The sequence below is a fragment of the Phocoena phocoena genome, chromosome 14 (assembly GCF_963924675.1).
Source record: "Phocoena phocoena chromosome 14, mPhoPho1.1, whole genome shotgun sequence".
Lineage (NCBI taxonomy): Eukaryota > Metazoa > Chordata > Mammalia > Artiodactyla > Phocoenidae > Phocoena > Phocoena phocoena.
In genome coordinates, this window is record NC_089232.1 from 74,492,965 (window position 1) to 74,620,831 (window position 127,867).

Genomic DNA, 127,867 nt, shown 5'->3' on the forward strand with positions numbered 1-127,867 from the left:
TAGTTAGGTCATATTTCTTTTTAAATCCATTCTACCAGTCTCTGCCTTTTAACCAGTATAATTAGACCATTTGTATTTAAAATAATCATTGATATGTTAAGGCTTAATTCAGGCATTTTATTATTTATTGTTGTTGTTGGTTTCCTCTGTTATCATTTTTCTGTTTCTCTTTTCTTGCCTCCTTGTAGGTTACTTAAATGCTTTTTAGAATTTTATTTGACTTATTTACATTGATTATATCTCTTAGTATACTTCTTTTTTTCATGGTTGCCCTAGGTATGACAGTATATATACATAACATCACACAGCCTACTTTTGTATTGACATTTTACTGCCTTAAGTGAAGTGTAGAAAACTCACTTACATTTACATCTTTTTACCCTTTCCATTTTTTAAATATAATTATCAGATTTCCCCTACATACACTGAATACCACATTAAACTTTTGCTTCAACCATGAAATATTATTGAAGAAGCTAATGACGAGAAACATAATCCATTATATTTACCACTGCTTTTACCTATTCCATTGTTCTTTTTTATCTGAAGTTAAACCTTATTCACTTATTCCTTTCTGTTTGGAGAACTTCCTTTAAGAGATCTTACTTGAGAGGTAGATATGTTAGTGACAAATTCCTTTAGTTTTTCTTCATTTGAGAATATCTTTATTTCTCCTTCATTCTTGATGGATAGTAAGGATAGTTTTTTCTGGTAAGGAATTTGGGGTTGAGAGTTACCTTTCCTTCAGCACTTGAAAAACGTTTGCCACTTCTTCCTAGCCTCCTTGGTTTCTGATGAGAAATCTGCTAACATTCAAATTATTGTTTACCTGTAGGTAATATGTCATTTCTCTCTGGCTGCTTTTTAGATTTTTTTCTTTGTTTTTAGTTTTCTCAAGTTTGACTATGATATGCTTTGTATTGTATTTCTTTGGTTTTATCCTATTTGGGGTTAACTCAGCTTCTTGAATCTGTAGGTTTTATGTGTTTTGCCAAATTAAAGAGGTTTTTATCAATTGTTTTTTATAACATTTTCAGCCCCATACTCTTTCTTCTATTTCCCTGGGACTCTGGTTATACAAACGTTGGGCCATTTGTTATTTTCCTACCAGTCCCTGAGATCCTGCTCATTTTTTTAAAAGTCTGTTTTTGTCTTGTTTAGATTTAGTAAATTCTATTGATGTGTCTACAAGTTCACTGATCCTGTTCTGTAAATTTAACTCTACTAGTGAACCCATCCACTAAGTTTTGAGAAATGTATTATACTTTTCAATTCTATAATTACATTTGGTTCTCACTTTTATAAAGTATTTTATTGTTTAAGGAGAATTACTTTGAATATCCATGTAATTTCTGAGCAAAATTAATGATAGCTGTGGATTATTTGTGCATATAAACTAATCATCTTACTCAAGATTTTAATCTTCTCAGCAGAATTATTGCTTTAATTAGCAGAAGAAAAGTGAACACATGTAATTTTTCTCTCCTTGTTTCAGTCAATTTCTTATTAGAAACCTAATAAAAGGGAAATGGGGAAGGAAATGAAGAAGGAAATTTAGACCTTGGTAAATGGCAAATTGTAGTATCCCACTAGCAGGTGGAGTGGGAATTTTGGAATTCTAGAACAAAGAAACCAAGAAGCAAAAATGAAATGAAAAATTTACATTTGCTTACTAAAACTTTTAAAGGAGTTTTGTGACATAGTTCCAGATTCAGAAAGCTCCCTCCTTTCCCCCTTTTTTTGAATAACACTGACGATTTTAAGTACAACAGGTAACTTTCACTGGCCATACTTGAGATTTAGGTAATGTTGATTCTTGGTTTTATTGGTTCGATTTCTACCCTTACCAAATAATTAAAAATTAACCATGGACCCAATTGCCAGATTCGTTGACATTATAGCACTGTGATTAAGAACGTATTTCCCAGTAAGTATGAAAATTTAATATGTGAAAAAGTGGGGAAAAGATGATTTTTTTAAATTAAGTAGGATTAGCACAAGTAGCTCTCTATTGTAAGAAAAACAAAATTGAATTCTTATGTAAATGGCTTAAAAGTTGAAATGTAAAAACTAGAATAATAAAAATTACAATAAACATCTAGGAAGCTATATGTTAAATATAGGAGTCCAGAAAAGGGTTAGTATCAGCAATATACAAAGTTGTCTCACAAACCAATAAGAAAATGATAAATAACCCACTTGGAAGTCAGGCAAAGGATATGAATAGACAATTCACAGAAAAGAAAGTCCAGAAGGCCAGCAAACATGAAAAGATGTTCAAATATACTAGTAGTCAGAGAAATACAAATTAAAGAGTGAGATATTTTGTACCCAAAGACTATAAGAATTAAAAGTAATGGTACTGCTTATTGATGATAGGATTGTAGTGTTTCCATTCCCCTCATCTTTAGCATCAGAATCCAAGTCATCTTTGTCACTTTCCCTTCCCTGGATTCCCTTACAGAATTATTACCAAGACTTTAGTCTCTCATTCATTCCTTTCCCACTCTTGCCCTTATTTCTTGCTTAGGTTATTTTGATAGCTTCCAAACTCTAGTGAAATCTTGTGTTTTCTCTGTCTTTCACAATCTTCTTAATAATATAATTTGGAAGGGTCTGCAGAACTAAAATCTTTGTTTAACCTATTTTGACAGATTGTGTTTTCCAAAGTTGGCCACAACAATAACTCCCATACCACATACTATTCATATGATATGATACTTCCCTTATTTATAGAGGTCCATTTTGCTCCCCTTGCATATGGGTGAGCTTGTGGCTAACATGCAAGTAATGCTATGTGACTTCTGAGACTAGGTCTTAAAAGGTGATGCAGTTTCAGTCTGTTCCTCTTGAGACAATTGCTCTTGGAACCCAGTTCTCATGCTGTGAACAAGCCCAAAATAGTCCATGTGGAGAGACCATACAGAGTGGACATGTATAGATATTCCTGGCCAGCAACCTATCTGAAAGCAGCATCAGTCATCAGACTTGTGAATAAAGATACTTCCAGAGGACTCTCACTTCCAGAGGACTGTCACTTCCAGAAGACTCTTGCCCCCAGTGAACATATCACACCCACCAGTGACCACAGGAGAAGCAAATAATAATAAAGATAAATAAAAGAAATAATAAAATTAAAAACCATAGTACAGCCCTCGTTGAGGGCAGTGGGAGAGGAGGGGCTGCCCTGAGTGTGGTCCTTGCCTGGATTTTGACACAGCAACTTTCTGTAGTGAGCACTTTGTATGAATTGTGGACTTCCTTTTCTCAAGTTGTGGGTATTCATTCTGTAATCTGTCTAGAGCACACATTGAAATCCAACTTCTAATAAACATAATGGTGCATTCCCCCGCCCCCCGCCGCCCACAGTAAAAAGTCTCCTCAGCTAAGGCCCCAGATATTACAGATTAGAGATAGGCTATTCTTGCTATGCCCTTTCCTAATTCCTGACCCACAGAATCCATGAGTATAATAAAATGGTTGTTTTAAGCCACCAAGTTTTGGAATAATGCAGCAGGCATAACTAGAATACCCATATAATGTATATAATCTTGGTGTTTGTGACTAATGACAGCTATCTTTCTTCCAATCCAATCTCTATATATTTATTTCTCTTCTGTGTCTTATTACATTGGTAGAGACCTCAAGTACACTGTAGAATAGAAGTGTTGACAGCAGACTTCCTTGTCTTGATGTCAAACTCAGAGGTGCCTTTAGTATTTCACCCTTAGTAAAATATCTACTGTAGGTTTTGTTGTTGTTGTTTTTGCTGTAGGTTTTTTATAGATTCTTAGATTCTGTAAAAGATAATCCCTCTATTCTTTTTTAAGAGTTTTTCATGACTGTATTGTATTTTATCAGGTGTATTTTCTATTGGTTGAGATGATTATATATCTTTCTCCTTTATTCTACTAATGTGTTACATTGATTACATTTTGAATGTTTAAACAACCTTGCATTTCTGATCTATACACAATTTGGTTGTCGTGTATACCCTTTATGTATCACTGAATTTGGTCTCCTAATATTTTGAATAGAGTTTTTGCATCTATGTTTCTGAGAGAGGTTGTCCAATATGTTTCCTTTCTTATAATGCCCTTGTCAGATATTATACCAAGGTTTACTGGCCTCATAAAATGAGTTGATAAATGGGCACTCTTTTTCTGTTCTATGGCCAACTCCGTAAGATTGGTATTATTTCTTCCTTAAATGTTGACTCTCATCTGGATTAGGAGTTATGAATTCAATGTCTGCTGGATATAGGACTATAAAGATGTTTCTAGCCTTTTTGTGTTTGTTTCAGAATTTGCCCACATCAAATTTATTGGCATAAAGTTCCTCATAATATTCTTTTATTATCTTTTTAATGTCCATAAAATCTGGAGTGATATCTTCTCTTCACTTCTTATATTGGTTGTTTGTGCCCTTTTCCTTGATGTGTCTTCTCAGGGATTTGTTTATTTATTTATAGGTCTTTTCAAAGAGCAAACTTTTGGCTTTGTTAATCTTTCCAAATGTAAACTTTCTTTTCCTATCCCATTAATTTCTATTTTTTGTTATTTTACTTTTTCTATTTTATTTATTTGGATTCATTTAGTTTTTCTAACTCCTTAAGATAGAAAGTTAGATCCTTGATTTCCAGCCTTTTTTTCCTACTATTTTAGAAAATATTTTAGAAAGTATTTTAAGACTTTAAATTTTCTTGCATTCATGCCTTTGTCTGTATCCTATACATTTTGATATATCATATTTTCATTATTTGTTTCATTATTCTATTCTAAATTGCATTGTGATTTCTTCTTTCCCTCATCAGTTATTTAGAAGTATATTGCTTAATTTCCAAAAATTGGCAGATTTTCTTATTATTTTTGTTATTTATTTTTGGCTTAATTCCACTGTGGTTAGAGAACATCCTCTATGTTATTTCAGTTCTTTGAAATTTGTTGAGTCTTGCTGTATGGCCAAGTATGTGGTCAGTTTTGGTAAATGTTCCATGTACACTTGAAAAGGATATGCATTTTGCACTTATTTGGTGTAGAGTTCTATATATGTCAGTTATGTTGATTATGTTAACATAAATATTAATTATGTCAATCAAAATTTATATATTTTTGTTGGGTTTTTTTCTGTGCTCATTCTGTCATTCTAAGAGGTGTGTTAGAATCTTTCACTATGCTTGTGGATTTGTCTATTTCTCTTTTTACTTATGTCCCCATACAATGTTGTTACAATATTATTGACCATATTTCTTATGCTGCATATTACATCCCTGTGACTTATTTATTATATAACCGGAGGTTTGTACCTCTTAATCCCCTTCACCTATTTCACCCACCTTCCTACCCACTTCAGGATCAAACTTAATTTTAATGTACTTTTTTTTTTTTTTTTGCGGTACGCGGGCCTCTCACTGTTGTGGCCTCTCTCGTTGCGGAGCACAGGCTCCCAACGCGCAGGCTCAGCGGCCATGGCTCACGGGCCCAGCCGCTCCGCGGCATGTGGGATCTTCCCAGACCGGGGCACGAACCCGTGTCTCCTGCATCGGCAGGCCGACTCTCAACCACTGTGCCACCAGGAAAGCCCTAATGTACATTTTAAACTAAAAAAGCCTCTCTAATTTAAAACAACTCCTAGACTCACTTCTATTGTATACCAAACATTTAATATACTATAGAGATCACCAGCATGTCAAAGTTTGCTACCAGCCTAATTTAAAAAAAAAAGAACTTGGAATAAAGCTTCCGCTTCCAATTTTGTATGTATTTGTACTTCTTATATTGTGTTGTGATAACAATTACAAATTTTGTATCTCTTCCCTGGGCCTTTAAAAATTTAATGCTCACTTGTCTAGGCACTAAATACTTTACAAGTAGGTTTAGTACTATGCTCAGGAATACCACTAATTAATTGCCAAAGTGCAGATACATGCAGAGTGTACGCTCTGCTTTGTGTAACTGTGGGACAATAACACGGGTCACAACTTATATTTGATAATAATATACGTAAAATTTTTGTCATTTGAAGAAGTTTCAGCAGCTTCTTATCTGCCTTATATACATGATAAATAATACAAGTTATTTTTAGATTTTGTTTGTGCTTTAACTTTGAAAGAAAAGTATCTTACTATCTCTTTTTCAAATGTAATATAGTTTCATTGAAGACTACCTGGACATTGCAACGAGTTCTTTAAAAAATTATTTTATCATGTGCAGTTCTTACATGATGGATAAAGTAGAATTCTGAGTAGCCAAAATAAAATGCAGACATTACTTGGATGCTAAAGCTGAGTGAGGGACTCATTTATAGTGGTCAAATGCTGCTTTTCAGTTTTGTGTATTGTCTAGGTTTGTATAAGATTTAATTGGAAAAAAATTCTTTTACTAAATAAAGTTAGAAACCCATTAATATAAGCAGATGAACACCTATGCTTAGCTGAGTGAGGATTGCCTAAGTTGTACAGATTATATCTACACTGTACACATGGTTTTTATCCAGCCTAAGTCTTGCTACTTATCAAAACTGATCATTAAAATTGCTTGTAGGTGGCGGCTGAAGGTGGGGCCATCAGCCTTTTATAATATATATTAGAACACATTGTCCTGTCTTAACCTGCCCACTGTTGGCAGCATTGAATTACCTTGGGTTCTTAGGTAAGGAAGAAAGTAAAGCTTTTCTTTACTTTTTTTGTTTGGCTGTGTGAGATTCAGAAACATAAGAGTGAAGTAAAATAAAAAGATGCTTTACAAATACGTACATTAACTCAGTGTTTCTCAGCTGTATTTTACTTGAAGTGTTTTAGAGTTGTTGCTTTTTTGTTTTCTGATTTTCATAGACTGTTTAAGTTTCATATCTACTTGCATTCTCATTAACTTTGTGGCTAATTAAACTCCTAAGATGTCATTTACTTTGAAGTTAAGTATTTATGAGTTGAATACAGTTAATAACTTTGGATTCTCTTGTGGTGCAGATCTTAAATTTAGCCAGTGTTCTCTGTCAGTGCTCTAATTTAATACTGTGTATAACAGTTAAATCTAATATTGTTTCTAACACTTTACAAATGTCATAAGACCTTTATAACTATACTGTATTTTGTGATAGTTTCAAAGATTGGGCTACAGTGACATTTAATAAGTGAACTAAAAATCAATCCACAAGAAAAGGTGAGATGATACTTTTATTGATTTGGTCAGTCAGTATATTTTTAATATAATTTTGAAAGGAGTCCCCACTTTTTAAGTGAAAATTTTTCCAACCTTGGCACTATTGACTTTTGGGCTAGTGATTCTTTGTTGCGGACGCTGTGTCCTGTGCAGTGTAGGATGCTTAGCAGCATCCCTGGCCTCCACTCACTAGATGCTCGTAGTAACACCTCCCCTGACACCAAGTTGTGACATTGAAAGCTATTTTTATTTATTGCCATATGTCTTCTGGGAGCAAAATTGTCTCTGGTTGGAAGTCACTGCTCTAGAGAGGCCTCACAGCCTGAGCACGGGGGTGAGGGGACAAGTGCTCCAGAAATCTTCTGAGAGGGTACATTGAAACCAGGGGAGAAATCCTTCTTCCTGCAGTGTCTCTCTTTCAGCACACTCTTCAAGGTTAACATCATATCAGTTGGCAGAGGAAAAATATTTAAAAGACCCAGATCCATTTTTCCAGAGAAGGCAATGAAGGATGAATTTGGAGGCAATAAATTGATAAGTTGCACAAGGGGGAAAGCATTCCAGAAGTGGTGGCAGAGTAAAACCATTAGCAAAGGTATAGGAGCAGAAAAGCATGAAGACACTGAGAAATGCAGGGACAAGATAGACCAGAGTATGAGCTTGGCTTAAAGTGGAAAGAGGAGAAAAAGCTTTAAGGGTACTTATAATCTAGACTCTAGAGGGCTCTGAATGAAAGGAGGATAGCTGAAGAGGAGGATAGAAAGAACAATGAAAGTTTGGGGCATGGTCATATTGATGGACACAGGGAAGGCAGAGGTGGAGGGGTAATATAAATAATTTGGGACTGCATTTTTGCACATATATTGATTATTCAGAAAATTGTTCATGATGTTATCTCATATTCTGTTTCCTTCCACCTATCCATTTCATAATTTAATAATATAATGCTTTAATAATGTATAAAAATATACTTACAGAATTTGGGATGAGAGGATTAATAGAGGAGAAAACTCAGAGCTCATCAAGGAGTTCACTGTCCCTCTTTACAGTTCTATCTGAGAGAGTACAAGGGCAGCCATAGCCTCTGTATTTTTTCACCAGACTTCACCAGGTGAAGGCAGGGGGACTTCTCTCACTGGTAGAGCATATAGCTATACAAGAATTCCAGCAGAGGGAAAGTGGAAGTTAGCCATGGATATTGTCAGTTTAGACTGGAGAGGAGAGTGGTGGGATTTTTGTTTTGATTCACACTCCTCTGTAGTCTTTAATTTCACCAAAGACATGCCCCTCTTTCTCTCTTCTCTTGTGGTTTAATTTTTTTTCAATCCTGTAATCTAGAATAGCTGAATAGTCATATACCTCTCATATCTCTTTGTGACATTTCCTTCTAGGTATATTGAATTTTGTCTTTTTTATTCTCGAATATTGTCTTTGGCTCAAAAGTTTTATATTTTAGTGACTCTTCATATTGTTCTTCTCCCCTTATTTAGAAATGGACTCAGAAATCAAGGAAGAAATTCCTGTGCACGAGGAATTCATTCTATGTTGTGGAATTGAAACCCAGGTTCTAAAGTGTGGGCCCTGGACTGACCTCACTAGCGATCAGATTGCCAACAGGCCTAAGCTGCTTATTTTCATTATTCCTGGTAAGTTTAAAAATCTGGATGAGAAGACTGTATACAGATACTTGTAACTATTTCTGATTTTAAGAGAATTTGATAGATATAAAAATCCTTATAGAAGGAAATAGAATCACTCAAACCATTGATAACAACCACCCTTGATACTTTAGTGGCTGGACGTTTTCTTTGTCATCTATGCATTAATAGTATATATATTATATACATTTTTTAAATCACAATGTATACCATAAGTAGTTTTATAATCTGCTTTTTAAAATTTCTTAACAATATTTAGAATAATTAGAACTTTATCAAATAATATTTTTTGATAGTTTTTAAAATAATTTTTACTGTCTCATTTCAAGATGATTATAAGATTATGGTAAAACATTTATTTATTCTGGGATTTGTCAACTGGGTCATTTGTGATTTATGCTGGATCAGTATCAATAGAATGTTAGGGGAAGATGCTTGATTGTAGGTATTCAAAGCAGTTTTTAAAAATATGAGCTTGAAAAATATATGTGTGTGTGTATGTGTGTGTATATATATCTATATCTATATCTATATCTATATCTATATATATATATATCAGCCTAAAGGTTGAAAATGAAACTGTTAATATGTATCATATTATATCATCTCATGTACACAGCTAGGCCTATGGGGTATTATGATTTCTTGTACATTTTTGTTTGTTTTCCGTGGATTAATGGTTGTCCCTTTTATTTGCTTAGTTTTCTATGTTTCAATTGGTAATTTATCCTAAAATTATTCTCCAGAAGTGAAAAAAACTTCTCATTTTTTGAGTAATAGGGTTTCTGTTTTGTTTTGGTTTGTTTTTTGGGGGCTGTCCCTCCCAGAACTCTGTGTTCTTCGGCTCCAGTCTAGACTGGTTGCTCTCTAGGCTTCTTACACAGGCCATCCTGGGGACTCCTTTCACTTTTCTCCTGGTTGGATTCCTTGTTTCCTGGATCCCGTATTTTTTTTTTCTGGGTTTATTCCCTTGTTTTTGGTGGAGCATACCTTCTAGGAGCTTCCTGAGAAGAGGTGCATGGGAAGTAATCTTTCACAGTTCTAGCATGTCAGAAAATGTCTTAGAGTTCTAGGTTGGAGATTGGTTTCCTTAGAATTTGGAGGGCATGTTCATTGTTTTCCAGGGTTCAGACTGTTTTTGAGAAGACTTGATATTATTCTGATTTTTTTATCTTTTGTATGTGAAGCTCCCCCCCTCCCCCAGCAAAACAATATTTTAGATCTTTTCTTTGTTCTAAGATTCTGAAATTTTATAGTCAGGCACCTTGGTATGGCTGTTTTTCATACATTGGATTTTGGTGGACCTTTTTAAGCCAGAAACTTAACTTCAATTCTCAGAGCTCTGTGTTCTTTCTTTTTTATAGTCTTCTGTTTCATGTGTTTTGTGGGTGCATTATCTTTTTTTTTGGCTTCCTGCATTGTTAGAGTTTTTGCTGCATTCCCTTTTCTGTTTCTATTAGTGTTTGTTTTTCCTCAAATGTTTGATAATCCTTGACTACCCTTTCATTTTGAAGAGGAAAATGTAAAAAATTTATTGGAAGCTTGTATTCAGGGGTGGGGCTTGTCCACAGGTATGCCTAGGGTGACCAGCCATCCTAGTCTGAGGGGTGTTCCAGGACACATGACTTTCGGTACTAAAACCATGACAACAGGATAGGCAAAACGGAGTGGTTGGTTACCTTAGGTAATCCTCACCTTAAGGTGATTGGGTAGGGACCCAGCATTTCATTGGAGGATTTCCAGCTTTCAGTATCTGTAGCTGTTTCTTGGATTGTTCAGTTTTCCAGGAAGGAATCTTCCAAGTATCCTATTTGAGGAATGGAAGCCTGTCTGCTAATGTTCAGAGCTGAACAAGGGAGAGGAGGTTGGAGTTTCAGTGTTTCTTCTCAGTATAGTGCTTTCGCAGTATAGTGCTTTTGTTCTCAACTGGGCTAAGACTTCTGATCCAGAATCTCTCTTTGGTTTAACCTGTTCTGAAAATAAACTTCCAGTGTTCTGCCATGATGTAACAGTCTTTCTGGAAAGCAGTCTGTCAGCATCTATTAAAATTAAAAATACAGGGACTTCCCTGGTGGCACAGTGGTTAAGAATCCACCTGCCAGGGGCTTCCCTGGTGGCGCAGTGGTTGAGAGTCCGCCTGCCGATGCAGGGGACATACAGCAAAAAAAAAAAAAAAAAAAGAATCCACCTGCCAGTGCAGAGGACACAGGTTCGATCCTTGGTCCAGGAAGATCCCACATGCCGCAGAGCAACTAAGCCTGTGTGCCACAACTACTGAGCCCGCATGCCACAACTACTGAAGCCCACGTGCCTAGAGCCTGTGCTCTGCAACAAGAGAAGCCACCACAATGAGAAACTCGTGTACCGCAATGAAGAGTAGCCCCCACTCACCACAACTAGAGAAAGCCCATGCGCAGCAACGAAGACCCAACGCAGCCAAAAATAAATAAATAAATTTATTTTTTAAAAAAAACATATGCTCTGCCAATAGTGAGAGAGAGTTTGAAATTATAGGCGTGACAAGTGCTATTAGATGAAGCAGAGATTTGGAGGCAATGGTAGAGTGTGGGATTGAGAACATAATTAGAAACATTATCTTGGACTGGAGAAGGAATATCTTTCTGAGGCTAGAATGGAGGTGACGTTGCTTATTGAAATGGAGAAGTGTGAAGGTGTGTCAGAGGAAATAAAGTAGTTCCTGCCTCCTGACCTCTGTTTTCTCTGTTAGTTAAGAGTTGAGGTGATCTGTGGAGAGTAAGGATGGCAGAGGGTGGATTGGGGCCTTAAGGAAATTGGTCAGCATTGAAAATAGCGGATATGCAGGATGAAAGGAATTATTGACCAAAAACAAGTAGATAGATTTTGATCAGGGCTGTGATCAAATAGCAGGTATATTGGGAGTGAAGTCTAAAAGGGTCAAAGATTGAGCTGGAGAAGGGCTATCAGAGTTAGGATGCTTTGGATGTAAACGATTTCTGGGTAATGAAAAGACATAGGCCTGTCATTGTTAAAGTTGTTGTCAGGATCAGCAGCATCACCTAAGAACTTGTTACAAATGCAAGTTTTGGGACCCTATCCCAGATCTTGTGAACCAGAAACTCTGGGGGTGGGGCATCTGGGTTTTAAGAAGCCCTCTAGTGGATTTTGATATGCACACCACTGATCCAGGCTGTGGCTACTGGAATTCGTTGCTTAAATTGGATATAGGTGAAGTTCTTTGAATTTGATCGAGATAATGAATTATGGGACAAAGGTGTTGGCTCAGTCAGGCCTCCCAGATTTTGAAATCACCTAACTTATGGAATGGCAAGTGAAACTGACATTTAAGGGTCAAGGTTTTCAGGGAATGTGTGAGAATGACTAGGAAGTTGATAGATGGAAGCAGATGGCTTCAATCTTAGAGGAGAGCTTCTTAACAGTAGGATGAACTGTAAGTGGAGCAAACAGCCCACTCTATACTTCCCCAGTCAGAGGTGTTTTCACTCACTCATTGGTATTAGGTGCTAGGAGTGGTGTGTTGCAAAAGCCTTTGCTCTCATTGAGGTATATGAAGTGTTAGAGAATAGTGAGGTCTCTTCTGCGGGGCCTTGAAAGGAAGAGAGTCTGTCATAGCGGAGAGCCAAGTTTAAGATATGATGAAGAGATAGAAGGAGCATTCATTGAAGACACTGAGGAGAAAGGGAAGTTTAAAACACTTGTTTTTTGTTTTTGTTTTTGTTTGCGGTACGCAGGCCTCTCACTGTTGTGGCCTCTCCCGTTGTGGAGTACAGGCTCTGGACGCGCAGGCTCAGCGGCCATGGCTCATGGGCCCAGCCGCTCCGTGGCATGTGGGATCTTCCCGGACCGGGGCACGAACCCGTGTCCCCTGCATCGGCAGGCGGACTCTCAACCACTGTGCCACCAGGGAAGCCCAAACGCTTGTTTTTTAATAGTGTCATTGTTTTATAGTGGCTTTGACATTTTCAGATCGTTTTGTTTCCTGGTGTTCTTTTATGTTTGCCCTTCTATTCTCCTTGCTGCCCTTGGCCCGTTTCTGTGGGCTTTGTGCAAGCTGTAGGCTCTTGCTGCTCTTTAGTTTGTGGAATTCAAAACTGTATTTTATTTGGGGAGCTAGTACTTTTATATTGTGGGGAAAATTAGGATGACAGTATTTCAAAGATTGTTAAAGCACTATAGACCTGATGTTTAGTCCATCTCTTATAGACTGACGTAACATTTTATTTTAAATCACTTTTTCTTTTTAACATCTTTATTGGAGTATAATTGCTTTACAATGGTGTGTTAGTTTCTGCTTTATAACAAAGTGAATCAGCTAATCCCCATATCTCCTCCCTCTTTCGTCTCCCTCTCACCCTCCCTCTCCCACCCCTCTAGGTGGTCACAAAGCACCAAGCTGATCTCCCTGTTATGCAGCTGCTTCCAGCTAGCTATCTGTTTTACATTTGGTAGTATATATAAGTCCATGCCACTCTCTCACTTTGTCCCAGCTTACCCTTCTCTCTCCCCATGTCCTCAAGTCCATTCTCTACATCTGTGTCTTTATTCCTGTCCTGTCCCTAGGTTCTTCATAAACATTTTTTTTTACATTGCATATATATGTGTTAGCATGCAGTATTTTTCTTTTTCTGACTTCACTCTGTATGACAGATTCTAGGTCCATCCACTTCACTACAAATAACTCAATTTCGTTTCTTTTTATGGCTGAGTAATATTCTGTTGTTTATATGTGCCACATCTTCTTTATCCATTCATCTGTTGATGGACACTTAGGTTGCTTCCATGTCCTGGCTATTGTAAATAGAGCTGCAGTGAACATTGTGGTATGTGACTCTTTTTGAATTATGGTTTTCTCAGGGTATATGCTCAGTAGTGGGATTGCTGGGTCACATGATAGTTCTATTTTTAGTTTTTTTAAGGAACCTCCATACTGTTCTCCATAGTGGCTGTATCAGTTTATGTTCCCACCAATAGTGCAAGAGGGTTCCTTTTTCTCCACACCCTCTCCAGCATTTATTGTTTGTAGATTTTTTTTAACATCTTTATTGGAGTATAATTGCTTTACAATGGTGTGTTAGTTTCTGCTTTATAACATAGTGAATCAGCTATACATTTACATATACTCCCATATCTCCTCCCTCTTGCATCTCCCTCCCACCCTCCCTATCCCAACCCTCTAGGTGGTCCCAAAGCACCAAGCTGATCTCCCTGTGTTACACGGCTGCTTCCCACTAGCTATCTATTGTACATTTGGTAGTATATATATGTCCATAACACTTCGTCCCAGCTTACTCTTCTCCCTCCCCATGTCCTCAAGTCCATTCTCTACATCTGCGTCTTTATTCCTGTCCTGCCCGTAGGTTCTTCATAACCATTTCTTTTTTAAGATTCCATATATATGTTAGCATACGGTATTTGTTTTTCTCTTTCTGACTTACTTCACTCTGTATGACAGACTCTAAGTCCATCCACCTCACTACAAATAACTCAATTTTGTTTCTTTTTATGGCTGAGTAATATTCCATTGTATATATGTGCCACATCTTCTTTATCCATTCATCTGTCGATGGATGCTTAGGTTGCTTCCATGTCCTGGCTATTGTAAATAGACCTGCAGTGAACATTGTGGTACATGACTCTTTGAATTATGGTTTTCTCAGTGTATATGCCTAGGAGTGGGATTGCTGGGTCACATGATAGTTCTATTTTTAGTTTTTTAAGGAACCTCCATACTGTTCTCCATAGTGGCTGTATCAATTTACATTCCCACCAACAGTGCAGGAGGGTTCCCTTCTCTCCACACCCTCTCCAGCATTTATTGTTTCTAGATTTTTTGATGATGGCCATTCTGACCAGTGTGACGTGATTCCTCACTGTAGTTTTGATTTTTATTTCTCTAATGATTAGAGATGTTGAGCATCCTTTCATGTGTTTGTTAGCTATCTGTGTATCTTCTTTGGAGAAATGTCTATTTAGGTCTTCTGCCCATTTTTGGATCCGGTTGTTTGTTTTTTTGATATTGAGCTGCATGAGCTGCTTGTAGTATTTTAAATCACTTTGCTTATACACATAGCAAAATTAGTTCATCACTTTTAAGTTAGTAATGATAATGAGGAATTATTTATTGGAAGCCACAGATTGAGGAGCTTTTAATTTAGTTTCATCTTTTCCAACGAACTTTTGTTGTAGAATTTCTGCTAGTAGCATCCTTGGACTTCCTTTAAGTAGTGAAATAAGCCAAGGGAGGCAGTATGAGAACTCACTATAGAACATATTGAATCGTTATAATTCTCCAGTGGTCATATGGGGATAATGGAATCATGTGGCATGTCTTGTATTGTGAGTACAGTGATTGGAGATGGAGCAGACAAGGCTCCATGGAGAAGCCCAGAGTTCTGTCCACATGACAACCTTCTGTACATGCCATGTCACATTAACTTGATATATGGAAGTTTTGTCCCATACAAGATTAACTAGAAGGCATAAGTCTACAATTGCATTGTTAAGTAGTTACAGGTTTATTGGCAGTCAGGGTCTAGAGATGATCACCATAGCCTCTGTTATATGTTGCTTAGGCATTTCACTATGTGTATGTTCAACCATGTGTTTATAACACCTTTTGATATCCTTTGATAAAATGTATAACTTGCATTTCTGTATCGGAATGCTTTTGAACATCTTTACACCTGGAGGTAGATATATATATATATATACATATATATCTGATTTTAGTTGTATAAACAAGACCCTTTTAATTTTCTCTGTGATCTCCTAACCAGGAAGTTCAGTTCATGGTTCATAAAGTGTAACATAAGCCATAACATTTAAGCAGTGAAGTATGCAATGACATTTAAATGTTTTGCATTATATTTTCTACCTCTGTCTAAGTTGGATCTCCATGTTACTGGCCAATGTGGACTCTCTTCAGGAGCCAAGCTCTTTATTACTTGAGGGCCTTTGCACCTATTCTTCCATCCTAGTATTCTTCTCCCTCAAATCTTTACATGGTGGATTTCTTCTCATCTTTTGAGTTATAGCTAAATGCCACCTCCTCAGACATTTTTCCCAGGCCATCCTAATCTTGTCCCTTCTCTATCATATGATCCTGTTTATCTCCTTCATAGAAATTATCACACTCTTGAACTATCTTATTTACCTACTTAGTTATGTGTATATATTCTCCTACTAGAATATAAATTACAAAAAAATAACTAAAAGAATACAGTAAGTCCCCTACGTACGAACGAGTTCTGTTCTGAGAGCACGTTCATTAAGTCCAATTTGTTTTTAAGTCCAACAAAGTTAGCCTAGATACCCAACTAACACAGTTGGCTATATGGTACTAAACTGTAATAGGTTTATAATACTTTTCACACAAATAATACATAAAAAACAAACACACAAAAAAGAAAACAGTTTTAATCTTACAGTACAGTACCTTGAGAAATACAGTAATACAGTACAACAGCTGGCATCCAGGGACACGTTCGCATCTTTGAAAGTTCGCAACTTGAAGGTTCATAGGTAGGGGCTTACTGTATACAAAAGAAGCTATAGTACTGAATGGAATAAATGGACATGGAGTAGTTGGCATTATCATTTACTTCATGGTGATAAAATAGTAAATCAGAAAGTTTAAGGAGATTTGCTTAAGATCTTACAGTCATTAAGGGAAAGAACTCAGACTTAAACCCAGAGATAGAGAGAAAAAGTTGTTTTTTAGCAGTTCCATTATCTAGTACTCATTCATTCTGGTTTTATGTATCCTGTCTTTGCAACTATTGTGTCTAAATCATGTAGTTGTTATCTTTGGATTCTCCTTAAAGTTAAACCAGTTTAACACTCTCTACATCCTAAACTTACAGAATGCTACATGTTAAATCTATTCAACTTAAAAAATTAAAAATGTAATAATAATTGTAGTAATAATAGCAATGATAGTAGTAATGATAGTAATAATAATAATGGCTGTCCACTCATTATCCTTGGTGATAATGTCAGCTACTTTATAGCGCTGTTGTAAGATTAACTAAAACAAGGTATGCAGAAGATCCTAGACTAGGTAATTTTATGTTCTTTTTAAAATTCAGTATTATTTACTTTTTATGTTCTTTCAGTCTTCAGATATTTATTGAGCACTTATCATTTGTATGATAACACTGGTAACACCTTTGGCAAGTTATTTAACCTCTCTACCTTAGTTTCCTCACCCATAAAATGGATATAATAATAGTACTACCTCATGTGAGGACTAAATGAGTTAATATATGTAAAACACTTAAATACTGCCTGGCATGTAATAGGTTATAGTACTTAAAAGTGTTATTATTTTCTAGTCCTATGAAGAAAACTTCTAAATCTTTACTGAGAGACATAAAATATTTGAGTATGAGACATGACACATTCCTAAAAGGTTATACTCAGTAATGTGGAAAATATCAAATATTCTAAACTTATGTATAAATGAGATAAAATTTCAATCAGAATTCCAAAGAAATTTTTAAAAATTGAAACTGTCGAAAATAATTCTAAGGGCCTACCAGTTACTGAAACATTAAAAAACAAACAAACAAACAAAAAACCACAATGTAGTAATCAAGACAGTATGATGCTGGCAGAGAAGAAAAGGAAAAAATAAGTGGAATTATTTGGAATCAGAATTAGCAAACAAATGTAAGAATTCAGTATTGGATCAGAAGACATTTCAAATCCATGCAGAAAGAATGGGTAATATAATAAATGCTCTTGGGACACTTGGCTATTCACTTGAAAAGAAGCTGGATTACTGCTTTGTACTTTGCACTCAAGAATATTCCAACCATACTGAAGATTTAAATATAAAACATGAAACAGTGTCATCACATCCACCATTGATGTTACAGTCACTCTGTGCTGATACACACCCTGTTTCCCTTCTTTCTCCTCTAGCTGCACAGCAGACAATTAATCAGCTGACCAAAGAACACATTACTGTATTTGAGGAAGTCTTCACCTATTTAACAAAGATGACACTAGCACCATCACAAAAAGGAATTTGGAACTTGAGTCACTAGGTCAGAATGCAACAGAAGCAAAGTAACAATAGGGGTGATAAGGCCTTCATATATTACCATCATGGCTAGACACTGATGACACGTTTGAATAGCTAACATTTATACAGCAAGCAGTGTATTGAGCAATGTTTAAGTATTTTACATATATTAGTTCTCTTAGTTCTCACATGAGATAGTATGATTATTATCCTCATTTTATGGACAAGGAAACCAAAGCCTGAGAGGTTAAATAACTTGCCAAAGGTCACACAGTTGGTTAGTGGCAAGGTAAGAAAACCATCCCAGGCAGTCTGGCTCCAGAGTCTATGCCCTTAACCACTTTGCTCCATTGCTTATCTAGGAAACTAAAAGATATAGACAATGAAGAAGAAATCAGTAAAATTTGACAAGGATGGCAGAGGTTACATCAGTACAGCAAAACCCTGTCATGTAATTGCAAAGAGGAGAAAACCTAGCAGCATGAAGAAATAGATAAATTGATTGGAGAAATAGATATTGAATGAAATGGACTAGTATTTATGAAGGTGTTATACAGATGATGATTGTAAGATGAAAACACCATTTCACTCTTTTCCCCCAAAGATGTGTCAGATTGACTGTTTTTAAAAAAGATCACTTATTCATTCTGTCTCTTTATAGCAAACCCACCTCAAAAATACCTTCTGTACATACACAAGAAAAATCTGCATGTATTAGTTGGTGGTCTTTTCCCCCAAAGATCAAACTATACATCTCTACAATATAGGTACTTGTGATAAATGACCAGAAAACAGTTAGTAGATTCCGTAAAGTTTTCTTTGTGAATGATTCTGACACTGATTGGTTTTTGTGCAGCTTGGTAGCTGATCATAGTCAAATCTTGAAGGGGCTGACAGGCAGTATTAATGATTTTAGACAATGTGAAACGACTGGAAGGTGTTTAAGTAGGGTACTGCTGTGATTCAATTTGAGGTTTGGAGATATCTCTCTGGGTACCCTGAAGAATGGATTCCCAGGGGACAAGAGTAGATAGAAGACCTGTTAGGAGGCTGTTGTGGGAAACCCAGTGGGAAGTGATAACACTAATGGAGAGAATTGGACAAAGTTGAGATGTATTTTGGAAGCAGAGTTGACAGGACTTATTGATGAATTGGATGTGAAGAACAGGAAGGAACCAAGAATGACTCCTGCTGTTAGGACTTGAGTATTTATGATTGGTGCTTCCACTTACTAAGATGAGGAACATGGAGGAAGAATTTATTTGAAGCAGTTGGAGAACAAAGCAGGAGCAGAAATTTTCTAAATGATAATTCCCAGACTTAAGGTATAAAGGATATTAAAATTGAGTTGTATGGGTAAACGTTACTACGTTTGTATAGTAACATTTAGGGAAGTATAAGGAGAAATAGATCTTTCTTTTTCAGTCAGCACATTGTCTTATGTGAGTTTATTGCTTTGGTTAATCTAAAAGTCTGCTTCTTTTCTTAGGTAACCCAGGTTTTTCTGCCTTTTATGTGCCTTTTGCAAAGGCTTTGTATTCTTCAACAAAAAGACGCTTTCCAGTTTGGGTTATCAGTCATGCTGGGCATGCCTTGGCCCCCAAAGACAAGAAGATTCTTACAACCTCAGATGGTATGTGTTTGTTAACATCTGCTTTCCTTTACAGTGAGTGGGTGTTCATATTTCTAGAAAGCCTGCTAAGGTTAAGAGTTATACCAGTGGAAACCTCCACTTGTGGCATTGGGCCCATGATGCCACATTCTGGTAATTTTAGGATTTGGGGGGTCATTTTAATCATTCTGCAGGTAATTTTCTTTAAAAGTTTGGGCAGATCAAACAGTTTGTCTAGGACTTGCCATCTGTATTTACCTACTAGTAACCAACTATATGTTTATCGATCATGTACTGTAGTTCCAGGGTTGTATTAAGAGGAACAGTGAAGTAGTATAAGACGACGTGGTCCTTAGCCACGGTTCCTACTCTAAAGAAGCTCTCATTCTCATCTTTAGAGAGTGATTAAGTGATAAACTCTGGCCTGCTGATCATGTGGATACTTAAGGAGTAAACAAAGGAGAGAGTAAAAGAGTTTTAACAGCTGAGTAGAATTTGGAATTGAGGGGTGGAGGTGGGTGCCTTCTGTATAATAGGCAGAAGGATTAGCATAGCAGGAAGAGAGATTCAGTAGGTACTTGAGTGCTAGGCAGGGTCAGATTGGGAGGAACCTTGAAAGCTGAAGGGAGAACTAGGACTTTACATGGTAAATTTCTGGAAGCCTTTAAATGGAGGAAGTAGTACCACAGAGTTGCAAATTACCTGCTTCTAATTCATGAGTATTCTAGCATGTTCACTCTTCTAAAAAAAAAGTGAGATGAGAGGAAAAAAGAAAAACATAATTTCTGTGTGGGCATTCCCTAAGGGTTCCACTTTGTTAATGTGAGGTGGGAGAGAGGTGGCTATGGCTTCATTGCCTAGTTTGCCCCTGGTTCTGGTATGCCTCTTCTATGATATGAGCATCTTCTTGTACTTATTGAGCATCTAATGATAGGGAAAACCATGTGTGGGTAGGGAGGGAGAAAGAGGTAGGTGATATGGGAACTTTCTGGACTAATCTGTTCAAATTTTCTGCAACTCTAAAACCATTCTAAAAAATAAAATCTGTTAATAAAAAAATACTGGAGGGCTTCCCTGGTGGTGCAGTGGTTGAGAGTCTGCCTGCCGATGCAGGGGACACGAGTTCGTGCCCCGGTCCGGGAAGATCCCACATGCCATGGAGCGGCTAGGCCCGTGAGCCATGGCTGCTGAGCCTGCGCGTCCGGAGCCTGGTGTCTGCAATGGGAGAGGCCACAACAGTGAGAGGCCCATGTACCACACACACACAAAAAAATACTGGAGGTTTTTAATAATTTTAATATTTACATTATACTTTTTATCATTGTATTAGTTCAGACTCCCATAACAAAACCCATAAACTAGGTAACTTAAATAGCAGGAATTTATTTTCTCATAGTCTGAAGGCTATAAGTCCAAGATTAGAGTTTCATCGTAATTGTGTTCTGATGAGAACCCTCTCCCTGGCTTTGAGGTGGCTGCCTTCTCTTTTAGTCCTCACATGACAGAGAGAGAGAGGGAGACAGAGAGGGAGAGGGAGGGAGCATGATAGAGCGAGAAGGAGTGCAAGCCAGCAAACTCTCTGGTGTCTCTTCTTAGGGCACTAATCCCTTCGTGAGGGCCCCACCCTCATGACCTCCTCTAACCCTAATTACCTCCCAAAGTCCCCATCTCAAAATACCATCACAGTGGGGGCAGGGGGGTTGTTCAACATAAGAATTTTAGGGGACACAAATATTCAGTCCATATAATCATGAATGGGAATGTTATGTATTAACATTTTAAATCTGATCACAGGTATAGGTCAGCATATACATATGACATTGTACCTGAGCAATAGTAGAACATACAAATTATCTCTTAAAACATTTTTGCTAAATATTTGTTCAAGTTTTATTAGCTTCCCTTTGGTCCATCCTCAGAAGTATTACCTTACAGTTGTTAGAAGCAGGCCCTTTGAAGCCTCGATCCTGTTGAGTAGCAAAGGAAAAGTTTCTGTTCTAAGTGGCAGCTCCTTCCACATTCATGAACATCTGCAGGCAAGCTAAATTGTAATAATTTTTTTATTTGAAGAAGTGGGTGACAATTAAGAGGTGATTCCTATTTTTATCCATGTCCTATTTTTGGCTGTTAACTGATACATATGGTCAGGACACAATGTAGTTATTACAGAATTTAAGAAATGAAATCACCCTGTCCATACAGAGTAGATAGATACTCTTTGGTTCTGTAGTTAGCATGGGATTTGGTTCTCTTTTCTTTTCCCTCCTGAAGCCATAGCTCAAACTATTCATGTGTCATCTCACTGTGAACATCACAACTCCCTGGCTCTTGATCTCTTAATTCTCACATATCGTGGTATATATCAGCTTCCTGAAATGTTAGTTCTGGTTCCAGAATCCTGTGTTAATTTTAGATTGACTTTAACATCAGATGCCAACTCTTGAGAATGGAATTTAAGCTTTCTTTTTTCCTAATTCCATTTACTCAATTTAATCTTTTTTGAGTACCTGCTGTGAACCTGCCTCTTTGCTAGCACTTAACGGAAAAATACCTCTGTGCTTAAAGCAAATCTGTTGCACTTACATTGTTTATTATTAGGTTATCTCACCACCCAGACTTCCTGTGTCTTTCTTTTTAAGGCATTGCATGTAAGATTACCTTTGTCTTGGCTAATCTCCTCCTCTCTGTTAAAACAGTTTCCACTCTCAGTGATCAGGCCCTTGATAAGCAGGATCATCCAGACTTTGTTTCAGCTCTTTAGTTCTCAGATTTCTTCTACTACCACTTTCACCTACTTTATCTTTTTTATTTCCCTAATTATCTTCTATTTAGAATTATAAATTTACAGATTAAGTGCAATCCCTATATAAATTCCTACAAAAATTACAGCTGCAATTTTTCACAGAAATAGAAAAAAAGTCCTAAAATTTGTATGGAGCCACAAAAGGTATCAAATAGCCAAAATAATCTTGAGGAAGAAGATTAAAGTTAAGGTTCAAAGGTGAAGTTATCACACTTCCTGATTTCAAACTATATTACAAAGCTAGTAATCAAAGCTGTATGGTAGTGGCATAAAAACAGACCAGTGGATTAGAATAGAGAGCCCAGAAATAAACCCACAAATATAGGGTCAGATAATCTTTGACAAGGGCACCAAGAATACACAATGCAGAAAGGATAGTATCTTCAATAAATGGTATTGGGAAAACTGGATATCCACACACAAAAGAATGAAATTGAACCCTTATCTTACACCATACACAAAAATTAACTCAAAATGGATTAAATACTTAAATTTAAGACCTGAAACCATTAAACTCCTAGAAGAAAACATAGGAGAAAAACTCCTTGACATTGGTCTTGGCAATGATTTTTTTGGATATGACACCAAAAGCACAAGTAACAAAGGCAAAAATAAACAGTTGGGACTGTATCAAACTAAAAAGCGTCTGTACAGCAAAGGAAACAGGCAACCAAATGAAAAGGCAGCGTATAAAATGGGAGAAAATATTTGCAAACCATATATCTGGTAAGGAGAATTTCCAAAATATATAAGGAACTAATACAACTCAATAGCAAAAACACTTAATAGCCTGATTTTTTAAATGGGCAGATTTTTCCAGAGAAGACATACACATAGCCAACTGGTATATGGAAAATGCTCAACGTCATCAGTCATCAAGGAAATGCAAATCAAGACCACAGATGATATTATCACCTCACACCTGTTAGGATGGCTATTCTCAAAAAAGACAGAAGTTAACAAGTCTTGGAGAAAAGGTCACTTGAGCAGTTATTTAGGTTACCCAAAGCTTTCTGAAAGGGAAAGCCTTCATGGGTGGGGGTGGCCTAGTTCCTTATCTGGTTGTTTTGCTAGTAGCTGGGTCATTACAACTGGCAATATGTTTATTCAAAGTGGATGTCTCATCAATCAAAAGCTTAATGTCAGGCACTTACACTCAGTATGTGAGGTGATGAATGTGTTACTCAACCTGACTGTGGTAGTCATTTCACAGTGTATATGTATATTAAGTCATCACCTTGTACACCTTTAAAAACAATCGTGTTGTACAACCTAAATATATACAGATTTTCTTTGGAGTCATACTTCAGTAAAGCTGGAAAGAAAAAGGAAAATAATTTTTGAAGCTGGACCATGGATACATGGGGGTCTATTATACTATTCTCTGGACTTTTGTGTATGTTTCAAATTTTCCACTATTAAAAAAAGGTTTTAAAGAAAGAAAAAGAATTATAGGATCTTAGAGCTAAAAGTATCTACCATATGATCCAGCAATTACACGCCTGGGTATATAACCAAAGAAAGTGAAAACACTAATTAGAAAAGAGATATGCATCCCAGTGTTCATAGCAGCACTGTTTACAATAGACAAGGTAATGGAAGCAACCTAAGTGTCCTTCAGCAGATGAATGGATAAAGAAGATGTGATGTGTGTGTGTATACATACACACACAGTGTTCTACTCGTCCATAAAAAGAATGAAATGTTGCCATTTGCAGCAACATGAATGGACCTGGAGTGTATTATGCTTAGTGAAATAAGTCAGACAGAGAAGGACAAGTACTGTATGTTATCACTTATATGTGGAATCCAGAAAGTAAAATGAATGAATATAACAAAACAGAAACAGACTCATAGATATAGAAAACAAACTAGTGCTTACCAGTGGGAAGTGGAATGGGGGAGGGGCAACACAGAGGCAGAGGATTAAGAGGTACAAACCACTGTATATAAAATAAATAAGATACAGGAATATACTGTACAGCATGAGGAATGTAGCCAATATTTTATAATACTTTTAAATGGAGTATAATCTATTATATAAATGTTGAATCACTATGTTGTACACCTGAAACTAATATAATTTTGTAAATCAACTATATTTTAATTTTAAAAATCAACCTAAAAAACAAAAGTATTTACATTAAATTCCATCTTGAACCCTTATTTTTCAAGGAAGGAAAGTAAGGCCCAAAAGGGCTAAATGCCCTTGTGCTGGTGAGTGGTAGGACGCGGACAGGAAGCCAGCACTTGTGATCCTGAGGTCAGTGCTCTAGTCCTGTGGTAGGTCATCTCAGGTGGCTGGTGCAAAGTGCTAGTGATTAGCCCTTCCACGGTCACAGATTGTACCTGGTCTGTCACCCTTTTCCTGCTATGACTTGTAAAGGGGACAGGATAAATGGAGTGTAGATGAAACTATGCAGCTCATGGCAAAATCTTGCCTAAATACCTCAAAGTGCCTCTTTTTATAGTGTCTTTTTCTATCTGTTTACGTGTATGTGTGTGTGTGTTCCTCTGTGAATGCAATTTACTTTCGAGCCTTTTACACTTCTCTTAAAGACTAGGGTATGCTTTGAAAGGCAAGCAACTATTGATTACCTAGCAGTGAGAGATTTTGTGAAGTGAAACCGAATATACAGATTTTATTGCCTTGATTAAAAACATCTATTTCAACAGCTGTCACAGAAATGTGGCTGAATGTGAATCAAATGTATAGTATATACTTGCTTTACCTTGAAATAGTTTAAAAGATACATATTTATTGAGTTATTTCTTCATATATACCCAAAGAAATTTGGGGGTTTTAATACCACAGTTTTTCCTCTGTCAGGAAATTTGTACGTCTGCTTAGAATGTGCTTTGGCTATCTTATGTGGTATTGGAAAACAGAGGTGTTAAAAGAATTCTTAGAAAACAGGCTTGTTTAACATGCTAAATCTCGAAAAGCTACCAGTTTTGCTGACCTGTTATCTTAACTCTGGCAAGAGAAGAGATAACCAAGGACAGGAGAAGCTAGAAAGTAGTGGAAATACCTCATAGTACTCATGAAGGATAATACTTCTCCTTTCATGGTGTTCAAACTTAGTGATGATTAGCTAAAATGTCTTATTCCTATATTCTTACCTCAGTGAGAAAGGTCATCATAATAGAAGCTATATATTGAATTACCTAATGAAAGCAACATCCAACTCAGTTATCACAGTAAGCCCTTAAGTTGTACTTGAAGACAAAACAAACGTTGAGCAGAACATGAGTAGCAACTTTGAAAGTTGAAAATAGACTCAAAGAGTAACCCTACATCAGGGGTTCTCAAACTTTGGCCGGCATCAGAATCACCTGGAGGATTTATTGAAACACAAATTACTGGATGCTACCTCCTGAGTTGTTGATTCACTACAAGTGGGGTAGGACCTGAGAATTTGCATTTCTAACAAGTTCTTAAGTAATACTGATGCTGCTGGTCCTGGTACCACATTTTCAGAAGCCCTGCCATAGATCTTCGCCAGTAAACACTGGTGGGGAAAACCAGCAGAAAGTATCTATTGTGTCTGAATTTCTGAGAAATGTCTTTAATTCTTGTTTTAAATTGACATATTATTTATAACTTTATTTTGAGTATGCTTATTGCTTAGGCTGCTTGTGTGATGTTGAGTTAATGACTTAGTAATTAGAGCCTGGGTCCTTTGCTGCTAATGAGAACAGTGCCATCTAGAGGCATTAGCCCAGAGGGCCACCACAGGGCCATAGGAAGCTGTGGTTTCTAGAGGGGGGTGAAAGGGCAACTCATCCATCATCAAGGATTTATCGACAACCTACTAGATTATTATGTGTGGTGCTACAGAGGTATACAAAGAAATGAAAATGCTGCCTTTTAGTGACTTTGCATCTGTGTTGTGAGTAGCCCAAAAGTTCTATAAAGGGCACATGGGGCTCTGAGCTTCACTAGTCCCCCCGATTGAACCAGAACAGTTCTGCCTTCATCTGTTTTACAAATTGAAGGTTATGTTTATAAATGCATGCTACAGTAGACTGAAATGGATAGGCAGGACAGGTATATTATTCATCATCCAAGATTATTGTTCTAAAGTACAGGTTTTCTGACATGCAAAATATGGTGTGAAAAATACGTAATCATTGAGAGAAAAGACATAAGCTATAACCACACATCAAATGTTGAAAGTACGTTTTGCTTCATATTAGCACATGTTAAAATTATGAACAGTTGGAAATAATATTCTAGTTGCACCACATTATCACAATCATAAATTGGGTATAATTGGGAGAACAGATGTTCACCAGTGTCAGAAGGAGGTGACTCAGGGAAAAAAAAGTGTGAAAAGAAAATTTGAGGAATTAGAAGTATAAACTCTTTCTGGCTTTGATTTACTATGGAGTCAGCTTACTTGATGGCAGATTCATTATCAACTATTTTGTCATTTGTTCCAAACATGTAACAGAAAAGCTAGAAATCAGTGGTTTAGTTTCAACTGGTAAAACATTACCTAAAAAAGTTACGTAGTCTTTCAACTAATGATGAATTTGCGTCATGTTTATCCCGAGAATCATTAAACCACTCCCACTCTAGTACCCAAAACTGAAAGAAAGAGAAAAAACAGTAGGGCTTTCTCTTTCCAGGACTCTGGCAGAAGAACATGGAGGCTACAGGGAACGACTAGATTCTCCCGAGGCAGGGACAGTTAGTCAAGTCTCAGGGCTCTCAGTCACTAGAAATAAACAAGTAAGTCTCTCAGTAGGTGGGAAGAAGCAGAAAACCAAAGGGTAGAGCAAGAAGAAGAGTTAAGAATCGAGCAAACTGTTAGATTCTCAGGGAAGACAGAAATAAGAAGTAGACCAGAGGAGGGATAAAAGCACTGTAGCTGATGTTCTATAACACAGACCGGATCGTTGTCCCTCCCTTTGAGATCCTTGGGCATCTTCTCACTGCTCACACAGTGGAGTCCAGATCCCTTAGTGATGTTCAGGGTCCTACTTGATCTAGTCTCAGCCTTCCTTTCTAACCTTATTTGTTCCATCTCTCTTATAACCACAAACAGGCACAGTACTCATCGCAGTGTCCAAAATTACACCTCACACTTTTATGCCTTTATGTTCTAGTATCATGAATTTAGAGTAAATTTCATTTCTCTTTTTTAGTTATGTATATGTAATGCTAAACAATACATGATATTGTTTTGTGTGTTTTTTAAAGCTTGACCTAAAGAGTAAACTGTATATTCATCTTGCTCAAAGCATTCTTTAATATATGAAGTGCTGGGCTTCCCTGGTGGCGCAGTGGTTGAGAGTCCGCCTGCCAATGCAGGGGACACGGGTTCGTGCCCCCGTCCAGGAAGATCCCACGTGCCGCAGAGCGGCTGGGCCCGTGAGCCATGGCCGCTGAGCCTGTGCATCAGGAGCCTGCGCTCTGCAACGGGAGAGGCCACAACAGTGAGAGGCCCACGTACCGCCGAAAAAATAAAAATAAAAAAAAAAATAAAAAATAGGAAGTGCTATTTTTAGCCTTTTAATCTCCACGTGTAAGTTATTTAATTAAAGTTATTATTAAGGTATAGCTTTGGAGTAATGATGGGAGCAGGATGGAAGACTTCACTAGTTGAGAAAATTCTGGTGTAAGATTTAGAGAGTTTCTGTGTGCAGACTCAGTCCTAGCAGAAGGCTCATGTAGCACTAATCTTTGGTCTTGTTAGCTCTGTGGTCGTTGGCGACTTGTAAATACTGTTTGTGTGACAATATGTAGTAAAACTTATGCATTTATATTTATTGTGTATCTAGATAAACATATATGTGGATGTGTTGTTAAAATGTGTTGTTAAATTTAGACCATTGTGATAGTATTCAAATGTGTAGTTAAAATTACACAGTTATAGTAATGTGCATGTAGTAAATAGTATTTTCCAGGTATCTCTCTTGGTTTATTTGGAGAAAGGCATAGTACTTTTTATGAATTCAAAGGGGCATTACCTTTCTATTTTGACCCAATAAAACCCTCGTATTTTCTCAAGGAGATGCTTGAGCTATACTTACTTCAGTGTTTTATAATAATGTTTTTATCTACTTCTGTTTCCTCTTATTAGACTGTGAGCTCCTTGAAGACAAGGGAGTATATTGTATTTATATCTGAGTTTTCAATTTTATCATGGGCCAATTAGTCACTGTTTTCTGTCAGAGTGGTCAATTTAGTTCATGAGAAATGGAAGAAAATAATAGTTATCAGATTTACCTGTCTCCTGAAGCTATAAGGGATGCATGATATTTTGATCCAGAATTGACAGAATTTTAATAACTGGATCAATCAGTTTGAACAACTAGATGAAAAGTAAATGCGAAGTACTGATATTACTTAATTCCTCAAAGAACTACTTAGGAACAGATTATACATACCTTTTGAAATAAACTCCAGAATCAGTAAATGATCTATGAAGTGAATTTCATTGAGATGGGTCTAAGAAACAGGCTCGGGTTCTAAAAGGCAATTGTCAGTACTATATTCAGGACCATATATTGGTAAAGAATTGGTGAATTGGATTGCCATCTATCAATTCAGGCAGTTTTCAGTTTAGAAACAGTTTACTTTCCAAATATACTTGGTTGATCGTAACTTGGAGTACATTTTCCCTATAAAAAGAACGGTATAAATCATTTCCATATTATCACTCTGATTTTGATACAATTGAATGTGAATTTTTTACAATATTTTTATGGAGGGTAAGTAAATGATTCCTAGAATTTTTTTCAGAGTATATTAAAATCATAATAGGAGAGAAAGTATAGAATATACAGTCCGGTATATAGATATTCTTTTAGCTTTTAGTTTTTGCTAGTAAAATAATATCCAGAGAGCACATTGAAATTTTCTATCATTGATTATTTATTTATAGAAAGTACTTTCCCCATTAATCTCATTACTTCAGAAAACACTAAGTAGTGTGTTTATCTTGGAAATCTACTGAGCAATTCCCAGAGGTAAAGCCAGACTTACCTCTGAAATATTCACTTCGATAATGATTTGAATTATAATGGTCATTAAAGTTCATCTGAAATATGTTTTAGGGCCTTATTTCTAGAATCAATGAAGTTTCTAAATGTTTATTGTATTAAGCTCATTTTCTTTCTCTTTGCTCTAAAAATGTGTATTTGAGGGAGGCCTTAAATGACAGGAATTGAAATGATAGCAGTCATAAGTTTCATTTCTCGAATAGTTTATGCCAGACACTTCCTATGTGCTTTAAAGTGTTACGCAAACAACATTCCTTGGAGGCTAGAATTACTATCTCTGTTTTATATATGAGGAGACTGAAGCCAGAGGTTAAAGTATTTGCACGGAGTCACATAGTAAGGTGCTTAGCTGGGAGTTAGAACCAGGTTTATCTTGTCTCCAACGCCCTTGATCTTTGTACTACACCATACTGTCCCAGTGAAAGGAAGACTTCAACATTTTCAAAAGCTGTATATTTTGAAAAATAAAGAACTTGGGTTGCAAATATTATAGGTATTTGGGGTATCAGAACAATACGATCACTCCTGGGTAGAGTGATCAGAGAAGTTATATGACAGTAGTGGAATATGAACAACTCAAACTTAAATAGAATATTAAATAAATAAAAGCTTGGATTTGGAGCCATCGGAGGCCCTATGAAAATCAAATTTCCAGATTCTGTCTCTTCCCAATTCTGTTTTATGGGGAACTTGCTTGTTAAATAGAGAATGAATTCTAGGCTGACCTGGGAAGAAGGGTTAAAGCAGAACATGTCTCACCTGGGAAATCTCCTGTTTCAGTAGTACCAGTGAAATGGGGAACTAAGCCTCATTAATTCAGTAAAAAGCACTTCGGTAACTGTGTGCCAGGCATTGGAGAAAGAGATAAGCAAGACAGGAAGTACAGAAGTAAATTAGGAGTAGTGTGGTGAGATAAATATGGGATGTGGTGGAAGCTGAAAGGAAGGCCACTTTTACTCCTCATCTACTGAATCATAAAAAGGCTTCTCAGAGGAGGTAACACTTGTTGAGAGTTTGAAGGATAAAGAGGAGTTAGCCAGATTAACAAGGGGGAGCTGAGCAGGAAGGAAGAAAAACCAGCATGTACAGATAAAACTGAAGAGCAGTTCTTCCTAATGAGTTTTGGGTACCTTTGTTATAGTTTGCGTCAGTACCTTGAAGGCAGTTGACTACCTTGTGATACCTTGAAATATTACACCCTGTCATTGGGGTTGTATATATGTTCATAGGGAAAGCCTATTGAAGTTTTCTCTGCTCATAGAATATTGGAGCTGGCAGCATCCTCAGATTGTCTAGTCATTTCATATTTTCATTCAACAATAATATTTACTGGGTGCTAGTCACAGAGGACACAGAAATGAAAGATGGACCTTGCCTTCAAGGAGCTCGCAGTCTCAGGGAGGAAACAGACAGTTATACAAATATGATAAAGTGCTATAATAAGAAGTGAATACTAGTTAAACACAAAGGAAGGCTCATTCATTTTTCTTGAAGATTAGCTAGATAAAGTTTTGAGTAGATCTTGAAGAATCTTAAAGACGTTCATTTGTGAAAGGAAGAAAGGATATTTCAGGTCAGGACTGTGCTGGTTAAAAGGAACAGTTTAAAACATTTCTACTTATGCCTTTCAGTCTTGACTTCTTTAAACAAAGATTATCTAAAATAATGAAGCAGTGTCATGGGTTTTCTTGGCTATATATTAATCATGTAACCTAGCCTAACCAGTGGTTCTCAATGTGTGGTCCTGGGACCAGCAATATCAGCATCTTCTGGAAACTTAGAAATGTAAATTTTGAGGCTCCAGCCCAAACCCACTGGATCAGAGACTCTGATGGTGAGGCCTAGCAATGAGTGTTTCACCAAGCCTTACAGAGAATTCTGATGCATACTCAAGTTTGAGAACCAGTGGCCTAAACTGTAGTAGTTGATGGAATAGTTGAGAGTTCATGGGCTTTGAGGACAGACACCTGGGTTTGAATCTCACCTGTCGCACTTAACAGGTATGTAACTGCCAATCTATCACCTAACGTCCGTGAGCTTTGGGATTTTCATCTATAAAATGAAGATAGGAATACTTCCTTTCCAGGGTTGTTGTGAAGATATAATTTAAATAAAGTGCCAACACTGTGGCTTGCACATGGTAGGCATTCAATAAATGATAGCAACTGCTATTATTATTGGTTTGTGTTTTTTTTAGATATTTTCCCCAGTGATTGCTTTCACTTATTGAATGAAAACATAACTTATATTTTTTTATTTTAGATCCAAATGCTCAAGAAATTAAGGACATCTATGGACTCCGTGGTCAAGTAGAACACAAACTAGCTTTCCTGAGAACTCATGTGCCAAAGGAAATGAAACTTGTGGTCATTGGCCATTCCATAGGCTGCTACTTCTCCCTTCAGGTTCTGAAGCATGCCCCTGAGCTCCCAGTAAGTACGCCTCAGGAGGTGACTGTCAGTGCTCGCTTGTGCACTCGCACAAATCCTCTCAGATTTCCTTTGCTTTTTTGTCTCGTATTGAATTGATAAATAAAACACAGAGAGGGATACTTGTTAGCTGCCTTTATCCTTAGCTCTGTATTACTGTGGGCCTGTGTGAGTGTATGTTCATACATTTCCCATAATGTTTCAAAAAATAACGCTGAAGGAGGTAGGAATTTTCTGAATAAATGCCTCTTCTTTTTAAATTGAAGTATAGTTAATTTACAGTATTTTATTTGAACAAATGCTTTTTAATCTAGGGTTATCTGGAGTTCTTAAGTTACATACAACTTGCTGTCTTTGGTAAAGGAATATTTCTTTTTTAAATATTTATTTATTTATTTTTTGGCTGTATTGGGTCTTAGTTGTAGCACACAGGCTCTTCGTTGCGGTGTGCAGGCTTCTCTCTAGTTGTGGCACGTGGGCTTATTTGCTCCGCAGCATGTGGGCTCTTAGCCCCCTGATTAGGGATCAAACCAGCGTCCCCTGCATTGCAAGATGGATTCTCAACCACTGGGCCAGCAGGGAAGTCCCTGTAAAGGAATATTTAAAAGCAGTCACCAACTAGGGCTGAGGCAATAATCTTGTCTAGGGAGAGTATTATGCAAATATTCATGCCTCCTCTCAAAAGGAAGAAAAATTATTATTATCACCATTGTTGATAGGCAAACAGTTATTCTTAAGGAACATTAAATCTTTATTTAGTCATAAGTCTGAATCCTTGTCTGTTCTATAGCTTGGCAGCCTTTTTGAGACACTCATTTATTCATTCATTCATTCATTCACAAATACTTACTGCCACTATGTGCCAGATATTAAGTGAGACACTGGAGATATAAAGACCTATTTAAGGGGCTTCCCTGGTGGTGCAGTGGTTGAGAGTCCGCCTGCCGATGCAGGAGACACGGGTTCGTGTTCCAGTCCGGGAAGATCCCACATGCCGCGGAGCGGCTGGGCCCGTGAGCCATGGCCGCTGAGCCTGCGCATCTGGAGCCTGTGCTCTGCAACGGGAGAGGCCGCAACAGTGAGAGGCCCGCGTACCGCAAAAAAAAAAAAAAAAAAAAAGACCTATTTAAATTGCCAGAAAAGCTAGTGAACTATACAACACTTCAAAACAAAACAAAACCTCATACATTCACTGACATATACCATTGAAATGACCCATTAAATGAATGTGATTCACAGCATAAATTATTTCTTCATTCAACAAACTTATATTAAGCACTTGCCATGTATCAGGCCTTGTGCTGTGTTTTGAAGACATCCCAGTGAATAAAATAGTCTTTGAAGTAAGAGAGCCTGAAGTCTAAGGGAGGACACAGACTAACCCATAGGTGTGATACCTACTTCTTATGTAAATAGAGGGTGTGTGAGATCATGAAGGAGTGCTATTTAACCTGGTAATCTGAATACAAGATAGGAAGTGATTCCTTCCTGGAATCTCCCTATCCTGGGATATTGACTTTTCTCACTCCATGTGGTAAAATATCTTCAGTGGAGTCTTGGAGCTCACAAGGAATTTGCTTCTTTCCCCGCCAGCTTGACACACTTACTTCTTACTTATAATTAATTGCCTTTGGGAAAAGTACAACTATAGCCTCCTTGGGTGTGGTTTTTAATACCAAATGGAGGCTGTTAATTTCTTACATTGGGTATCAGAAAGTATATTTTTCATTTCTAAGTGTGAATTCAATAAATTCTAGATTGCATTCCATTCACCATATTATTGCTTCTACTCTGGTTTTTTTCCCCCTAGATAAGGCGCCTTAATAAGAAAACGGGATTTCCTTTTAGCATTTTTTTTTTGTTTTTAGCATTTTGCATGGCTTCTAATCTCTGTTGTGCCTGTAAAGCTCCTCTGGTACCACGTTATGAGATTACTGTTTTCATAGTGTCCAGTCTTAGCCCTTAGCGGTTCTCTTTGCACAGTTGCCACAAGTCCTCACTCTAGAAACAAGACACCTACGTTCAGATACTTGCTGTCATATTTTATCTTGGTGACCTTGGGCAAGTTATTGAGTCTCTGTACCTTTGTTTCCTCATCTGTAAAAGGGGGATAGTAATATGTTCTTCAAAGGATTTTTGTGAGGAATTATATAAAGAATTAAGAATGGTGCCTAGAACTTAAAAGTTCCATGTAAGTATTAGCTATTATTATTATAATGGAAATGACTGAAAGCACTGGCTCGGTAATTAGGTTAACTACTGTGTTAGTGATCTACAGCTGTGTAACAAGTTACCTCAAAACTTAACAGCATAAAACAATACACATTTATTCTCTCACAGTTTCTGTGGACCTGGGACTGGTCACAACTTAGCTAGGTTCTGTGGTTCAGGGTATCTCACAAGACCGTAATCAAAGTGTCTTTCAGGGCTGTGGTCTCATGTGAAGATCCGAATTGAGGAGGATCTGCCTCAATTCACTCCCTCAAGGGTTGTTGGATGGAGGAGGGCCTTGGTTCATCACTGGCAGTTGGGTGGAGGCCACCCTCAGTTCCTTAGAATGTGGGCCTTTCTAACTCGCCCCATGAGAGCAAGTCTGGGAGGAGAGCCAGAGAAAGAGTCTGCTGGCAAGATGGAAGTCACAGACTGTAACCCAATTACAAAAATGATATCTCATTACTTTTACAGTATTCTCTTTGTTAGAAACAAATCACTGGCTCCAGCCCAAACTAAAGGGGAGGGGATTACACTAGAGCATGAATATTAGAAGGTGAGGATCACTGAGGGCCATGTCAGAGGCTGCCTACCCCACCACTACTACAGTTAGGACTTCACTTGTGTGATGTACCATCAAGCATGTAGATATATAGGTATATATCAATATATAAGTTAAAATACTGAATTTATTTCCTGGTGTAGGAAGTAACTTGGTCCTGTCAAATAAAATGTTGCAAACTGATATGACATATAATTTTTGGCTATTAGTTGTTCCAGGTGTTTTAAAAAGAGTACTTGCATGTTTGAAATAATAATAACATTATTATTTGTGATGGTTAATTTTACATGTCAAGTTGATTGGGCTAAGGAATACTCAGATAGCTGGTAAAACATTTCTAAGTGTGTCTGTGAGTACTTTTCTGGAGGAAATTAGCGTTTGAATTGGACTGAGTAAAAAAGATCTGCCCTCACCATTGTGGGCGGGCATCATCCAATCTGTTGACGATCCAAATAGAACAAAAAGTCCCAGGAAGGGCAAATTCTTTCTCTCTTCTTGAGCTGAGTCAGCCATCTTTTCATGCCCTCTGACAGTGGAGTTCCAGGTTCTCAAGCCTTCGGCATCATCTGTTCCCCTGGTTCTCAGGTCTTCGAACTCGGACTGAATTATACAACTGGCTTTCCTGGTTCCCATCTTGCAGATGGCATGTTGTGTGGGACTTCTTGGCCTCTATAATTGTGTGAGCCAATTACTATAGTAAGTGTTCTTTTATCTATATCCGTATATATAGTCTGTTTCTCTTGAGAACCCTGACAAATACACTACTCTAAACATAGGGAAGAAAGTAACCATTTGAGTCCTTCAGTTTGTTAACTTAATCAGAGATCTTTCCTTTTGGTTTTTGTTTGTTTGCTCCACATCCATTCTGCATGTAATGTATAATTTCTCTTATGCATACTTGAAAACAGTTGTTCAACACATTTGTTTTGAACCCATCTCTCTTTTTTGGCTCGCGTTCACAGCGTCTGTTGGGAAGGAAGTACAATGCACCTTAAGGTTAATGTAGCTTCTTATAGCTTCCTCAGCTCTATAACTTTCTAATTAAGGCTCTGCTTTCAGGTGTTCTTACCCTTGCAGGAATAGTGGTGAAAAGGAAAAAGGCAGATGAAACATGAGCTTAACCTAGTCTAATTGTGAAGACGTAAGTCATACTGTGATTATAGAGTTTTCAGAGAGACATGAGAAAGTGTGTTTTCTTAAAAAGGGTGTACTCTAGAAAATAACGCATATAATAAATTGTCCACAGAGGTTACCCGGGGAGGAGGGTGAACATCTGTATGATTTTTTTATTATTCAAAAGCTTTATCTGGTTTCAGTTAACTACATTATTGAAGTCCACGCCACCCGCCCCCGCCCCCGCCCCCGCCCCCGCCCGCCTTAAACACCTGGCCCAGTTAATATTGGTGGTGTGACCCCTGCTGAAGTGTTGAAATTTCAGTGTCTCTGGGCTACTCTAAGATGGCACAGTGCCTGCATGCCTGAAGTTAGCATGACATACTCCATTTAAGATGCATTTGACAATCAAATAAGTTTGTATTAGCCAGAGTGTTGCAATCCCTAATCATTTTGCCAAAAATAAGTTAGCTGTTATGTTTTACGACATATGAAGTGTGATAATAAGAAACTTGTGTTTCTATCTCTCTGTTATTTTTACTGGAATATTTGACTCCTATAAGATTTTAAGGACATATGTGTAGTTTAGTAGCTGGTTTATTTGGTTTTATTTTGGTTTAATTCTTTATAATATTTTTGTAACTAATTATAGGAAACTTTGGTCTTAAAATTATTTTAAGAGACTTACTGCGTATTTTAGACATAAGGTCTGACCTATTTTTTCATATTCTGAAGAAAATAATTGACTCTTAAAAATCTGGTATTAAAAATTTTGTTTGTTTCTTTAAGCAAATTTGGTACATAGAATTATAGAAAGTCTTCATATATTTTGACAGTAATGTCCAGAATAAAGAACTTAAAAAAGAAACTTAAGAAAATAGATAATCGGAAGATTGTTAAATAGTACTGTCATGACTTAAAATAATAAACACAATTTCAGATTCATAGGATTTTTAGAGACAGTCTAGTCCCATCTTTAATTTTATAGGTAGAAACTGAGAGAAAAGTGCCTTGCCAGGATCCAGCCAAGGCTCTGTCTTAATCTAGGGGTGGGGTATGGTTATGTTAGCCGTGGATATAAAGACAGTCTACAAAGATATCTGATGGTTCTCTCAACCTTTGGATGATGGCAGAGACTCCAGATAGTATGGCGTGTTCCTGGAGTGTTCACAGCCAGCTCCACATGACTCATTACATTGCAGCTCAAGGAGTAGGAGACCCCATGAACACTGTTCTAGCAGTTGGGGGCAGATGGGGTGACATGGGAATAAAAAAGTAATCATCTTACCCCCACTGTCTAGAATCTTCTTTCCTTCAACATCAATCCTCTATATGTTTAAAATGTGCCATCTGATTTTGCCAATAAATTGCATAAAGTTCAAGGTTGGGAGTTGAAACCCTCAATTCTTTTTTTTTTTTTAAATAAATTTATTTACTTTAGTCTGCGTTGGGTCTTCGTTGCTGCACGCGGGCCGTCTCTAGTTGTGGCGAGTGGGGGCCACTCTTCGTTGTGGTGCACGGGCTTCTCACCGCGGTGGCTTCTTCCGATGCGGAGCACGGGCTTCAGTAGTTGTGAAAGCCCTCGGTTCCTAACTGAGCACTGCACTAAGTCATGAAGTGAAATTCAAGTAGCTTAACTATTATTTTCCTCTAAGAATTTATATGGCATTTAATGCTAATACTTCCTCCCCTTCCAGGGGTATCAGATCCTTCAAAACTTAATTTTTTATGTTATTTGGACTTCCTTCGGGAAGATGCACAATAACATAGACCTCCCTTTGTCTGTCTGGTTGGCAAAAATATCTTCTCCCTAAATGAAATTTCCAGATTACTTAAACTGACTCCTTTAAGCCCCAGACTATTTTATCCAGTTGGGTAAAAATTTGTCTAAAATATATTTTTTACTTATCTGCCTTCTTCGACAATGTAGGTTGATTATGGAAGAATTTTTCCCTAATGATTCAAGGACATCATTTTGATAGTGTTACTATACTACGGTAAAATACAATTAAAGGGATTTTGCCTATGTCCTGAAATTTCTTAGGTGATAGTGCTTCGTTGAAAAGAATTCTCGGGGCTTCCCTGGTGGCGCCGTGGTTGAGAGTCCGCCTGCCGATGCAGGGGACACGGGTTCATGCCCCGGTCGGGGAAAATCCCACATGCAGCGGAGCGGCTATGCCCGTGAGCCATGGCCTCTGAGCCTGTGTGTCTGGAGCCTGTGCTCTGCAATGGGAGAGGCCACAACAGTGAGAGGCCTGAGTACCGCAAAAAAAAAAAAAAAAAAAAAAAAAAGAATTCTCATGTCTGTTTATTTTATAGTTTTTCCATCTCTTCTCCTAGTGTTAGGTGACATTTCTCTTCCCTACTTACACTTTGTTGCTACTAATTTGCTGCAGATAGAGAAAACAGATAACCGTGTTAGAATTTTGTCTCAAGTAAGAATGAACACGTCTTAAATGAAGATATGAGAGTAAAATTGACAAAATTAAGTAAATGGATTTTGTTATTGTTCAGAGCAATAAAAAAAAACTTTCTTTTGTTTCTTTTGGGATCCCCAGTGGTGTTGTACATACTCAGAATTTTAGAGACTCAAAACACACCACAAGTACAGCTGAGAAGCTTGAAAAACTTTACCGAAAGAGTCAAAATAGTATGTTAGATCACGTATGTGTTGAGTCAGGAGTACATCTCATCTAAATTAGGAAAAAAATAGATTCAAATATTCTGGAAGTAATGAGATCATTGAGCCTGTGGTGTACTTACACTATTCTGATGAACCTGCATATCTGCAAAGTTAGACATGCTTGTGAGAAACATTTATATGACGTCACTAAGTTGTGTTCAACAATCAAGATAATCTGGAGGTGAGGGGAGAATAGGAGATAATTCATTTGTCAGAGTAACTGTTGTCAGAGTCCTGTCCCTAGATTAATTGATAAGAAGCCAAAGGCAAAATGAGGAAGTACCGTGAGGCTCTGAGTGTTTTTAAAAGAGAGATGGCTTCTAACTGGGAAGATCAAAAAAAGCATCATTAAAGAGCTGGTATTTGAACAGAGGAAAGATGAGTCATACTCCTTGAGTATTTAGAGTATTTATAAGCAGAATTTGATGGGGTTGTTTTGGGGGGTGGGGGTTGCTATGCCTTCTAAGCAGTAGGAAATGTATGAAGAGAGGAGAAATGGGCTTTACCACTGGGCACATGAAGAGAGCAGTGGGTGGTCAGATTTCGATGCAGCACAGTGTGTGTGAAGGGAGCAGTGGGATAGCAGAACCTCGGCTGATAGAGTGGAAAGGCAAGAGAGTTTGCACTCTGTTTTCTGGACAGCAAGGAGCCACTGAAGGATCTGTGATAATAATAGTCATTCATTGGGTAAATTAACGTCTCATTGAAAAGGAAAATAAGGGCTTCCCTGGTGGCGCAGTGGTTGAGAGTCTGCCTGCCGATGCCGGGGACACGGGTTCGTGCCCCGGTCCGGGAGGATCGCACATGCCGCGGAGCGGCTGGGTCCATGAGCCGTGGCCGCTGAGCCCGCGCATCCGGAGCCTGTGCTCCGCAACAGGAGAGGCCACAACAGTGAGAGGCCCGCGTACCGCAAAAAAAAAAAAAAAAGGAAAATAAAATGGAGAGAGAGTATAGAGTAAAAAGTGAACAACCAAGTGATAGGCAAGTTTGCTAGTCCAAATGAGAAATAATGAAGACAGTATATGGGATTTGCCCAGGGAAATTGTTAAGAGAGAAAAGAAACAGGTCATAGATGTATATTAGGGGAGTGACTTTATTTGGTGGAAAGGAGGATGAAGAGGAGGAAGCAGAGAAAAAGGCAAAAGGTATAATAATTTTCCATGCTGTTGGCTGCACTCTATTGGTGGGTCCTGAATTCACTTCAGTGGGTTGCAACTAGTGGATTAGTCAAGATGTGGTAGACTGTGCCATGGTAACACAGTGTCTGTGGCTTTTAACGACAAAGATTTGTTTATCGCTCATGATATAAGTCCTTTAAGGGTAGGCTGCCCTTCTGTAGTTCTCTCCATGCACTCTTATTCCAGAATCCAAATTGATGGAATAGCTTCTATCTGGAATATTCCAGTCTCGTGGCAGAGAATAAAAAGGAAGTAGTGAACTACATGCAGCATTTTAAAACCTCTGCCTGGAAGAAGTGACATTTGTCACTCCTCATACTGCATTGGACACAGCAAGTCACATAACCAGGTCTGCCAACAGGTATTGGTGATCGGAAGGCCATTAATGGCCTGGAAGAGAACATTTTTAGTGAAATAATGGGAGAAGGAGCTTGCAGGAAGTTAGGTGATCCAGGAATTGGCCAGTGAAGGGGAGAAGACAAGAAGATAACTTAAGGAAGAAGCTGGTCAAGGGAACATCTTTTCCCTGTAAGTGGGAGAGAATTTAGCATACGCTGGGGGGAATAACCCATGCAGAGAGAGAGATGCTGAAAATGAAAAAGAAATAGAAATGTTTATCGGAGCAGATTTCCTTCTCTTTGTCCTTTAAGCCTGCACACTTGAAAACCAGGGAAATTGGAGTTTTCTTAATCTTCACATCCTTGCAAAGGTGTTTTGGTGCCTTATACTTGGTTTTTCATTTGAGCCCAGAAACCTGAAACAGTTTAAAATTGAGGTTATTGTCATTACTAACAGTTAATACATGCATTTGAAATTTATAAAACATGTTCATATGTAACAAGGTTATTTAACAATCTAATTTTTTCCCATTTATGAGACCGAAGTTCCAAGGAGTTATGTGTCTTATCCATATGTCAGTTAGCTAAGTAAACGGCAGAACTAGGACTCTCTATTCTGTTCTCTAACTTTTCCATCATCAGCCTTCAGGTGAGTTAGTTACGAAGGTTACGATTATAAATAATTAGAGCAAGTTACTTTGACAAACCATCAAAACCTATTTAACCTAAACTTAAGGTTTCTACTGTTATTTCTTTAAGAACTGAGGTCTTCAGATACACAAGGAGGGTTTTAGCAGTTATGAGTGAATGCTTTCGGGGGAGGTCAGACAGAATTGGGAGAAACGAGAACATGTCTTGAGTGTCTGGAGCATAGAAGACCAAGGGAGCTGGTAGTGAGGTATGGACCAAGGGCAGAAATTAAACTCCGAAGACAGTGAATCAGAATCCTAGAATTGAGCTGGGGCAGAAGGAAGATTAGAATGTGAAGGGAACTGGAAGATTCTGCAAACACAGTGCACAATAGTCTACGGTTGTGTCTGCATAACCCATTAGTGAACCCCAGTGTGTGAAAACCACAGGGGTCAGGCAGTTGACAACTACTCTGGTTTATGAAAGACTCTTCATTTCAGAAAACAACAAATCCCCTATTCTGAGGAAAGTTTGTACTGAATATGATGAAATGCTATTTTTCTAATCACTTATGCATTTATTTATATGTATGTTATCTGTTTATGTGTACACACAAACACATTATCTTTTCTGAATTACCCACAGACTACCTTATTGAAAACTAGACACATGGAAAGTTTCAACTTTTCAACTTCAGCCATTTTTTAGTTATCTGCATATTAAAGAAAGATCCTGAAATTGCTTTGAAAGTGGAAAAATTGTGTGGGCTTTTTCATTTTTCATAACTCAAAAACTATTTAATATATTTTTCTCAAACTTTGCAAAAAAAAAAAAATCACCTTTGGGCTGAAACCAAGCATGGAAAGTTTCACCACAAAGGGCTAATTTTTTGGAAAGCTGCAAGAAAATGAAAACAGTGGTTTATAATAGAACGTTCTTCATGCATGTTAATACTTAGTACTTTATCTAATGCATTTCATCTGAGAATTTCTGAACACTTTTCAGATTTAAATATTGAGCCATTTTAATATATGTGTATCTGTGATAGACTGTTAGATATGGAAAATTCCCCCCGTGCTCTCAAAGGTTCAGTATATATTGGGAGTTAGTGAGATGTGTTTAAAGGGACAGGTAGGACAAATGATGTGAAGTGGCTACTAGCCAGAGAAAGCCTTACATTAACTGCCTAAACATATTTTATCACCACCTCTTCCTGGCCCAGGAGTAGTTGTGAGTAGAGTATACTTGATGACATAAGGTATTTGATTCATATATCTGAGCCAGTAGTTCTCAAACCAGTATCAGCATCACCTGGGATCTTGTTAGAAACACAAATTATTGGACCCCACCCAGACTTAAGAATCAAACTCTAGGGCTGAGACTCACCAGTCAGTGTACTCTAGGTGATTCTGATGCATGCTCTAGTTTGAGAACTAGAACTTTTTCCAAAAGCTTGGAACATAGAATATTCTGAGATGTTATGGACAATTAAATCTGTCCTCGGTCTTTCCATACATGTCATCTCTGTCTTCTCATATCATTCCTTGGAAGCAGGAGGAATACTTATCAAGTACTCTAAAAGAAAGATCTTCTTTTCTGTATTTCATGTATTCTAGCTCTTTGCACCTATGACCTTACCACAAGCACAGTGAGCCCCCTTGAGTAAAGATGTTGATATAGGGAAACAGCACTACCAAGACATATTTTCTCATTTCCATAATTCAGGCCTGGGATGGGACCATATATTTCATTCTCATTTCTTTGAAGTCTTAAGATCCAAGATTTAAGCAGCAAGGTAGCAGAGGTCTGTCAGTGGAAGCTGATTTAAGCCCTGCTCTTTTATAGGCAAGTTCTTAATCTTAAGTTTCGTAGGGGCCCTCTGCATTCCAGCAAACTCCAGTGTCAGTATTTTTGTGTTTAGGCACGGAAGTAGTTGTGTATGTGGCATTGTAACAAATTTTAAGAATATTCTCCTGATGACAGAAGTGGACTTCTGGCTGATCACTGGTGCCCCAGCTTGTAAGGGTGAAGCTCAGGTGTAGCCTGGGAGAGGTGTTTAAGCAGTTTAAGGTTTATGTCTTCAGTTGCAACCCATCTTGACAGAAGCATGAATATAGCTATCTAAGCTAATATCAATGGAAAGGAAAAAGAGACATCTTTTTTAATTGATCATTTAAAATTTTTATTATGAAAAGTTTCAAACAAACAAAAAAAATTGTTTAATGTATCTCCAGTCACCCATTATCTAGATTAACATAGCTACTAATATTTTATCTTTACCTCATTTTTTTTTCCTCAAATACTTTCAAGTAAATTACAGCCCTCATAATATTTCACCCTTAAAAACTTCATTGTGCATCTTTTAAAAAGGACTTTTTCTTATATAACTACCGTGTCGTTATCACACCCAGCAAAATTCATGGTAATTCTTTGATACTGTCTAATACAGTTCATATTCAGATTTTCTTAGTCCCCAGAATGTCTTTTTACAATTGGTTTGTGAGATCTTTCTTTAAATTAGAGGCTTTTCTTTCCAATTATAAAAGTTAATGTTTTTGTAAATTTCAGGAAGGTAGGAAACGCAGTAAAAAAAAGTAAATGTGCCTTTGAGGATTGCTGTAGTATCCAGAGAGACATAACATACTTACCACGAATTGCTTTTATAAAACAACAAGTAACCTATTAAAACAGAATGTGAAATTGTTTAAAGAAAGGTACCAGTGGGTCTGAGAATAATTTGTTACAAAGAAATTTGATGTAAGAGTTCATGATTTTAAAAGTAATTAATTTGCTCCTTGAGTTTTCATGCTTAGACCAGAGAGGATAATGCAATACCCCTTTCAATTTTGTTTTTATTTAATAAGAAAAAAAGGAAAATGTGGAATGTTTTTGCACTATTATTTATTAGGGTGTATTTAAGATACTTAATTCCCTTATAGATATCTAGCATAATTAAAGGTTAAATTATTATTAACTATTTTACTATAATTATTATTTATTATATTACTATAATTATAATTTAAGGACCTTATTCTTTCAACAGCTCTTGAAGGGGGTTATTCTTTTCCCATTTTATGCATGAGGAAACTGAGACTTAGAAGGACAGAAGTAACTTGTTCAAGTAGACAACTAATAAGGGGCTGTGCTGGGATTTCTTTTCTTTTTTTTTTTTGCGGTACGCGGGCCTCTCACTGTTGTGGCCTCTCCCGTTGGGGAGCACAGGCTCCGGAAGCGCAGGCTCAGTGGCCGTGGCTCACGGACCCAGCCACTCCGCGGCATGTGGGATCTTCCCGGACCGGGGCACGAACCCACGTCCCCTGCATCGGCAGGCGGACTCTCAACCACTGCACCACCAGGGAAGCCCTGTGCTGGGCTTTGAATCCACATTTGTTTGGCTCCAAAGTCCATGTTCTTAGCCACTAGGCTAAAAGTTAATTTCTTATTATAAAGAATTTGTGGACATCAGTAAAAAGAACAGCAGCTTCTCAGATAAAGATGCAAAGGACATGAACAGATAATTCACTGAAGAACTAGATAATAAAGTCTATCAAAAAATGTGTACTTAGCACAATGTATGACACAGTGCTTAATAAACTAGTGTCTGGTAGTAGTTAATGTCTGCCTATTAACTGAAAAAGTTCAGTGTTGTATGTGTATACTTCTTTATGCATTTTTAGAAAGTCTGAACAGGTAAATACCAGGTGGCTTACAGTGGTTATCTCTGGGGGTTAGAGGTAAGGGTATATATAGGAGGTGGAGACTCTACATTGTTTCTACTCTTTTACAATGACCATGTGTTACCAGAAAAAAAAAAGTTCCTATAAAAAGTGTTCATAGCCTTTGAACCTACTAATTCTCTTTTTTTTTTTTTTTTGCGGTACGTGGGCCTCTCACTGTTGTGGCCTCTCCCGTTGCGGAGCACAGGCTCCGGACATGCAGGCCCAGCAGCCATGGCTCACGGGCCCAGCCGCTCCGCGGCATGTGCGATCCTCCCGGACCAGGGCACGAACCCGTGTTCCCTGCATCGGCAGGCGGACTCTCAACCACTGCGCCACCAGGGAAGCCCTGAACCACTAATTCTTTTCTTTGGAATCTATATTAAGAAACTAATCTCAAAAATAAAGAACACATTTGTGTACACACATTATTTATTGTATCAAAAAATTGTAAGCATCCTAATGTCCAACTCTAAAGGAAAGTTTGAATATGGAATTTGCAACTATTAAAATTATATTTTCAAAAGACATTGTAATACGTGAAAGTTAATTGTAGAATATTAAGGATGTTAAAATATAAAAAGAATATAGAGTACAACTATATGTCAAAGAAAACATATATTTAAAAGCTTGAAAATAAAATGACCAAAATGAATACAGTGGTTATGTTTGAGTGGTGAGTTTTGGAGTGATTTTTTTCTATTTATTTTTTGTCCTTAAAATTTCTTTTAATGGCATATATTTTTATAATGATTTAATGGTTATGTATTTTCTTTCCTTTTTTAAAAAGCAGTTTGATTTTATGACTTCATAACAGAAAGTTGGTTCAGGAGAGAGAAAGTTTTCAGTAACTTGTTACACAGCAAGAGACAACAATCACAAGGGGAAAGTAAAAGGGTAATGTAATGTCAGCTTCACGGTTTCTCTGCAGGAAAACCCACCCCTGACACCAGCAGTGGCCCTTGGTCTGTAGCAGCATCTTTGGCAGTAGCAGCCATCCTAGCCTTTTAACTCATCCTACTCTACTCAATTAGCGAGGCTTTTCCCCTTCCTTGCAATTTTTTATAAACCCTGCCTTCCCTCCTTCACAAAATAATTTGGGTTGTCGTTAGGTATATATTTTGATGGCCTGCCTCACGATCGTTATTTGAATGTGATAACAAAACCACAGGTCGGGGCTTCCCTGGTGGCGCAGGGATTGAGAGTCCGCCTGCCGATGAAGGGGACACAGGTTCATGTCCCAGTCCGCGAAGATCCCACATGCCGCGGAGTGGCTGGGCCCGTGAGCCATGGCCGCTGAGCCTGCACGTCCGGAGCCTGTGCTCCACAACGGAAGAGGCCACAACAGTGAGAGGCCCGTGTACCGCAAAAAAAAAAACCCAATAAAACAAACAAAAAAACCCCACAGGTTGGGATTAGCATCATCATTCATCCTACTGCTAGGGTGAAGCAGACCTTATTCAGATCTCATTGGACTACCAAGTTTCATAATGGCTAGGACTTCAAGAGGGTCTGGGGTGTGAGTGAGTGAGTGGCCCATGCTAAGGCTGAGATGTTGTATTTGTGAATACCCTGGCAGTTGGATGGATACAGGTCTGAAAAATATAGCTTGTGCCTTGCTACATTTAGACCTTGTTAAGCCAACGAACTGGATGTTCACAGAAGAGCAGATTCACAGAGCCTCAGTGGACGGAGCATAGCAGTCAGAAAAGGGATAAAACATAGAAGAAAGTAGAAACAGATGAGCAGAATTCTGTGAAATTGTTTTTTTGTGGCTATTGTTGATTCCAGCCAGAAGATTCTTTTCAGGCCTATCAGTTTGTGGAGATGAGGACTATGAATATGATCTTTAAGGAAGGAAAAGACTCTCTAACATGGTTACCCTGTGTGCATGAGGCTGTTTTACCCTCCCTTCTTGCTAGTTTGGAAAATCTGTGAACAATATGCAATGTAGGCCACAAAAAATTCCCCGAAGTGGAAAAAGCCTAGCAGGCACTAAGTGAAAGATGCTTCACAAGAATGAAATGTGGTTGCTTTGAGACCTTACATTCCGAGCCAGTTCAGACCAACTGTATTTGGTTGGGAAGAAGCCAGATTATCAGGTATCAGGGAGGTATATTGACAAACAGATAAAGACTGAAGCCAGCGTCATTTCTGACAACCTGTTCCTAAGGAAACCAGACAATAAATCATTTCCCATTATCAGTCATACAGAGGCCAGAGGAAACATGCATGAATGAAGTCTGTAGACAGTCCAGAAACTCCATTTCAACAAATAATTTTATCTCCTCACCAGTATAGTTGTGGGAACTTCTGTATAAGCCAAACTGAGTGTTAGAGATTCAGGCTTTTCCTCTTTCTTAACATACTACCTTCAGAAACGTGCTGAGGAGTTTCTTGTTCCTATTGCAGAGGAGAAAGGTTCTAGGACTTAAGTAATATTACACAAATGTTGATTGATAGTGATTCAGAAGTGATTTCATAAAATCTTAGGGACGATTCTGATTATCTGGGTGCCAGGGGAGCTCTCCTCAAGGTCCTCTGAGGGAGATGGCCTCAACTTGTCCCCTTTGGTCGTAGTCCCCACACCTGCCCTGTACATACCTAGTACTCCTCCTAAATATTATTATTTCTTGTCCACTTCCTTTCTGTTTTTCCTACCACCACCTAACAGATGGCGTCTATCCACCTTTTCAAGTCATCTCAGTGCAAACTTCTGTGTGAACTCTTTCCTGATTCTTCCCAGTTTTTACTGTCCTTCCTTTATAACCCTTTTTCTCAAAATTCTACCTTGTATTACAGGCATTGCATATTTATTTGATTCTCCCTATTAGACCTCTGAGCTTTTTTTTTTTTTTTTTTTTTGTGGTACGCGGGCCTCTCACTCTTGTGGCCTCTCCCGTTGCGGAGCACAGACTCTGGATGCGCAGGCTCAGCGGCCATGGCTCACGGGCCCAGCCGCTCCGCGGCATGTGGGATCTTCCCGGACCGGGGCACAAACCCGTGTCCCCTGCATCAGCAGGTGGACTCTCAACCACTGTGCTACCAGGGAAGCCCTGAGCTTTTCTTTTTTAAAATTAAGGTGTAACTTTCACACAATAACTCTTTTTTCTCTCCCTGCTTCAATCTGGTTATTCTGTCCTATTTTCCAGTTCACTAACCCTCACTTCAGCTATGTATAAACTCCTTTTAAACCCATCTGTTGAATTCTCAGTTTCACTCATTCTATTTTTTGCTTATAGAATTTCCATTTTATTATTATTATAGTTAACCATCTCCTAAAATTCTACATCTCATTTAATTTCTTTTTTTAATTAATTAATTAATTTTTGGCTGCGTTTCATCTTCGTTGCTGTGCATGGGCTTTCTCTAGTTGCAGCGAGCGGGGGCTACTCTGCTGTGGTGCGTGGGCTTCTCACTGCAGTGGCTTCTCTTGTTGCGGAGCACGGGCTCTAGGCGCACGGGCTTCAGTAGTTCTGGCACGCAGGATCAGTAGTTCTGGCTTGCGGGCTCTAGAGCTCAGGCTCAGTAGCTGTGGCCCACAGGCTAAGCTGCTCCGCAACATGTGGGATCCTCCTGGAGCAGGGCTCGAACCTGTGTCCTCTGCATTGCAGGCAGACTCTTAACCACTGCACCACCAGGGAAGCCCTTGTCATTTAATTTCTTGATCGTATTAATCACAGTTATTTTGAAGTTCATGTCTGACTTTATTCTCCTTTGTACTGTCAACAATTTTTTGAAGTACAATTTTACTCTTAAAAAATAAAATTCAGGGCTTCCCTGGTGGCGTGGTGGTTGAGAGTTCGCCTGCCGATGCAGGGGACACGGGTTCGTGCCCTGGTCCGGGAAGATCCCACATGCTGCGGAGCGGCTAGGTCTGTGAGCCATGGCCGCTGAGCCTGCGCATCCGGAGCCTGTGCTCCGCAACGGGAGAGGCCACAACAGTGAGAGACCCACGTACCGCAAAAAAAAATAAATAAATAAATAAATAAAATTCAGAGGTGACATATTTGAAATAAAAATAAATGAAAATCATAATTGATAATTCTAGTGTCTAAGCCTCTTGTAGCTACATTTCTTTTCTGCTTTTTCCTTCTTTGTTTTTTGGTCATGTTGCCTTATCCCTCAGTATGTTTGTATATTACAAGGGTTCTCCAGAGAAATAGAACCAATAGGATGTGTGTATACATAGAAAGTGACTAACTATAAGGAATTGGTAACACAGTTATGGAGGCTGACAAAGGCAAGATCTGTAGTCAGTAAACTGGTGACCCAGGAGAGTCGATGGTGTAAGTTCTAGTCCAAAAGCAGGCCAACTTGAGACCCAGGAAGAGTCAGTATTTCCGTTGGAGTCCAAAGGCAGGGTAAAAAAAACAGTGTCCCAGCTCAAAGACAGTCCGCAGAAGGAATTCTCTCTTACTCAACCTTTCTGTTTTTTCAGACCTTCAACTGATTGGATGAGATGCACTAACACTGGGGAGGACAGTCTTCTTTACTAGGTCTACTGATTCAATGTTAATCTCATCCAAAACATCCTCTCAGACACACCCAGAATAACTTTTGACCAAATATCTGCTAATCCCATGGCCCAGTCAAGTTGACAATGAAAATAAACCATCACTGCTTGGTAAGGTTCTTTTTAAATTGAATACCTGACATTATATATGAAAAATTATTAAGACAATATGAGGCTTCTGTCTGTCTTCCTCCAGAGAGGGTTTACTTTCGCTTTTGACTAGCAGTTATAGTGAGGATCCATCACTTTAATGTGATAAGGAATTGGACTGAATCAAAACTACCTTTGTGAGGCCTGGTTCATCACTGCTTCTAAGGGGTAACCCTTTAGTAGTTCCCACGGAGAGCCCAGGTGCCTTCTCTTTAATGGGCACCAAACGCCCAAGTTTTGACCCTTGAGCCACAGAAGATTTTCAGAAACTGTTCAGCTTCTTGGCCTTATAGCCATTGCTTGCAAATTGGTAAATAACTGAGAAGAACTGTTTCAGCACACCTCTCAAAGTTTCCTTTTTCTCTAGAATTTTGGCCCTTCAAATCTCCTCTGCCTTTGATGCTTCCAAAGAGACTTTAAAAAAATGCTTTTTCCAGCTTTTCTAACTGTTCTTGGCAGGCAGATGGCTCTGCAGTAGGCTAGCCTGCCACGCCCACTCCCCATGGCCACCATTACCACTGCTGCCTAGCTTCCAGTTCTTCAGGCTTTGCCCTGAGAAGTATTCCATTTCGAGTTTTTTGTTCTTTATGTGCCCTGTTTTTTCTCTGGACAGTTTTGGAATCTTCACTTTATCTCCATTATATTTTGTGGTGATACTCCTTGGACTCTTTATCCTTTTTAATCTGGAAACTGGCATCCTTACGTACTGAAAACTTTTCTCGTATTTTTTTCTACTTGTTTTCTGATTATTCATGTGTTAAACCTCCAGAAAAGATTCTCTTGATTTATTTCATTTACCGTTGTTCATCTTTCTCTTCTCCTTTAAAGTTCTATACGATGAGAAATGGATATTTTCCCCAGCCTTATCTTGGAATTCATCTAATTAAATTTTTTATTTCAAGCCTTCAAACAAACAGTTTCTAAGATAATTTCTTTTTCCTTGTTCCCTCTTTGTACAGTCCTTTTTATTCATGGGTATTTCTCCCTCTCTCTCTCTGAGGAAAGCAAATTTTGGGCGTTTTGCTGTATTCTTGCGCTGTCTCTATTCTTTCTGAATTTTCTTTTTCACGTTTTGCTTATGTTGATCTAGAATAGAAGGTTTCTCAGATGTCTAACATTCCTTTTTATCTATTCACATTTAGGAATGAAGCATTGGAAATCCTAGGAGGTTTGTGTGGGGGAGTGGGCCTTGTCAGCTAGGCAGCTTCACCGCAGGGTCATGGGACAGGGGTCCTGACTTTCTTTTTTCGTGTTGTTTCCCAGTGTCACTATTAGTATGTTTTTTCTCTAGAGCCATTCAGTTTCTCCCCCTAAAATCTTCAGATCTTCTGCCTGAGAGCAGCATCATCTAAGTGAACCATAAGAGGCAGGTGTTTGCTTGCGAGAGTGTCAGCATTCATGTTGGGCTTTCACTTAATCCTCCTTTCCATTGATGGCCCTCTTCCCCAGCCATTCCCTATGCCTTCAACTTCTGTACACAGTAAACCTCCATTCCCGAGGTGCAGCTCCGGAGGAGGAGCTGCTTGGGAGTACTGGATGGAGCAGTCAACATGGAGACCCTGCCCCTTAGCCTGACTTTCATTTATTCAGTTTGCTGTGTCCTTGCACTGTCACTGAGCACCTGGTATGGACTTGAAGGCACCCATGATCAAAACAGGAAAAAAGCCCTGACCTTTCAGAGGTCGTAGTCTGCTAAGGGGAGATGGTAATAAACATTAATATGTTCAAAGGTGAGACTGCCTTGATAAAAAGTGGAGCAAGATGTGGGGATTAGAAGTGCCATGGCTGGGGGATAGAGGGCAGTGGTGGACTGTACTTTATTTTCTAATACTTTATGTGGAAATAATTTAAAACTTACAGAAGAGTTGCAAGAATAAGAATAGTACATAGAACACCATATACACTTGATCCCAATTGACTGTTGTTAATATTTTACCTCATTTTACCTGTTATTTGCTCTCCCTCTTCTGCCCCCTGCTGCTCTCTGTCTCTCTCATACATATATATGAAGGGGGGTAGGGAGAGTAAGTGTGTGTGTGTGTGTGTGTGTGTGTACACATACATATAAATAATATATATATGTGTGTGTGTGTATATATATGTGTATATATAAATGTATATATATATAATATTTCTTTCTGAACTACTTGAGAGTAAGTTAAATATATCATGGTCCTTTGAGCTGAATGAATGTTTTTAGTTGGTGGCTAAAATTTGAACTGGTAACAGAGTATATGATTCCCATTTTCATCATACAGTATTTTCAGATACCATGGGACATTTTTAGTTGATAAATTAGTGACTATCATATTTGTATGTCAAGTGCAGCGTAACAGTTGGCAGAGATGTTTAAAGGCTCTCGGGAATGCAGGCCAATCCTGTTAGGGAAGGTAGGGCCTCCCCAGGGGCATTTGGCCACTCTCTGAGCTCTGTAGAAGCTGAGGCCTCAGAATCCCAGTGAGGCAGAGGTAAGACTCAGGAGCGAGTGCGGTGTTTGGCTAAGCCTAGGAGTTATCATAGCAGCGCCAGGAGGGTTGCTGCCCTCAGGGAGCTGGTGCGTGTGGGTGACAGTGGGAGAGGAAGCACCCCCTTCAGAGACCTGTGAGGGAAAAGATACGTTAAGATATGTACATCTCTGATACATCTTTGTTTTTTCCTGAATTGAAAGGAGGACAGATTCTTACCTGTTTCATTATCATAGCTGGTATTAGGGTTTATGGACTTTCTTCAGTTATTTGGGCCTAACTTTTTGTTGTGAGTTAACTGCTTTTTTCCGCAAGTTTTAATCTGTATCTCACGGGTCTTAGCTCCCCTAAGTGTTGGATTTGCCTGCTGTCAGATAAAGTGGGACATACTTTGCCGTACTTTGTGCCTTCCTTTTGACTTCTGAGAAGCTAGGAGTGTTTACTGGGACAGCTTCTGTGGCAGAAATCCCTCGTTGTCTGGTGCTTTGGCCTGCACCCAGTGTGTGTCTCTGCCATGGGCCCTTTCATTGTCTCACTCTCCCTAGTCTGAAGCCCTGTGATGGATAACTTTGCCTGGTCTTCGTACAGGTATGAAAGTGGTATTTTAGTGTGTGGAACTGAAGCATATACATTTCACAGTGTCTTTCAGCAAAGTTAAACAGGGAAGAATCTTTTTTACTGATTTCCCTGGATAACCCTGAGGTCTGTCATCAGCACTTTGCTTATGTAGATATTCAGTGAATGTTTGTCAAACAGTTTCTCTTTCCATGGCCCTTTTCAAAGGTTCCTAGGTGCCAACTTAAAAAAATTGCAGAACATGAGAGTTGTGAGTTAAGTTTTATTGGGGGCAAAATGAGGACTATAGTCCGGGAAACAGCATCTCAGATAGCTCTGAGGAACTGCTCCAAAGAGGTAGCGGGGGAAGGTCAGTATACATGTGATTTTGGTGACGGGGGAGTACATGCAATCAGGCACATATTTTTTGCAGAAGGTTTCTGCTAGTCTCGTGAAGGTTACTGCTAGTCACAAGGAGCAGACGTCACCATGAAGGATTTTAGTGCTTTTCTAGATTTGAGGAGATACAAGAATTGGGCTCATAAAATCAGCTCCTGAAAATACCTAACTATCTGCAGACCTGTTCTGCCAGTTTTTCCCAGAGCACAGAGTGCCTCATTTCTGCTCTCCACCCTGAGCTCCTTTCAGGGGGTGTTGGAAGTCAGCAGCTACAGCAGCACATGATTTAATCCATGTAGAGGTAGATGGCAAGTGCCAATTTGTAGCTGACATACGCCACGATGAATAAGAGGTTTCTCGTGCCCATTTTATATGTTTCTATGGTACTCTTTATTTCCCTTAGCATGGTACCTATCGTGCATTACTGTAGATACCTCTCCCATTCGACTTTAAGTTCTCTAAAAGCAGAGGCTCTTTCACCATTTTGTCTCCAGCAGTCACCACAGCATCTGGTGTATCGTAGGTGCCAATATATCTTTAATGAATGAACAAATGAACAAACTAACAAACAATCAGTAAACCCAATGAACGACTCTTCCCTCTCAAGTGGCTTAAGCTTTTAAAGACTGGAGTTTCTAACTTAGAAAAGTCCCAACCCCATTGTCAAATAATTCATGTTTCTTGCTTCCTGACTCACACAGAGTATTCCAGCTCCAAGTCTAAGGAATTACCAAATAACAGTTTTTTGATCAGCAAAGCTATTCTTTCAGATTCTGTGTAGCTTTGCCATTATTAACCAAGAGAAAGCTGATGTTGCCGAAGGCCGTAGTAGCTACATGAGAATATCAGAGCTGTAGACCTGAGGATGGGTTTGTTATTGTCACCATTCGCTGAATTCTGAGGCTGCCTGGAAAACACTGTTCGATGTGGAATAACAGTTGCTCTGCAGTAGACTGCTGTACTCCAGAGCAGCTTGAGCTTCCTTAATTTTCTGTTGGAGTTCTTAGTGATTCTGAATCTGAAAGACTCAAAAGGAAGTAGATTACAAGAGATTTTAAGCTGAGGAGAGCATTTTGCTTTCAAAATAAAATAAATCTGAAGTGTATAAAATGACAGAAGCTTGAGAAGAATGGGTTATAGGAAGATTTTGAAGCTATGTTTCAAATATTTAACTGTAATCATATGCAAATATCTCTGCAAATATGCAGCGTTCCTTGTAATTAACAACCCTGACATGTAGATTAAATGCATGAAATGGCTTTTTTTTTTTACATTCAGGTAATTAAAGTGTAGAAAAATCTCTGCCCCAGAAGATCTGAGTATAATTCACATGAATGGGAAATGGTAAAAGTGGTCAGTTTCATGAATGCCATCTATCTTAAGCAAAACATATTGAAGTGGCATAATTTTTTTTCAGTATCAATTTTGAAGGATCTTCCTTCTTAGGATTTAACGTTATTTCTGAAGCTGAATGATTTGAAACACTTGTAAATATTGAAATATTGGCCTATCTCTAACAATAATGGTAGCAGTTGTTTAAACCACAGGGAATTATGTCACCAAACAATAATTATTACGAAATTCTTTTGTTTGCAAGTATGTCACCAAACAATAATAATTATTAAGAAATTCTTTTGTCTGCAAGTATACAGTGTAATTAATGGTTAATGGCATGGGCTCTGAAGTTACCCTCCTTGGGTCCATACTTGGTCTTTATCACTTAGTAGCTAAACCTCACTTTTCTCATCTATAGAATGAAGACATTTACTTGTTGAGGTTGTCATGCATATTAAGTGAGATTATGTATATAAAGTACATCAGCCTAGTTCCTAGAAGATAGTAAGCTATCATTACTACTGTTATTCTAAGCAGTTCCCTACTGTGGGGCATATTCCTGTCTTACTAATGTATGAAATTGTTAAGACAGAATAGAAGATCTCAAAAAGCAAGCTCTTGATCATTAAAATAGAATGGAATTTGCAGTTTATAAACTGAATACATATGATTAAATAAGCTGAATAGTCTCATCCTAAAGAGAGGAAAACATGGCCTTTTGGGGAGAAGAGATAAACTAAACTAGGATTATTCCTAGGTCTGCGTTTTGACTACCAACAGCTTTATCTTTGAAGGCTGCCTGGTTTATATTGCATGTTCTCTGACATGTCTTAACAATGTTGGCAGTCATACGAAAGGAAAAACTATGTGCTGTGTTTTCTTGTTTTCAGCTTGTTATAGTAGGGAAGTATCCTGCCATTACTGCAGCAGGTGGGCTCAGCTGATAAGCAAATAGGGAAAGTAGCAGTGATGCCATTCTTTCAAAGATGTTGAAGTACTGTTTATCATGGCTTCATTTAGTCATAACATATAGGCATAATTGCTGCACCCCAGAAAAGTAAGCTATCTGAACAGTATAAGTGTATTGAAGATATTTTTTAGATTTTACTCTGTTTAAAAATAAAATGCCTATTTAATGACACAGGTTGTACAAAAACCACACCTGAACATCATACTCTTTCTTTATGGCTATACTTCAAGTTGTTTCCTAACTTCCTTTCTGGAAAATGATTAATAATAATAATAAATTCAGGAAAAATAAACATCGAAATACTGTCTCCAATTCCCCAAACGTACCCTGTATAAAAAGTCCCACTGTGTATATTTGCTTTCCCATACTAGCCAAGAAAACATGGTTGTGCTTCATTATCAAAAGTGACTCCGATTTCAAATGAGAATGTGAAATGTATAAAAATGTTTCCGTAGAGTAGAATGGATTGGCCAGCCTAGAAGTTCTTTCTTTAATGAGACAGTAACGTAAGAAAACGTTTTGTCATGTACACAGACTTGGAAACTTTTTCTGCACAGCTGTGTTATAAAATTGGGTATACTTCCTTGACCTCAGTGATTTTTTTGCCAGTAGGTGTCTATATGAATAAAAGAAAATTTTATTACTGTTCTTTAACCTATCATATTTGGACTATAAATTCCACTGAAATTATTGTTATGGTATCTGGGAAAAGTATAAGTTTCACCCAACAGGTAATAACTGTTGCTCTCCAAAGGCAAGAGAGGAAAACCAGTTTCATCAACTATTAGTTGTGATAAACAATCTTTGGTTTTCTTATATTATTGAGAGGCAATGATGCCTTCAAGAGTACACGTTAGAACTTCCTTATTGTTTCAGTACATTCCCATGATTTCAGAGTGCACTGTAATTCTCAATTTATTATTGATATAGATCAACCAAATGTAACCCTGTAGTTCCTCGTGTATTTTTATTAGAGTTTTTCCTTGCATGCAGTTTTGTTTAACACAGGTCACAGTAATGGATCGTTTATACAAAGTAATGGATTGTTTCCTCTTTCTGCCAACTGATTTGATCAGCCTGAAGTTCCTTAGATACTGTGGGTTACATAACTAGTATGGAATCTGTATGGTACATTTTTTAGTATGACAGTAACTGTATTAACCATTTAATCCTTTAGGACATTTTAATAAACACAAGGAAGCCCATTATTTTGAAGTGAATAAACTTGAAACTAAAATGAGCAATGAGTTACCACACCGGACTCAATTACCAGACTTCTTGGAAAACAGATTATTTTCATTAGTTGATTGTTCTGGTTAACTGTGGATTGGCCAGGAAAAAAAAAGACAAAAACCAAAACTTTTTCTTTCGAACTTTCCCCTTTTAAGTGTTTGTAATGTGTTTTAGCATATTCTCCTGCTTTTATAAGCAGAGTACAATAGAACATAATTTAGTTTTACTTTCCTGAAGAATTTGTAACACCTAAGAGTCCTAGTTATGAATATTTTCTCTTATCATCTCTGGTGCCATTATAAATGCAGAAGGTTTGAGAGTTGAATAGTTAAATTCTAGTCAGTGGAGACTGCATTATTCAGTGACATCTAATTTTCCAGGTATCACTTATAGGATATAGTTGAAGAACCTGAAAATGAGCAAAATTACCTTTGCCCTTTCAGAATAAAAAGTTCAGAGAACATATGAGCCCCAAGGCTTAGAATGTCTTCTTTGAAGCTTGCTAATTCCCTTTTAATCATAATTCCAACTATTTGGTTTCCAAGAAGAAACAGAATTTGGACACCCTCATTGTCAGCACATGCAGATCTGCCTAATGTTCATTATAGCATAGTATTCCATTAAATGGATATATCATAATTTATGTAACCAGTCCTAATTATGGACATTCATCTCCAGTCTTTTGCTCTTCTAAATAATTCTGTTTTCCAGTTTTCCCAACTGCATTTATTGAACAACTCTTTTTTTTTTTTTTCCCCACTGATACCTTTATCATAAACTTAATTCCCATATATGTTCAGGTCTGTTTCTAGACTCTTTTTTGTTCTGTTGAGCTGTGTGATCCTTTTCTGATCATACAGTTTTAACTACTGTAGCTTCATAATATGTGTAATATTTAGTAGAGCTAATCTCCCCTCTTTCTCTTCTTTTTCAGAATTTCTAGGTTTAGTGCCTTTCATTTTCCAGATGAACATTAATATAATTTGTCAAATTTCAAAATAAAGATCATTTTTTCGTATTTTAATTGGTATTGAATGAACTTAATTAACTTTGTGGGAGAATTTATATCTCTTTTGCAATGGAAGAACAAATGTCCCTTTGGATTTTAAAGTTTTCTTTATATAAGTGTAGTACATTTCTTTTTACAGTGGTATTTAGCTATTATTTTTATACATGAGATTTTGTTAATGTTTAAAACATAAGCTGAAAATAATGGTAATTTTACCTTCCCAATATTTCTAACTCTTACTTTTTAAAAAATCTTGTCAAATTTCATTGATATAGTACTTCTAGGACAGTATTAACAATACAATAACCAGAGTGATCCTATTAAGATGGAAGTCAAACATATCACCCCTGTTTTCAAAACCCTTCAAAGGCTTTTCAGTTACTCAGAGTGAAAACCAGAGGCCTATTGGACAGTCCATTGTCTGCTGCCCCTGTGATCACAGCTGCTGCAGCCTGAGCTGCTGTCCTCTCACATACTCGGCTCCAACTGTACTTCTTGCTTTTTACTCAAACTCCAAATTACGTTCTGTTTTATGGCCTTTGCACTTGCTCCTCCCTCTCCCAGAAAAACTCTTTTCCCAAATATCATCAGCCCACTCTGTAACAGTCTGTGCACAAATGTCACCTTTCACTGAAGCCTTCTGTAAACACCCTATTTAGAGCTACACCACCACTTCCAGCAATTCCTGGTCTTTTTTCATTATCTTATTTCTTTCCTACCCCACCATAGGACTTGAGATTTACTAGTATTATACATCTCTTAATTACTTATTATTATTTTATTTTTATAATTATTCATTCCTTAGATTGTCATATAATTATTTTTAAATTATTAATCATTTATTGTGACTTACATACACATTTTATTGATTGTTATATCATTTACTCAATTCTTTATTTAGTATTTACTGTCACTTATGTTTTTATTACTTATATCTTTCTCGTGCAAAACATGGTAAGAAAGAAGAAAAAATGGGGTAAGGAGATACAAAAACTAGAAAGCACAAAATAAGATTTTAGATTTAACTCCAAAATATTGGTATTTTTTAAGTGAAAATGTAGTAAACGTATTAGTCATGTTAGTTAAAAGACATAGACTGTCAGATTAGATAGAGATAATAATCCAACTATCTTCTAAATATAAGGCTATAGAAAGGTAGACAGTAGAAGGGTGGGAAGGGTATATCTTGCAAATTCTAACCAAAAGAAAGCTGGTATAGCTATGTTAACATTAAACAAAATAAGCCCTAAGGGAAAAACATTACTAGGGATGAAGAGAGTTCCTTCATAATTATAAAAGGTTTACTCTATCAGGTATTAATAGTCAATAACAGAATAAAAGAGGTAATATCACTACTGGTGGTCCAGAGATTGAAGTATAATAGGAGGATATTATAAATAACTTCATGTCAATAAATTTAGAAGTTTAAATGAAATGGATAAATCCCTAGAAAAAGATAACATCAAAACAGATTCTCAAGGAGAAATAGAAAGCCTGAATGGTCCTAAGCCTTTAAAGAAATTGAATCAATCAATAGTCAAATCTTTCTAAAAATAAAACTCTAGAGATTTCCCTTGGTGGTCCAGTGGTTAGGGCTCGGCACTGTTACTGCTGTGGCCTGGGTTCAATCCCTGGTCAGGGAACTAAGACCCCATAAGCTGTGGTGTGGCAAAATCAAAACAAAACAAAACAAAACAAACAAACTTTAGGCTTCACTGGTGAGTTCTATCAAATATTCAGAGAATAAATCATTCTATTATATTACAAAATCCTCTGAATAATGGGAAAGGAAACCATAGTCTCCAACTCTGTTTTCTCAAACTAACAAAACCTTATATGCAAACCTGGAATAAATAATATAAGAAAAGCAAATTATAGGCCAGGCTTACTTATCAACATGCAAAAGTCCTACACAAAGTATTAGGAAACCAAATATAGTAATATAGTAACATGAGAAGGATGTATCATGACCCAGTTGGGTCTATCCCAAAAATGGAAAGTTAGTTTCACATTAGAAAATCAATTGATAGTTTACCACATTAATAAATGAAAGGAGAAAAATCATACGATCATTTCAATAGGGACAGAAAAGGTATTTTATAAGACTCAGTATCCATATATGGGTTTTATCCATTTAAAACTCATATCCGTATCCAATGCAGAGAGCCAAAAATACTCAAGGCATTTTTGAAGAACAAGAAAATAGGGTTTAAGTTACTGTACCAAATATCAAAATATAAAGCTTTAGTAAATAAGACGTGTGCTCGTGGCACAGAGTTAGAAGAGTAGGCCAGTAGGACAGAGTATAGAACCCTGGAAAGGACCTGTTCACATATACACAGGATTTACAACAGAAATGTCACTGCAGAAAAGCAGAAGGGCAGTCTTTGCAGTTAATAGTGCTGGAACAGTTGAGTTTCCATATGGAAAAAAATGAAATTAGACCCATATTTCACACCACACATAACAATCAGTTTCAGGTAGATTATGAACCAAAAAGTGAAAGACTAAGCCGTCGAGCTTTTAGAGATATTATTGAAGAACATTGGCTGCCAAGGAGCCTGCAGTGACTGTGAACTGCGGCCAACCTGGCTTTCTTACCGTATCGTGTTCCTATAGCTCCAGGTGGGAGTGACAAACGAGAGCCCAGCTGAGGCTGAGAAGTCAGTTTCTTCATCATTGTCTTTGCTGCCACTGCAGCTGCTAACAAGAAACCTCTTCAGCATCGAGGGAGAACTCTTCCTGTGGGGTGGGGAAGGGAGCTCCTTCTTAGCCCTTCAGCTGGGAGGCCTCAGCAGGGCAGTGAGAAACCCTGCCTCTCTCAATACCAAAGATTGCTTTATACAAATCCACCCCTGTTTGAAATCTCTCAAGACTTAAGTCCAATAGAACATCGGTAGCACTTACAGGAGTTAAAGGACTCATGATATTAGAATTACATCAAAAGATAGGGGAAGAAATCTGAATTTGAAGATATAAAAGTCAGTGGTTAATTGTAGTACCACTCCAGTTGCTAAAAGATTTTTTATTGTTTCTACCCTTCAGAGTCTTAAAGTGTGCTGTTTGGTATCCAAGTGAAATGCCAGATCCCTGGATTAAACTGCTAACGTTAGATGATATGATAAAATTTACTTTCTGTGTGAGCTCCAGACACCCACCAAAGGGATCATACTTTCGAAAACAGAAGAAGAAAGGCTAATAATTAATGCCATATTGTTTAAGAGTTCTTGCTGATCCACATCATTAGTACTTGGTATTGTTAGATTTCTTATTTTTTGCCAGTCTGAAGGGTATATTCCATATCTCTAAGAGAGACAGCAGCCCTATTTGACTTTGAGCCATTGGGAGCAGTCCTGAAGAATATCTTTGGACAGAAAAGGCAAAGGTGAAGCAGTAGCATACCCACTGTATATGGAATACGAGAATACAGAGACCTGTTCAAGAACCCTGGAGACATCAGGAAGCGATCAGTTTCTTTACTTATGCTTCCCAAGACTGAAGGTAACTACAGTTAGGATGCTCACGCTACATACTCTGCTTATCCTGTGTCCTCAACACCATAGGCATCACTGATGAATCAGGAATGCTGTGTCCCTGTGTTATGCTGGAAGGGGAAGAAGAAGGTGACCAAGTATCAAAAGTCCCAGGATCCCGAAGCTGACTTCATTCCTCCTGTGTTTGTGTTCAAATGCATTGAGTTAGGGACTTCCCTCGTGGTGCAGTGGTTAAGAATCCACCTGCCAATGCAGGGGACGTGGGTTCGATCCCTGGTCTGGGAAGATCCCATGTGCCACGGAGCAACTAAGCCCGTGCATCGAAACTACTGAGCCTGCGCTCTAGAGCCCATGAGCCACAAGTACTGAAGCCTGCGTGCTCTAGGGCCTGCCTGCCACGACTACTGAGCCCCCATGCTGCAACTAGTGAAGCCCACGTGCCTAGAGCCCGTGCTTCGCAACAAGAGAAGCCACCACGGTGAGAAGCCCACGCACTACAACAAAGAGTAACCCCCTCTCACCGCAACTAGAGAAAGCCCGTGCGCAGCAACGAAGACCCAACGCAGCCAAAAATAAAAGTAAAAAAAAACCAAGACAAATGCACTGAGTTAGAGTTCACACTGAAATTGGCATCCAGGGAGAATGATTCCTTTAACTGACTTTTCTTGTCCAGTTAGACTTCCCAGAGATCCTGTAACCTTTGTGTGAATCTTTATATATAACTTTTGTATAAACCCATTGTAATGCAGGCAGCTGGCTCTGACTGGAAGATTCTGGATCATCCCTGACATTCTGGAGCCCACAGTGATCTGCATCACAAGTGCCCATGAATGCCCCATAAAGGCCCCAAAGGCCTTTATTAAGCACAGTCCATGCGGCATCTCCTCTGCTTTGTGCTTGAGAAGATGCCAAGGTGGCAGAAACTCCCACCTTCTGGGTGAAACTCAGCGTTCACTCAAAAAGCATGTTATGAGCACTTTGCTGTGTGTTGTTACTGACCCAGCATTTTAAAATCATCTGAAAAGGCTGTGCCTCCCTGCTCCCAGAGAACACCAAGGCCACGGGGAACAGTACCCTACTTACATGACAGAGGAGGAGATCTAGTAGAGATCAAATTACTGTGACCAAAAATAAACAACTAAAATATCTCAGATATTGTTGAGAGAAAAGGAAAGGTCTGCAGGAAATGGCTAAGCACTTAGCTGATAGATACGACCAAGGAAGAACAAGAAGATACCATGATTAGAAAGAAGAGTCCTCCACAGTATTCACCCTCAAATCCCTGTTCTCTATTAGTGAGACAGACATGAAGGCACAATGACAGGTGTTACCTGATCAACTTTAACATTTGGTCAGTGCCATCAAATAGATTACTATGAAAAAGGACTGTCAACAGTGGAAGGTAAAAAAGAGACTGAGTCCACAAAACCCCACCTTTACTGTCGGGTCCTACCAGGAAAAGTGCATCAAGTTCATCCAGGAGGAAGAATGTAAATACATAAGGGAAGTGGCAAATCACTGATGCCTGAAATCAAAGGAACAGACTCACAGCTGAAGTTAAACACAGCCCAAGGCTTAAATCCACATTGTAGAACAGATAAGAGGTAGCATGAAAAAATATCTTCTAGAATTTCTTAAACCACAGACAAAGAACAATAACTGTAAGAGAAAAGACTGTTAAATTCAACTGCATCAAACTTAAGAACTTATCTCCATTAAGAAAAAAAAAAAGAATAAAGGTTGAACAGGCAAGCCAAGAACTGCAACATGACAAAGGACTGGTATCTAAAATAAAAAGCAACTTCCACAAATCAATAAAAAATAAGACAGTCTAATAGAAAAATGTGAGACTTAAATAAGACATTTGCAAAAGATATATAGAAAATGTCCAAAAAGCATATAAAAGCCTTATCAATCATCAGAGAAACACAAATTAGAGCCACAATGAAATACCTCTAAACACCAGGTTAGTCAATTACAATTATAATTACAAAGTTTGCCACTACCAAATGTGAGGAAATGTAACAATATGAACCCTCATGTATGTTTTATATGCTTTTTGTATGTAAATTGGTATAAGTACTTTGAAAAACTATTGGGAAATTGGGATTGACATATATACACTAATATGTATAAAATGGATAACTAATAAGAACCTGATGTATAAAAAAATAGATAAAATAAAATTCAAAAATTCAAAAAAATTTTGGAACTACCTATTAAAGCTGCACATGTGCAACCATATGACCCCATATTTCTACTTCGAGGTGATATAGTCAACAGAAATACATGCACACATGCACAAGAGATGTGTGTAAAAATATTATAACAGCATAGTTGTAATAACAACACAAATATCTGACAGTAAAAGAAATTGTGTTATGTTCTTACAGTGGAAAACTGTATAGCAAAGATAGTGAGCTATTGCTACATGTATCAGCATGGTTGGATGTTATAAACAATGTTGAGTGAAGCAAGTAAAATACAAAAACATACTGCATGATTACATTTATATAAAGTTCATTAACAGACAAAAATTAACTATGATATTAAGGGATAGGTATTAGTCTGCTCGAACTGCCATAACAAAATGCCATAGACTGGGTGGCTTAAACAACTGACATTTATTTTCTCACAGTTCTGGAGATTGGAAGTCCAAGATCAGCATGCCAGCATGGTCAGTTTCCAGTGAAACTTCTTCCTGGCTTGTAGATGGCCACCTTCTGTCTGTGTGTTCGCCAGACCTCTTCTCTGTGTGTTCTTGGGATGAGAGTAAGCTCTCAGGTGTCTGTCCTTATAAGGATACTAATCCTATCCATTAGGGCCCCACTCTTATGACCTTATATAACTGGAATTACCTCTCTCTACATGCAGTCACCTTGGGAGTTAGGGCTTCATCATATCAATTTGGGGGTGACACAGTTCAGTCTATAGCAGCATGATAAGCATTAATATAAAGCAAAATAAGGAAGTGATTATAGTATTAAGGAATGATAAGTGTTGATATAAAGAAAAGTAAGAAAATCAGTATAGAGATTACCTAAGATGTGAGCAGAGGAAGGGGTTGTGATGGGAAGATGCCATGCTGGCAATGTCTTCTTTCTTGACCCACACAGCTGTTCATTTTATAAATTATTTGTTAAATTGAACATTTATGTTTCATATGCTTTTCTGTATGTTATACTTAACAATTTAAAAGGTTTTTTTTAAAGTAAAAAAAGTTTTTTAAAGTTTTTTTTAAAGTAAAAAAAAAAGGGTTTTTTTTAAAGTCCATTCTCATTTCCTGTTCAACAATCTGCTAACATTGATGAGCTGTTCCATTTATGTTCCATTTATGTTATCCTATTATTAATATGGATTATACTTAACTATTTTGACTTTTCTGATCCCCATATAAATTATTTTTATATATTAATTTTTTAATATTAATATGGTAAATAATGGTAAATTTTAAATGTTTTAGCGATGCTCTTTTTGTCTGGTGTATTATTAAAATATATTTCATGATATTCTGATGAATTGAGTTGAAATGATATTTTTGTCCTTAAACGTTTTCCCACATAGGTAGAAATTCCCAGCTTCCTTTGTCCCTGGCCTACACTTTATTGAGGTTGAATCAGTTGCTAAAAGTATATTTGGTCCTATGAAAGATTATCTTTGGCTGGTAAGATTAAGGAATAGAGGAGCTTTTCAAAAGTGAACTATCTCCAAATATAATCAATAAAAGAAATTCTGACTAGAAATGGAGTCTTTTATGTAGCTTTATTCTCTTTTGGCATCATTAGTCAGTCAAGTTGGTATAACTACTGAAATGGTACATTCATTTCTACTTTCAGCAATCCTTCAAAGGGATTGTGAGTTGCTGTCACAATCAATAACTTATCTAGGAATCTGATTTCCTCCTCACCCTGAAAATTAACCCCAGCAACTAAAGGGACATCCTTATATCCTACCCAGGTTGGTTGAGGGCTGAGAAGGCAGTGGATGGTACTTCTTCTCAGTCTGAATAGATTGTTAGCCATATTATAAAACCCAGTCCTTTGTAGATACTATATAGAAGAAACAATAAAGCAATGACTTATTCCTTAAGAAAACTTCTCATCAAAGTGTGTTTGTTTTTTTTTTTTATTGTAGGTAATTCGCTCTTTTCTGCTCTTTCCAACAATTGAGCGAATGTCTGAGTCACCCAGAGGCAAGCTCGCCACTCCACTTTTGTGCTGGTTTCGATATGCTTTCTATGTTCCTGGCTACTTACTACTTAAACCGTGGCCTGAGAAAATCAAATCCTTGGTGATCAGAATGCTCCTTCGAAGGATGAACCTACAGAGTGAATTTTCATTTCTGAATATGTTGGAACCGTTCTGCCTCAGTAAGCACATTTTAAAATGTATATGTTTATTCTTGTATCAGAAGGTGTTAAGAGAATAATCTCAGACAGTGGTTGAGTATCAAGCAAGGAATTATTTGTTGTATGTTTCTCCCAAAAGTTTAAAACTAGAAATAAAAAGAAAATAGTGGGGGGTATTCTAAATGACAGAAAAGCCTCATCAAGCTTTAATTTTAAATCTTATCCTTCTGATTCTCCACTCTAGCTACAGGATGATGAGAAAGAATTCTTCTGTATCGAGTATATATGGAGTCCTTACAGGAATCCAGGGTGTGGCCTGTTAAGCTCAGTGTGTGAACTTTGCAAAAACCAGTCCAAGGAAATCAGGCCTAATATTCCCATAGAGTGAACAGGCTATGATTTTACTTTGCTCTTTAAAAGTTTTTGGAGAAGTTTGAGTTATAAAACTAATAATAAATAATAGTCATGGTAATGTAACACTGGATGCGTTACTGATTATGGTTTCTGAATGTGCCAGGGAATGTTTTTGCTACTTTACTTCTTGGCTTCAAATGCTGTTTTTAAATGTAATTTATCTGTTTAGTTAATACTAATTTATATATTTACAAATGATTTTAATAATAAAATATGCTACTTTCTTAATCCATAAAATGGGATAATAATATCCCATACCTCAAAAGATTATTATAGGATTAAATGTGATAATATATGCAAAGTGTCTATCTAGTATTTTATTTATAATAAGCCTCTAATGAATGATATAACAACAGTTGCAGCAGCAGCAGCTAATAGCTGCTGTTCTAAGCTTTAACCTGTAGTCCTCAGAAGAACTAATAACGTTTAGGTATTATTATTGTCCCCATTTTACAGATAAAGATACTGAGGTTCAGAGAAGTTACGTGATTTGCCCGAAGTCACACAACTAGTGGGTAGTGTTCAAACTCCAGCAATATGCCACTGTGTTAAACTTCCTTTTACCATAGCTGCTGCTATTATTGTCTCTTTGCTCCTTTCAGTCATAAAAGCAGGACTCCTGAGTAAAGTTTACCATGCTCACCTACATCGAGTGCCATGAGATCATGTGCGTAGTGAATCCAGGAACAAGTCACAGCCCTGCCTTTAGAATTGTACAGCTACAGATTGTATGGGAGGTGTTTTTCTAAATATGTAGCAAGAAGCAGTCATCACAAATACAAAGTTCAATATATTTTCTGTATTTGTGGATTTTTATGCTCTCCCCAACTCTCATTCTTTGTTATAGGCATAGCATAGTAGCAGCAGAAGATGAGATAGGGAGTAGGGAAGCAAGGCTCAGGACAGTCATAAAAATCACGAAACATTGAAGTTGGAGATGTCCCTTAAAGACCTTTTGGTCCAGCCCCTTATTTTTTCCTCATAGAAGAGAAAGAAATGGCCTAGTAAGTGAAAATGGCACTGACTACAAGTCAGAAACCCTCAACTCTCATTTTGGTTTTGCCTCAGACTCCCTCTGTGGCCTCAATTTAATCCCTTCCCCTCTCTGGTTCTCAGTCATTGATCAAATCAAGAGTTAGACTGGACACATTTGGAAATTGAGATCAAACGGAAATCACTTGAAATTCTGGCAAACATATATAAAACTACTCCACGTATACTTCAATAAGTCATTACAGTTTACAAGGTTTTTTTTTCCCCTTCTTTTTTTTTTTTTTTTTTTTTTTTTTTTTTTTGCGGTACGAGGGCCTCTCACTGTTATGGCCTCTCCCGTTGCGGAGCACAGGCTCCGGACGCGCAGGCTCAGCAGCCATGGCTCACGGGCCCAGCCGCTCCGCGGCATGTGGGATCTTCCCAGACCGGGGCACAAACCCGTGTCCCCTGCATCGGCAGGCAGACTCTCAACCACTGCGCCACCAGGGAAGCCCTGCCCTTCTTTAATCTTTTTCTTTTTACCCTTAGAAAGGATTTTTAAAAAGCATTCTCTAGTTAAGGAATCCATTTTCCTCCAAGGACTTCTGCTTCCAGGAAGATGAAATAGATGTATTCATCTCCCTGTTTCTCCTACTAAGTGCTAAAAATCCTGCATATTATATGTAAAACAAATATAAGACGCTGAAAGGTGGAGAAGAAAGCAGACTATGTAGGGACCTTGGGACCCACAGAGCAACACAGTGGTAAGTTCCCTGGGTTTTCTTTTTACCACATGTATCCTAGACTTGGAGCCAGTGACCCAGAAATACCAATGGGTGTGGATTTTTAAAAAGCCTGCACTCTGTAGCCAGAGGACCAGGAAAATGACAGCCTTTCTAAAAGAAACTTTTGGATAATGGCTGCCCTAATCTAGCCATGCACCATAGTAAAAACCGTGGCCTTATCCCTACCCAAATCAGCAAAGGCCAAGTGGGAGGCCTGGACTTTACCCCACACCCAACAGTAATGAGGCACACCTCTCCTTCCTCACTAGCGTGGTGTCCAGAAGAGGCTGGTTGGAGAAGCAGGACTTTCACCACTGCCCAGCAGTAATGAGGCCACTACCACCACCACTCCTATGAGATCAGTGGGGATCATATGGGAAAAGCAATAAGGCAATCCTGCCTCTCCTGGCTGGGATGGTAATAATGGAAGCCTAGTGGGGAGTCAGAATTCCTACCCATGCCCAGCAATAATGAGGAGCCCCTCCACCCCTTGGTTGTCAATAGAAACCAAATGGAGAACCTGGATTTCTGCCTCACCTGGCAGTAGTGAGGTGGCACTTCTCCTTCCCCACTTCCCTTGCTGAAGAAGTGTCAGGGAAAAAAAAACAAAAAAGCCCCACCTAAAATAGAAAGTTTAAATAAGATCAGGAGTATCATAATATCCCATTGTCCTTGTTTTAGTTAAAAATCACTTGTCCTACCAAAAACCCAGAAAATCTCAATTTGAATGGAAGAAGATAATAAATGCCAATACCAAATGACAGAGATATTAGCATTTTCTGACAAAGATTTTAAAGCAGTCATTATAAAATACTTCAATGAGCAATTAATAAACATGTTGGAAAAAATGAAAAAATAGAAAGTCTCAGGAAAGAGAAGATTTAAAGAAAAACTGAATGGAAATTTTAGAACTGAAAAATATAATAGCCAAATTTAAAACTCAGTGTTTGAGCTCAACAATAAAATGGAGGGGACAGAGGAAAGAACCAGGGAACATAAAGATATAACAATAAAAATAGGAACTTCCCAAATTTGGTAAAAGACATAAACCTACAAAATTCAAGAAGCTAGATGAACTCCAAATAAGCAAACCCAAAGAAATCCACACCAAGACACATAAACATTTGAAAACGAAAATAAGGAAAATATCGTGAAAGCAGCCAGAGAGAAATGATACATATTTATAGAGGAAAATCTATTTGAGTGACAACTACTTTCTCTTCAGAATCTATAGAGGCCAAAAGAAATGGCATATATTTCAAGTGTAAATAGAACAGAACCATCAATACAGAATTCTATATCCAGCAAAAATGTGCTTCAGGAAGGAAGAGAAAATTAAGACACTCTCCAATGAAGAAAAACTAAAGGAATTTGTAACTATCAGACTTATCCTAAAAGAATAGCTATAGGAAGTTCTCTAAACTGAAAATAAATGATCAAAGAAGGAATCTTGAAACATTTAGAAAGGAAAGAACAGAAAGAAAAAATGTGGGTAATTACATTTTTCCTTCTCCTCTTGAGATTTCTAAATTATGTTTAACAGTTGAAGCAAAAATTATAACATTGATATGATCTAAGTGTATACAGAAGTATTTAAGGCAATTATATTATAAATAGGGGAGGGTAAAATAACATAAAGGGAAGCAATATACTTCTGTACTTCACTTGAACTGGTAAAATGTCAACACCAGTAAACTGTATTAAGTTACATATCTAATGTAATACCTAGAATGACCACTTTAAAATCTATAAAAATAGACATACTCCAAAACACTATAGGTAAATCAAAATAGAATTCTAAAACATTTATTAAAAAATATAGGAAAGCCAGAGAAAGAACACAGAGAAATAGAAAACAGACAACCATCAGAAAACAGATAATAAAATGGCATACAGGCTCTAACATACCAATAATTACATTAAATGTAAATGGTCAAAATATACCAATTAAAAGATAAAGATTGACAAAGTGGATTAAAAAACAGAACCTAAGTATATACTGTCTTTAGAAAACTTGGTTAAAATATAATCGTATAGGTAGACTGAAAGTAAAAGAATGGGAAAAGATACATCATGCAAACATTAATCAAAAGGAACTAGTAGTAATGACTATATTAGTATCAGATAAAGTGAACTTCATAGCAAAGAAAATTACCAGGAACATAGAGTGACAATACATAATAATAACAATAAAAGGTTCAATTTACCAAGGAGTCATAGCAATTCTAAATGTGTATGCATGAAACAAGTGAGCGGCAAAATATATGAAGCAAAAACTGATAGAACTGAAAGGAGTAATGGACAAATGCACAATTATAGGTGGACGCTTAAACACCCCTCTCTCAACAATCAGTCAAATAATATAACAGAAAAAATTAGCAAGGATATACATAAATTAGCAACAGTATCAACCAACAGGATTTAACAGACATTTATAGAACACTCCACCCAAAACATCTGGGTTTCTGATAGGCATTAGATAGGGAAATATTTTCTAAACCCAAATCAGCACATGGGATATAAGAAAGTTTTATTTGTTTTTCTATATATATTTAGTGACTATGTAACACATCACATATGACATATGACGTGTTTAATGTTTTTTCATTAAAATGGGTACTTATATAAAGATTTTTTTTCAATTTTTCTACAACAGAATTGTAAACACCCTCTTGAAGAAGTAGGCTCCATAGGCTGCACTTGAGAGAAAGGAATCTTCCTTTCAGCTGCAATGATTGACCTCTTACTGAGTCTTCCTGGAGCTGCAAGTGCAGGCATCAAGGAGCAAGACAGTTTGGACATAGGACACATTCCCCTCCCTGACTCAAGGCAACCAGAGCCTTCCAGCTGCATTGTTGCTTGGGGAACCCTGGGATTTCTTTCTCATAGTAGAGTTATACTGTGTGCAAAATAGACTTTTAGACCAGACGAAACACTCAGCCACATTGCTTTATCTCTGTTCCAAACAACCAACTTGCAAACAAACTTTTGGAGCACAGCCCTTATGTTTCTGACATCCTTTCCTTCTCTGATTTTCTCTTCTCTTCCTTCTGGATCTGCCTTTCTGATATCCAAGTAACTAGTACTTCAGTAGTCTCTTTTGTTTCCCCATTACCCACCCTGTCTGTGTAACCTTGGGTAAAGAGAAAGGAGGCAAGAATTACCTGTCTTTTTGCTGCTTTGTGTTCTTGGTTTATTCTCTGCATGGGAACTTAGTTCAGTCTCCTAGTAGTGACCGTAGGCTAACCCTTAAGCAAGCATTGCAATCATCCTAGCCGGCCTCTTTATACCTCTCCCCTTTGGGTCCCGTGTTACCCCTGCCTCCTTTTGCAGCAGCTACCACAGAACCTGCCTTTACCCAGGCTTGCCCTGGCCATGCCTCTAGTGATTCCTGTTCCCTTGCTTATGACAAATGCAAGAAGGCCCCTGCGGAGAGGGACTGATACTCATCAGATAAGACCCTGGCCCTTGTGGATGATTAGTGCACTCCTCCCGAGCTTATATCCCATGAATGGTGAAGGGTAATCGATACTCAAACCAGTCACTTGAGTTGGTGACATGATTTTCATGTTACACAAAGAGAGGGGTCATTAGGGGAAAGGAATACCAGGTCTGAGATCATTTTCAGTGGTCAAATCTATGCCGTCTGGACCTTCCTCCTCCAGACCTGCTTCTCTGTGGCTTGACTGTCATCCAGACAATGACCTTTAGCGTACCAGTTTGACTTTTAGGAGGACTTGGGGTGTTTTCACATTATGTAATGTCTGTGCTTCAGTAGAAATCTTATGGAAACAAATGGAGGAAGTTTGCCAGTCCAAGTAGTGGATAATAAATCCTGACCTATCTGGATAGAAACTGATTTTCTGTATCCTTTAGTTTATACACATATTTTTTTATTGTAGTAAGGTCTGAAAAATTCAAGGAACCAAATTATTCAAGTATTTCAAATGCTGTTGTCCTTTTGGCAAAAATGGTGCTTCTTATAGGCTGAGTTGCTATGTATTAGCCTTCTTCAGCAGACTGAGTAAAACATCCTTTCCTATCCAGCGTTCAGGATAGAGTAGCCCTAATTCAATTAGGATACTTTATAAACTTTACCACAGTGTTCATTAGATCAGTTGATATAACTAGATTGTTTTGAATGTTATTTTTAAAGAAAATATATGGTTTTTTTCTTTAATTTTAAATCTGGAATATTTGCTACTACATATTTTCTTTAGAATAGATGTTCTTCTGTTTCATGAGAAATAAATTTTTGAGGGAGACAGCTGAATTGGATTTTCTGATCAAAGCTAAAAGCAAATATATTTTAGCTTAGCAGTATCACAGGTCAAGATAATTAATGTTAAAAAATAGTCTAGGGTCTTTTTGTTAGGCCAAATTGATGTTTTAATTCCTTTCAGTTACCTAACTAGAAAAACATAGTGCAGACAAAGGGCATTCCTGGTAGATTACGTTACTTCTGTTGCATACATTCTTGTAAAAGACACTTTCACAATCTTTCCTTTCCTTAATCAATATGGAAATAACTTTAAAAAACATATACAGTGATATGAAATGAACAGAACTATTCAATGAACTGACACATAAGCTTCACTAAAAAATCACAAATTTCTTCTCAGCATATTTTTGACTTAATCCCAGAATAATATTTTGAATAAGACAAAACCAGACTGCCATGTTACCTATTCTCTCATTTATGTGTGTAGCTTAGGAAAATCCATTTATAAAAGCCAACTTCAGCTTTAGTTATTCATGGAAGTTTAGCCTAAAATTCAGCAATGAAGGAAAAGATTTTGTGTGTGTGTGGTCAGTATCAGGATTTAGGGCAAAAGGTGATTAGATACAGTACTAGAATATCATCTCTGGTTTAGAAGTAAATGACTCAGTGAAGGTTTTATTATTTTATTCTATAGAAATTTATATATATATATATATATATATATATATATATCTTTAAATTATCTGCCACTCTAAAAGTTGTATTATTTTTAAAAAAATCATACACCTCGAGTTGTGTGTTTCACTTGGTGAACTCAGTATCACATAGATAAGACTATCTGTTTGCAGACTAAATCAATGGTTATAATAACGAAAGTCTTGGCTTATGGAGAAACATGTGAATAGTAAACATTACTCCAAATTACGCAGAAATTTTAGAATGGGAGAATTACTTTTTTAGATCTGGTTTTCACATTGTTAAAAGCCACAATTGGCACAAATAGAAACTGTAGAAAACGATCGGGGAAAAAAATAAAGACCTACCAAAGAACTGGCCCTTGTAAGACTTCATCTGGGTTTCTGAGCATGTGTAATCCTGCTTAACTTCTGACAAACTCTCCTGGTTTATGCTTCTTGATTGCCTAGCCTTAACTTTGCCTGAGCAGCTCTGGACAGAACTCTGCTGGAGCGTGGGATACTCACATCACCAGGACTATCCAGTTTCACAGTCTGTCCTCAGCCCCAAGAATTTTGCTACCATGCAGCCCTGCTTGGCTCGCACCTAACTCCTCTACATTTGGTAACATCTTGCCAGCCTCAGGACCAGTTAGAAGATGTGCTAGGAGGGGCTATCCTTGGAACGGCTTTTTTGCAGTCAGCTCCTACCTCTTCCCTCCTATAGGGAGGATCTAGTATGTATAGATAAAGATTGATGCCACCCTCCTCCCCTACTCAAGTACCAGAATCTGATAGGAAGTTGACAACAACATCAACCCCTGTTAACCAAAAACACCCAGAAAATCGAGAGACCCCATTTTTATTTGCTTTTATTAGCTAAGACTGAATTTGGCTATAGATAACAGAAAACTAAACTACAGTGGCCTAAACAGATAGGGATCTATTGATATTTTTCTCATGCACCAAGAAATATAAAGGGGAGAGTCCAGAGATAAATAGTATCTCAACAGTGCCATCAAGGATGTGGGTTCTTTCTGGATTGCCACTCTTTGTCCTCAGCACATTTATCCTCATGCTCGTCATCTCATGATCCCATGATGACTTCTGTTACTCTAGGCCTCATGTCTGACATTCAGATGGAATTAAGGAAAATGGGGCAAAAGCAGAGGCTTATTCCTGATGAGGCTTTGGCTTATGTAGGAAGAGAAGTCCTCCCCCAGGAACCTTGCCTCTACATTGCCTCTAGTAGCCAACACTAGGCCATATCCCTAGCTATAAGGGATGTGGAAAAGCCATATGTTTTGACTTTCCCATGTCTCTAGTCAAGGAAATGAGGGGGTTTTTATTGGCTTTTGGGTAGGTACTAGTATTTACTACATCCCTACTTCAAGATGGTCTTGGACCTACCTACCTACCCATCTTCCATGGACCTAACCAAACACCTAGCTAGTAACTCCATCCATACCAGTTAACTAGTAACCTAGACAGTTAACTCCATCCTCTTCACCATAACTAAAGTCCACCACATCCATGCCCCCTCCAGAATGTCTTTGGGCTTCACAAGCCCTGACAAGACCACCTCAGACTGGGGTCTGCAGTTTATTTATGGGAGACCCTCTTGGAAGCACGTCTAGATGCACCTGTCCACAGGAGAGCCTGTCTTGGTTCCCGTGATTATTAGTAGTACCCTTATTATTTTAAAGAGAATTTAAATGAAAACTTTTTGCTGTTTACCTCTGTTTGTGTGCTTACTAGTGGCTTCTGTCCTCAGCCACCCTCCCATCATGGAGGTAAATATACCAAACCCTTTTTCTAATCCAGCAAGTCTTGTAAGGAGCATTTTTTTAAGAGACTGGTTTTTTTCTTCTAAACCTTATGGCATACTTTGGACATAAAGAACCTAACAGCCATTTTAAAGAATATTAAAGTGACTAGAAATAATATCTTGGTCAGAACAGACCAGGAGTAACAACCACATTTTACACTGCAGTGTACACACCCATGTATGGGAGATTTCCTACCTCCAAATTTCACCTGCCCTAACTAAACTGTGCCCAGTTCAAGTAATTCCCTTTGCTTCAGCACCATCAATCCTCCCTCCCCAATATAAAGGCAAAACTGAACAAACTGGGGCATTCTACTGTGAAACTGTGCTAATGGCACTGGATCACATACCACCAAAACAGCAGGACAACTTGGCTTCCAATCCCCAAGTTCTACTTCAAAAAACTGTTCGTACATCTCCCCCAAACCTCCTATTGTATCATTAATTGTGGTTTTTCTTCCCTCTGCATTTTCCCTCACTGCTATGGCCAGTGCTTTATGTGGCCTAGTCTGGGGCCAGTCTCAACAGAAGCTCTTAGATTGCCACTCTTGCCTGCAATGATTTGTCCCAGTTTTATACCAGTATCTGCCAGCTTGGCTTACCATGTCAGTGTTCTGGCTTCTCTTGTGATGTCAGCTCTTGCACCACTTCAAGGAAGACAGCAGGTTTTTCCTCCTGACCTGTCTCCCTCCTACCCCCGCAAAAAAGGAAAACACTGGCCGAGTCCCTTCCCATTTATTTTATTTAACAGCCCTTAACTCACAGCTGCCATGAACCAAGCACTTGCATAATCACTGGAGAGAATAATAAATGAAATATAGCTGCTGCTATATTTATATATATATATATATATTTATATAGCATGGTAGGGGAGATAAATGTGAAGAATTTTAACATATCACACTTACGACTGTTATAAATACAGATACAGGTCAGGAATGGTACCAAGAAAAGGAGAAATTAGTTCTATCTAGATAAGTAAGGGAGAAAACAAATGAATTTGGACTTGAAGATGAGTTGGGAATTTTCCAGGCAGACAAAATGGCATCAAGATAGGTGATTGAGATAAACAGAAGGCAGACTTCTATTGTAGATTATGTGTACTTGGAGAATTTAGTGGTACCATTTAGCCTGGGAGATGAATGTCCTATTGGTCTTCCAACTTTAGCCCTCACTCATTTCGTTCCTCAGCCACTCCACTGGGAGTTGATGTCCTGTAGTGATCTTTAAACGCTAAGCAGATTTCAGAAGATGACAGTAGCAAATAAAATAGAACATTAGACTCAGTAAGGTTTTTATTACACCTGTATTTAGATTTTTAAGGAGATAAAAGTAAATAAGTGCCATTCTTCTAAACCATTCTCTTCCCTTCATGTTTTGTTTCCATTACTCCTGCTACTAGATATTTCCTTCACTGTGGTGCTTGAAACTGAATTCTGCTGGGTTTCCAGGAATGCTGTTGATAGTCATTGCCAGGAGAAATGTGTTTTCCCCTTAGGAAATTACACTTCTATTTAGTATTATTGTTTTTGGCCACTGTGCTATGTTATGAGCTCTTTTTTTTTTTTTTTTTTTTTTGGCGGTACGCGGGCCTCTCACTGTTGTGGCCTCTCCCGTTGCGGAGCACAGGCTCTGGACGCACAGGCTCAGCGGCCATGGCTCACGGGCCCAGCCGTTGCACAGCATGTGGGATCTTCCCGGACCAGGGCACGAACCCATGTCCCCTGCATCGGCAGGCAGACTCTCAACCACTGTGCCACCAGGGAAGCCCTATGAGCATTTTTGAGGAAAGAAAAAGATAATTGCTTCCTTGGAGCAATTACTGGAAATGAAACTGGTATTCTACTTTCTAAAAACAACAAAAAAGTACACTTAGATGGGAAACTACCAGGAAAAACAAGAATAAGAATAAAGGTGAGGTGAGGTACATTCCCTGATGAAAAATTTACTTTTAGAAATGTAAGATTCCTTACAAGTTTTTTGAATGTTTATCTTTTTTCCAATTCAAGAATAACACTACAGAAAAGTGCTTAAGATGTAAATGTTTACCTCCATGAATTATCAGAAAGCAAGCTCCCATATAACTCCCTCCCAGCTCAAGGATCACCATTGCCTGGATCTCAGAAGCCTCTTTTATACCCCTGCATATCCCACAGTCCACTTCTGAGCTCATTCAGGTTGTTGGCAGAATCCAGTTCTCATGTGGCTTTTTGATTGCAGTCCCCATTTTCCTGCTGGCTATCAGCCAGGGGTCCCTCTCAGCTCCTGGAGGTCACTTTCAGGTCCTTTTCACATGAGCTCCATTTTCAAACCAACAGTGGTGCATTTAATCCTTCTAGTGCTTTGAATCTGTGACTTCTTCTGCCACTAGCCAGAGAGAACTCAAATTTTGAAGGACTCATGTGGTCAGGGTAGGTCCACTGGGATAATCTCCCTTAAAGTTGTCTCAACTTTATAACGTAACCTAGTCATGGGAGTAATATGTCATCATACTCACAGGTTTCACCCACACTCAGAAGAGAGGGATTGTAAAGGGCAAGGAGTATTTGTGTCATCTGGGAATTCTGCCTACCACAGACCACCTGTTTTCTGCTGCTCTGAAATGCTACCTTTGTCAAAAATTAAATATCTATATATGTGTAGTCATTTGTGGAAGAATTTATTTAAAATCAATATTATTTCTTCCTTAAATGTTTGGTAGAGTGGACCAATGAATTCATCTTGCCCTCGAGTTTTCTTTGTGCAGAGGCTTTAAATTACAAATTTAATTTCTTTAATAGATATAAGACGATTGAGGTTATCTATTTATTGTTAAGTAAGCTTCAAATTTGTGTCTTTGGGCAGACTGGCTGTTTCATCTAAGGTATTGAATTTCGTGACATAAAGTTGTCCACAAAATTACTTGATTATCCTTTTGATGTCTGTATTATCTGAAGGGTTGTCATTTCTCTTTCCTGATACTGGTAATGTTTAATGTCTTCTCACATTTTTTTCCTGATCAGTCTGCCTAAAGATTTATCAGTTATTGAACTTAATTTTAGTTTCATTTAGTTTCTCAATTGTTTTTCTGGTCTCTATTTCATTAATTCCTGCTGTGAACTTTATTATTTACTTTATTCTGCCTACTGACTGGAGTCAGACCAAATATCTTTTATATCAATATACGTGAGTATGTTAAGTCCCTTTATTTAAGAGAGAGAGAGACTTTAAATTTTGTTTTTAAAGAAATCTACTTATGATTTCAAGAGACATAACTTATGACAAAAGACTAAAAATAAAAGACAAATAGGCAGATGATGCCAAAAAGAAAGCAAAGTAACAATAATAACACCAATCAAAGTAGAATTCAAGGCACAAAGAATCAAATGAAAATTTGTGTAGCAGTACCAGAAAATCACATAAATTCATGTTATCTCTGGCGTTCTTCCTTTTTCTCAGTTATTTGACATCTCGAAAATGAGGGTCACTCTTCTCATTCCACAGTCAGTATAATAGAACTAACCCTCATAAGCAACTCCTAAAGATCACTTAAACCTGTTTTAAAATAAACATTCTTTTTAGTTGTGTCCTTTTTAAAAAATTATCGAGATGGTTTCATGTTCATAACTATGTGTGGTTTCCCTGGTATACATGATTTATCTGTCAAAGTTTGTGATTCTAATCCTTAAATCATAAAAATGCCTCGATCAGGTATGATTACACACATCTGCCGTGGTATCTGACATTAGGCCATCATACTGCTAACGTTGCTATTGAGAAAGCCAGGTGAGGGTGAGAGAGATTCTTCCACAGGGCATGCTCTTGTTTCCAGAGACAGTGCATGTTGCTGACTCACATGCCTCTCTCGGCCTCACTAATATCTCACAACACATAGCATTTGGCAAAAGAAAAGAGTAAAACAGGAATATACTACAATTAATTTGACATTTGTGTTTGTTCTATATATTCTAACTGTTTGCCTTTTTTTTTTTTTTAACGTAGTTAATGCTGCCTACCTTGGGAGCCAAGAAATGATGGAGGTGGTGAAGAGAGACAATGAAACCATAAAGGAACATTTATCTAAGGTAATCACTTTAGTGCTACAAGGAGGTAAGTAGATGGGCAGAAATACTTACTGAGGATGAAAGGCTAGAGTTGGTTAGAATCTGTAAGACCTCAAGGGTTTATAAATTTCAGATCAAGTTCTACTTCTAGTTAACATTAAGGCAGCCCTTGAAAGTTGCATAGAAAGCTGATTACATAGTTTCTTAAATATGTTTTGCCACCTGTTTTTGTTGGGTTTATTTTTAGGATCGATACTTCTCTCTAGAGCTTTGTACTGAAAAGACTCTCAATAATATTTATAGAAGAAATGAGTTATATTAAAATATAAGTGAAACATTGGAAAAGAACTAACATGCCTATGATCTGATGATCCAGTGAGCCCGTCTCTCTTATTCTCCAATGCATTGGAGTAGGAATGCCCAGCTGACACCAAGGCGAGTTTTCTATACAAGCAGGTGCAGAAAGGCAACAATTGAAATATTTAGCATTTTTGAGTTGCTGCTATAAGTGCTAGAATCTTAACACAGACGTATTTGGAAGCACAGTTTCTGAAACTGTGAGGGGCCGTGGTTTAGAATATGTCTAAGCACCCTAGAATTAAGGTGGCCCTGGTACTCCCATGGCATCATTTGTCTGTCTGTCCATACAGCTGTCTGTCTGTACAGCTGAATAGGATAGAGCTGTACCATCTAACACGGTAACCACTAGCCACATGTGATTATTTGTGGCTACTCTGAATTGAGATGTGCCGTGAGTGTAAAATACACATTGGATTTCAGAAACTTAGTACCAAAAAGATAAGTAAAATAGTTCATTAATATTTTTATATTGATTACCTGTTGAAATGATAATATTTTAGATATGTGGGGGTAAATAATATATATTATTAAAAGAAATTTCATTCATTCCTTTATACTTTTTAAAATGCAGTTAGTAGAAGTTTTTAAATTACCAGTGTGCCTTTGTATTTCTGTTGGACTGTGCTAATATAGAGCTTTGCAGTCCAGTGCTGAACCGTGACATCTGCTGGATGCAATGAAACGAGCCCCACTGAGTGACCAACTCTTACAGGGCCCAGGAACCTACAGTCTGCAAGTAAAATCTTAGATATCCTGCTGGGTTTAGAATCTCTTCATAAACCTTGAGACATTTGACTTAAACTTGCCTATAGTGTTAATTCATATTTCTATAACCTCCCAATACAATTATCTTAAAGCAAGAAATGTATATGTTCTTAAAACAATATTTTTAGAATATCGATCTATCGTAGCTTCACCCAGAGAGGACTTTTGAAAGTGCCAGTCTGTGTTTGTCTTATGGCCATAGTGGTCATCATATTTCTAAAATAGCAATTGGCCAGAGATTGAAATTTTGAAGACAGAGGAAACCCTCATTAGCTGAATGGGGGAGGTTGGGGCCTCATAAGGACCCTCTTTCCAGGGATTTCAACTGTTTCCACTCATTGACGTACGTGAAAATGCAAGAAAAACAGTATTTTTTTTTTTAGTTAAATTATAAGTGAATTTGTTTCAAAGCTGTGCTTAAGTTCTCAAGGCTGGAAGTTCATAAAAACAACTCAGTTCCCAGTTAATAATAAGACTGGCAGATGCTCATTTCCAAAATTCACACTTGCTGAATGACTAGACCCGTCATGTGTCAAAGCCTGTCTTACCACCTGTGGAAGCCAGCTGCTGTAAAGTACGCATCATTCCTGGATTCTTTTTGTATGTTGTGCTCAGAAGGAGGTCAAAGGAAGGTGCTAAGTTATTCCTGTCCTAAGTTAAATCCATATGCAAGTGTAATCATTCCCAGATAGAGGGCTGCTCATGGTCAGGACCGTACTTTACTGACACTTCTGTGGGAGAAATATGGGGGGATAATGGTAGATGGCAGGCATTTCAAGGTTAATATTAACACACGGTCACAGGACTAAACTTTTCCAACTACAGGGAATGGTTTTATTTTGTTTTTAAGATAACATGACATGTACTTGTGGAGTCTGGGAAAGCAAGGCATTGTTTAGTTTAATGATGCACAACGACCTGCGATTAATGGAATGTCCTTTCTACCAGCTAAGTTTGAACTCTCCACTAGAATATTACAATTACAATTCCTAAGTGAAACGAGGTATAGAAAGACAAGAAGTTTATTGCAATTTTTTTGTTTCTGTAATGAAAAAAAAATGGAAACATGCTGTAATTTAATATTGGTAAATGTTGAATCAACATATGTCTCAGTCTGCTTGAGAAGGTAAGGAAACTTAAAAGGGCACATAGTTCTAGCAAAATAGTGGGCATTTCCCCCTGCATTCCAAACAACCCTGATAATTAGTCAGACTTGAAAATCAGTTCCCAAGACTAGACATATCCCTACCTTAAATATTCTAGTCAAGGATACTGTGTCTCATTTCTGCCCAAATATAAGCATTCAGAAACTTTGTGCCTCTCCAGGACTGTCCATTGTAAAGATGTTTTGAGCCACACATTTCATTGCAGAAATCGTTAAATATATCTATTATTCAACTTTTAAAACAGTTCTGGAAAATGTATCTTTGTGCCATCCAGTCAGGAAGCCACAGGAGATTTAGTCTAAAAACAGTCATTCTACTACCACATGTGGATGGCTTTTGGATTCTTTCTCCTCCTCTAGAAAACTATTATATCATAATCAGCAGACTTTGGTTCTAAATTCAAATTTTTTACCACTGAATTTCCACATGAAGAGAACTTTATATCTTCTTGAGGGAAATGTGCCTTTTTAACTCTGAAAAATCTCCGGAGCTGATTGTCTCCCTTCCTTCTTTCCAAGGTCTAGGGACTTTACAGACAGTGTCAGACACTGCTGCAGCACTACATGAGATTATTTCCCTTTCCTGAAGCAAATATGTCAGACTCAGTTGTTTCCAAAAGAATATATTAGGGCCTGTGGCATCATAGGTTGTGTTCTTTCTTCACCTGACTAAATTCTGCCTGTCCTTTAAGACTTGGCTCCATTGTCATCTTTTTTTTTTTTTGCGGTACGCAGGCCTCTCACTGTTGTGGCCTCTCCCGTTGCGGAGCACAGGCTCCGGATGCGCAGGCTCAGCGGCCCTAGCTGCTCCGCGGCATGTGGGATCTTCCCGGACCGGGGCATGAACCTGTGTCCCCTGCATTGGCAGGTGGACTCTCAACCACTGCGCCACCAGGGAAGCCCTCCATTGTCATCTTTAAGAGGGCTTCCCCAGCCCCTGGTTTTGGTTAGAAGTCCCTCCCCTCGGCTCCCATGGCTCCATATGTAAAGTTATAATACTGCATTTATCACACAGTATTTAAACAGTCGGTTTTCCCCTCTCACCCACCTTGAAGGTTTTTCTCATCTTGGTATCCCTGTGGCATAGCACAATGCATGATACCTGGTGAACAATCAATAGGTGTATACTAGATGAATGGACAGGAAAGCTGTTACAGATTCTAAGCCTTTTTTGTGCCGTGGATCTCTCCAGCTGTGTCGTGTGTGGACTCCTTCTCAGAATAGTTTTTTTAAGTGCATGAAATAAATACATGAGATTACCAAAAAAAAAATTATATTGAAGTATAGTTATCAAAATATATTAAAAGCAAATTTGTGATATATAATTTATGCATCTTTATTAACAAACTAAATAATGAGATATAATAGCAGTCAGAATTACTATTGTAAATATGCTGTGATATGCATAAACTTTTAGTTACTTAAAACAATTTTACTGTAATTTGAAAATTTCAGTAATTTTATAGATGGCAAAATATAGGTATTTCTAATATTTCTGTGGTTTGTTGCCTGTGTTCGTAATTGAAGGAAATACTAAATTATTGTCAGAGGTTAGCAAAAAAAATGATATATTCTTTTTCCCATCCAAGTTTACATTACTCCGCTCCCCTCAACTGCCACTGCATCTACCCATGAAACTGCGTGGACCTGTAGATCCCAGGTGAAGAAGTTGCTTTGAGGCACTAGAAAAGGTTAGGGAGTATGGTACTGTGGTTTGGTCACTGGCCTGAGAACAAGAAGCCATGATATGCTACACTAAAGAGACTATTTTGAGTTGTTAGGGAACCATTGAAGGATTTAAGGAAGGGGGTAATAATCAGGGTGATACTCAGAATGTTTGACAACCATATGACATAACCACTGACCCATCAGAACATGTGCCGTCTGTGAACAACCAGTTCAGAGGTGCCAGTTCATATCAGTTAGTCCTAGGAATGTGGCTAGATTAACCAATGAGAGGGATTATCTGGGGGGAAATGTGTATCAGAATGTTGGAAAAGAATGAAATTTGAAGTGGGAAAACTGTTTAGAAGACTTTTATAAGAACTAAGGCAGTGGAATTGGGGATAAAGAAGGGGTAGAATTTGGAAAGATTTAGGGAGTAGAATCAAAGACACTTAGTACTCATAGGATATGAGAGAATGGAGATGGAGTCTAAGATTATTTCTCTGTATTTGGATTTTGTAACAAGATAGGGAATATGGGAGAAGAAGTGCCAGCAAGTTGTGGGAGCTGGTTGAGAAAGTAGTTCATTTTGGTACTTTTGTTTGAGATACCTGTGGGACATCCGGGGGACACATGTCTGGCAGGTAGCTGGATATATGGGTGTGAAGCCTAGAAGAGGAATCTGGGCTGAATTTTGATTTGGGAATGATGAGGATATATTTGGAGTCATGAGCATGGAAATAGTAACCCAAGGAAGTATGTAGTATAAGGAGAGAATATATCTAAAGGTTGACCCTTGGGGAACACATTTAAAGGTTGGGAGGAAGGAGAGGAACTAATGAATAAGACGGAAATGGAGTGGGGGAGGGACGGGAATGAGAACCAGGATGGAATAAACCAAAGTAAGAGAATCAACTGTACATTTTCACCACCCCGGTCCCAATCCTTCTGGGAGCCGCTGGGGTATGCTCTGCATTAGGAGGCACCTGGTGTGTCTGAGGCAAATAGGAGGTCAGCATTCCCATTCTGTCATTGTTCTCAGCTATAAGGGGATATAGTCTCATTCAAAGAAAAGTGAATTAGTGTTTGGTTTAGAAACTTGAAGTTTTCATTTAAAACTCACTTAGGAGGGAAATTCTAAACTGCCGTGACCATCCTTGGCCTAGGCTTATGGAAACAGCTGGTGTGTGCTACTGCCAGACCAAATCTGAACATCACTATCAGTCAATAGGGGTCTGAAATTGTTCCCAGCGAGAGCACATGAGACGCTGCTTTCTGATGAAGGTAGGCAGCGGTGGAAGGACTTCCTGCAAAGTGGTGCTGCCCCTGCCCCCAGAGGGCCAGCCTGGGGGCAACAGTGTGGATGGGAAAGGGGCAGGGTGTCCTCAGGAACAGGGACCCCTCTGCTACGGCTCTCCCCATCCTGCTTAGCCTGCCTGAGCCCAGAGGCGCATGTTGCCTTTGGGAACAAACAAACCTTGCACAGTTGTTTGCAGATCTGGGCATGCAAATCCTTCGGACATGCACACGTCCCGCTTAGTGGAGCATAGGATGTGCTCTCTGGACCAGCTAACCAAGACTGCCTTTCCGCCAACCTCGGTCTGAAACTGATTGTGTTAGTTCTGCCTGTTTAATTTGAAGCCTGTTCAGAATATCATAATCATCCTGGAAATAGATAGGTTTGTTTGTATCTCAATCATTTTGACCTTGAGAGCTTCATTTTAGGCACTCATTTGTGTCAGCATACCCTTGAGTTTTCTAGTGGAGCGTGATCGGGGAGCAGAATCTTCACAGGTACAGCATGAGCTTCAAACTCCAGCTCCACCATTTGCTTACTTATGTGACCCTGGTTAATTTACTTGACCTCACTGTGTCTCCTTTCTTCATCAATAAAATGGTTTAATAATACTATCTATTCTCATGCAGTTGTTCCAAAACTATAATGCTATATGCAATTCATATAAAGACCTTGCAAGGGGCTTCCCTGGTGGCGCAGTGGTTGAGCGTCCGCCTGCCGATGCAGGGGACATGGGTTCGTGCCCCGGTCCGGGAAGATCCCACATGCCGCGGAGCGGCTAGGCCCGTGAGCCATGGCCACTGAGCCTGCGCGTCCAGAGCCTGTGCTCCGCAACGGGAGAGGCCACAACATTGAGAGGCCCGCGTAACGCAAAAAAAAAAAAAAAAAGACCTTGCAAGAGTGTCTGGCCATGTACTAAGCAGTCAATAAAAGTTTATTATTACAAAGTTAGTTATATCCTAGATATGCCTCTGAGTACTTTAAAAAGACTTTGCCTATCTTTTCCTCCCCCTGCGCACCCCTTCAGATATTTTCATTCTATAATGAAAGATTTTGGTAATATTAAATATGTAGCCAAGTGACCCTGGAATGCCCCAATCCCATTCTGGCCACTGCTTCCCATAAAATGCCTAAGGGAGATGTTGTATAGGAACAGCAGTGAAGGGAGACACAGTAGTACTTAAACGTTACCAGGACTTGGGTCCAGTACGGAGAATTCAGATGAGCTGGAATTGGCCATTTCTCTAAGTTAGTTAAGCAAGACCCTTCCCAGCACGTCTGCCAGTTTCCTGAGGCATATAACCAGGGAGAAACAGAAGCACAGGAGGATAAATTTGCTCCCAGTGCCTCATACTCTGCTGCCTCACCAGAGGAAGATAGATGCCTTGGGTCAGCTTCTCACTCCAGACCCAGGTAAGAAAGAGACGAAGCTAGTTACTCTGGAAGGAGCAGTGACTTACGTTTGGGAATGAACAGGTTCTGGCCCTTTACACTTGGATCGTGCAGAAAGAAGGGAGCCCCACTTTGCAGCGCTTTTGATGCATGATTGTTCCAGCTACTGGAGAGTAGCCCAGTCCCTAACCCGCTTGGACTTCCTACTCCTTTTGCACCCAATTCCCACTGCTCCCCTAGATGCCTTCAGGGGGAGCAGGGCTCGGTGCTTGTGAAGGACTGTGTGTTCACCTCTGTCCTCAGCCACTTTTTTTAATTTTTAGGGATTTTAATTCCCTTTTTTAAAAAATAAATTTATTTTATTTATTTTATTTTTGGCTGCCTTGGGTCTTCGTTGCTGCACACAGGCTTTCTCTAGTCGCGGTGAGCAGGGACTACTTCTCCTTGCGGTGCACAGGCTTCTCATTGCAGTGGCTTCTCTTTTTGCGGAGCACAGGCTCTAGGTGCGCAGGCTTCTTTAGTTGTGGCTCACGGGCTCTGGAGCGCAGGCTCAGTAGTTGTGGCACACAGGCTTAGTTGCTCTGCAGCATGTGGGATCTTCCTGGACCAGGGATCGAACCTGTGTCCCCTGCATTGGCAGGTGGATTCTTAACCACTGCACCACCAGGGAAGCCCTAATTCTCATTTTTTTAAGAATGGGAATTGAGCCAGTTCTAGATAAAAGAAAGAAAGGAAACAAGGTAAATCGGAAAATGAATTTTCTAAACTATCTCCCTTTCTTCAGCAGTTGTTCAAGTTCTTAAAAATGGTTGCTCAGAAAGGCTGCAGTGAACTGTTAAAGCTTTGTGACTGCTACCTCTCTGTTCCTGAGAGGGCTGGGATTTTCAAATAACTGAAAGAAGATGCTTATGTTACAGAATAGGTTTCCTTTAAGGTTGCAGGGTCGAGGCTTAAGTGTCTGACTTCGCGGGGAGGGTAGAAGCAGCAGCCTGTTGCTCTTGTCCAGCAATTCCTATGATGCCTGTAGTCCTAGTCAGCTACTGAATAGAAAGAAGTAATTCAGATAGAGACTTTTTTTCCAGTTTTATTGAGATAGAATTGACACATAACATTGTATTAGTTTAAAGTGTACAACATAGTGATTTAATACATGTATATATTGCCCAGTGATTATCACAAGTTTAATGAACATCTATCACCTCACTTAATTACAGTTTTTTTTCTTGTGATGAGAACTTTTAATGTCTACTCTCTTAACGACTTTCAAATATTACAGTATAGTGTTAACTATAGTCACCATGCTGTATATTACATCCCCAGAACTTATTTATCTTATAACTGGAAGTTTATACCTTTTGACCACCTTTACCCATTTCCTCCACCCCCTACCCCCTGCCACTAGTAACCACCAGTCTGTTCTCTGTTTCTGTGAATTCGGTTTTTTGTTTTAGATTCCACATGTAAGTGAGATCATACAATATTTGTCTTTATTTGTTTGACTTCACTTAGCATAAAATACCTTCAGGGTCCATTCATGTTGTCGCAAATGGCAGGATTTCCTTCTTTTATAGCTGAATAATATTTATTATCACCAGATAGAGACTTCTGTGTGTGGCTTTTTTCATGTTTAATATTTTAAGATGTTAATATATCACTGGAAGTGATTTTTGTTAGTTATTAGCTAAATCAAATATATAAACTTGTATCATAAGGTGGTTTCTGATACGTCTTTTGTTCTTAAAATAAATCATCTATTAGTAATGCATAAAAGCCAGCAACTCAGTGAATACTAAAACAAAGCTTTGTTGCATCAATCAGGGCAGAAGTCAGGTTTTCCTGCTTCTGGCTCCTACAGTACTTTGTTCGTACCTCTCTCTGCCTGTTGTGTTTAAGGGCCAACTTGTACATGCCTGAGTTCTTCGCTACTCTGGAGCTTCTCCAGGGCAGAGCTGTCTTACTTCTGAATTTCAACCACTTAACCGGTGCCAGATGGGAGATAGGTTTAGAGTCATTTTGGGTGGAAACGCTGGGAATCTGCAGTTTCAGGAGCAAAAAGTTAAAAAAAAAAGCCATTGGAAAAGACAACTGTGGCTGCTCTGTGGGGGCAAGCTGCAGCAATTTGCAGGGACATTTTAACAGGGACATGTATCCTTAGGGGCAACTGAAGAGTTAAAGGAAAACATATCTGTGAGCACAGAGACTATCTGTGATAACTATGGTTATCACAGTAACCATAATTCCACCTTACTGTAGAAGGTACACAGAGAAAAGCAAAATCCTGGGCAATCAAAACCTAGAATTGGGAAAATTAGATGTTGTGTTTAATAGAGAAACGATTACTTAACATAACAATTTGGAAATAGAATAATTTCCATCTCAATAAGGTATACTCTTTATCAACTCTCATGCATATCAAAGCAAGTGCCAAGGAGAAATAAGCTATAGGAAATAATTAATTTTCTTGTAAACATTTGATTTAAACATCCTTCTGATAGCCTGAGATTCTTGGTTAACAGCTCCAGTATTTGCGTCACCCCTGTGGCATGCAGCACCCCAGAACTGTATACATCAACTTTGTGTGTGTCGGTGATTGTCACATGCAGGTAGTTTTCATAACCAGTTTAAGACCTCTCAGTCTTCAGGTTTGTGTTTTCATACCATGGTTCAGTTTATTCTTAATTGTAAATAGTAGTAAAAGGTACTGATTAGGAATGCCATCTCTGGATTTATAACTCAGTTTTTCACTGGGTTATATTCACTAATTGTTTCAACTTAAGCAAGTTAGTCTCTCTAAGCCTAAGTTTCCTTTTCTGTAAAACAGGAATAAAATACCTTCCTCAGAATATTATTATAAGGACTCAGTGAACACAAAACTTAGCATAGAGCCTGGCAAATCATTCTCAGTTTTCATCAGGTCATCGTTATTTGTTGCTAATCATTTTTACATATCGACATAGTAGTAGTGTACACTCTTCACCACTACGCTTTGGTGTCCGATTATTTCTTTCTTTATACGTCACCTGTCCTTCCCCCTCCCCCACCACTACCACCACACACCCCATACTTTTCCAGTTTCCTGTTTCAGGTTACAGGTGCAGAGTCCTCTGTTCGGATCTATCGCCTGTGACTTATAATCTGTAGGGATCAGGAAGTATCTTGAGCCAGTGTATGTAAAGGCAATAGAAATAACCACGTGTTTGACTTGTAAGCCAAGATTTTCTTACAGAGCCCTTCTTCTGAAGAAGAACTTAAATAAACAATACAAAACAAAACAAAAAGACCTTACCCCACTATCACTTAGAAATGTAACCAAATACAGCCCCCTCAAAATGATTACAGTATGGAGGATTGAGAGGTAAAATCAGATGAACATACGGGAAATCTATGGTCCTCATTGTTATGCCGTCTTGAACACTGACGTCACTTTGTGTTGAGGTTCCTAGCATATGCCTTGGGCAGCGTGTGTCCCATAACTACTTGGACAGGACCTGTCTCTTGATACCTGAAGGTAGGGGTGGGTTCCTGTAATCCATATTTATTACTCCTGCTCAACTGTCTGATACCTTCATGCATGAGGGGAGGAATGGCGCTTCCCCAGTGCTAAGCCTCATCAAGCTGGATTTCTCAATGGAGACGGTTCCCGTTGTAATTGCCTCACTGAAAAGGAAACGCTCCATAGAAATTGTCTTTGAAGAGTTAGGCGGAAAGTAACAGCAGGTGCCACAGTGATGCTTTCCTCCTTGTCAAAGTGACTTCATTGGGGGAGGTCTTTCCTGCCTTGCTTTCCTTCTAGTTGGCCCTTTTGTATTAGGGTTTTTCATAAGACCTCACCACCGTAGCTTGTACTGGTGTGAGGACTCCCACAGTACCCTTCTCAGTGTCCCAGTGTCTTCGGGCAAGAGTGCAGTGGAGCAGAGGAACAGACCTGATGGACATGAGCCCAAGTCTGAATTTCACATTTCTAGATTTCTCAACACTGTTTCATACTCTGAGGAAGTGTTGAACAGCTGTGCATAATGACTGTTCCAGATGCTATTTCCTAGATATAATTTAAAGGATTCTTGGTGCTAAGAGTAGGGAGTGGTTTAGAGAGAATCTAAAGTTATTAGCCCTATTGGTAGATCATTAATGCCTGCAGACAGCTTGTACTCCCAGCAGTATTGCAAGGGGAAGCTGTGGCAGGGTGGTTGCTGAGAAATTCTGAGAAATTTATTTTTTCCACAACTGGCCAGAATAGTCACCCACTGGTTGTGAGATTGCAGCATTTTAGAGCTATAGAGAGACCGGCACCAGGAAGAAGGAACCAGGCAACTGCCAGGCTCTCCTGTTCTCCAGGAATCAAAAGGAGCTTCATACACTGCTGAGAGCCCTAGCAAGATGAAGTGTGGCTTGGGACCTTTGGCATGCCCAGAAATGGTTGTAGTGACAAAAACAGGAGAGTAGGAAGAGGAAATTCAGTGAAAAATCTGTGAGCCACAGATCCTTTGCAGCTTTCGAAACCAAAGCCCAGGTGAAAGCCAGAAAAATCCCTATGAAGTGTTTTGGAATAAGTCTACAACTCAAAGTTTATTTGTCAGTAATTGACTCTCTGGAGTACTACATTAAATATTCTCCTCTTTAAAGTGTTTTTTAATTAACCATCTCTTAAAATGTTGGTGACATCATAACATTACTGTAATAAAAGTTGGTATTTTTATAAGAGTGATCTCACCTGTCCGTATTCAGATAATGGATTTAATGATCCAAGTAGAAAATTATCCAGTGGGCAATAACACGTATTTCCCGTATCCTCCTCCCGCCTCTGCTTGATCCCCTCCAATCTCTTCGTCACTGCAGCTGGAGTAAGTTTCCTACCATACAGACTTAATCACATCACTTCATTGTGTGAAGTCTTTTGTTAGCTCCTGTGGACTTCAGAACAAGGTACAACCTCCTTATTGGGGCACAGAGGCTGTTCACGACTTCATCTCTCTCCGCCAGCTCTCCAGACTTATCTCCCATATTCCAGCCTTTTTTTTTTTAAATTAATTAATTTATTTATTTTTGGCTGTGTTGGGTCTTCGTTGCTGTGCGCGGGCTTTCTCTAGTTGCGGCGAGTGAGGGCTACTCTTGGTTGTGGTGCGCGGGCTTCTCATTGCGGTGGCTTCTCTTGTTGTGGAGCACGGGCTCTAGCCGTGCAGGCTTCAGTAGTTATGGCGTGTGGGCTCAGTAGTTGTGGCACACGGGATTAGTTGCTCCACGGCATGTGGGATCTTCCCAGACCAAGGCTCGAACCTGTGTCCCCTGCATTGGCAGGCGGATTCTTAAGCACTGCACCACCAGGGAAGCCCAGCCATTTTAAATTACTTCCAATTCCCAAGCGTGCCATGCTCCTTCATACTTTTTATTTGCTTGGTATACTCCCCACAGTGTGCTCCCTCAACGTGAAGACTCAACTTGGACATCAGTGCTCTAGGGAACCTTTCCTGCCCACTGGTTCCCACCAGATGCCCTTATCTGGGCTAATTGTCTTGTGAACGTGGTGCCTCCAGTTCCCTCCCCCAGAGACTGTCTTAATTATCTGTTTTCCAGGTTCCTAATACAGAGTAGATGCTCAGTAAGTATTTGCTGAATAGATTAATGATTAAGTGTTTGAATGAGTGAACAAATTTGGTGTGTTATGGAAACTACAAGTGACTATAACTAGCCACTTACGGCATAACTCTTTGTTTTCAGTGATAACAGATGTCAGAGGGGCCTTAAAATTTAGTTTTGGGGGAGTTTTGGTAGAAATTACCAGTATGTACCCTTCTGAATAGGATTTCACCTTTGTTGCCTTTTTTTTTTTTGTCAGAAATACAGAAGTAGAACATAGTTTTTCAGTGAAGAACAGCAGCTTAGAGCTAGACGTAAAGATGTGTGTGTGTATACACTTATAAATGTATATGTGTATATACACATAAATACACATATATACATATTTATATATACATAGGTGGTGTATATATGCTTATGTGCCCATACATATGTACACATATGTGTGCATATGTACACAGTTGTGTGTGTATATACATATATGTGTATGCATGAACATATGTGTGTGTATGTGTATCAGGGATTGGTACAGATCAATAGTCAATAAGCGTCTTAGTGATGCCTCAAAGGAAGCTCTGTCTCCATCCAGCCTGCTTGCTGTCACCTGAAGTATGATTGTGACACCTCCCCACTGAATCAGCGCACTCTCCTGCTTCCTGGAGCCTATTCCTAGAAATGTCATAGACACTTGGAGTTCTGATAACACTTCATCTGCTACATTAAGAAGCAGAGTCCATTTGATTCATCTCTGCATACATCCAACAAACATGTCCCATATGCCTACATGTGGCTGTATGGAAACTATTAAGTGTATAATGAATGGTTACTAGTTAGTGATTATGTCTCAATAACTCTTCCTTGCCCTCATCAGCCATCTCTCCAGTGTCCATGTCAACCTCAACATACACAACTTTGCTGGCGAGTCCTTTTAGTGAATCATGGGTGATGTATCACACCAGGCTCTCCCTACATGAGTTTCTTTCCATCAGATGCCAAGGTTCACTCCCATAAACCATGAAAGCTCACTGCCTTGAGAGCCACTCTCCGGAGGGAGCCTTGGGACTCGCTTATAGGACTAGGTGCAGGGGCTGTTTTCAAAGCATTACAGGTTGCTGGTGTCATATCCGTGTTGGGAGGGGAAGTGTTTTCTAATAAATGTTTTTGTCTTGTCTTCTAGCTTACATTTTACTATGGTACTATAGATGGTTGGTGTCCAAAAGAGTACTATGAAGACATGAAGAAAGATTTTCCAGAAGGAGATATTCGACTCTGTGAGAAAAAAATACCTCATGATTTTATCCTCTATTTTTACCAGGAAATGGCAGATATGGTAGCTGACTGGCTAAAGGATGATCTGTCCAAAATATAAATAATGACACAAGGAGCAAGCACTGACAGCTAGTACATAAAGGCAGTAGGTGTACTTAGTAGTAAGTAGTATACTTAGTAGGTAAATGTTTAATTTTAATGTTGGATATTAGAAGAGAAAAACAGTGAGACCCTCTTGGCTTAAAAACTATCACCTCCCAGCTCCCCATGCTACAGACTGAAATAAACACAGTTGATCAATATTCCATAGGATTAACAACACATTTTCCAAAACTCAGGGAACACAGTGATCTAAACAAAGTCTCTTATGTTTGCACGAGATGCCCAGTGGCACCATACAGTTTATTTTGGTAGGCAAGATCCTTTCAGACAAAAGGAAATCTAAATTTAGTTGATTTTAATTGAGTTACAATGTAGAATAGGCTCCCCTAGAGAAAATTATGAAAGACCTACTAGAAAATGTAAGAGACCGCTGAATGTTAAGTGTGTAGTCAGCTTTGTGAAGCATGTGAGATCATGAGAAGGATACACTCAAGTCCAGTAGCAGGAAGTGATGAGCAGTGGATCTTGGCAGTGGACCTGGGTCTCTCTTAAGGACAGAAGGTGAAGATCAGCCCAGACTAACTTTGCACAGGTCTTGGCTGAGATCATCAGAATCAGACTGGATATCAGGACAGCCTGCACAGCCCACCTGTTACTACCTTGCAGCATGTCTCAAACCACCAAGTCAGCCTTCTGTCTGGCCGCCAGTGGCACAAGCCCCAGCAGAGCCAATGGCAGGGGAAGCACTGCTTGTCTCCTTTCCCGAGGAGTGTGACTTCCCGATCTGCCTGCAGTAGTCAGCAAATAAGGCTCGTCAGTCATTCCTCTGGTCAACTAACAACTAATAAGAGTTATTGAAGGATCCCAATTCTGCCTTCCTCCACAGACAGCTAGCAGGCTCTGGCTGTGAGCTCCCTGCAGGCTCCTGTTCTCCAGAGCCAAGGTGGGGAGGCCCTAGGCTGTCCCAGATCAGCCTTGTACCTGCCACATGCAACTGCCCCTTCTGTGATATTTTTCAGTCAAACTCCACTGAGGACCAGCAGTGAACCAAGTACTATAAAGGCATTGTGGATAGATTGTTAGCTACATTATGATTCTTTTCTTCTGAAAATCTTCTAGTAAGTAATTTTTGAAAGGGCATCTTTAAACTGCTGAATAGAGAATTACCATAAGTGATTTCTCCATTAGTTTTGTTAGTTGGAAAGAAATTGTTTTACTGATGAACCTAAACAACCCATTAAGTTAAGTGAATTCACCCTCTCCAGGCACCTTGAGGTCCAGTAAAGAAGAAACTTGTTCTCTGGCCTAGAGCAGGCTAACAATATTGCTTCCTTCCCTAAATTGACTCAATTCTGGGACCTTAGGAGCCAGTAAGTCCCGCTGACTGCAGAGATGGTTGATGATAGATAGAAACATTCCATTTTCTCCTAGGGGAAATCCCTCACGGTGTCCCATTCCTTAAGGACAATGGGATGTTGTCCTTCTTCTCAAAACCTAAAGCCCCCTGATGAAAGATTCACCTCTGATATGTGCCAGCCCAGTGGTGAGCGCGGTATGAGTTATGACCCTTTGACGTGGCTGCCATGTCAGAGCAAATGACTTCTCAGAGGGGAGGAGCCACGCTCCAGGCAAGCAGTGCTCTTGGCCCCGGAAAGGAGCCGGTAGATGCCTAAGCCGCTGGCGCAAGGCTGCATACAGAGTCCTTATTGGCAACTGTGTAGGGAGGCCTTCTAGAAATCTGATGTTAGGAGCTGGGTCTCATGGCTTGAAGTGCCTTGCATACAGGAGGTGCTCAGTAGTACTAAGCCAAGTACTGGGTACGCCATGCTGCTGGAACGAAGAGTGACACGCCCAGCTTTCCTTTTAGCGTGACCTTACATCGCTTCCTATTTCAGGAGTCCACGTGTATGAAATTATGTCTGATAAACCAAAGGTTACCAGAGCTTAAAAAATGATAAGAAGTAAAATGATAAAGTAAATTTCCTGTTTATCATCTAAGCACCAAATGAATTTTCAAAATAAGTGTTTTACCCCCACTTTCTGACCTTGCCTGGCCTGATCTCTGTGTGTTGGGGGAGGAGGGGTACAATCCTAGCATCCTCCTGAGTTAGACTCGGGTCAGAGTCTCTCTGTTAAATTGAAAAGCCACTTTCTCAGTGCTTCTTGTAGAGAAGGAAGAATCAGATTTCAGGAGATTGAAGTTCATTTTATTTCATTAGGAATTAAGCAAAAATGTTTCCGTGCATATGTATGAGGTGATAGGGTGTGTGAACTCTGGAGGCCTTACTGTCTGTGTGATTTTAGACAACTTCATCTAATTTCTCCATGCCTCAATGTCCTCATTTATAAGATAGGATTAATAATAATATGTACCTCATATTGTTGAAGAATTCAATGGGATGATTAAATGAAAGCATTTAGCACAATGCCTGACCAAGAGTATCTTCTCAATAAAGACTGGCTATATTAATAATAATTATTATTAAACATCATCATAATAAAAAATAAAAGACTAAAGTTGGTAAGCAGTGGATGAAATCCATTTTCCAGAAGCATTTCTGCCTGTATATCCCGGTCAGCCACTTGAATGGCCCTTGTTAAAGATTTAATAACTTCATCTGGGGTTATCTAGGGCTGAGTGAAAAGCCTAAACTGGAAATCATGACCAGTTGTTCCCAGTCTGCTCTGGACCATGGGGGAGAATTTCCAGAGGCAGCCCCTGTGGCTTTTCATGGCCAGGTGTCCAAGGCAGCAGCCCTCTCACCACTCAACCCTTGGAGAGCCAGTGACCTCCAAAGGCTTGATTTCTCGTTATCCTACATTATATTAAATTTAATTCCAGACGTGAGGAGACACAACAACTTAATATAATACCTGATTCTGGATTAGATGTTTTTGTTATTAAAAAAAACTGTTGGGACAGTTTGCAAAACTTCATTGAATGGGATCTGAAGATTAGCTGGGAATAAGAGACCAATGTTAATTTTCTGATTTCACTGGTTGTGGACAAGTAGGAAAATGTCCTTATTTGTACTGAAGACACACAAGTGTCAGGGAGCCGTGGGGCATTATGTCAATTTACTCTCAAATGGTTCAGAGAAAAAAAAGTTCTTTGTTCTTGCAACATTTTTGTAAGTTTGAGATGATTTTGAAATGTATACGAATAATTATTTTAAAAAAAAAAACACACTCTCCTTCTGCATCTGTCTCTTATTGCTTCTTTTCCAGAAAGTTAATTACTTCTTCTAGGAAGTAAATGAAGACTGGGGTTCAAATCCTGGACCTGTCATTTATCAGGTTTGTGATGTTCAGAGGCTTAACCTCCCTGAGCCCTCTCCTTCACTCCCCTGCTGGCCCTCATCTACAAAAGTACTTGTGTTAGCTTTTGGACTTCGGAAGGGTTTTTGTTTGTCTTTAATGGGGTCAAACGAGGTCTTGCATATAGTATTTAGCTCCCTGCCTGGTAGATGCTCTAGTAAATGGTACCTAAAGGAGAAGGATAGCAGACTTGTCTTCTACACTCTCTTCTCTTTGGTGCAATGGAGGACTCCTCGATATCGCAGCTTCTGCAGTGTTTCACCCAGCGTGAAATTTGATTCTAATCGTCTCAGCGTTTCTGGTTCATGTTGGTGAAGGAGGAGGCCACTCACTCACCCGCCACAGCTTTCTGACCCCAGGCCATTGCAGGCCTCCCACACACAGCCCAGGACACCCAAACATCCCCTCGAGGAGCTTATAGTCCTTTGAAAAGATGTAGGAAGCAAAGTGTTTCTTAAATAACACGAGGCATCATCTTTGTTCCTGGCCCCCTCTTGCCAGAAAGAAGAGATGTCCTTGGGCTTCTCCTTTCCTTGCTGGGTGGGGCTTAAGGAGCGGGCAGTGCCTGGGCCTGAGTGTGCTCTGTGAACTAGTACATCTCTGAGGACTTAAGGCTGAAGCTCTCCTGTAGGAGTGCCGAGGACAGGAAAGATTTCCGTTCCGAAGGGGCTGAGATTCCTGCCTCTGTGCCCTGCAGGTGTAGGTGAGTGATCACAGTGGCCCACGTGGGGAGCCAATGGGGGACATGGGTCTGTCCTCTCCAGCAGGCTGAAGGCATCTCCAGAGCAAAACGGTGAGGGCCGGAGAAGGCTCCGGGTTGCCACAGTTCTGTAAAGAGAAAACAGCTGGAGGGAGGGTGTGGCAGGGCTGCTTCTGGTGCCAGGAGGACAGGTGGAACTTGGGTGGGTTCGGAAGAGAAGAGAACAAGTCCAGAGAAAGAACATGCTGCTCACCCTGCACTTTCACAGCGTCTCATTCAGGCCTCACAGTCGTGTGTTACCACGAGGGTGCCAGGCAGGTGATGTGCTTAAGACCTCACAGCTGCTGAGTGACAGCTGGGCTCTGCCCCAGCGACACGGCTTCACCCCTTCCCACGCACCGTGCTGCCTCCTGAAGGGGACAGCGGGCAGGCGGCCAGAGGAGTGGAGGCTTGGGGAAGGGGTCACACGAGGGCCGGCGAAGGCCAGGTTGTCAGCGGAAGGGAAGAGGAGAGGGCTGGGAACAACAGAGGATACAACAGATGCGGCTTTGGGGTGCGGGGTGCGTATCAGGCAGCGGCCTGTGAGGGTCAGAGCGGGGGCTGAGTCCCGCGTTCCGGTCTCGGCAGCTTTGCTACGGCCACCGGATGCTACAGACGCACTTACTTCCCTCTGTTCCTCCAAACTTGTGCTGTGCCCTGAACCTTTGGGATCAACTGCTCCAGCTTTGAGAGTGCCCGTGCCTCGACCCCTCCCCAAAATACAACTGCTTCTGCCCCACAGAGTGGCCTCTCTCTCTGTCTCTCTCTGTCCTCTCTGTCTCTGTCTCTCTCTGTCCTCTGTCTCTGTTTCTCTCTGTCTCTCTGTCCTCTCTGTCTCTCTGTCCTCTCTCTCTGTCTCTCTGTCCTCTCTCTCTCTGTCTCTGTCTGTCCTCTCTCTCTGTCTCTGTCTTCTCTCTCTGTGTCTCTCTATCTCTGTCTCTCTGTCTCTCTGTGTCTCTCTCTCTGTCTCTCTGTCTTCTCTGTCTCTCTGTCCTCTCTGTCTCTGTCTCTGTCCTCTCTCTCTGTCTCTCTCCTCTCTCTCTGTCTCTCTCTGTCTCTGTCTCTCTGTCCTCTGTCTGTCTCTGTCTGTCTCTGTCTCTCTGTCCTCTCTGTCTCTGTCCTCTCTGTGTCTCTCTCTCTCTGTCTCTCTGTCCTCTCTGTCTCTCTCTATCCTCTCTGTCTCTCTGTCCTCTCTGTCTCTCTGTCCTCTCTGTCTCTCTCTATCCTCTCTGTCTCTCTGTCCTCTCTGTCTCTCTGTGTCTCTCTCTCTCTGTCCTCTGTCTCTCTGTCTCTCTGTCTCTGTCCTCTCTGTCTCTCTGTTTCTCTGTCTCTCTGTCTCTCTGTTTCTCTGTCTCTGTCTCTCTGTCTGTCTCTCTCTATCTCTCCCCCTCCCTCCCTCCGTCTGAACCCTCACAGTCCCCTGGTCATGTCTCTATTGAAGTACTTGCCATTATTTCAGGAATTAGATTTTTATCCTCCCTGCCCCACTATCAACACTCCTTCCTGCCCTTAAAAAGAGAGTCCTAGGAGATGGGACTTGTATCTTAGTCACCTCTCTGTTCTCAGGGCTTATAGAATAGGGCTGTCACACAGAATAGTCAATAAATATTGTTTCCTAAATTAATAAAAGTTGCTGCCATAGGCAGCAACATAGCATAGGTTGCCTAATAGGCAGCCTCTCCAGAAATACAGTTCCCTCAGTCAGTCAGACTAGCAGGGAATCACATCGCTGGGACCCCTTGTCCCTCAAAACTGAATATGTAACTGGACGTATGACATGGACTTGCTATTTTATCCCTTAAGCATTTCCTCAGCCTTGCTCTGCACAGTTGGGTCAGACAGATTCCAGGACAGAGACTGTTCACTATCTAGCACTAGCAAGGCCACGGCACGTCACGGCCCATTCTTCAGCCCGTCCGGCTGCAACTGTTACTTCCATTCTTCTATGATTAGGAAACCTCTGGAGTTTGGGTATTAGCAACTACCAAGTATGCGGTTATTACTTGTTGAGCACTAACCCTGTGTAACACCCCAAGTGGGAATTACAGCAACAATACACGAGAGCCCGCTCCGGGACAGCAGAGCGTTTTCATTTTCTATCGCATTCCTCAGACACTCTGGCAGAGGGGCTGTGCTGACCTCCCCACACTGGGACAGACTTCCTTGCTGGGTGAGTCTATGGGAAAATTCCTCTTCCCGGGGATGGGAATGTGACCCTGTGACTGGGCGTCCATGACAGCCAGGAGTGCGGTGCACCTGCAGGGCCTCCCTCCCTCACAGAGGAACCAGGATCCCACCTCTGCAAACCCACTCTCGTCGGGCTTTGCAGAACATCTGGGCTTCCTCCCGCTGGCCGCGGCTGCAGGGCCATGCACCTGCATGCGATTATGGCTCAGCAGATGCCCCCAGCCTCACGGTCGGTGGCTGCACACTGGTGACACCTCACAACGGATGAGTTTCTCCCCAGATCACTGTTCCTTCTGAGCAGAAGAGCTTCCCAGGGATACAGGAGCACAAGGCGTCCGTAACCAGGTCAGGCAGCTCTGCCCTCAGCAGGGCAGCACTTGGTGGCATCTTTGCTTTGACCTGCCTTGGAGTGAGCAGAGAGCGGGCATTCCAGGGCACACCAGGGCCGGGGGAGCGGAGAAGTCAATCTTCGCCTCCTTTTAGCATCAGTCTTTGCAGGGCGTATAGACCGTCTCGCATCAGTGTTCGGGAAATAGGATAAAATTTTAAGTGCCACCCCTGACTTTCCTTTCTCCTTGTAACTAGCCCTACTCAACTGACAGTGTACTCCTCCAACCACAGAATTCCAGGGTAGGTCAAGTGGAGAGTGAAAAATAAGAAAATGAAGAACTGACCAAGGATCGTTAAAGCAAAGCAATGTAAGACTGTACGCTTTTCAATGGCAGAGTCATAAAGCTTTTACGTTTACAGCAACCTGCCAAGTGAGTTAGTTACAAGGTGCATGCAGAGTCATAAAGCTTATACGTTTACAGCAACCTGCCAAGTGAGTTAGTTACAAGGTGCATTTTTATTCCAAAGAAAGAGACTCCTTTATTTGGTAGTAATGAAAGTAAGAAGCCAAAAGGGAGCAGACTTTCTTGATTTACCTTTCACCAGAGCAGGACACATGACCAAGGGGACAGGCATTAACACCCTGCAGGAACACTGGATTACAGCAGACGTGTGCTGCCATCGCTCTGCAAAAAGGTGTGTCACGCTGGCCCGATCCATATCCCAGAGGAGGTGATCCTGGTAACAAGTCATTAGTGAGGGCAAGTCCTTGTCATCTTCCCACAACTGCTGTTCCATCACTTATCCTCTCCCAGAAATACTTAGGAACAGATGAAATAGCTTTCTCCTTCAACTATAGGAAACAGGTGTGAGAGCCAGGGCAGCAGTGGAAGGCTGTGTGGTCGGTCCTCTCTTGCCTGGTCTAGGAGAGATGCTGAAGGAGCCAAGACAGCATCACACAGCACAGATCTTTGTACTTGTCCAGAAGAATACTGAGCAAAGGTATCCTGCCAAATTCGCTGTAGGACTTTGTTGGTTTCCCTAGAATATGTAATTGGCCTCGCAGAGGACGCTGCTGCAGTTGGGCTTCTGCCACTGGAATTCAAAGGCACAACTGTGCAGCCTCCAGAGTGGGAGTGCTCAGGCTTTCTAGATCCTGCAGCAGCTTGATACGTCTGAAAACAGAAAGCCTTTCCACTCACACTGCGCTTGGAATGGCAACGATCACTCATTACAAACGCCAGCGCTCGTTTTCCAAAGAGAAAATGTTTTCCGCTGCATTTTGGCCTCTTCTCCCCCGAACCCAAGCTGGATTCTTCTACCTTCCCATGCAGTGTCTTCATACGGTATGGGGCTGCACAGCATCCTATGCAGTGTCACACCAGTCACAAAGACCCAGGAAGCAGCAGCCCCATGCCTGGGGCCCCCGTCCTCCTGGACTTAGAGCCTGAGGTGTTTCAAGGGGGAGTGGTTAGCTTAAAGACTCATGGGCCCGGAACCCCTGTTTCAATGCAGTCACTCCTAACGCCTCAGTGGCTGGCTGGCTGTTCTTAACATGGGAAGGCCGGATCTCAAAAAGTAGTTCTTTAAAGACCAGTCAGGAGCAGTTTTATCAATAAAATATTTAATCAACTTACCTGTACAAAATATTAAAATGGTTAATGAAGAGTACACAAGCATGTTTAACAAATATATACTGCTATATCATTGTCAAGAAAAATAGAGACGGTTGTTTTACAGTTCATTTACATTTCATTATGTACATCTATTTAAATTTGAGAATACATATACACAGTGGATTTGTACCTGCCCTCGAAGAGTTCCCTGCTGGCCGGCCTGGGCACGGGGGCAGCGTTCACGACATCAGCTTGCACTGCCCAAGTGGCCAAGCAGGGCAGCAGGGAGCTGGCCCGATCTCCAGCCCCCAAGCCTCAGAGTTCTGCCCTGGCCGAACCAGAGCTGGAAAACAGGTGACAGAGGAGATTCCAGCTTGTGTTAAATGAGTTTAAAAACCTCTCCCCCTTTCCCACCTTACTCCCAAGCCAAGCTGAGAAACACAAAGTGTCATTGCAAAATGAAAGGGACTTCTATCCCTCCCCCCAAATAATTTTGTCTTCAGCTGCTGAGGGAATGGCGTGTCATTGAGCTGTGATGGCATCACCGTCACTTCGAGTTTTGCCCATTTCCTTAAAATCACAGTATTGGAGTTTGGAGTGTGTGTGTTTGTCAAGGGGCAGGGTGCCCATCACGTCAGATGCCGCTGTCCACCCAGGGCCCGCTTAAACAGCACCGCAGGTAAGCTGGTGCAGGACTTCTGCAGAAGCCTTCACGGTGAGAAGAACTGCTGCTTCATATATTAAAAAAAAAAAAATTCTATCCAAACTTTTCAGAATCCCCTATTGTCATCTGCTAAAGGACAAGTAAAAATCGTAAAAAAAAAATCCTTGTAAAAAATCATTAACTTTTCATTTGGGGTGAAATATTTGCAGCTAAAAGACCTAAAGTGACTCGATTATGATTCTTTGTCATAAAGAACATGAAAGCTGTTCGCACTACAGCATAAAGGGAAACACCAAAAACAAAACAGTTACTCTAAGGATGCTCGCACTCAATCCATGATTGATCCAGGTGGAGCGTGACCGAGAAGTCCCCCTTTCCAGAGCCTCTGTTCCTGGCTTGGAACTTGAGTACTTCCCAGCCAGAAAACACATTTTATCACGAGCTTGCTTTCTCCCTGAACTGTATCATCACTTTCTAAACAGAATGCTGAATGGCTGACTTTGCTCTGACTCTGACAGGTCCCAACCCGGAAATATAAGTTGCAAAGAAATAAGCCCGACTCGTGCGTGCACCCCTTCCTCAAGCCAGCCTGCTCACCTCAAGCCAAGCTGCTGTTGCCCTGAGCCACGGGGATATGTGCATCTTTTTCTGCCCTTGGCAGCCTTCAGTCACTCAGAGATAAACATGCAGAGAAGGAAAGGCCTTCGACACACCTTGTCAGTGCTTTTCAGACCCACTCACCCCACTGAAAAATCCGGGTGAGGGCCGCTCAGGGGTGAGAGGTCTGAGAGAAAGCAAGCTAATCAGAAAGAATGTACAACAGCTGCACTGAACCACCAGCTAGAGGCTGCCCTTCCCCATCCTGCGGCCCAGGGAACGTGCTCAAGGGAGGTTCAGCCTGTGTGCTCCCGACGGGTTTGTGTTTACCTCTAATTCAGCAGGACTCCTGTGAATAAGCCTGGCAGGGTGGGGGTCTGGTCCCTGTCAGCCACGAGCACACCTCAGCCCCAGAAGGCTCAGCTGAGGTTCTAGATTCTGGCAGCCAAGTGTCTGAGCAGAGTCCAGGCTGGGAGCAGACACCTCGCCCCGCCTCTAGAGGCAATAACCGCTCGTCAGGTGGAACAGCACAGAGACGAAAAGAAGTGGCTGCAAAGGAGACAGCCGCTGGCCCAGCCCCGCCCGGCCAGATCTCCAATCACAGCGCCACCACACTCCTGCTTGCCTGCATCTTAAAAGACAGTGAAAAAGAAATGCAAAAGCTACACGGCTGGCAGGGTCCCAGAAGATCTGTGCCACCAGGCCTAAAGGTGCCTGGGACTTGACCATCAGAAGCTTCTCCGTGTTTTTTAGACAATTTATTTCACATCTCATTACTGACTTAGAAAGAAGATAAAAATTTCTGCACTGCCCTAAACTAGCAGGAGGAAGTTCATCAGGAAAAAAGAGTGAAAACTGTGTTTCGTACACCAGCGGGCTAAGCTGCCCTGCTTACACACTTACCTGCCCGCAGAAACACCTCTCAGGAAGTGTCTGCGAACACTGCAGCCCTCTAACGTTGGAGGGGGGTGCGTGTGAGAGAAGCCAGTCCTTTCTTCTGCCAGCACGGCACACACAGTATACACTAGAATGTACTAGAAGGGGCCTGCAGGACCGCTCCCGGAAGGTCTGCACAGGCAAAAAAGCGGACCACCACTCACTGCTTGCGCTGCTCTGGGGATGCATTTGTACTTCCCAACAACTGTAAGCATGACTTGAAATGCAAACTAATTTTTCAACGACCTCACACCCTTCAGTTCCACCGTGGGAGGCCTGGATGGCTCTGCTGTAGCCGCTGCTGCTGCCATGAAGCCCCAACGCGAACACTGCCTACGGCTAAGCCCCAGGCCCGGGGCACCCAGGGTGCCAGCAGTTGCGGGGCGGGTGGGAAGAGGCTGAGCTCCGGGTGCACAAACGGCCCGAGCAGACAGCAGCCCTGAATGAGTGACCAGCCCGTGCCGCAAAGGTCAAATCCTCCATCACCCCTGCTGACTGACTAGGCTGACTTCCACCCCTCTCCCTGCAGTTGCGTCCAGGCAGGTGGCTCTCTGCAAGGCTGCGTTGGTGGCCCTCCTGGAAAGAACAGGCTTCTCTCGCCTAACGCCTCTTTGCAAGTTAACTGTTCGTGCAGTTTTCAGCTCTGGGCACAGATTAAAGTCCAGGACAACACAAAGGGAGGAAGAAGCCTGCTCCAGTAAAGGCCCGGAAGGCTCCAGGTACCGAAGGCCGAGCTATCTGAAAAATTAGAAGTAACATCTTTTTGCCCCCTCCTTTCTAGTGTTCCTTAGTGTTTAGCTCTGCCACCATTTTCCAGGGCCTAGAAAAGAAGAGAAAGAGTAGCTCTCTGGTACCTGGCCCTGGGTCGCAGCCCCGGCAGCTGGGTCGGACACGGGCATGGCAGGGAGGTAGCTGAGGGGCGGGTGGGGGCCTGGCGGAGCAGTTCGTCCTCAGACGGGCTGGCTTGCCTCATCCAGGGACTCTGGGACAGTCCGGCTCGCCAACAAGGCACAGCCTCTTCTCTCCTCTGCTCCCACAGAGGCACCAGCAGCATGGGCGCCTGCCCAAGACCGCGTGCGGCTCTACCCACCCCGTGTGAGTCCAGGCAGAACTCAAGCAGCGCTGGCAGCGCCCCTCAGCTGGGACACAACGTGAGAAGGGTCGTGACTTTGGTGAGCTGAGCCCTAACCAACCCGCCCCCCCGCAAGATTGTGGCCTCCCCCGCGCCTGCCTTGCCCCAGGGGGAAATCAAAGCACCATCCAGGAAGCATCAGCAAAGGCTAAGAGTGTAATGAACACACACACACACACACACACACACACACACACACACACACACACAGGCAAAAGCTGCAGCACTTGTGAGAGCGGCTCTGGGACTGGCTCTGAGGGAACCTTCTCCAGAAAGTCACATCTGCTCTGCCTTTGAATAACATGAGTGGGCTCTGGGGACAAAGGAGAATCCCAGAACCACGGGACCTGAGCGCTCCTCATTTTATAGGAGCAGAAGTTGAAGCTCTGAGCAGGGCGGTGGCTTCTGCAGAGATGCCTTGTGGAGCGGGCTTCCTGCGGTGGCCGTGCCGGGTGGGGCAGTTCAGTCCTGGGCGTGAGGAGGCCATGGTGGGCTCGGCCGCCAGCGCCACCCACAGCCCCTCAGAGGGGTCTAGCTGCCTCCTATTCCCACTGTCCTCTAGCTGTTGGGTTCACTCAGCCGCTGACTCCTCCCTGCCCAGGCCAGGCCCTCCCTGAGAGGACGATGCCGGCCCCTGGCCCCTTCTAACTGCTGCCTTCCAGAGCCTCCCAGCCCACCCGGCATCCCCTAGAGGCCCTCTGGCCCGCAGCCCACTGAGCCAGCCCTGCTTTCTGGACCTGCAGGAAGTTCTGTGTCCTGAGAATCGTTTGTGGCCCAGAGATGGCTGCAGTGCTTTCTCTTCCTCTCACTGGATTTTCTGGAGAGCACATTCAAGAATGGAAGAGTCTGACTCTCTGTGCACAAGCTGCTCCTGAAAAGCATTCAGTTCCTCTCCCTGCTTTAAGAAGATCCGTCTACAGTCCATAGCTATTTTCTGCTTTGAGTTTGAATGAAGTTGAGATCAGGATAAGTGACTTGTAGGGTTTGAATTACACTGGGATCACATCCACAAGGTGCTCGGTACTCCCTTGAGCACTGGTAGAAGCGAGGTTTCTACTCCGGCCGACACCTCCGAGAGCGGTCAGGGGGGAAGTCATCGCACTGGGGTTTGACGGGAGACTCGCCAATCACACAATCCACTCCTCTTCTCCCTCCCGTGCCATGTTAGCAGTAAAATGCCAGGACAGGAGGGCGAAGGGGAGCGTGTACACGATGAATGGCACAGCTCAAGCCCGCTTCCCCAAGCTAAGCTGACAAAGCCTGCCACCCTCTCCGGAGGACCCAGCCCCCCGACTGGAAAGCCAGAATTCAGCCAGACAAGCATTGCGGCATCGGTGGGCACTGCCACCTGCCAGGGCAAGGGTCGCCCTTGGTGCGGAAGTCTGGCTTCAAGCAGCAGTGACCAGACTGCCTGGGTGTTTGACACACCTGGCACCAACCCCCTGAGGGCCCCAGCTGGCCTGCCCTGTGCTCCCCATCCAGGGATGCCAAACCTGCCTCTCTAGCAGGAAGAGTAGTTTGAATGATCTCAACTAGCAGTACAAGATTCTCCCCCAGCAAAATGGAAAATGTGATTTACTTTGAGAGGAATACGTTGGTGACCACAGGTGAGATGGGGAGAGCCACCTTCGCTCGCAGTCCTGACACACTCCATCCCTGATTGTCAACAGCCAGCTCTCTCACCCATGGGGATGGGAGATTCCAGCTGGGTGATTCGGCCCTGCCCCCTGCTGTCTAGAAGACAGACAGACGGTACACGGCACTACCAACTGTGCGGGCGGAACACGCTTCTCCACATCTTGACAAAGCTACTCAAACCACAGCTCTGCAGCAAAAACCTGTCCGCCTCCACACGTGATGGCCCGCTTGCTGTCCTTTTTACAAAGTGCCCCACACCGTCCCCTCCATTCACCTGCTTTTTACTCTGAGATGCCAGAAGCCTGAGATGGGCCACGGTGGTCCCTGGTGGTTACATGCAGCTCTGGAGGAGATCTAGGAGGCATTCCTTTTATGTGATAACACACTGAGGGCATAAGGGGCCATCGAAGGAACCGTCACTGACCAAGGACAGCGTTCCCCATCCAGGGGTGCAGGGAGATGCCCCCCTTCCGCCGTCATTTACAACGCCCCTTGGGAGAAGCAAGTCAACAGAAAATGAACATTTTTTTCCCGCCATAAAAAGCTCAGGCTAAATCAAGACATTTCTTCCTCCCAAATTGTTTTTCCTAGTCACTAAGGAAGTATCAAATGTTTGCTTTTGTCCAAAGATATTATATATCCTAGAATTTCTCCAAAGTAATATTTAGCTATAGTTTTTCAGCTCCCTTTCTAAAACTTCTAATGCCACGTCTTTTAATACTTTAGTGCCATTTAAAAAATTCTTCATTATGACAGGTATCAGAGCAATCACCATGCAATTATTGTTGAAATCAGTTTAGAAAAGGAGAGTGTGGCTTCCCTGGCAAAATTCGTAAGTGTTTTGCCCAGTCATTGAGATCGGATGGAAGCCACTTTGGGATTGTGTTATTTGTTCGTTTTAACCTGAAGAGACTGTTGCATTTTCAGGTTATGTATAGCTACTCACATAGCCACAGCATATAAATTCACATTGTGAGTGTGCTTTCTCCTCCTTTGGGGGAACTTTAAAGGATAAAAAGGACTCAGGTGGGACCCTTAAATAAAGTAGCTGTATCTAAATCTTTCAACTTTCTCTTTCTCTCTTAAGAGTGTAATCACTGAGAATTAAAATTTGTATAAATTGTCTTGGACCTTAGCATCCAAGACAAGAAGGGCAAGATGAATGCCTCTTGGGGACCCTAAAGGAGAAAGCCCAGCACAGCCATAAACGGGAGGACCCAGGAGGGCTGCAGGGTTTCTCAAGGAAGCCCTCGGAGCCCCAGACAGGTGGAATCCAACTTGTTTCTCTTCCCTCTCCCAACCATTTACACAGGCCACAGAGGACTCCCAGGCAGAAATGAACCAAACAGGACCACGAAGTCTGGCATGTTCGACCTCCCTTTTACATGGACAGACACTCCCACCATCAGCAAGAATCCTGGGAGCAAAATACAGAGACTGGGGGATAGGCTTCCACCTCCGGCCCCCATACCACCACCCTTCTAAAGGGGCCACAGCAGCCGAGCTGCAGATGCCCGTCCACGGAGCAAGTAGGGGAGCGGCCGACCTGCCTCCTGCTCTGAACCACTGGGTTGTGGGGAGTTGAAATCTCACAAAAGCACTTTTGTGTGGCTTCGCTTCCCGTTACTATCGCACTGCCAAAAACCACAGCAACAATACAGTGAAAGCACGTCAAAGCCGACACAGCCTTGATGGCCAAGCACAAGCACGTGTTGGCCACTCGAGGGCACCATTTGGAGGGGGCTGCGCCTACCCGGCAGACAAGCCCCAGTCCTCTGCAGGAGTCCGCCCTAGGACACCTCCGGGCCTCTTTCAAACCCTAGGAGCCTCCTCCCAGCTCCTTAGGAAAACCTCCTGGCAGGTCTCTAGGGAAAGCCATAGCGCCCCCTTTCCCCATCCCCAGACATTGCACTAGCTTCCTCCTGCGCGCCCCCAAGGCACTGCGGACACCGCGGTCTACCCAGCTTAGGAGCTGCAGAAACTGACAGATGCCGCGCACCCCCGACCCGATGACATGTCAGGTCAGACTGGCGCTTTAAAACCTCTCCCCCATCTCACCTCCCCCCTCCGAAAATTTTCTTTCCACTTTCTAGATCATTCCCAATTGGAATTTGTATTTTTTAAAAAAGGTGGTGCTGACCGTTGCAGAGATCTGGGAAGCTCCACAATGCAGTCTTTCCGACAAATGTTCCTTTTCAAAACTGGGAGAATGTTAGATTTTGAAAGTTCGAGTTAAAAGATAAGGCCTTTTGCAGCGGTTCCTCCCCAGAATAAATGGCCCCGATGCAACGCAAGCCTTCGGAAAGGGCATTACAGCCCTTCCGTAGGTCTCAGGTGCAACACCGGGAACTCTGCCCCGCAGCGGGCCGTGCCCCACACTCAGCCGGAAACAAAAAGGGGTGAAATGAGACTCAAGTATCCCTTTAGCTCCCCCATGCTGAAGCCCCCAATTCCCTAACCCGTTTCCACCCGATTTGGTGCCGGTTACTGTAACAGCAATGCAAAGCCATCCTCTCCCCAAAAGGGGGCGGTGGGCGCAATGGTGATCTGTTTGCAAAATACACAAGACTGTGTCATTCGGTAGCGTCAAGGTCATCTCTTCCCAGGGCTTTCGGATGCTTCCACCGTAAACGTGCGCATGAGTGACGAAGTGTGTGGGTGTGAGTGTTGGTGTGTGAACGTGCGCTCTTCCTCCTCCGTGCGGCCGCCGGGCCAGACTCCGACACGCAGCCACGCTAGGTGACAGGCTCGGCCCGAGGCTGCTCTCAGCGGGGAGTACTTGGTGGCGCGGCTGCCCCCTCCCTGGCCCGGCCTGGCCCGCATGCTACCTGCAACCGCACGCCTCCACCACCATGTCCTCGTATTGCTTGTAGACCACGTTGTTGGCGGCGTCGATGTAGAGGATACTGATGGGGCTGAGGCGCGCGGGCACGCAGCAGGAGGCCGGCGCTGCATCCGGCGCCATGGAGTTGAGCAGTGTCTGAATGATGGCGTGGTTGGTGGGCTCAAGGTGCGAGCGCAGCGGGAAGTCGCAAACGCCCTCGCAGTGGTACGCTTCGTAGTCCAGCGGCGCGATGATCCAGTCGTCCCAGCCCAGCTCCTTGAAGTCCACGTGCAGGGGCTTGCGGCTACAGCGGCTCCGGCCTCTGCGCCCGTGGCTCCGGCCCTCGCCCCCGCCGCTGCCCTGCGCTGCCCGAGTCCCGGCCAACGCCGTCCGCCGCCGCCTGCGGCCGCCGATGACCGCCGTCGGCAACCCCATGCCAGGTCCCTGATCCGGCGGCGGCTCCGCTGCCAGTGCGGCCCCGAGCGCGCGGGCCTGGGCGCGGATCTCTCGGAACAGGCTCTCCTTCCTCTGCGTGCGGGAGGAAACGACCAGCAGCGCGCGCTCCTCCGCCGCCGCTCCGCCTCCGCCCCGCGACTCGAAGCCCAGCAGCCGCAGTGCCAGCGAGACCGGCGCAGGACCCGCCACTCCGCGCAGCAAGAGGCAGAACGCGCGGGTGGCGCGCGGCTCCCGGCGGTGGCGCCGCAAGGCGTCCGCCACGTCGAACACCTCCCAGCGCGCGGTGTCCAGGGGCTCGGCGGCCCGGGAATGCAGCAAGCGCGGCGCGCGCGCGGCGCTGGGGCACGTGGACAGCAGCAGCAACGGGGGAGTCGCGCTGCCGGGGCCCCGCTCCGGAGACTCGCGACGCAGCACACGCAGCTCAGCGCCCACCACCTCGTCGGCGTCGGGAAGGCTGGACACGTCGAACAGGAAGTTCAGGCCGGTCTCCGCTGCCGATTCGTCTGCCGGGGACGGGCAGAGACAGAGAAAGAGTGGTGTGAGAGCGAAGCCGGCACGCCTGGCCGCGGGGCCTCCTAACTGCAAATAGCAACTACCCTGGACGTGAGAACAAGGCTCGCTGGAGCCGGCGCCTGCCCGGGCGTCTCGGCTCCAGCCGGAAAGCCGCCAGCCTGGTCCGGAAGAAAGGGAGCCTTAGGTTCAGATTATCTGGATCTGGGTTTTCGTTCATCGAGCCAAACGATTTCCGACAACCCACGGACATCAACTGAACGCACCCCCTCACCCGAGACCAAGACTTAAGGCCACTACAGTCCACTGCCTGCCCCAGAGCCATGGGTTTTCGAAGACGAGGTCGGAGGCCAGATTTTCAGCCGCTGGCAGAAAGAAGGCCCGGTGGGCGCATCAGAGGTCGTGCGCCTCTTCAAGACCTGGAGGCCAGGCCGGCCGCGGTAAGGGGACTGCTGGTTATGGCCCTGCTTAGCCGCCAAGAGAGCCTCGGAGTCCCGGTTGTGCGAAAACGGGAAATTCTTGTCCCCTGTAAACTGCTTCTGCTACCTCTCTTCCCCAGCCCAGCCTGGACATTCCAGCCGGCCACGATCTCCCATGCAGGCGGGGGCTCGTCTAGAAGGGGAACGCGCCCTCAGGGCTGCAGAGACCCTTTAGTGCCTCCAGCCTCCTCGCTTAGCTGAAGGGGAACTGAGGCCCAGATTAGGGGCCCGGCTCAGCCCCTGGTCGCGATGGGGAACTCCAGGCTCAGCTTCTCCCAGTGTTTCCGCCACCTCCGACGAAGGGGAAAGGCGGCAAAGGAGCGCAAGCAACCTTCTGGGAAGGGTTTGAGGCATCCGGGACTGCCTTGCTGCAGTGAGGGCAGCAAACCGAGTGAGGTCTCCCCGCCAGTACCCTCTGGTCCCCTCGCAGACTTATTCTTTCCCTCCGTTATGACTCAACTCGGGCTTTGGGATTTTACTTCTGGTTGTGGGCACTTTTTTCTTTTGGGGCTCAGAAAGGAAAAAAGAGTTGAAATTCCACCAAGCAGCAGATAAGGAGCTCCCTTTGAAGAAGGTCATATGGTTTCGTTTTGCCCCAAACGCGAAGAGACTGTGCACACTCCCCCCACTATTGGAGATTTGCTCACCAACCACAGATGCCATGCCATCGACTCCTGGGGTCTGAAGTCTGGGTGCTGCGGTGACCTCAGGCAGCCCTGCTCCAAGCTGAGGCTCAGGGTGGAGAGGGAAGCAGGAGAGGCACTGGGCAAGTGCTTTCTCCCAAGGGCTTGCTCGCTGCCACACTTTCTCTGAGCTTCTCCTGCAGCCTCTCTCAGCTTTGAGATGCTGCCACTGTATCCTCTCCCTCCAGAGAGAGGAAGGAGAGGCGGCCTTACTAGCCTTGCCAACCAAGCAGAGCTGCCCAGGAAAGGATTTAGCTCAGGCTGAGACCACTGAAGGCCTAACTCGACCTAAGAAAGAACATCTGGTGCCTCTACAAGCTGCACATCTCACCTCTCCCACAGCTGGGAGCCCACTCTGCAGAATTAGGACTGGGGCCTTCCCTGGCTCTGTACACCAGGACCTGGGCTCCCTATGAGTACCCTAGCATCCCATCCAGGATGCATGCCAGGCCCTCGGAGAATGCTTGAAAGTTCCCACCAGACTATAAGGCCATTTGGGCCCAGGATGCCCCTGTATCCCAAATAAAGCAGTCTGTGTAGACGTTATGTGTATGTTGGAGGGGGCGAGAGATTTGATCTCTGCCCCGCCTCTACCTGCTTTCCCAGGCTAGGGTCGGGCATATACAACCCCCAGTGGCTCCCAGGCAGGACCTGGATTGCAGCAGCACTTAACTTTCCGGCCCTATTTGCCTTTCTTTCCTTTCTGCCTTCCATTCTGGGTCTCTGGCTGGATAGAATTAAGGCCGAAATTACTTGCATTTCCTCCTGAAATTAGTTAAATTTTCCCTATCTGTCTGTTTTAATGGCTTCAATAGAGATTAATAAAATCCAGATGACACTCACCAACCACCCAGTCTCACCTAAGTCCTACCTCTGGAGGGCTCAGGGCGGAGTAAGGTGGGGTACTAGGTCCCAGAGAGGCCTGCATTCCTGCAACGTCGCTGGCCCTCCTCTCCTCTCTACACAACCGGAGTCCTTCACCTCTGGCTCCCCCAGGGGCCCAGCACAAGGCAGGCACCCATAGCTACACACCTCTACCCAGACGCAGCCTGCTTAGAAGGGCCCTCCCCATACCTGGTGATGCCACCAGCCTCTCCAGAACATTTACTTTAGTCTGATGCCTGCTGTCTCCCGCATTCCCCTCATTTCCCCCAGTTTGTACGGCCCCCCGCAAGACTGGGAACTGCAGAGCAACGAAGCAGCCGCCGCCACCACCACTGCGCAGTCCCTCTGGGCCGGACCCCCTCCTTGCTTCTCCAGATCTCCAAAACAGCCTGCCTCCTCGAGGGGACCCGCCGGCCGGCAGGGCCCGGGCAGCCCGGCAGAGGGACGGGCTCAGCCCTCCGGGGCCGGGCCCCGCAAGCTGCCGCGGCTCTAGCCACAATCCAGGCGCTGCGGGTTCGGGTGCGTGGGCCTCAGCGAACTTTCTAACACCTGAGGCTGGGATGTGCGGGGACCAAGGCCCCCCGCATGGAATGGTGCCGGGACAAGGCTCCGGCGCTGACCTCAGCCTAGGACCCGACAGGATGAACTAGCGCAGTGGAGGTGTGAGTACCTTGGGTCGCCTGGTCTGCGAAGCCGGTGATTGTGTCCGCGCGGCTGTGGTGGCCAGAACCCGAGGTGGAGGCGGCGACTGCCCCGGCCGGAGCCCTCCCGGCCAGGCTCCGGTAAAGCGACATCATGAATTGGTGCGGCACCACCGAGCCGTTCCTGAAGCCGGAGCCCGCGGCGCGGCGCGCGGCGCGGGGCCCGGGAGCCGCGGCGGCCGGGGCAGCGGAGGCGCCCGCAGTCGCGGCGAGGGTCCTCCCGCCGCCGCCGCCGCCCCCCGGACTCCCGGTCGGCCCTGCCCCCGCCGCTCGCAGCACGGCGGCCGCTTCGAGCCCGTCGCGGGGGCGGCAAGCGCTCAGCAGCCAGAGGCACAGCGCGGCGGCCGCACTCAGGTCCATGGGCTCCGAGGGCCAGGCGGGCGGGCGGCGCGGGCTCCGTGGCTTCGGGAAGTCCCCCGGCGCCTTTTGAACATAGTGTTTAATAATGGGGGAAGTGTGCGCAGCAAGCTGCGGCCCCCCCTCCTCTCCCACCCCACCCCCGCCCAACGCCCGGAGCAGCGCCCCCTGCTGAACACTCGAGCGGCAGCGCCGCGCCCCCTACTCCGGCCTAACGCTGAGCCCGGGGCCGGAGCCTCCTCCCCCAGCCGAAGCGCTTCGCCCCCACTCTCGCTGGGCGAGTGTCACCGGCCGGAGGCTCCCGCCACAAACCGGGGCCCCGCCTCGCTCTCCCAGGGCAAAGTGACCCCCTCCGCCTTCGCTGCGCCCGGGCCAAATGCGCCCTCGGGAGTCAGAGGCTCCGACATATCGCGCGTACCCGCCCAGCGTCTTCCCTACTCCCCTGCGGAGAAGCACCCGCCCCCCGCCCGCTCCAGTACTGCAGGCGCCCGAGACGCCAGAAGTGCGGCCGCGGAGGGGCTCGGCCTCGCCTGTCAGTGCCCCGATCCCGTGGCCACCGCGCACAGAGAGGCCACCAGGGCGCGCAGGGTTGACACAAAAGCGCGTTTTTGATCACCGGTTCTGCGGTTCCCCACCCTGGCACAGCTTCCAAAGATCGGAGCGGGAGGCCGGAGCCGGGGAGGAGACCCGTAGGGAAGAGAGGGCTAGCGGCTGGAAGGGCAGGCCGGAAGGACAGCGGGACAAGGACCGACGGTCGAAAATCAAAGGTTTGGGCGCGGAACATGCGCTTAGACGGGAGCCAGGATCTTAAAGGAGCTCAGGAACTACGAAGGCAGCCCCAGGGTGATGAGGGGACTCCCGCGCGGGAGCGGCTCCCCGAGTTCGTCTGTGAATCGAAAGTGAGGACCTTCCGCCCGCCTCCCAGGGGCCCGGCTAACAGAAACGGGCTACCGGGTATGTTGGGGCGCGGGCAGAGCCGGGAGGGCGGGCGGTGAAGAGGCTCGGGGTGGCGCCTCTGTACTTCCTTCCCGGGCCTCGGTTCTCCCGCAGGGCGGGGGATGGATGGAGGGGGCGCCCGGGACCGCAGTCGCGCGGGCAGCTTGGCACTTGGGTCCGCAGCCCGCAGGGGTAGGTCCCCGGGAGGCCACATCTCAGGGAGACGCGCCAGGGAGGGTGGTCTTCGGCGGGTGTCGGCTTAGCTCCACCAGCAGCCCGGACATCCCTCAAATAAGGGAAAGCCCAGCGGATGGACAATCCGCTGTTGCGCGGATGGAGGGCTGGAGCCGGACGGCTGGAGGGCTGGAGCCGGACGGCTGGAGCGGGACGTATCCCCGTAGCAGGGCAGGCGCGTCTTTTAATTTTAAAATTATATTTGCTACTGAACTGGAAATCTAGGCGGGGGTAGTGCGTCACGGTTACTTTGAGTGGGCGATCAGCGTCAGCCCGACGCCACCGGACCCAAAGCCGCGTGAGTCCCTCTCTCGCCCGGCTGCCCCGCACTCTGACCCACGGAAGACGCCCGGCTCGGGGAGCTCCTGGGCCGACTGCGGCCCCAGGCTTCTGAGCTCCCCAACACCCGCTGCTTCGTCCCAAGCGAGCTCCTCAGTCGTCGCCCTGCCGACCACCGCGGAGATGCAGCGCCCGCTCAGCTGGGGAATTTGGGCCACACACCTCTCGGGGTCGTATGGGAGCAGGAGAGGCCTGGCAAAAAGTCGTAACTCTCGGACCCCAGGCGGATCAGGGGGGCGGAGGAAAAAGGCCTGAGGTCCCGAGGGAATGTCTGGGCAGGAAGAGTGGTGGGAGGCTGGGATGACCGGGGCTGCATTAACCCACCTTGCCTTCGGGACCGAGGGCAGAGAGCCCCGACAAGGTCGTGGTCACGGGTCTCCCTCTCTGCGTGGTCCCGGTACAAAGCGGCCCTGCACGAACCCATGCAGGATGTCTGGCAGAGCCGCCCCCTAGAGACACTGGTCAGTCAAAATAGTGGCCGCCCAGCCACCGGTCTCTCCGCTCATGCCGGTGCTGCGTCCCTGCTGTCTTTCTTGGGCCTCCTTTCCTCCTTCAGCCACACACAGTCTTCGGAAGTTTTGCACGTCATCTCGTCTGTGATTTGCACAAACACCCTAGGAGCCCTGAGCTGGGGTCAAGTAGCCCTGGTTCTGGTCACGGCTTTGCTCTTAACAACCAGTCCCTTGCATCATCTGGGCTTCGACTTCTCCAGCTGTGTGAGGGAGAAAATGGAAGGGTCCCGGCCCAGGCTGGGTACAGCAGGTGCCAAATAAACGTTTGTTAATTACATGATACCTCCACCTTGAGGTCACCTTGGGACTTAGGAATTAGGGACGGGTTGGGGGCCATGTGCTCTTGCTGTCCCCATGGGAGCAGGCCATTAAGCTTCTTTGAGACTGAATTTCCTCTTCTATAAAACGGGGAGATTCTCACTTCAGGAGGGTGGTGTGTGTCCAGGATAACAGGCTGGCACAGAGGAGGCTCAGTCGCCCTGCGTCTGTTAGTCTGTTCTGGGTCCCCAGGGAGATGATGGCCAAAGAGAGAAGTAGCTTCTAGGCACTGGAAGGCTCTGGAGGAGACTGCTCGGGGGGAGGGGTGTGGGATGCTGCTGCTTGAGCCAACACCCACCAGCTGCGTGTGCTTGAGCCAGGCCTTAGCTGCTGTCACCTGTGTTTCTTGGTCTGTAAAGTGAGGCAATAATGCATTCATTCATTGTTTATCCATCCCTCTATTCGTTCCTTCTTTCCAGTAAATACCGTGAGCAGCCTTCCCTGTGTTGTGGATTCAGCAACGCACAGGACAAACGCATGGAGCTTTTGTAAGGGCAGGAGAGACAGGAAACACGTAAATCCATAAATGCGTGTGAATGTACAGTGCGCTGTTAGGTGGTTCAAAGTAAAGTGATGGGAAGGGGGGATGGGAGGCCTTTCTGACCAGCCACACTGAAGGGGAGGGAGGGAGGGAAGCGTGGGCCATGTCTGGCTCCCTTTCCTTCCTCTCAAATAATGATAACTATTAATAATGGTCACTGTTAACCAAATTATGATGGTTCTTCTCCAAGTGCCAGGGGTCCTGCCAACTGCTTAACGTAACTCATGCCACTTCATTCTCACCACTGCTGTGTCCTGTGAGGTAGGTATTATTATTCCCATTTTATTGACAAAGAAAGTTGAGTCGCAAAGAAATTTAACCCCTTTCCCAGGTCACCTAGTGAGTGGCAGAGCCTGCAGTCAGCCACACTTGGCTGGGCAAAGGGTTACCTCTGGCTGCCCAGAGGGGAGGTGACATTGTGGGGGACTGGACCTGCAACACTCTCCCCAACTCCAGTGGAGAGGCAGAGGGTCCTGGCTTTCCTTGCAAGCTCTTTGGAAAATTCTTGGCAGAAAAAGAACTCTCAGGTCCAGGTGAGGTTTATGAAAGCATCGTCTTAGGGACTCCTTCCTGCCTCTGGCATCAGCTGGGAGCTCACAACACCCGCCACTGAACACACTCTATCATCACCAGCACCAAGGCCTGCCGTGACCGGAAAAGCCACGGAGCTCAGAGTAGGACGGGCTAGTAGGAGCACGTGTTCCAATGGCTAAGTTTACATGATGTGACATGATGGCCTAGCGAGTCAGGCCCACAGTGAGGGCTTGACTTGACCAGGACTCTGGATGCCCTGTCCAGAGCTTCCCTGGGACCCATGACTGAGCATCAGTCTGGAGTGCAGGCAGCACCCTCCCTGAGTGCAGAGGAACTTGGGACCAGGAGTTCCCAGCCCTCTATCCCTGACTCTGTGAAGCTGAGCCCTTCTGGTGAGCAGGTGACCTTTTGGGGCCATAGTGTCAGGCTGGCCCAGGCTCGCTTGGGGCTTCCTCCTGGGGGGACACGGGGAGCCTTTGGTAGGTGGGCCAGGCAGGAGGGAGCTAGTGTTCCCAGCCCGAAGACCCGGAAGTTGTATCCTACCTGCTGCAAAGTGCACTTTGAAGGTGGATTCCTATGGCTCTGTGTCGCCCCAGCAGTCATTGTGCAACTGGGAATGAGGCTCAGGAGCCGGTGCAGGAAGTTTAGAGAAGGCTGGGAGAAAACTGGGGCTGGAGTTCCAACTTCCGTTCTTTATCAGTCTGAAGACCACCACCCCCCAGTCTCCCAAGAGCGCCAGACTTCAGCTGTTAGCTCCTCAGAGAGGGGAGATGAGACTGCCTCCAACAGGGGGAGGAGAGGAAAAGCAGCCTGGTTGGGGGCGGGGTGTTTCTTGACTGGGGTGGGCAGGAGCTGTCCGCACATTCTCATCCCCAGATCCTTCCCTCAGAGAGCACTTTGCCGCTCATCCGTCCTTTGCAGAAGCTGTTTGCTTTCTCTGACCACCAGGTTTCTGACTCAGGTCCTAGAATCCAAGGATCTGAAGGAATATTTTGGATTATTTGGACCTACTTTTCATGTTATGCCTGATTCATCACAAACTGCTACCCAGCCTGTGTTTGCATACCTGAAGAGATGGGAACTCCCGCCCAATCCCAGGCAGCCTTCTGATAGCTCTGAAGGTGGGGGAGTCTGCACATGAGACCCATGAGAGCCACCACACCTCTCAAAGGCACCTCCGCTGATGGAAGTTCACGCGCCACCTGGGAACATGAGCTGGCACACTGGCTTGATGCCACTTAGGAAGCTAGTCTTGGATTCTCCCAGCTTGAACCACTGGAAATTGGAACCCCCCCCCAACCCCGCTGCAGCCTACTCAGTCTAGAGCCAGTGCCTCCTGCCACACCAGGCACGAGGCCCCACGTCTGATGACAAGAGCATCCGAGGTTTCCTTAGAGATGCCCTGCTCTACACCTTGCATTGCCCACATAGGGCATCCAAGCCCCCAAGGAGGGAAAGGGATCGGTACCCTGTCATTTGGCATCACAGCCACCAGGGATGATGGGCCCCCTCTGTGATCCTGTGCCTTTGCTCTCTCTGCAGCTCAGAAGGTCTCTTCCCAGCTCTGCCCTGGGTACCCTGGAGGTGAGGAAGAGGATGGATGAGGGCTCAGCCTCCACCCTGTCCATTGTTAGGGGTCTGGGTCCCTGCAGCCCAGCACTATTGTGGAAGGTAAAACAGATGCCCCCCCTGGCTATGATGTTGATGGTTCCCGAGAGTCAAGAGGCCAGAATTCAAATCTGGCCTCTATCCTTGGACCGCAAGTCCCTTGGCCCTTCCTGGCTTTCGATCCCTAAAGGCACAGTGACGTTGACAATCAAATGTCCACCAAGGGTCCACCTGTGAGAGGTGGAGAGCATGTGAGGATGGGACCCAGTGCCACGGACCTAACCAGGAACCTGCCCGCAGTGTGGACCTACCATGGCCGTTGTGATTCAGAGCTGGAGAGGGCTAGAGGTGAGGAGGCAGGGTTAGCCTGTGGCTCTGCCCCAAGAAGGTGTCCCTGGGAGGGCGGGGGAGGGAAGATGGTGACAACAGACTTCAGAGGGAGCCACCTACCAGCACATCTGGTGCTGTTGCTCTCCATTCAGCCAGACGTGGGCTGCAGCCATCTCCCCCAGAAAGACCAGGGATGCGGCTGTGGGTATGGGGAGATCCCATCAGGGTTCTGGCTCAGTCCCATCTGATGTCCGGGTCTGGGCTTCCTCAGGCTCAGAAGCATTTCCCATGCTCAGTGGAGGGCTGCCTCCCCCCAGGTTATCCAGGGCAACGGCTCTGGCATCCACACCAGGGTTGGCTGCAGCCTGGCCCCCGGCCCCAGGCTTGGCCTACCTTTGAGTGGGGAGGGGAAGGGACCGAGAAGAAGGGAGTGAGATAGCTTCTTTTCCAGAAGTCTCACGGGGCACCTCTCAGAGCCCTTCCTTGGGTTTGGGACAAATGGCAGCAGGCTGGCGGATACTGCCATCTGCTGGTCACTGGGTATAACAGCATCACAGTGTGGCTGAACTCCCCCCTGCTCGGATTTACAGACCAGGCCAGCCTGGGAGAAGACTCAGGAACCCCCGCACCCGCACCCTGCTGTTGAACCAGCTTACCTGGAGCTCTAAGGTATCCTGGGAGTCGAGGGGACAAGGATGACACACCTCCGCTGAGGTCAGGAAAGAAACTAGAATATGGGGTCATGATAAAGACCTGGCTTCCAATCTACCTTTGCAGTGCACCAGGTTTGTGACCTTGATTAAGTTAATTAACCAGTCAACCTCCATCTTTAAATGGAGACAGGGATTCCTACCTGTCAGGTGTGCCTAAGAATAAAGGAAACAAAGTAGGTAAAGTCCTTACCATAGTGCCTGGCTCAATAAATGGTGGCTTTTACAGTTTTCTAATTAAGTAAGCCCTGGTTTAACCAGGTGGAAGGCTAATCTAACCTGTCCATCCAGTCTCCTCTGTACGGCCACTGTCTTTGAGGCATTTCCCCTCTATGAGTATCACTAGTCTGAAGTTGTGTCTCCATTAGATTTTTCTTGGAGACCTTTGTGGACACATAAGATTAAAACAAAACAAACTCCATTTGGAATAAAAACTGGCAATTCTTAGAATGTGCAGTGATTTGGAATGACCAGTCCTCCAATCTTGGTCAGATAGGAGCCCAGGGTTTCTGTTCTAGACACACAATGAGTAGGGAACCAAACTGTCCTCTTTGCCTGGGAAGATAGGTGCTAACAGATGTCAGGAGCAGAGTTGGAGGACCCAGAAGTTGTGTCCCCCAGTCCAGGATGTGAGACTTTGCAGACGCCCCAGAGGATGAGGACATTGGGACCAAAATGTCTCATGGTTCCCACAGCAGAGTGTCGGGCAGGAGCATGACGGGGCTGAGCCAGGGACCTGGTGTCACCAAGTTGGGTGGCCTGTCTCAGGTCTTCCGGCCCACATGGCAAAGGCATCTGTGAGCTCTTCAGGGGGCTAGTCTCTGAGGCTGCCCTGCAAAGGGTGAGAGGCTACCTACAAAACTGGGGACTTGGCCTTAAGCCACAGCAACCCCCGTGTGCTTCCCACATGCCTAGGTAGCTGATCCACCTCTAAGTAATACCTTAATTTAGGGCAGAGCCCCAGCTGGGTTCTGTCCTCCCAGACATTTTTTCCTGGCTTGGATAAAGAGTTGGAGAACTCTGATCAAACTGCTTATCCTGACTGCTGGGGGCACAAATCTGAAAGAGTTAGAAAAACATAGGGTGACAAAATCAAAATCCCAAAAGTCGCCAGCAAATCACTGCAAATTAAAAGAATAGTGGGGTGCCATTTTCCTTTACTTCTCGGGTCAGTAAAACTGAAGAATGTAAAATCCATTATCGGTGAGAGGAGAAACAAGTGGGCATTCTACATACCCTTGGTGGGAATATAAGTTCAGAGAGATTTTTCCAAGAGCACTGTGACAGCAGCAATATTTTAAAGAAGGAAATCCTTTGATTCAGCACTTTCAGTTGTAGAAATTTAATTTGTTACAGGTATACTCACACAAGTGAAGATAAACATACAAGGATTTTTAAAATTGAGGTAATAGTGAAAACTGGAAACGACCAAAATGGCATTGAATAGGGTAATGACAAAATAAAGTATGATACACCCTCACGTGGATTGGTTTTCCCCTATCACAAGAATGAGCTAGATTGCGGGCACCTTTCTGTGCAACAGAAAGATGCCCGCAATATTGAATGCTGTAATACAAGGAGGGCAGAGTAGAGAGAGCAAGGAGCAGACTCGCAGCTACCCATGCAAATGGTCCAGCCACACTGGTGGACGTGTGTCTGTCCAGGTGTCACTGTGTCTGTCACTGTCCTTCCACCCACGCTCTGTATCCCAGCCCTCTTACCTCCTCAGGGATCTCTCTCACTTCTTTCTGCTCTGTCTAAAAACAGATTCACATTTTTACATCATGAAACAATTAATCCTCCTTGGAGGGCTTCATTATCAGATTTCAATATAAACGAATTCCCATGTAGCACTTGAAGTGGAATTGACAGATCAGGACAACAGGATAGGGAGTCTGGAAGCAAATCACGATGTTTGTAAATATTTATAATACAATAATGGTGACAATTCCAATGGAGGAAAGGATGATATATTCAATAAAACTTACTAATGAATGATACTGGGTAATGATACTAAGTATTTTGAGAAAAAAGAAAATGACCCTTGTCTCTTGACATAAACCAAAATTAATTCCTAGTGAATCAAGGAATTGATTGGAGAAAACATATTTGGAGGAAATATGTGAATATTTATACAGTCTGGGGTAAGGAACACTTTTCTAAGTATAATTTCATTGTAAAACCAACCACCAAGAGAAATGTCCACGGTTAGAACTACATAAAAATCTTAAAACCTGCATGTAAAAAAACTCTAAAAACAGAATGGACCTTGACCAACTGACCCAACTCAACATCACCAATCATGGGGACGTTGACATCACGTGTCACCTGATGGGGTCACCAGCATAGTGCTCCTGCCAGATGGTAACCTGCATCGAACCATGAAATTAATTAGACACATCCCAACCCAGGAGCAGCCTAACCATTGGTGTGGGCCCCGCAAAGATGGCAGCATCATGGATGATGGAAAAGCCCAGGAACTGTTAGAATCAAAGAGACTAAAGGAACATGACAATTAAATACAATGCACAGCCCTCCATCCAATTCTTGATGGGCAGCGGAGGGAGGGGAAAGCGGCTGTGAATAAAAGACACTATTGGGACAACTGAGCAAATTGGAATATGATTGTATGTTAGGTAATAGTATAGTGTCAATGTCAAATTTCCTGCCTACGGCTTTGTGGTTATGAAGGAGAACGTTCAGGTTCTAAGAAATTACACGCTGAAGCACTTGTCAATAGAATGAAGCAGCATGATGTCTACAGCCAACTCTTAAATGTTTCAGGAGAAACACAGAGACAGAGACAGAGAGAAAGGATGAAGCAAACATGGCAATGTTAACAATTCTGCAGTGCATCTGAGACATGCAGCCCACTCCCCTCTCCACGACTGAAGTGCTCATCCCACTCTCCCTGCTGCTGAGAGTACTGGCAGGTCTCTGCTCAGTCCTTCTTGGGGCTCATCTTGGCTGAAGAGAGCTGCCTTATCCAAGGTCGGGCCCCTCCTGGGATGGCCCACATCCGAGACTGGTCGATGTCCGATGTCCGGAGTATAAAGGTCCATTCCCTCGTCTCAGCCCAGCTCCCCCTGCAATAGGCTGGGGCCTCTGCTGTGTTTGCATCACACTCAGCTCCCTCCACCCAGCCCCCTACCTCCACTACGTCCAGGTGACCTTCCTGCTGGTTCCATTTCAGATAGAACCCAAGTTAGGTGAAGGGTGTACGGATGTAGTAGGAACCTTTCCACTTTGCTGTGAATCTGAAACTTTTTCAAAATAAACGGGGAAAATATTAAAAAATAAATAAGGGATAATATCACAAAGTGTTAGTACCTTTAATATATAAAGCATCCTTACAAATCAATAAGAATAAGAGCTTTTTTAAATGTGCAAAGGAAATAAACAGGAGAGTTAGAAACATTCTAAGACCAATAAACTGGTGAAAATGTATTTAACCTCACTAGTAATCAAATAAATGTACTTCTAAAACAAGAACTATCATTTTTCACTTAACAAAGTCGAGAGGATTTAAGAAAATGAATCCAGGGCTGGAAAGGGTTTGGGAGGCACACTGCATCCAGCCTTTCTGGGACAGTTCGGTGGTAGATGTCAAAGCCATGGAATAAATTTTGCAACCCTGTGTGCCCAAGTTCTCAGCCTTCTGCAGTCCTCTTTCCCATAATATCCAAACAAAAAGGCTGGATTTGCTGTGACCAGGCAGTGGGAATTCCTGAGGATTCCCTGGAGCCTGTGCTTCCACAGTCACCTTTCAATCCATGCTCCTTCCTAATTGCTGCTGACTTGTGACTTTTTGGAACTGTGTTGCCGTGAACTCTGCATCCCACACCTGGTGCCATTTCCTTCCCTTATTACAAAGATCATTTCCCCAAGACTGGTGTGCATGGTGGCTTGTGAGGGTTTGGGTTACAGAGCAGAACGTGCATTCTCCACGTGGCTGGGGGCCCCCCATTCATCTCTCCCAGAGCTCAGGTAGATAAATCCCCCCAAATTTCTTTTATTTCATAACACAGATATTAAACTCTGGGTCTCATTTCTCTTCTTCCAATCTCCCAAGACCCTCCCTCCCTCAACAAAGTACACAGAGACTCACCAAAGTGTTTTCTGACACTCTAGCACTTTCCCTCCAAACTTCCCCCTCATGTATTTGGCTCAAACATCAGCCAGCATTTCAAAGCTCACCCAGCCATCTCCCACCACCCACACATCACCTTTCCATCGTAGCTTAAGGACTGGCCAAGTAAGTTATGGTACATTTGCACACAATATTCTAAGTAATCATTTAAAATGATGGTTTGGGAGGAAATTTAACATGGAAAGATGTTTACAGGGTAGTAAATGAAAAAGCAATTTACAAAACAGTACAGCCAGTAAGATTATGTATCATTTAAAAGAAAAGCTAGGGACTTCCCTGGTGGTGCAGTGGTTACGAATCCGCCTGCCAATGCAGGGGACACGGGTTCGATCCCTGGTCTGGGAAGATCCCACATGCTGCGGAGCAACTAAGCCCATGCACCACAACTACTGAGCCTACGCGCTAGAGGCCGTGAGCCACAACTGCGGAGCCCTCACGCCACAACTACTGAAGCCCATGTGCCTAGAGCCTGTGCTCTGCAACAAGAGAAGCCACCGCAATGAGAAGCCCGCGCACCGCAACGCAGACCCAATGTAGCCCAAAACAAAGCTAATTTCTTATACATAGGAATAGAAAAAATGTCAGGAAGGCAAGAACAACAAAAACAATAATTGTTATGTCTGGTATCAAATGAGAGGTGCTTTTTATTTTATTTTATGTTTTTGTTTTTTTTTTTTTTTGCGGTACACGGGCCTCTCACTGTTGTGGCCTCTCCCGTTGCGGAGCACAGGCTCCGGATGCGCAGGCTCAGCGGCCATGGCTCACAGGCCCAGCCGCTCCACGGCATGTGGGACCTTCCCGGACCGGGGCACAAACCTGTGTGCCCTGCATTGGCAGGCGGACTCTCAACCACTGCGCCACCAGGGAAGCCCTATTTTATGTTTTACTATCCATATTTTCTAGTTTTTCAGCAACAAGCATGCATTATCTCTGTATAATAGTTCTAGAAAATCCTAGGCTTGCCTCCTCTGCTTCAGAATTGAGCTTCTGAATGGTGAAGATTGTGCCTTATCTGAGGTGCGTTATCCGGTGCTATTGAAACATTGTATTAAAACTATCTGGAGGGACTTCCCTGGTGGTCCAGTGGTTAAGACTCTGCACTCAATGCAGGTGGGCCCCGGTTCCATCCCTAGTCAGGGAACTAGATCACACATACATGCCGCATCTGAGCGGCCTGCATGCCACAGCTAAAGACATGGGGCAGCCACTAAATAAATAAAGATTTAAAAAGAAAAAAAAAACCTAGTTGGACTAATGAAATAGATTCCGAAGTCTACTGGGATAATTTGTATTTCTTTTCTCGAGATTTAATGCCAAAACTTTGTCAATTGCCTTAACTATATTACTATATGTTGTCCCCTTTAATAAACATTTTTGGCTCAGTTGCTTTGTTACTTTAATAAAATATTTTAAGTGATTGTGAAAATAAAACAATATATTAAAAAAAAAAAAAAGCTTCTGGAAGAGGGTGCCACATTCACTGTCCTCACCTACTCACCTCCAGTCCCCTCCTGGGCCCTCCCTGACTCTGCTGTCATCTTCCTAGGCAGACATGGCTCATCACAGCCCAGTCCCCCTGAAATACTCTTGCCCTTTTGTTTATTCTGTGAGCCCACCCACTGCTTCAGGATAAATGTAAACTCTTTTGAGTGGTACACAAAAGAGTTTTGTGTGGGCTCGTCTCCCACACACTTCCCTCCCCACACGGGAGGGAACCCCTCCCTACTCGCTTCTCCCCAGCTCCCCAACCACACGGTGGTTCTCTGAAGACACCCTGGCTTTGCACCACCACCTAGAACATACTTTACTTCTTCTTTTCCTCCTTCTCAATCATCCCTACCCCATATTGGACAGTTTTTAGGTCAGGCCTCATGTAAGTACTTCATGACTGTACCAATAAGGGATCCATTGCAGAAAACCCTACTTAGAGTGGTTTAAGCACTCACACAAGAAAGTCTAGGGCTGGTATGGTAGTTCATGTGCCATCAGGTCCTCAGCCTTCTCCATCCTCCACGTGTAGGCCCCAGTTTCACGTTTGTGTCTCATGGTCACAAGATGGCTGCTGTCTCTCCAGCATTGTATCTCCTTTCTAGGCAGAAGATAGGAAAGGTACAAAGAGCTTTCTCCTAGCAAGGTGAAACCTCTGCAGGAACTTTTGTGTGTATGGCCAGAATTATGTCACATGGCACCTTCTAACCGCAAGGGAGGCTGGGAGCATGAGTGCTTTAACTGTCTCGCCTCTATGGTAGTAAGGCAAAGAGGAAGGGGCTGTGAATGGCTTTTGGGTAGCTCATCTACAGTGTCTGAATTTCCTCTCATTTCAGTCACATTTTATCTCATTTAGCTCACAGCAGTGCTGTGAATTAAAGATTTCCATCATGCCCATTTCACCAATGAGAAAACCAAGGCTCAAAGAGACAGCACCCACTTTTTCATGCCCTGAGTCTGGCACCACCTCCTCCTGGAAGAAACCCTGTATGCCTCAACCCCTGGCTGAGTTGGTTATATTATGCCCTTCTCCATGCACCCTGGGCCTGTACTCGTTTGGATATCTCCAACTGTCCTGAGTGGTATGTGAGCCCCGCCAGGGAGGCCTTCTGCATCCCCAGGGCCTGGAGAGGTCACAGGCCCAGAGCTGTGCCCAGGAGCATTTGTTGAGTGACAAATGAGGTGGTGGTCTTGCTAGATTTGGGGTGCTCAGCCCCCTGGAGCACTAGAGCATCACTACAGAGGACAGAGACGAATCAGCAGGTCCCCAGAAGACCCACCCCACCAGAAACCAGGACAACATTGGTGTGTGGCAGGACCAGGGCTCAGATCAGTCTCCCTGTGGGCTGTGGTGTCTCTAACTGACCACACTGCCCTGAGGTCCAGCGACTTCCCTGGGGGATGACTGAGGCCCGGAGCGTTCCTCCCAGGGCAGCGGGCAATGTGGTTTGCGTTACTGTGGCTTCAGCCATGGAAGGGGCTCCTTGAGTCAGGCAGGAAGCAGAACATATCAGATTTAGATTCCACATTCCATGCATTGTATACAATTATCCGCTGGAGCCACACAGGGGCACATGGGATAGAAAATGGGATTGCCTCAGTAGAGGAACATGTGATGCTGGAGGTGGGAAGGTGAGCAGAACTGCAGGACAATCCAGACTGGGGACAATGGTGGCACGAATCAGGGTGGGGGCCCCCCAGCTGGAGAAGAGGGCACAGGTGAGGGAGAGACTTAGGAGCTTGAACTGGATGAGATGGAATCGAGTGCGTATGGGCGGAAGGAATGAGGCAGAAAATGGGATTGCTCTAGGGGACGGGGTCACTCTTTCAAGGGGAACCAGTGGGATTCTCGGCAGGCACCAGGTGTGCCAAGTCCCCCTGTGGCACGCACTCGGGAACCCTGGTGCCAGGGGTGAGGCTCGTTTGTCTGCAAGTCATGGGTGACCAGCGTGCCACCAGCCCCAGCGGTGACGCAGAGTCCCCTTCTTCGCAGCCCCGACCTGTGCTTGCCCTGGAACACGCGTGCTTCTCTGCACCTCCCTGGGCTGTCTTCTCCTCAGGCTCAGCCTTACTCTCAGCTCCAGTAGCTTTGTGACCCCCGCATCAGGGTCTCCAGCCAGGCCTGCCTCCCGGGGGCCAGAGCCACAGTCACCTCAATGTCCCCACACCCTCAAACACCAGCTGTCCAACACAGAACTCATCATCCCACCCAGAACGTGTCCCTCCTCCAGGTGCCCTGCCCCAGAGAATGGACCATCGTCCGGCTACTCCCAGGAGCCGAACTGAAGCAGCGTCTCGACTCCTCCCGCACATGTGCACTCGATTCTGTCTTGTCCAGTTCCACTTCCTAAGTCTCTGTGTCACCTGTGCCCTGTTCTCCACCTGGGGGGCCCTCACCCCAATTCATGCCACCACTGTCCCCAGTCTGGATTGCTCTGCAGTTCTGCTCACCTTCCCACCTCCAGCATCACGTGTTCCAAACCGATGTCGGCAGCAGAGCTGGTCGGGCCGCTCCGATGTTTGCAGTCCGGCGGTGGCCTCGAGTTGGCCTCAGGGTCAGCGTGAAGCCCTCAGCCTGGCACACGTGAGTCTCTACGCCTGTCCTCCCCCTTGAGCTCCCTCCCCAACTTGTTCCCTGAATTCCGTTTCTTCTTGTCGCCAGGACTTCATAGATGATGTTCCTTCTACCCCATCCTATTCCTTCTCATCTCTTCAGGTTAACCTTGGACTCTGGCTCCTTTCGAGTGTCCTCTCTGACCCCTATCCCACCCCAAGTCTAAGGGCAAAGCAGCTTGCTGAGGGCAGCGACCGCGCCTCGCTCACTGTAGTCTCAGCGCCCAGCACAGGGTGTGTGGTTGGTCCACAAGTGTCTGTGCGGTGGTGACCGCTTGACCGGCTGGCCCTTCCCAAGGGCTGAGCTGTGCCAGACTCCTGGGGTGCCGAGACTCACACCCTTTCTGCCTGCTTTGAAGTGGGGCATGTCAATTTAAACTAGACACGGGGGCCGTCTGCTACCTCAAACTCTGCCCTGCAGACAGACAGACGGGCAGGTGGGCAGGCAGAGCAGACAGCAGACTGGGTGTTCCCGCAGCCCTTTCACTCACTCATCCTTCTGTTCATTATTGCTCATCTTGTCTACAAATTGGAAACGAGCTATTCAAGTGTATGAACATATATATCTATTCAAGAGATAAAGTGGAGGGCTTCCCTGGTGGCGCAGTGGTTGAGAGTCCGCCTGCCGATGCAGGGGACACGGGTTCGTGCCCCGGTCCGGGAGGATCCCGCATGCCACAGAGCGGCTGGGCCTGTGAGCCATGGCCGCTGAGCCTGGGCGTCCGGAGACTGTGCTCCACAACGGGAGAGGCCACAACAGTGAGAGGCCCGCATACCGCAAAAAAAAAAACCAAGAAAAAAAAAAAAACACAGAGATAAAGTGGGGAAAGTGATTCATTTCCCAAAACTTTTCACTGTAGGATTTCTTCATGAAAATGAGTCAAATACAGATAATAACGATGCTGGTGGGGCGGTGGGTGGGAAGCCGAGGCCCACAGGGACACCGTGCTGCCCCTCCTGTAGGAAACACGGTGCACGTTACCCCATCGCGCATCTGATGCCGCTAAGCCCAGCTTCATCTGTTCTCTGTCAGTGGGGCTCTCATGGACAGAGCACAGAATACCTGTGGCAATTTGCACTTTTCTCCTGGCCCTGTTTCCAGACTGAGCTTTTCTCTTTCTGGGCCACTGTGGCAGGTGATACAACCTCCATTTCTCACCCCATGGACAGTTGAATCGCTGATGAGAGGGTCTATTATGTCCGGCGCACCTCTACCCCAAGGCTTCTCTGAGGGAAACTGGCCCCTTGACCTCACTGCTCTGGCCCCAGCTGTGGACCCAAAGGCAGCCATCAGAGGCAGTGGCTCCCCGAAGACCCTGAAGAGAGGCTCGGAAAGGGGAAGCTGAGGGAGCAGGTCCGTGGGCGCACCGTGGGAGCACAGGGCTGCAGCGTCCTAGTCACTAAGCGGCTCCAGAGCCTCCACAGGGCCCAGAACACAGGTCCAGCCCAGTAGATAATGTTGAATGAATGAACGAACAATTGAATGAATGAATGAATGGGAAGTCCATGAGGGAGCCAGGAGAGTAGTTTTGTGATGGAGTCTGACTAGTAGCAGAAGCAGAGCAGACAGACCTGTCTTTTTAGTTGCTAAACATTAGAGCAACACAAACATTCGCACTGATTAAATGTCACTGTGGGCCAGGCGGAGCTAAGTGGGGTTTTTTTTTACGGTACGCGGGCCTCTCACTGCTGTGGCCTCTCCTGTTGCGAGCACAGGCTCCAGGCACAAACGCTCAGCGGCCATGGCTCACGGGCCCAGCCGCTCCGCGGTATGTGGGATCTTCCCGGACCCGGACCGGGGCACAAGCCCGTGTCCCCTGCATCGGCAGGCAGACTCTCAACCACTGCGCCACCAGGGAAGCCCAGAGCTAAGTGTTTTACAGGTAGTTGCAAAGAGCTGGGACATTGGTTGATCAGAGTTCCAGGGCGGTGCAGGTGGGGCAAGGGGCTGGATTTTTGGGAAAATTCAGTCAAGCAGAAGCCCCACCTCCTCTTGCCAGAGGGCCGGAAGCAGCATGGGCAGCGGGTGTCATTAGGGGCAGAGGAAAGGAAGAGTGGGTACCTGGAGATTCGGGTCTGCACGCACAGCGGGGGAGAGGGTTTTTGCAGCTCTCTGAGATGGAAACTTTGGGCAACAAAGACCTTCTCCTTGACCAAACTTCAGGCTCCTCTGAGCCCTCTTCTCAGCTAGGCCTTTGACCTTGGTCCCAGCCCAGTCTTAGCAAGAATCCTGCTAAGTCAGTTTAGAGAGGATTCCCACCCTTGATATCTGATCACCCTTGGTCTCTGATCAAGTTCCTCGTCCCCGCCCTTTGATGTCTAAGCCCTTGGCCTGCTTTCAGCAAGAATCCCCCTACCCTTGTCGG

General features: G+C 42.6%; 2 protein-coding genes, 1 non-coding gene and 1 pseudogene across 4 annotated transcripts; 3 read left to right on the top strand and 1 right to left on the bottom strand.

Annotated features, from left to right (window-relative positions):
• The first annotated feature begins 8,652 nt into the window (after window positions 1–8,652).
• LDAH (lipid droplet associated hydrolase) lies at window positions 8,653–91,134 on the top strand. 2 transcript variants are annotated; one of them, XM_065891416.1, is made up of 6 exons: window positions 8,653–8,806; window positions 19,336–19,479; window positions 31,538–31,707; window positions 64,396–64,630; window positions 77,486–77,568; window positions 90,943–91,134. In XM_065891416.1, exons 1-6 carry the CDS (start codon window positions 8,653–8,655, stop codon window positions 91,132–91,134), a joined length of 978 nt encoding a protein of 325 aa, XP_065747488.1. The 2 variants fall into 2 exon arrangements, with proteins under 2 accessions (XP_065747488.1, XP_065747490.1); XM_065891418.1 differs by lacking the exon at window positions 19,336–19,479.
• Window positions 52,119–61,783, top strand: LOC136134102 (nuclear pore complex protein Nup88-like; annotated as a pseudogene).
• TRNAN-GUU (transfer RNA asparagine (anticodon GUU)) lies at window positions 58,338–58,410 on the top strand. The gene has a single exon. It is a non-coding gene; the product is annotated as a tRNA-Asn (tRNA).
• Window positions 91,135–107,117: 15,983 nt separating the features above from the next.
• On the bottom strand, window positions 107,118–111,191 carry GDF7 (growth differentiation factor 7). Its single transcript, XM_065891450.1, has 2 exons — window positions 110,801–111,191; window positions 107,118–108,076 (listed from the first exon to the last, which is right to left on the bottom strand). Exons 1-2 carry the CDS (start codon window positions 111,189–111,191, stop codon window positions 107,118–107,120), a joined length of 1,350 nt encoding a protein of 449 aa, XP_065747522.1.
• Between the last annotated feature and the right edge of the window lie 16,676 nt (window positions 111,192–127,867).

Bases quoted from the DNA above. Each gene is read 5' to 3' on its own strand.
- LDAH (XM_065891416.1), top strand. From the start codon at position 8,653: ATGGACTCAGAAATCAAGGAAGAAATTCCTGTGCACGAGGAATTCATT. The intron at 19,480-31,537 runs GTATGTGTTTGT...TTTTTATTTTAG, and splicing joins GATTCTTACAACCTCAGATG to ATCCAAATGCTCAAGAAATT. The intron at 64,631-77,485 runs GTAAGCACATTT...TTTTTAACGTAG, and splicing joins GTTGGAACCGTTCTGCCTCA to TTAATGCTGCCTACCTTGGG.
- GDF7 (XM_065891450.1), bottom strand. From the start codon at position 111,191: ATGGACCTGAGTGCGGCCGCCGCGCTGTGCCTCTGGCTGCTGAGCGCT. The intron at 108,077-110,800 runs GTACTCACACCT...CGTCCCCGGCAG, and splicing joins CGCAGACCAGGCGACCCAAG to ACGAATCGGCAGCGGAGACC.